This window comes from Tenebrio molitor, chromosome 3 (assembly GCF_963966145.1).
Source record: "Tenebrio molitor chromosome 3, icTenMoli1.1, whole genome shotgun sequence".
In the NCBI taxonomy this organism is placed as follows: Eukaryota; Metazoa; Arthropoda; class Insecta; order Coleoptera; family Tenebrionidae; genus Tenebrio; species Tenebrio molitor.
In genome coordinates, this window is record NC_091048.1 from 2494707 (window position 1) to 2616602 (window position 121896).

General features: G+C 36.1%; 2 protein-coding genes across 8 annotated transcripts; both read right to left on the minus strand.

The window, feature by feature from the left end:
- Positions 1–46428: 46428 nt before the first annotated feature.
- LOC138125666 (uncharacterized) lies at positions 46429–47384 on the minus strand. Its single transcript, XM_069041101.1, has 3 exons — positions 47090–47384; positions 46511–46713; positions 46429–46449 (listed from the first exon to the last, which is right to left on the minus strand). The coding sequence occupies exons 1-3, from the start codon at positions 47382–47384 to the stop codon at positions 46429–46431; spliced, it is 519 nt and encodes a 172-aa protein (XP_068897202.1).
- A 2168-nt stretch (positions 47385–49552) lies between these two features.
- LOC138126091 (uncharacterized) lies at positions 49553–98079 on the minus strand. Of its 7 annotated transcripts, none has more exons than XM_069041766.1 (7): positions 97911–98079; positions 82346–82546; positions 79290–79460; positions 74573–74690; positions 69208–69371; positions 49713–49790; positions 49553–49663 (listed from the first exon to the last, which is right to left on the minus strand). In XM_069041766.1, the coding sequence occupies exons 1-7, from the start codon at positions 98062–98064 to the stop codon at positions 49659–49661; spliced, it is 891 nt and encodes a 296-aa protein (XP_068897867.1). In that variant the 5' UTR covers positions 98065–98079; the 3' UTR covers positions 49553–49658. The 7 variants fall into 7 exon arrangements, with proteins under 7 accessions (XP_068897867.1, XP_068897870.1, XP_068897871.1 ...); XM_069041769.1 differs by adding an exon at positions 97077–97191 and having other exon boundaries at positions 49553–49790; positions 97911–98023; XM_069041770.1 differs by adding an exon at positions 97077–97191 and having other exon boundaries at positions 49553–49790; positions 97945–98007.
- Between the last annotated feature and the right edge of the window lie 23817 nt (positions 98080–121896).

Consider the following 121896-nt stretch of genomic DNA (forward strand, 5'->3'; position numbering starts at 1 on the left):
TCGAGCAGCTTTCACGATTCCGCAGGATCGCCAAAGGCTCGCTTGTAAATGAAACGATGATTTTGGTAGTTTTGCGCCGCTCTGGGGCCCGTATGCGCCTCAACTCGGGTTGTTTAGCGTCGAAAATCGTCGTAACCGGAGCTCTATTAGAGTCCGTTCTGATAATTGGCGCGACTTGTACAAAGGCCGCGTAACTCTTGGAGCAATCGCCAGAGGGCGGAACGGCTGCGAACTTCTCATAGCAGAAGATAAGCGGCTAGAGCTTTTGAAGTCATCTCGTCGGCTGTTCATAATTCATTGTAAAATTGAACGCTTTCAAGTGTAACTTTAAACGAAATAACATTCGGAAAGCTCGCTGTATACCTGCTGCATAATCGCATCAACTTCTGGGATTTACCGACGTTTTTTCGGCGGCTTTGTTTCATGCACAAGTTCGCTGAAAAATGCGCCCGATTAAACCTGCACCGTGAACGCGATGTGTAATAAATTTATCGTTAATCCTGGCCAATATTGTTCGCGAACTAAATACCTAAAAGCAAACTCAAACAAATCCGCGCAGGGAGCAAACACTTTGCTAATTCCATAAATATTAGAACGGGTAGTTCGGAATTCTTGTTGTTGTTGCAACTGATCGATTATCTTTCGGTTTTCGCAGGCTCATCCGTTTCAATAAATATTGTGCGAGCTGACGCGATTATGTAATACAATATTCTTAACTTAATCAGGGATTAATAAATCCCGAGGGAGCGGCGCAGCTCTCAACACATGTCTTCCCGACACGGGTCCTGGGACACGTGTTTCGCAACTTGTAACCCAATCAAGGCCGCAGTCCCCGCAGGAACCAGGATCCGCCACCTTGTAATATTCATTCATTTTTACAACGATTCCAGTTTGGCTCGCCGTAATCGAATAGCTAGACAGCCGGTGACAGTCCTATTATTCACGTGTCATCATTTACATATAGAGTAGGTCCATCAGCTTGTTTTGAGTTTCGCTGAATTTCGACTGGCTGTTGGTGAATGTTAAATAAGATTAATAATTGAAACTAGTCCTTCAATTTTCTGGAGGAATAAATGCTTTGTCGATTTTAATCTAAATCAAAAGTTGGACCGGAGAATGTGTCTCTCAAATGTTGGGATTACTCCAAATTGTGCTCGCTCGACCGATCGACATTCTTTTATACTTTGTAATAATTGATTTAATTATCTTTCGAGGGCTCTTTTAAATTGCGAATGACGGCTGTCGTTAAAATTACTCAACAATGTGGAGAGTGGCGGAATTTTTGTCGTAAACAAGTCGACGATCTTTTTAAATTCTCTCTAAAAATCTAACAAAAACGAAACAGAGTTCCAAACATTGCACACTTATGCAACTACAAATGTAGTACAGCGTAGCGTAGTGTGTTTAGTGCAATTTAAGCCGTTGCGCCACTGTAGCGTAATATCGCGTAGTGTAGTGTAGTGGTGGGCAGTATGTTTGGTACCATTTAAGATCTTGTGCTATTATATAACAATGTGTTAGCTGCACTTGTATTGTATTGTAGTGTAGTGTAGTGAGGTGTACTGTAATAAAAAAAATCTGGTGTCATATTGTATTGCAGAAAGAACGAGTTAGTTGAATTTTTGTTTGTCCTCTTCACAGCGGTAGTAGATAATGCGTGGGGAATATGTGTTGTGCTTTTTACGAGGGCCAGTAAATTTGCTAGTTTTTGCAAATGATGAAGGCGATAAATAACGAATAACGCGAAGCAGCCGTGACAGGTTCATCAAAATCCCTAATATTTTACATGGGGGGTAATCAGATCGGCAGTCAATCGTTGGTAGTGGATAACAGCCACCGACACACATTAATAATTCTGGGGATTTAACAATCGGGTGTTTGCAATCTAGTGCAATAAGGCAATGTAAATATTAACAATTCCATTTCGATATTTAAATAACGCTTCAAAGGAATCTCTCCACGGCAAAATTTTCAATTCAAATAAAGGTTCCTTTAAACAAATACTACGTAACATAATATGAAATTTCCTATTTCCAATTTCAGAACTGAAAACATGGATCGCGAACGTGTGTAGGCAGGAATGAAGAGAAGAGAGGTCTCGCTACGTTTATTTGCTCGTCACGCTTGCACATATCAGCCCATCACGTACTTGATCCCGGCTTCTAATATTGCGTATCACACGCACTAAACCTACTCTATTTTGGGGATGTTAAGGTCTGCACACTTTCGAAGGCGTCTTCGCGACCGAATTAAGCCGCAAAGGCCGGTGCCTCGTCGACTGTTATTGCACATCGAGTGGCCAACCGTCCACGATTTAATAACGGCGATGTTATTTGCTTTTGTTCGACTAACACATCTAGAACGGCGAAATTGCACTAACCAACGTTAATTAATAAAAATACACTCTTTTGCTTTTTACCGCTGACCTGGCAACTACTCTTAACCAACTAAAATTATTACCACAGTCCAGTAAGTAAGTATTTTTTGCCTTATTGTTTACACAAGTCATAACAATTGCCAATAAAAAAATAAGAGGAAAGAATATAGATCATCCATCTTCAATGGTAAAAACCCATTTTACCACTTATTCTAGGTTAATCATTGTTGCTTACAATTACAGGAAACTTCCGTAAACTTTGCCGAAATCTAAAACTTTTTTCACGGTTAACAACAACACCGTTGCTTTAAAATTGACGTTTTTTTGACATTTTTCGCGTTTTGCAATAAAGCTGGTAAATTACCCATTCTTACGAATGTAAAATGTTTATTTTATAAAAATATTTCTACACAGTGTAAATAACATAGTAACTGCTCATTCTTTATTTTATCTTAATTGCATTTAATTAAGTCAAATTAATTTTCTAATTTTGTCACTGATAAATAACTTAGCCTGATGGTAGTATCGCCTGTACAACGTTATATCAGCTAAGAAAATCATTGACATAACTCAAGAACAACAATGGACCCAAGATGGACCCTTGAGGCACACCGTTACAAATATTTGGAGGAAAATTGTAAAGCAAAGTTTTAGAATGCTTTGTTAAGATCCATGAACGAGGCTTCAAAGATTTTTTTTCATAAGACTTCCACAGAATCGATTAGATTAAGTATGTTATTTGCAGTAGACAAGCTCTTTGGAAATCTGTATTGCCAAGAATTTAATAACTTATTGTTTTCTAAATATCGCAATATTTGGTGCATGAGTAACTCTTCAAAATGTAATAAACGTTTCTAAAGATGGTTTCATCGTTGAGCACAACATATTTATTACAATGGCCTATTTCCAAAGCGGATCTATTAATTAAAATCGTTATTAGAAATTTTCACGTCAATCGGTAGGTATGTCGTTGGTTTCATTTTTGATTTTGTATCCAGAAGAAGAAGTGGAATATCGTGTTTTCTCACAGCAATGCAGAAGAGTAATTGAACGCTTTTAAATCCTGCAGTAATAATAAGCAAATCCTTTGGATGCTTCTCCAAAATTAATTTAATTCATTTTAGAACTTTCCTATGAATCGTCAAGAAAAATCCTCATGGAAAATATACATTTACGTTGTGATTTCTTTCCACGAATCCAATATTGCCATTAGTACAACAAATTACATTTTTTACTGATGAGGCGTGGTTTTACCCGTCTTGTTTCGTCAATTATATTTGCTGAAAAATTGTGTATATTTTCTAAGCGTTTTGTGCATAAACATGCGCATGTTTTATTACTCTTCGTACAAATAATTCCGCGTCTGAATCATTACTGTTGAGCAAACTCTTTTTCTTTAATTTGATAATATTCAGCTCTGTGGTTAATTAGAACTATGATCTGATTAAGTCGCCCCAGCAGCGACGTAAAATAACTGCACTTATTTTCTCCCGAAGATTTATAACGGCGAAGGAAATAATAAATAAGGAAAATCAGTACGTATGCGGAGTAGCAATTTTACTCGGAGAGATTTACTGCAGAACGTATTAAGGGTATTAAAATGTAAAAAGTAGAAAACAAAATTGGAAATATAATATCGCTGCCGTAAAAACTGAATGAAAATCAATCTTTATCGCATTATGTGCTCGAACAAAGTCGCTAAACTATGGAATTGATTTCGGAATCGAGTTTTCGGTATCATTCTCGCATAAACGCGTTTAAAAAATTTATTACGGGCAAATTGCTATTTTTATCATATTCATACGAGTTTATTGAAGGTAGCAGTAATATTTTTAGTGGAGTGGTATTTTGCTTATAAAATTTGTGAATCTCCTGATCCTACTCACTTATTTTCTTCACAGTAATGGTCCAGTCACTATATTGAAAAAAACGCTGAAATTATTTTCCAGCTAGGTGAAATTTGTATTATTTAAAACAGAACGCTGAGTCCTGAGTCGGGCACCCATCCAAACACTGATCACACCCGACGTTGCTTAACTTCAGTGATCGAATGTATTATATTATACAAGGTGATTTTGAAAGTTGTGCGGATATTTTAATCACGAGCTACTGACTTCATGTAGAATTCGGAAAAAATATTTAAAAAATTCTATGTCAAAAAATAAAATGACATTTATTTTTTGAGCTACAATTTTTTTAAATTGCTTTTAGTTTTCTACGTTGTCCTACAACTTCGTAGGTAAAATTTCGGCACATTTTAAAAATACACCCTTGTATATCATGTTTTATAAAAAGTACGCCAATGCGAAGTAAGGTTATAGGCATTATGCTTTAAAAGAAGGAAACCGCATTGGTGTACGTTTTATAAAATATGATATACAGGGTGTATTTTAAAAATGTGCCGAAATTTTACCTACGAGGTTGTTTGACAACGTAGCTCAAAAAATAAATGTCATTTTATTTTTTGTCAGAATTTTTTAAGTATTTTTTCCGAGTTCTACATGAAGCCAGTAGTTCGTGAAATATCTGCACAATTTTCAAAATTGCATCTGTGGCGAGTCGATTGTGAACGCACCACTCGTCCGTCTGCAGAGTAAAAACACAAAAACGCAAACAGTGAGGTTAGGTTTAACATCTGATTCGTGGTGCGTTCACAATCGACTCTTCAACGCCAACTTTGAGGACAAATTTAAGTGAACACTTGATATTTTCATTTTCTATATTTTTTGAACGAACCAGTTCAATTTACTGCTGCTAAAATTTTGTTTACGCTCTGAGTACGATGTGAAACGCAAATTTGTAATTTGCCGTGGGCGTTTGGACCACGAAAAAATCCTATGCTTCGAGCCTTGCAAGGATAACTTAAAATGTTTTATCACAGATGTTATTAAAGCGGATATGCGTAGGAGAGAATGCGTGGGTGGACCCCCTTTGTTCCTGGTCCACTAATGCAAGACGCAATTTAGTTTAATTAAATATAAATTGGCCGGACTTTGTATTACACATCTCCCTTTTGTTACTTTTTCAGTAGTAATCTTTTTAATTCCTGGGCAGCTGTAAGCTCTATATTGAAGCTCTCTTGAAGAGCAATATAATATCCCGGGTCTGAAAATATTTTTGTGAAAACGACTCCGAAGTCGGTGTAATAACGCAAAATGCTTCATTATTTCGCGATGGCAAAATACTATAATTTCTAATTTAGCGTAGAATGAAAATGTCAGAAGGGTTTCTTACGACTTGTAATAATACCACCTTATATATATTTTCTTATATCAGTCGGTGTATTCGTTCCGAAATTTGTTACAATTTGTTCATATTTGTGACAAAATATTTTGTTGCTACGTCCCCACCCGATTTATTCATTAATTCCATTTCGGCCAAGTCTGAGAGGATTTAAAACGAACTTAGGATTTCATTAATTTTCCATATTGCGAGGTCGGGACGTCAATAAATGAAGAGAGTTTTATCTGCCATTAATAAGACCCAAAGGATTTGAAGCCAGTGAAATTTAATATTTTCTAGCAACTTCCGGAGGTACGTGCAACCGATAAAATAAAATAATTCTTTTCCACAATTTTATTTGAAAATTGAAGGTTTAAAAAGTTCGTAAATTATCCTGCGATAATATTCATAAGAATGACGGTTGTGACCGAATTTTTTGTCGCTCATTCGTCAGTCTTCAAGGAAGTGAAATAATTTACAATACGTCTCCTCCGAGTTCAGCATTATTAAATCCCTTCTGAATATTCAAAGTCAGAAGCTTTCCAAGATACATCCACTTAGTCAACATCGTCAATATTTTAGTGTGTTGTAATCATTGTTTGTCATTGCGGGAATTAATGCCTTTTCAGCGCAGTAAATAAACCACACTGCTTATTAATAGTTATCAATAAAATTCAAAAAAAATTTCATTACACAAAAAGTAATGGCTGTGAGGTTTTCTGCAATTGATTTGTCACAATTACACCTACAAAATACAGTTTTCAGATTTGTTCTGATTTAAATTTTAAAGAAAATGTTCCTAGATTAGCTGAGAAAGTGTCACGGCGCCTCCACCGTTCTTGCTAGATTTATTAATGTTGTTTTCGCACTTGATATTGATGATAAGATTGATGCACTTTTTTGCATTGAAATTACTACAATTAAATGTATAGAATACATTTTTCAGATTTGATGTAGTACTAAGCATAAGAAAGATATGCCTCCACAATTTGAGCAGTATTAATTAATGTAGGTTTCTTAACTAATGTACGCCGAGCGTCGTGGCCAAGTGCTTAGCGCGCCGCTTTGCAGTGGAACGGTGCCGGGTTCAAATCCCGCCAGGGCGCCTGATCTGATGTGGGTTTTTTTCACATCTTGATATGAGCACAGGTCTCATATTAGAGATAAGGCGAATGCTGGGTCAGTATTTACCCCTCAGTACCTACCACCTTCCTTACGCACCCATCCTCACCGTACCCATCCCGAATCTTCCCGTCACCGTGGCTGAAAAGGGGTTGAAAAGCCTCAGCAGCCCGCTCTCCCTAGGGGGGAATGAAAAATTGCACCTTTTTAAGATTTTGTCTAGTATAAATGGTAAGGGAAATATCACAATTTCTTTTGGGTAAAAATTCTTTCCTGGCTCCTCCACCATTTCTTTTTCCATTCTGTCCTTCTTACTCCAGAATTTCCTCTGTCATATACCTCTGATACTCCCTGTTGTATCTTGATTGTTCTCCCTTCTTTCTTGCTTGTCTGTGTCTTTGTCCCTTTCACTCAGTTCTACATTCATCCATCTTCATTTTGCTCTCAATCTTTCCACTTCTTCATGCCATTGCTCTGGTAGTATTTCTCTCTCTTCTTATTCTCCTTGTTTGTTTCTTTTCTCTCCAGCATTCCGTTAGTATCCTGCACTCTTCCCTTCCCTCCATTTCGTCTTCAAACTTCTCTCTTTCCCGCTTTCACTCTCAGCCTATCCCTCACGTTTTTCTGTCCACTCTTAGCATTCCTCTCAAATATTTTTCTTGCACTTTCTCTACTTCTTCTTGTTCATTCCTTCCATATTATTTTACATTGTTTATCATACGATTCGTCACAACCAAACTTACAAAGAAATGTTGATTTTGATCTTTGAAATTAGAAAGGACACTAAAAGAAAGCGATCTTGTTCTACAAATCTTCTGTATTTGAAATAAAAACTGGAGCATTGTGTTGAATCAATAGGAAAATTAAAAATCAAAATTAATCTATCTATCTCATTGTCCAATATTTTACTAATTCGAAGCTGTAATATTTACTATGGTTTGTATGTGATTTGCATGATGTTAGTTTGGTAAAGTTGGGGGAATTGAAATCAAATAAGACCAAATTGTTGTTACCTGATAAAATATTTACGTATATTAATGTTAATAATTTAATTTTAATTAACTGATTATTAAGCTTTTATCATTTCTAAATCCGAAAGTCCGAATCGATGCTCAGTATAATTATGCTTAATTAAGCTTCTGCTAACTGAAATAAATCTGTGCTAGATATATCATTATTCCATGGATGCATTTTTGAGTCACAGTTTCGCACAATCTATTCTGTTTTATACGAATATTTATCATTATTGTTATAAAAGAAGGCTAACTCTTTTCATGTGCAATTTGTTTGTCAAAAATCCACTTTCCCATTAATGAGTGGCAGGGCTTCATCTTGTGCTTTGAGCTGAACCACAATTACTTGAGCACGTTGGACACTGGCGGTAGCTTCCCCGACCGCGAGGCCCCAAGGAACGAATAATTAATGCAACTATTATTTATTATAGAATTTTCGGCAAATTTCATTCGAGTACTGTATTACTACTTTTAAAGGTTAGTGATACCAAAGATATTGAAAAACATGAAAATCTACAACTAGCAAAATTTTCCACTCCTAATAAATGTTTGTCGAGGACGTTTCGTTGAAATGATCTAAAAATGAATATTCTTAATTTGGAGAAGCTATTCAGACAATTACGATGCTGAACAATATAAAGAGGGACGCGGGAACGTTGGAACGAAGCAAGAATGATTTTATTTTAGTCGGAAAGTGTTAGAATTTTGTCGAACTCCGAGCCAAACATTATCGCATTTTTCGTTTGAATTTGCTTCGAGAAAAGCGTTCGCCCACGTCGATTCCATCGATTACACCGCGCCGGATATTATTGAGGGTTGCATTTCAACCCCTCTCGAGCTTCCTCCGCCAATCGTCACGTCCAATTTCTCTTAATGGTTAACTTGTGAGATGTAACAGGCTTTTAATTAAATGTTTTAGATCCCCGGAGGTGTGCCCTTTGGTCAAGCAATCATGTAGCAAATCCGCATCAATTTGTCTGCAAATCTGTTTAACACACCCTCAATGACGGACTGTTAAGTTCCTAACCGAATTGCGGGCCCACTCGCCCAATTGGTCGTCGATTTTCCACAGCCAAAAATCAATCGTCCATGTGCGGCACGGCCTTAAGGCCGCAATCATTCGATATTTATGGCCATTACTCGCCCAATATACGCGCCAGTAATAAGAGAGGGTAGCGCAATTTGCGGTGTATTAGCATACAGATGAAACGGCCCCGTCGCCTTCCTTCGCCTACCCTGTCGGCGTCCCGACGCCTCCGGCTGGAAGCGTCGTCGGGATCGCACCATCAACACTATTATTAAAGCGGTACCGCGGCACGCAATGCGAACAGATTGCATTGATCGGCACTTTTGATGTCGAACCGACAAATTTTACACGGATCAAAGCTGAAATATGAAAATTCGAATGGTGCCAGACGTGGCTCGAATCGGGAACACGACGGAATAATCCATAAAATAAAACTAACTTTGGACGATTCTCTTCCTCTCACCGGAAATACGCACTAGACAAAACCGAATTGCGCTCGCAGAGGGATCTTACAAAAATATCTTAACAAAATACACAATTTCTCCTGTATGTGACATCTTTTCTTATTAAAATACTATTTTCGCTCGATCTTGTCTCATTTTTTGTGTTATTTTTTCGAGAGGTAGGCAACCAATAAAACGACTGTGGATAGCAAGTATACATATCTGTACGATCCCGCTAAGACACACGTTTCGATAAATCAAAATATGAGACATCACTCTTGATTTGTAGTCTTTGAATCGCAAAGGTTTAACGTTGTCAGGTTTTTATTTTCTGTTTGTGGAAACAAATTAAAAATTAACCACAATTACACCGCCGCTACAGAACTTTTGTCCCAGTTGGTAATTAATGAAATTAGTTGCACCAGAGTTAGCAATGATTGTAGTGCCGCCTGTTTATCAAATTGACTTGCAAAAGCTTCTCTCATTCAAAACAGAAACAAAAATGCAAAAACTAGAATAAAAGCGAGTGATTAATGATGCATAGACTTTTTCCTGTATTATCGCACGTCGCCGTCAGATGCTTGATAGAAATAGATTTAGATAACAAGGAGAGATCTGGCGAGGTATTTTTCAGGAGCATAAACACGAACAAACTTTGCCTATTTATTTTATTCATCTCGGTATGCAGCAACAAAAGTCATAAACTTTCTTTCGGGCTCGGCTTCATGAAGCGTGGCCATTGTTTAACGTGTTTAAATATTTAACAGGTTTTAACGGTCCATTTGATAAAAAATTAAAGCTGCGACGGGGCGCTTTTGCATATTTTTAAATTTGTTAATGGATATATTTCACATGAATTGTGTTGGGATTCTGCAAACACGAAATTAAATAATTCGCTGCATTTATTCTGCAGCTGGAAAAGTGGTTCATATTCTGTGAAGCTCTACCGACGCGAATTTAATGAATGTAGTTTTTGAATGTTAAATGATAAATGAGTAATGTGCAACATTTAGAACGTAACATTGGTTAAATTAACTCAGGAGAGAGTTATAATGAGAGAAGCAGAAATGAATGAGCGGGTGCGTTTGGAAACCCATAGGGCATTTTTCGAGACAAAGTGACTGGGGGAGAGAGATTTTCTTGAAATGAAGGGCAAAGAAGTATACCTTACGTCCTTAACAACCATTTATTGAGAAAACTTTCCTTGACAATTCATTTATTTAAAAAAAAATCTTCTATACAGGGTGTCCCAGAGTTGCGAAAAAGCTCCATAACTTGTTTGTTATTAAAGATATCAACTTTTACTTTTTTCTAGATGATAGTTACGCTTCTACTGCACATATTTAAAAAATCGCAGTAGGCATATGCGATTAAGCACGTTATTGAGTAAACACTTAACAGATGCGGCAAACATTCAGGAATCAAACAGCGTCAATTATTTTAATTTATGTGCAACTATTTGGAAGGTACGAATTTTCGAAAGGACCCCCGCAATGGAATCCAGAAATGAAATCAAACTGGGTAGATTCTATTTAAAAAACATAACTTTAGTGTTTTTATAATATTGGGACACCCTGTATACATACCGCAATATTTTCCGAATATGCAGTAGACGCGTAGCTATCATCTAAAAAAAGAAAAAGTTGATATCTTTAATAACAAACAAGTTATGGAGCTTTTTCGCAACTCTGGGACACCCTGTATAATTATATTTTTTAAATTCATTATCTTGCATTTAAGGATTGGGTAAACGCGTTCTCGCCAAGGCGATATTTTTCAAAACAGATTCTAAAATATTCTTTTCATTCATTATTCGTTCCTTGAGGTCTCATAGTCGGGGAGGCTCCACCAGTGTCCATCGCAGAGCGCAAAATGAAGCCACGCGACCACTCTGAAACTTTTACATTGGTCTAGTGATCAGAATGAGCAATCAAGACTGTTGCCGTGACCCAGATAATCATACCAATGTGCATGTTGTATTCTTTCCCGGCGCCTCTGTCATTTTTTTAAAAGATCGCATTAAAAATCCATGTGCGGCATCGTGGAGCTTTTGTCGTCAGGGAAGTGAAGAGCCGTCGAAAAATGTTAATCAGTTTATTCTGCGGCATGATCGAGCGGCTTCACACTTAAAACGTGGGAGTAGAGAAGGACCCGGTTGAAAAATTAGCAAGTGAATAAATAATGTCCTTGTCGGTAATAAAGTCGGCGTCCAGGCCATGTCCTGTAATATTTTCCGTTGCGGTGGAATTTATTCATGGTTTACAAAGTTCAGGAGCGTAGCACACCTGGACAATTGGCCTGGCAAACAAGTTGTGAATATAAAGACGAGGAAGCATAAATTCGTTAGTCGTCCTGCCGCCGACTGAGGACTTGGCCATGAATAATTCCAAGAGACCGAGTCAGCAGCTGCTGTACCACTAATTCAATTACTGGGCCGGGGCTCAGCCGCAGAGATAAGATTATCCACGGAGTTGACCTGGTTCGTTCATCTGCAAATATGCAGCGCGCCTTTTGCGCCGGATCTGATACACCATAAAAGGCGAATTTAATCTAGTTGCGGCCCTGGACGGGCACAGATGCGCACAACACGGAAATATTAAAAATAATTCCGTCATCCATCACGCGACGACCGAACATCCCTTTTTGTCGTTCAACAGGCCGGAATTTCACAAATCCCCGACGATGACGACTTGAAGAAGGGACGTACTGACCGCAGTCTTGATTAAATATTTATTTTATGGGGTGGAAGGATAACGAAATACCGCCGCTTTAACTGCTGTAAAATATGGGCCGCAAGTGATATGAAATATCTGCGAAATGCGAACGAAACGCCCGGAATTGCCGGAATATTTGGGAAATTTCTCCGTATGGGGAACATTTTAAATCTTTCCTAAATAAGTGCTGGGTCGGACTAAATGTGCGGTGTTGGCAGCGACGACCAAGAATTTTTCGACAGGACAAAAGAAAAACTGACGCGCTCATAAAATGTTTGACGGAAAATAAATTGAAAATTGTTTTAAAGGACTCACACCACGTTACAGCCTGTTTCAGCTAAGCTGAAACAACATCGACTGAATGCCTGCGAAATCGGGCAATTTACCGGAAATAAGTACCGGAAGCTGATCCTTCATTTATCGCGGGAGTACATGCCACAATTTTTTTTACGCTAAACGTTACCAACGGATTTCTAGGTGCGTGTAAAATGTGAAAACGTAGAAATTCGGAAAAAAGAAAACCGGAAGACATGAGGACTCAATTTCGCAATGAAATTATGAAATATTGCGTTTTAGGACATTTTTTTGACATACATAGTTACATTTTTGTCAAAGGTAAAATTAATAGATAACAATTGCTAGAAATGAACGATTGCAAGCGCGTGTGCAAGGAAAGGATACATCTTTCATTCCCCCCGAAGGGGGGCGGGCTGCTGAGACTGTCCAGAGCCTTTTCAACCACACTGACGGGAAGATTCGGGATGGGTACGGTGGTGATGGGTGCGGAAGGTAGGTACTGAGAGGTCGATACTGACCCAGCATTCGCCTTATCTGTGATATGAGACATACCACGATGTGATGGTGTGGGGAAACCTCTGAAAAAAACCCACACCTGGTCAGGCGGCACCGGGGTTAGAACCAGGGACCTCCCGAATGTAAAGTGGCGCGCTAGGCGCTTGGCCACAGTACTCGGTTTACGTATGCGTCGGTTGAAACCGCTTTTATGCAGCGGCGAGTGGCAAAAATGGGAGTCGCGCCGATTGGTCGGTTGACCCTAGGGGCGGTCCTACCGTTAAATAACAAGTTAAAAATTTAAATAAGTCAAAAATAAGATAATAATAATTAGATATTAATATTCAGAAAGTATTGACTTTGCTCACTAGTGAGAAAATATTTTTTCCTCACTAGTGATTCAATTGCCATCTTTGCTCACTATTTTCAGTGAGCAAAGACCACTGAAATTCAATGATCATGGAAAAAAATTGCATAGAAAAATTCACTTTTGGCATTTCATTTCATTTAAAGTTTTTTTAATCATCAATAGCATTCTTCCATTTTGACATTTATGTTTTTAATTTAGTGGCAAACCGTTTATTAGCTAAATTCTTAAGAAATCTTGGAATATTCAAGATTTAATTCTGTTCTTTGTCGCTCGATTATTTAAGAGAGCGCCGGAATGTTCGGTGTTGAACAACGCCAACAACCGGAACGACTCTAGCAACAAAGAATTGCTCCCAAATTGAGTCATTATAGTCAGCGAGCATACGGCAGCGTGTATGTGACCAATATTCCAGGTTTCATTCCGGGAGGATCCGCACGTTTTCAATTTGGGACTCTCGAGGCGCACACGTTTGCCTCCATCCATGTGATTCTGCAGCAGGGAATGCGATTCTGACGGCATGCATGATACTACAGTGGCAGATTTACCTAATGGAAACACGGACAAATATTCCTTTCCTCATATTATTTACATAAAACCTTCTTCGAGTATAAATAAAATTCAGGGAACAGTGAAAGGGAAGTTTTTCTGAAATATAAACTCCACCCTAAACGGTTCGCGTCATAAACCCGAGACGTCGACTCAGATCTGCCAGTTTGTAATATCGTAGCGGCAGCTGAATGCACCCGCTGGAGTAAGCCCCAATATCTGTCAAGGTGCAACGTGATGCAAGGGACTCACCAATACACCATGGTACCGAGCGAACTCTATTACATTCATTTAAGACAAGCGCAGCTAATGTTTTAATTCGGTACACTGTTGCTCTATAATCCATTTTTAAGTGGAATGGTGCATGCTTCGAGTTAATCTCATAAAATAATTAGCGAGCGTGTTTAAAGAATTTTCCTAAATTGCAACCTAGACGCTGGAGTAATGGGGACTGCGGATTAAAGATGCATACTCGAATTTCTCTCGCACAAACACGAAATACAAAGCTTTCAAAGCTGGAACATTAGTAACGTCACACAACTTTATAAAATAAACTTCAGTAGTTTAAACAAGCAACATGTCCGATGGATGTGCAAATGGAAGTAGGTGAGAAGCGAAAACTGCTTTATCACTTTATTAATAGTAGATTATATCATTAAGAGTAGAAGTGGGCAACTGGGCGAAGCTCAAAAAGACTCTGAATGATATACAGGGTGTCTTAAAATTATCGTATTCCGAGTTTGGGGCTTAGTAGGGGACATACTGTTGACCAAGTAAAAAAAATGTTTAAAAAAAAATTGCTGTCACTTTGAATAAAATATCAAAGTTGCCAATATTTGTTCAAAAGTACCTGATTAATATTCTAGCTTTGTTGTACTTCCCTTTTGAACAAAAATTGGAAAAATAAAACTTTTATTTTTTCTAGATACAGCTGTTTTTTCAAGAAATGTCTTTTCATTTATATTTTAATATTTTACATAATCATCCTCACCATATTTCAAAATGAATGTCAACCATTTATATTTTTTATTTGAAGAAAACATGATGAAAAGTTTGAACATTCAGACCCATATATCTTTGTAAATACCCCCTCTATATTTTTTATTTTATTTTTTCGAGATTCCTGAGATTTTTCCCTACAAAACCCCCGACTTGGAATACGTTGATTTTGCGACACCCTGTATACTATTTTCTTTTGCAGCTACTTATTGGAGTGAGATTTTTCATTTAGTTTCGTAAATTCTAGTTAATTTTGAAGCAGAAAAATAATATATCTTGTGTTCAGATGCGGCAGCTTCCAAATTTAAATGGCGAGGTGGCTGTTAAGTGCTCTGCGCCGGGTCTCAAACATAATGTATAATATTTTTAGATGGTTATTGCTTCAGTATACGCATAATTGTTAAATTGCAATTTAAACTTTGTACAGCGACGTGTCTTTGTTCTTTTCGTTGATGTATTTTTACTCTCCTGGATATAATAAAGTCCTTGGGGCAAATAAAATTCTTATTAAACTGAATCTGGTTGGGAAAGAAAAGTGCAACGTAATGTCAAGGGCTCAGAAATACGTATTTTCGGAAATTGCGACCTAGACGTAGGGTAATGAGGACTCAAATTTCTGTGGCACAAGTATGAAATACAAAGCTTTCGAAGCTGTAATATTAGTAAAGTCACACAACTTCATATAATAAGCTTTCGTAGGTTAAGCAACCACATGTTCAATAGATCTATAAATAGAAATAAGTGAGACGCAAAAACAACCTTAAAAGCTGCGTTTCATCATTATATCACCTTAAAAAAATATATTTTTTTTACGTCTACTTATTTGAACGAAATTTTCTCAGTTAGTTTCATGAATTCTGCTTAATTTAGAAGCGAAAATATAATATGTCTCGTCTTCACAGATCACAGAAATCTGATTTAAATGGTGAGGAGGCTGTTACATGCTCTGCCTCAAGGACTCAGATACAACACACACTATCTATTTTTTAGATAGTTATTGTGGTAAATTTTACTTTTCACTTGTACGAATATTTTCGACGATGTCTCAGGAATTTAGAGCACTTAAAATACAAGAACAAGTATTTACATTTCTTTTGTTTACCACACTCATAATTATCAAAATTGCAATTTAAACTTTACAGAGCGACGTCCCTTTGTTCTTTTCGTTCTGATGAAAAGTAGATGGGTTTTTACTCTCCAGCATACAACAAAGAACTTGGAGCAAATAAAATCCGAGTTAAGATCGACAAATTCTTATTAGACTGAATCTGACAGGGTAAGAGAAGTTTAATGTAGAAGTCTGCGACCTGCGTATTGACGAGACGCTCCCTGACAGTTTGCCTCGATAATACTAAATTAGAAGAGATAAATAGTGGCACAGCGACAACATCCACATCTATTCATACAAACAAAACTGGGGTGTCTTTTTGTATTTCAATGATCAAACACATTTTCTAACTTAGTTGAATGATCCAAGTGACATTTAAGTAGTTTTTACAATTTTTGGCTGTATGTCTAGTGCTCTGTTTGAATTCACTTAACTCAAAAACTAATCAATCGATTTTCTTCAAACAAATGGTGTTAAAAAGAGAAAATGTCTGGTTGTGTTCTCCACTTTATTTGATCACGATATGACGTGCGGGCACTGCGCAGTAACGATAAATCTGTGCCGAGTAAATGCGCTGTCGTGAGCTCGCCTCGCTGCTTTCTATCATGTCAGGATGCAGTAGTGCTTTATGTTATTTACTCCTGAACATTAGCGTTACGATTCCTTTTGATTTCTTACTCAATTAATAATAATAAATAACGTTTTAAATTTATTTTATTAGATAAGTTCTTTACATACGTTTATTTTTCTGTCTGGTTTGGTGGTTGATAGGGGATAGCTTGAAGGAGAAAAAATTAAAAAAAAGGATCAGTTCTACATCGACGTTGATTAATACAGGGGAGTAACGTCGCATGGAAAAAGTAGTATTACAATAAAATTAAAATATTGGTTGCGGTTCGTAGATCGCATCGCGCAATAAATTCCAATTTACAGATGGTCCTGCCCTTCCGCCCCATACATTTTGACCGTTTCTTCGACAAGATGGATGGGACGGTTTCGGCTGTTACATTTATAAAAACGTATCGCAAGAAGTGACCGAAGTGCCTTTTAACCGATGACAATGCTCACGAGATGTAGCAACGTTTCGGTGCTCGTTGCTCGACGTTCTGAAAAATTAGCTTATTGTTTGCTTAGCTGAACACCATCTTAGAACATTAATCACGCCGCTTTCACCAAGAAAACCTATTAAAATTTCAACGGTTAATTTTTATTTATCGACCAATCTCGGCGTTATTAAAAAGGCAAGCATTAATCTGTCTAATTTGGGCTTCGGGAAACACGAGTTTAGTCAGGAAGCGTGAGAATAATGGAAATTTGTAGGCTGTGTTTTGCTCAGACTAATTGAATACTCTAAGATATACATGTTGATTTTTTTACTCAATGTTTGGCAAAATCGGGCTTACTTGCAATAAGAATTTAAGAAGAAAAGTATTACCAGACGAGATAATTTAGTTATACAGGGTTATTCACACAAAAATAGAAGTTTTGGATTTTCTCATGGGCTATGAGTCATATCTGCGCAAACGACGAGTCTCGGTCTTAAGTAGGCGCTACAAACCGACCGGAAAACATCGTCATAGATTTTTCACTGGTTTATCGCTCCGCCTTCGCGCAGATATTTCCAAGGTCACAGCCCATGAGAGAATCCAACACCTATACGAGTCTAAGATGCATGCAACCCAAAGTACATTTTACAGGCACTTGAGTACGATGGGCACTGAGGCAGCCTCCCCGACTATGAGAGCCCCAAGGAATGAATAACACAGGCCTGCAAAACAAAACTTTTTAACCGATGTTTTGATTTTGATAACTGATTTTGTATAACATTGGAGCCCTGATTACAAAAATACAATTCATTTTTTTGTACCACGTCAGGTTTTTTCACAATGAACAAAAAAAAAATAAGCAATTTATTTAGGAAATTAAGATGTTTATAATAATTCTTGGTTAATAATCTAACTAAATTTTTTATTCCTTATGAGAATGGCATCTTTAACGCTTTGTGAGGAAACTTCTTTTAATTGATTGCCTGCTGTATATTTTTTTTGGGTACATCGCGCTGTAACGTCCAGCAAAAGTCTACCATCATTGATAGGCTCCATCTTCCTTGATATCACCTCTCCATCTGTATTATATCTTGGTCAAGACGTTCCCCTTGTTCCTCGCTGACAGCATCAAGATTTTTAGGAAAAAGACTTAAGTGCGAAAAGAGGAAATTCACTTTCAAACTCATATTACATCCCAAAATGTGAACATTTTTAAACATGATTCTTACAATATTTTCGTAGTCTTCATCTTTGTGATTTCCAAGCAATTTTTCTACGACGTTCTTAAATGCCGTCCAGGCATTCCTTTCAACAACATTCATAGAATTTTGAAAATCATTACCTTTGTACAAAGATCTTATTTGAGGTCCTAACCTCTTTTAATTTGGCATTGGAGAGATCTGGTAACTTTGTACATTAATACTTGAAACATTGTCCATTTTTATCAAGAGGCTTTACAAATTGCTTCATCAAACAAAGTTTGATATGCATTGGTGGTACCTAATACTACTTTTTTAGGATACAACTAAATTACTTTTTATTATTGCTTCCCGGTACAAGTCTAGTTCTTAAAGGCCACTTCTTTTGAGTCCAATGCTTGTCTCGTGCCCGGCAGTCCCACTCGCAAATAAAACAAGGAAATTTCCAATATCCATATTGTTGTCCGATATTACAATATCGAAATTTTGAAATAATTCATTCATTCTAGGTGAACATTTCAATTTTAAGAAAAAACGATTTGTGAAAAAACTAGACGTGATAGCGCAAAACCAAAATCATTTTCGTAATCAGGGGGTGGTCTGGCGAGAACGAGGTGATGAATTAAACAAATTAAATGAAAGTTTCTTTTTGTAAATAAATCGTCTCTACGAGCCTGGCATGCATGCAACCCAAATTACATTTCACAGGCACCATGGTTTTTGTAAATGTAATTTGGGTTGCATGTTAGGCTCGTTCAGCTTGTACTCTTGTGTGAATAATGCAACTTATTCTGATAATACATTTTTGATGCATCATCATTTCTAACTTCTTTATAAATTCCGTTCATAAATTTCTTATAAAATTTCCCCTAAATTTATTTAAGGGAAATCAAATTTTGTGTGAAAATACACGAATCAGTTTATCGTGTTACGTCCTTTTATGTCCTGAAAAGACAAATTTCAGGAATATATTCATGTGCTCTGCCGTGGGACTTTCCATCTATAAAGTCTCCGTATAAATCACTGACTAAAATATTTGCCACTCCTGACATAATTAATTCAATAAACTTTCACATGCTTTAGTATGTACAGTTTTCTGTAGAGCTTACCATGAATATGCAGCAAGAACCACGAATTACTAATGTGGCTTCATAAATGATGTTCACAACTGGATGTTATTTTTTTTTTTATTATTTATTGACCAGCAAGCATTTCTTGCATCAGCTAGACCTGAATAGTTGTTGACGAGACGTTGTCGAGTGCAACAAAGAGCCATCCTTGGAACTTTTGAACAACCATTGCAAAAACGTCTCTTCCACAAAGCCTGCAGCCTCGTATTATTCCGACACAACTTAAACACGACGATTTCCGCCATGCCCTAATTGCGTTGCAGCAAAATCTCACCGAGCAAATACCCCATTGTTTGTCGCCCCCTCTACAGGTGCAGCTCCGTATTTTTTGATCGAGAGCGCTCGCGCTCCCCAGAGAGACGACTTTAAACACAAAATATTTCCCGATATTTGTCGTTTTATATTTGCCGTTCAATCTTGCCCTCTTCCCAGCAATTTGTGGTGGATTCCCAAAGTGTGGGATCAGGAGTATGTTATTGCCTTCGAGATAGAGTAGGCCATGGCGAGCCACAGCCGCCTCTGTTTGAATTGGTTCGGCTTTGGGAATACGTGAGTTCGCAACTCTCTCATGTGCACAACATATTATACAGAGGTTGACTTTAATCTTCTGCTCCTTGACTTTATAGAAATATGATTTGGGTTGCGGGGGCGTGTTCGACGCACTCCTAATAGATTTATTCGAGGCTGGCCGACCTTTTATCGCACCACTAAACAGCCCTTTCGCCCAAATAGAAAAAAAAAACAATCGACGCTTGTTCCATAAATGGCGCGACGCCGTTTTTCAAAAAAAGGACGAATGGAACTGCGCCAGTTGTTGAGGAAAGTTCGATGATCAATCAGCGTGATGGAAAAATCAATCAGCGAAAAACCGACGCGTTTGGATTGAAGATTGACTCTTAATTTAATCCAGGAAGACGTATTGATTTTTCTAGACAATAACTGTCAGATTGAAGAAGAGTTTGCCTCGTTATGTTACTCGATAATCATCTAACAAAATGCACCAATAACAAAGAACTAAAACAACGTAGTCAACGGAGATTAATTCAAATAAAATTTTACTTCATATTTGACCTAGAAAATGTATTAATTGTAATTAATTAATTAACCAATACAATAAGAAACAATTTTTTTACTGTTAATGAAGCCCCCACAACTGATGAAATATTTATTCATGAAGTCGCTTTATGGATTAATTCACATAGATCAAAAATTGGATTAAAAGTAATTAATTTCCTTTGACGCTCTATTTATAACAAACATTTTCATTAGAAAATCTTTCATTTAATTTCTTTTAAATTCATCACCTCGTTCTGGTCCACCACCTTTTCCCAAAACATAAGAAAATATGTTTCGTTCCTTGGGGTCTCATAGTCGGGGACGCTCCGCCAGTGTCCATCGTACTCAAGTGCTTGTGGTTCGACGCAGAGCACAAAATGAAGCCATGTTACCCGTGAAAGAGTTTCTCAGAAGTCTGATCACTCATTTTTACTCTTTCCGGTGTTATTTTAGAGAGGTTCCATGAGGATTCGTGAAGGGAAACAATTCAAATCTTAACAGGATCACATGTTTCTCAGCTCAAATTCAATTCACCTTGTTTCAGTACTTTATAAAGTTATTCATGTAGGTTACTCACTTAGCCGTTAGTTAAATTTCAATTTAGGAGCCGCGAGGCAAATTTCATTGAGTCAGAACTTAAATCAAACATCCACCAAGACCAAAGAGTATTTTATTAATTCAATTTATTAAATTTATTGAAGTGTGTTTAAACCTCCAAAACAATACCACAGCAACCTTGTTCTTTGGATTGCATGATAACTAAGTTCACTTAGGTGACACTCTCTTTCAGAAAGGTCCCCACCAATTGATTAGTAAACTTTTCAGGCCGTAATTGCTACGTAGCCCCCAGGTTCTATTATTATTCCATTACCATGTGCACTTTATGCGCCTACCCTTACTCACATACGTCTCATTACCACGTCGATGACACTCAACTTTATTATTCCTTTCTAGATGCAAATAGAGTAAACTCACTAAAACACATTTAGCTCTAGAACGCATATTTACTAATTGATAGAAAGATTACTGAATGAATAACAAATTTGGAAGATGTTAATACAAAAGCTTGAACGCTCCGCTGGTTGAAAAAAATATTTACAGCTTCTGATTGAAGATTATCGGCTCCCCGAGCTTACTTGAATGAGCCTTTCACCTCGGAGCGTGTGGCGTGACGCATGACGGTGAAACTAATTCACTGCAAAAACAACGCAATCTCTTTTGATTTGTGTAGAATAATGTGTTCAACATCTCTTCAAGAAGTTCTTTTTTGATTGATCGAATTTTTTGAATGTAACTGTGGATTTAGCTAATATCTTGTTAAGACAAAGGTATGTAGTAAGCCGGTGGCGGCAGTTGGAACAAACCGCTTCTGGTGGATTTAATTTAAAATGAAATTTATTAATGGATCGTAGACAAAGGACCCTCGCCTGACCCGTGTTAGTCCTTTGAGTTGGTCGAGCGTTGTGTATTTTTGATTGTAACGATGGTTGAAACTTTGAGAAATTTTCTATGATGTAGGTATAAAGTAGTCGCATAAAGAACAAAAGCGCGGATCCATTCATCTCGCCTAAAATTCTCGAAATGGTAAAGCCGACGGTGAACTACGCCGGTACAGAACAATGCAGGTCTCCACGAAATAAAACACCTAGACGGAAATTGTCGTCAAAGGAAAATCTCATCCGGAGTTTTCAAAAGAAGGATTAGTAATTAGTAATTAGTGCGTGCTCTGCACTTGCAACTTCAAAGCCGCGCCGCCTGACACAAGGGCCGGAGTTCAAGTGCGCTTACCGGGAGCCCTTTAATTAGAGCTTCGAGCTTTTTTACCAACACGTAAAGAGATGGCGTTACTAAATTTGCTTACTAGCAAAAATTCACGTTCGTTATTAGTTTCCTTTGTACGTTTCAGGCGCTCCTTCTTCGATAAAGATTGACATTCTTTGCGCCATTGCTTGGCAGTCGAAGGCTTGAACTACTAAGTTTTCACTAAATTAAATTTCTTAATTAAAAGTACAGTCTGGGCTGGTTCACGTTCAAGCAATTTCTTATATTTAGATTTCACATCTGCTGTTTTTATGATTCTGAAGCCTTTTTTTCGTTTTGGATGCAATATATCGTTGTTATTAGTTAACGCCACGCCACACGGGCACCGTGATGATCGCCAATTTTTTTGTAGTTATTTTTCTATACTCCAGATTATAAAGATGCAGCATTAGTCACAGCTTTAAATGGTGCAATTAATTCCAATTAATTCATTAGACTGGAAAGAGAATTAATTGAAAACGAGAAAACAGGTTATTTTTATTAGAATACCATTTCTGATTCGAAGAAAAAGCTTTTTCAGTTAATTCTGGTAATAAATGAAGAGTTCGAGTAAAGTGTTTAAATAAATTAACAGTAAATGCTCCACATATTTGCTTTTACTAAGAGATAATCTGCAAATTGCGTCTGATAGGGTGACTGGCTTTAATAAGAGAGAAAGTGGGAGATTTAACATCAAGGTAATGTTGCGAATAATTTGTTTTTAGATCTATTAGATACGCTGAAAGTGATAAAATCGACGACAAAGCGTAGAAAGATCTGCAGAATATTTTTACTTTTGGTGAAATCCCTTTACGTAGCTGATTTTTTAATATTTTTTTCTGTGGCTGGTTGTAATTAGCAAATACTTGTTTCGGATGTGACCAATTAAATAGACAAGGACGCTCCCGGAAGAAAATAATTGACAGCCGCCCCCGCCCGGACGAAACAATCGAACCGGGGGTGGTCTCAGAGTGGAAACCTCGGTCAGCGCGAAGCAATAACCACGAAATAAAGTCCGGGGGCATTAAGCCGTTTCCAAAAGCCACACTTATGAAGACTCTGACAAATATTATTGCTGTGTTCAGATATGAAAGTGATATTTTCAGAGAAAAGATTTTTTTCAAAAGACCACAGCTCAAGTAAATAAGTTCTTTGAGAGAAAGTTTTTTATTGCTTCGGTGACAGAAACCGAGGAGACAACTTGTATTCATTGACTGGAGCACACCCTTATTTTTTTCAATTCACACCTCGTCTAGGTGTCGTGATCTGGAGGTGTCATTACAATTGTTAACAGGAGAAACCGGCGATTTTTTAATACAAAAATATGGGTATTTCTGTAAAGTTGTCAAATCTGGTTGCAACATGAAAATACAGAAAGTATTGCTAGGAAATGCCCCAGATGTAGATGTAGATACTTCTACTTTTCATTTTTGTCCACTTTTTTATTATAAAAGAACATAATTAAATAAATTTTTTAGGCACCCTTAATGAAAACGGTAATTTTACGTACTCACAAGCGGACGAAAAGTAAATTTTTTCGGGCGCACTTTTTCGGACGCTGACCGTGGTGCCATCTGTTGGTCTCTTTAGTAAATTATCAACGAAACCCACAAAGCCGATAATTGTCATGTCTCCATAAATTATGTAAATAAGTAATTTGAAAAAGGTATATACAAAATAAATTTGTAATTTTTCCAATGATGTCTTTTGTTTTGTAATTCGTGCGGTCTCCTAAAAAATGTAATGTGCACCTCTACCAAAAGGTGCCTTTTGTCCTCGCCTGTTGGGCCTCGGCTGCGCCTCGGCCAGAAAACCCATACTCGGCCGAAAAAGAAGCATTTTTGGGCTTTGATACACAAATATGTATTTTCAAATCTTCACAAAAAATGGAATACGTTGACCAGAATAATACAAATGCATCCTACATTATTAATTGAACTAAATTGCTGTTGTTTACGTTGACAAACAGATATAAACATTTTGCCTCTTTGCAAATGATTTGTGACAAGACATTCGAGACATTTACATGAAACTCGTCGCAAGAATAATAAATTTTAATGTTGAAGGCTTTATGTACGTCTTTTTTCTGGTGTAATTTATAAGTTCAGTTGAAATTTATTTGCATTTTAAAAGGACTACAGGTGATGGTGGTGCACCTTTGAAATGTGCGGGGAAGAAATGATGAAGTCGACAACCACACTATGAGTAGAGATCAAAGAAAATAAATAATGCAAACATAGAAATGAATATTTGTTTGTGTGAAATATATTTTTTTAAAAGCTTTTAGCTTTTTACATTGCAATAAAATAGTAATTGACATTTTAAATATTTAAAAAATAAATGTTTGTATAAAGTATTTTGTACGTCAAGGCCTTGACAGGAATTGCTGCGAGAGAGTTTGTGTGATAGTAATAGTGTTACCAATTATGTAGGATGACATATAAGTGACATGTTATCCTGCAAACATGTGGCATACATACGTGACAAGCATAATAACACTAAAGTGCAGAATTGTGTTGATCTGTCAGTAATTACAAATGGGTTATTGCTATTTAAACGGCAAGAGAACGAATTTTGACTCTGACAAATAAAATGATTGTTTAATGTTTTTGATTTTTTTTTTACTTTTAAAAGTATGTAGTTTTTATAGCTCTGGCATAATATATTGATTTTCGTTGAAATTGAATCTGTGAATTGAGTTTATTAATTTTTTTTCAAAATGTGTAGTGAAAGAAACAAATATTTAAAGTAAGAAAACAATTCACAAATTTTTGGGGTTATTTAACATATTCTGCACGTGCGATGAGGGAGGAGGTACTTTTAATTTTGAACAGTCGTTGACCTTGCAGTACGTAAACACCGTTCACGTTGTTTTGGCATAATGCGAGGCCATGATTTATTTTTTTTAACGTTGGACACACTGTTTGATTTCCGTCACTAAAATGCGGACCTATCAAAATGGACATAACACGTTGCTGAATTTCCCGCGACGTCTGAGTATTCTTCTATTGCAAACTAGTAAAACTGACAACAATGTACTAGACATTGACGCTGTTTGTAACCTCAAACTTAGAATCTAATTCAACAGACAGCATTATGCCAAAACAACGTCAATGCATTTTATGTGTAAACGGTTTTACGATGTTGGTCTAGCTAGACTCTGGATGGTCTCAAAAAAGGCAGTGTATAAAAAGGCAAAAACAGTAAAGAATTGAATCATCTGGATAATTAAATATTTTTTTTCTTCAAACGTCAATAAAATATGACATACTGCTGGATTGATAATGCTAAAGTGTCACTTCATTGTCATGGAATCTGACGAGCTGACGAGCGGCAGATACAGTTATTATCTCCACTGACGAGCGGCAGATAAAGTAAATTAGCTAAATCGTCTGAAATTCCGAACACAAATTTTAACAAATTCGTTTCTGAATCTGACATATTGAAAGCTGAAGTGAATATATAAGATTTTTTCAAGAAACTTGTACATAATTGCAAAACATACTTACAAAATCTACTCAAATTAAAACTGGTTGACAGACGAATAATTATTTAAAAAAAAATCGTATTTTGTTTATATCGTTGTTTATACTAGTCATAGTCATAGTAACGTTTTCCAAAACGAGCTGCATTAATTAATTAACAGTCTACCCAATCTTGTACTTTAAAATAATTCCTGGTTTCTTAACATTTTAAAAATAATTTGTTATAAACGTTTGAGGAAAAAATAGTAGGCAGCCAAACTACCAGCCTCAGCAGATAAAACTTCATTTTTGCTCCTAATAACATAAAATACTATTTTTTAAGATTTCTTGTTAATTTCAAACAATCAGGAGACATGGTAAAGAAATAACTAATAACTGTGAAATGTGTTTCTTTGCAACATCTCTATTTTCCAGTCTTTGTCAATAGTTATTTATATATTTGCGCCTTAACTTTTTGCTTTATTTAATCAACAACGCAACAAACAGATCTGAACAAAGCTTTGATCGATACGACGTTTCTCTAACTTGAACAGTTTTATCTCGAATTAAAAAGTTTTTTAACGCTTTTCACAAGCATCCTGCCTTTTTTCAATGAACTTCAACAAACTTTAGTTCCTACTTTTCATTATTGGGTCATTCTTTTTTTAAACGCAGTACTTAAATACAAACAATCGATACAAATTAATATTCATTTCATAAGTATTTTCCATTTACATTTTACAATACTTAAAAATAAATTTAAGTAGCTAAAAAATCAAAATACAGTGAGCGGCAAAAGTATGGAATAAATTCCTTAAAAATCAAACAACATTTTTTTCAAAAAAAATCTTTCGACAGGTCAATTTTAGTTTATAAAAATACATATTTTAATACAAAATAAAATTCCAAGCAGTCATTTGTTTTCGAGTTATGATGTCATCGATAGTTTTTTTAAGTAGAAACCCCCGATTTTTTTTCTTGATTCTGATAGCCCTTTTAATTGTCTAAATGCCAGTATAACAATTTTGTTACCTTACATTAGGAAATTTTTGAGAAAAAAAATAAAGTGTATTTTCCAGCGCGACAACTAATTTCAGGCACGAGGCCAAGCCGAGTGTTTTACACATCAATTCCTCTATTGTTCTTTGGTTCTGCTTTCTCGCCTTTTTTGTGCATCAGTATCATTATTCGTTTTCACTATTCGTCTGGTATCTTATTTTCTTTAATGATTTTCTAAATATATGTACGAGTATACAGGGTGTTTGAAAATTGCTAGTACAAAAAAAAACTGTGGCATCTGGAAGCCCTAAGAAATCCAAGAAACTAATTTTTAATTTTTTAAAACAAAAGGGATAAAGTAACCCTATTCCTGCATATTCTACGCCTCAGGCGGGGCAATATTTTTTAAACCTTGGTAACCAAGCGTGATGATCGTAGTGATAATGAAGGACTATACAACAATATGAAAAATTTATATTTTTTTGCAAGATCTTGGCAACCACAGATTGACAGTTTAAGAACATCAAATTTTTTATTTCGTTATTGCTTAACAACGTGAAGTGTCTTTTTAAAATACCTTAACTCAGTGGTGCACTAACAATTTTAACCCAATTTTTAGTAATTTTTATCTCGAAAACTAGAGGATTTTTATTAGAATTTTCTTTTGCCGATGACTTCAACTCACCATCACCAATTACCAGGTTTTTTTTGTACTAGCAATTTTCAAACAGCCTGTATATGAAAATTCTTAATATAGGGAACCTGTTGTGACTTTTCCAGTATGCGGGGTTAATAATTTGCGCGACAAACCTGTTGTGTTGCACTTGATGATGCGGTAAAGTGCTAAAAATTAACAATTCGTGTAACATCCTGTAGATTGAACGTGGCAGGCATTGTCATTTTGAATGCGATTCGTTGTAGCGTCCGTCCGCAAACCGCTCCCAAATTGTACATTTCACCGGTAACGATGACAGGTCAGCGATTAATCAATCAATTACTTTTATCCGGCGGGCGAAAGCAGATCGTTAATTTGATTTTGTAGCCGGATGCAGGAGAAGCAGAAAGCTCGAAACGGGCGATATCGGAAAAATGTGCACTCCGGTGACGGACGTCCCTTCCGAATATTTCATGTTATTTTGGCTTTTGCGAAAATCATCCGCAGAACTTTCCCAATTTAGTAATTCCATTACCATAACATTCCGTCCCGTAATATAACTTTCTTCATCTCATGTCCGCTTTTAATGTAGTCCAAAATGATCATCCGGGAAAATAGAATGTTCAAGGGAAAATATCGGAAGCCGGTGTTAAATTCGGATGAATGAATTGTAGGCCGTGCGTAACTTTCAGCTGTCGACGTTCAGCCCCACTTTGTCTCTGACACAATGACCCACTCCTGCCACCGATCAATCGATAGCCGCCCCCAGAGCCCTCCGATAAAAACATAAGCAGGACGCCATGAATGAAAAATAACGTCGGTATCGGGGATATCACTTATATAAATGGAAAAGAAACATTTTTTACGGCCGGGATTCCGCCGCCGAAATATGAATGGGGGCGGCGGCCGGCCCGACTTTAAAATCGAACCCATATTATGTGACACGGGACCTGTTTGTTCACCCCACAATAACAGACACAACTGGACGAAAATTTTTATCAAGTAGATTTCTGTTCCACTCTACTGATGTTTATTATTTCTTTTGATGTATGGTCCCCTAACAAACGCTTCGCACGTAGCCGCCTTTCTTCTTATTTATCCGCTTTATTAAGGCTACCGATGTTTTGCGAAAACTTCAAAATGCTGCGAAAAATTAAACTCGATTTGATCGAACAATCAAACAAAGGAGAGAAAAACTCGTTGGATGTAATACAATAAAACAAACTCCTGACACATTTACGTGGGCCTGCCGCACCCTCGACTTGAATTTTGATACATTCGGGGAAAGCTTTCAATTTATTGGCTCTCGCAAACTCCGCCAGATTATTTCACTTCCATACAAATAGCTCCGAGTACTACGGAAGTATTTAACTGTTTAATTCTCGTATTCACAGTGAGATTTACTTCCCATGTAACTAGTGACAATTTCATTTCCGACGAATTTGGTTTTAACATATCCCCGCAAAAAGAAATAATTTGGCATTAAATCTGGTGATCTAGCTGGTCACGGATGGTTTCCCGTCGGACTGTGGTGATATACCTAATTTTTTTCTTATTAAAATGAAAGAATATCCACTGTAGTCTAATTAATCGAAGGATCAAACCTTCACAGAAAGAAATTATCAAACATGTCTGTATCTGTCATAAAGCTGGCATAAAATTAAGTAGATTCTCGAAAGGAAAACATTGAAACGGTTCAAATAATTGCAGAACAGGAAAAACATTACCGAGCACTGTGGCTCAGCGCGTAGAGCGTTCACTTTGCATTGTGGAGGTCCCGGGTTCGAATCCCGGGAGCGCCTGACGACGTGTGGGGTTTTTTTCTAACACCACACATCTTGATGCAGGTAAATAGGTGCATATTATAGAGAAGGAGAGTGCGGGGTGAGTATCCTTCAGTACTTTTCACAGTTCTTTCCAAATGTGAGGGGTTCCTGTGGAAAAGGCTACAGCGGTCCGCCCACCTCGAAGCGAATGGAAAATTTGTCCTTCATCCTTTTTTTATAAGCGACCAACCAGTTCTGAAGAAGTTAGCATGGATGACGAAACGTCGGCACCTACACATCTGTCTAGTTTGAAATACCAACTCTACCACAAACATATGTAGGTCTAAAAATTACATTCTTTATATTTATGACCAGATTTAAATTTCTTTTTGGTGTTATTGCACGTCAGAAACATGCAGCTCGATGAAATTTCGTCCCGCCTGGCATACATTTCGTCCAATACTTCCTTTCTATCAGGTATACAATTGATTTTACGTAAGTGTCAATAAAGCTGCTACATACAATTTTATCGAAGATGTAAACTTGAAATGCCAATCTTAGTAGCTTTCAATATATCCATCAAATGACGTTAAGATTTTTATTCCTATTTGTCAATGATATGGGCCGAGCGCCTCGTATAAAATATTCCAGCAATAAAGACTTTATTACGTTATATTTTATCCGGCAATCATGGCGACATTTACGTTTATCAATTATGTTTACCCACCAGATTCTCTAATTAAGAAAACACACGTGGCGTAATTCTAAGCATCTAATTTGATAAAAAACAAACACCACAATTATTTACGTCTTGTGTTTGCTTCAAGGGGTTAATGTTAGCTCGCGGTGTGTTATCGCACAAAAGCTGAAATTACGTGGAGGAAGCGGTAAAGAAAATAGATGTGCCGAAAGTAGGATGTTTTTCTCGGCGTTGTGTAATACCTGGAATTTCTGTTGATTATGCAACAAGAAATGAAACGTTCAAATGCACACGCTACATAACAAACTGCGTTCAAGCTGTCAGAAATAAAAATGAGCTTTGACTGTGCAATCTTGCAGTTTAGATGATTTCGCAGCGAGGAAGGAATTTGTGGCGGTCTACAGAAAACTGCAAATTACCACATTTATTTTCACCGTCTTGAAGGAACCAAATCAGAAGGGCTGATAAATACGGTGCGCAGCACGTAACACATTTTCTTATTAATGAAAACTCTTCCTTTGATTGTCTGTTGATAGAATGGGAAATGTTGAAACATTTTGAAGTGAAAACTTCTTTACACGCGTCACGCGTCACGTCACACGCTCCGAGGTGAAAGCTTCGAGTTTAGCCGAGCGAGCGAGATCCAGTAGCGTATTTTACGAGTGGTAATGAGCCCGACGGAATTGAAAATGCAACCCACAATACATTTGCAAAGTTAACGTGGATATGTGTTTTCTGGATAAAGAAAAGAATCTGTGCGGTGTAGATGTTCGGAGGGTGGTGCTGTATATTTAGGTTCGCAACAAAGTTCAAATCAAAATCAATAAGTTCTTGGGGTACAGATTTAACAGATTTCTCAGTTTATGTCTTCGCACTAGTTAGAAAGTCGTAAGCCGGCGCGTTATCCTGGTTCACCCCCGTTTATCTGAAAAAGACAAAGCCCCTTCTTTGTATAATAAGGGTCGACAAAGCCCTCACCTCTTGTATCAGCAGCCCACACCACGCAACCCTTGACTTTTCCATCAAAAAGAATCGCACATCAAATCTGCCGCAATGAAGAACCTCCACTGTATCATTTACAGTTCTTCCGCCCTTTTCCCTCGTTCGTGCATTTGTGTAATTTTTCGCTTTAGCGTTCGGTCGCGCCGCCCAACCCACGACCCTCCTCCTAAAGAAAATTTGCCACCGCCGCCGCCGCCGCCATCCGCTCTCATATCCATACATTAAGCCCATGCATACGTAATTAGGGTGCGTTTGATGTGACAAGTGTGTCTTTGGGTGGCACGTCGATGCGTGTTATGCCCTCCAGGCCATCCGCACAGAATCAACATCGGCCGAATATGCGATTAAGTATAGTCAGACTTTGAGGGAGCCTAATGAGTTGGGGGCGGAATAAAGTCGACGCAAAAACGGGGACGTATTAGTTGTGTCAACGGCACGCCACCGCTCACCCCTTCACAGGTACGGCGGCGGCAAGCGCCACCCCGTCCCTCGGGGTGTACTTATAAAAAACCGTGACATATCGGACCCCCCGGGGACGGCTCATAACGCACATCCGCGAGTTTGAAGTGTCACAACCCTATTGATTTCCGCCAAGATTTATTGCCGCCGCTTGTAGATGCGCCATGGTAATGCTCCACTGATTGATGACCTGCATCGCAAACCATAAACAAATTATAATTAATTTCTTTTCGATTCGTGACCGGCAATTGATGACCTGAGATTTATGTGACTGATGAGCCCAGGCACCTAAAATCTTCTCCAGCGCACACATTTTTTCCACATAATTATTTTGCACAATATTGTAAAAGAGAAGTTCCTGATGGATGTGACAAAATTACAAATTTAGATCTCACGGCGAGTTTTCAAATATCATTGGCGCCACTGCGCTGGCGCCAGTGTAGTTACATGTGCTTACTTTAAAATTGAAGTGTTCATAACTTTATAAACGTGTTTCTTTAATTTTTATTGACTAATACATAATCATAATCATAATAGCGAAAATACAGATATCGGATTGGCAGCTCTGTATGTTACAAAGTTTGACATTTGTTGTTTCATGAAAATCTGCAAAAGTATTTGGTCAGCCGAAAAGTTTGATACAAATGTCGTCCGGTAGGTATTTTACAGCGCTTAAACTAATCAGGTACTCGGCTTCGCCTCGAGCCTGAAACCTAGTTTTTATTTTGCACAATATTGTAAAAGAGAAGTTCCTGATGGGTGTGTACAAAATTTCAAATTTAGATCTCAAGACGAGTCTTCAAATATTATTGGCGCCACTGCGCTGGCGCCAGTGTAGTTACATGTACTTACTTTAAAATTAAAGTGTTCATAACTTCATAAACGTGTTTCTTTAATTTTTATCGACTAAAAAATAATCATAATCGTAATAGCGAAAATACAGATATCGGATTGGCAGCTGTGTATGTTAAAAAGTTTGACATTTGTTGTTTCATGAAAATCTGCAAAAGTATTTGGTCAGCCGAAAAGTCTAATGCAAATGTCGTACGATAGGTATTTTACAGCGCTTAAAATAATCAGGCACTCGGCTTCGCCTCGAGCCTGAAACCTAGTTTTCGCGCTGTAAAATACCCCTACCGTACTCTAGTGCAAATAACTATTACAATTAATTTATTTTGCAGCCAAACTGGACTATGTTAATTCATTTAAAAAATTTCTCTTTGGGATAACTAGCTGTCACTATGTTATTCCTCTCATTGGTAAAATCCAGTTGAACTAGCCTTCGCCGAAATCTGTTGTTGACCTGTTCGTTTGATGTACCGGGAAAGCTTCCCCCAACAAATTTTATTTGCGGGTCCTTTATTTCCCCGGATTAATTCGCACGATGCCGCGGTTATGCGAAAGAGCACCGAATGTTGTAAACTCGGTGTTAAAGTACAAAGGAGTGGAAAGATGTTTTTTTAGTCGATAAACACGCCGGAGGAAGGCAACAAAATAACCGCATCAACAAAGAATTGTATGAAAGATAAATGGAATTATCCACACTTTCGTGATGCTCCACCGCTCCAAACCATAACACCCCCACAATTTCGTGTAATTCAACTTTGAACAGTTTTTATGTGGATTCCGTGACACTTTGATCTCGAGGTTTGAAATTTGAAACGTTACGCTTAATTGTAAGATGTTTTTTACGCCCCGCGACCGCAAAACATTATCTAGTTGAGGGGTTGGTCGGAATCAGCCGCCCGGAAATTTTATTTATGTTTCACATTTTTGCATCTGCAGCATCAGCGGCTTCCTATTAATTATGAAATGGTATTTGTGGCTGCCACTGTCAGTTTGCTTAAATTTTAAGCGGTCACTCGTGTATTTCCCCCATTATTAACATTTCGCTTTATCTCTATTTAATAAATTCAGAACTCGACAACGAAACGATCAGATAACGCTCTGCCACCAAATCATATTTGACAATGATATATTTTTAATATTTATACATTTCATTTTCATTCTTTTAACTACCCTTGTTGCCATTTTTGAAATTGAACTAAAATCTCCATTTTTGGTGTGAAAAAGAGGTGTCGGATTCTCTCATGGGCTGTGACCTTGAAAATATCTGCGCGAAGGCGGAGCGCTAAATCACAGAAAAATCTATAAATGAAAACTGAAAACGAAAAAGACGAGAGAGAGAGAGGGAGGGAGAGAGAGAGACGAAACAAACGTAACGAATGATGCTTTCCGGTCGCTTTGTAGCGCTTATTTGAGACCAATATTCCTCGTTTGCGCAGATATGACTCACAGTCCATGAGAAAATCCAACACCTCTACAACTTTCCATTCAAACGAAAAGTACAATTTATTTCACTGCACCTTTGTAATTCCCCTAAATCACTACAAAAATTCATCCCCAAAGTTCCAAATAAAATATTGATCGCGTGGTCAACTTTTGTCTTTATGTTCCGGCCTCAGCATAACCGGAAACTTCCGGGTCACTCTAAAAAGTTAAATTAAAAATAAAACAGCGGTTAAAGTGGCGCTCCTGTCGCAATAGAAGTTGATGTCATCGGTTAAAAGTCCAACTTTCCAGAAAAAGTTTGGTGAAAAACACGTTTCAGCGAAATTATTAACAAGTTGTGTTTACCGATCGGTGCGCACTATCTGGAAGTGTTTCTTGAAATAGAATCAAACCGCCAGAGGACGACATGCTGGCAATTTCATTTGTGGAAATGATGTCGAAACGCTGTTCCTCTTTAGTTTAAGTGTAAATTTGTTTATATTTGTTCTGGAGTGAGTTCCAAATGGATCGTATCGAGTTTTAGATTGGACCATATTACTCCATCGTGTTGTTTGTTATGGCCGGCTCTAAATTAATGAAACGTTAGATTCTGATGTTTGTGATCGAAGTTGGAGTTTTTAGCTTGGGGGACGGCGCTTTATAATCATCGACTCCGGTGGGGCAAAATTGCCAACGTATAATTAGCTTAACTTTCTGTTGTAATCGACGGCATAGGGGTAACTTTGAATTTTTATGGGTCGGTTTAATGTAATTGCGCAATTTATGCAGCGATTACATTCATACTTTTAATTTTAAAATATTAACGCACTTAATAACGAGGTTTTTGCGTGCTATTACGGCCACTTTCAGCTAAGTGCTGGTGGATAAATACTTTTTCACGGATACCGGCCGAGCTAACTCATTTCATAAAATATACTTATAGAATACAAGTTCATTTATTAGTTTGCAAATTAATTAACAAAATGTGAAAGGTCGAGTTGGGCGAGGGAGACTGAAAATATTTAATTTGCGACGTAATTAAAACAAATAAAGGGTTTTCTTTTATTTTGCAATCATAAATTGTAAAATGACAAAATTTTTGCAAGATTGTGTTTTTGCCTTATCCACTCAATATTTGACAATTAATAGATCCGACTCGTGCAGTTTGGGATGCACAGCCCGCCAATCACAGCCAATGAAAGCGTGAGAGCGCGATAGCTCCCGCCCATACGTTACTAAAATGTTCCCTCAATACCTGGAAGCCACCGAGTACTGTGGCCAAGCGCCTAGCGCGACACTTTACATTCGGGAGGTCCCGGGTTCTAACCTCGGTGCCGCCTGACCAGGTGTGGGTTTTTTTCAGAGGTTTCCCCACACCATCACATCGTGGCATGTCTCATATCACAGATAAGGCGAATGCTGGGTCAGTATCAACCTCTCAGTACCCAGCACCTTCCTTCCGCACCCATCCTCACCGTACCCATCCCGAATCTTCCCGACAGTGTGGTTGAAAAGGCTCTGGAAAGCCTCAGCAGCCCGCCCCCCTTCGAGGGGGAATGAAAAATGTATCCTTTCCTTTCCTGGGAGCCGGGATTACCCCATAACCGTTTGCAACTTATACTCGGTGCAGTTTTTGAAATTTAGGAGATATGAAAAAATTGTTGAATTCCAAAAGTATAGATCTAAGGAGCTCGATTAATCTGATACATTTTGAATTGCATTTTGCGGCCACCACCCCTTCACTTAAATTCCATGAATTTGCTTATTGTGATTATTATCAGAATTAATTAAACTGCGTTCCTTGCACACCACTTTAGCCGGCGATTTTCCGGAACCCCATCAAAAATTGTCCACCCCTTGCGCAAGCATTTAGAGGACATTGTTTCGTCGGCGTCGGCGTTCGCCTCTGTTCGCTTCTTATCAGCTCCTCTCTAATCAACATCATTTAATACGGTGAATACATGGGGAAACAGATAAGGTGCTATTTAATTAAGCGGCATAACCGACGATAAAGCCGAAACGGCGCAATTAATGTACATCTAACGTGAGAAATTCTGGCAGGGTCCCGGTTTCGATCGAGCGAAAAATTCTCGACGTCTTATCCCGATTAAATAATGATTGTGGCCTGTTAACTATAAAATAACTCAAGATGGTGTCGGCGGAGGGACCGTTCTGCTCCTCCTAAGTGCCACTGCAAGGTTATGATACAGAACTGGAGCAGCTAATGAAGCCCTCTCCTAATTGCAAAGCTACCATCATCAGCTCTGAAATGGTGATAAGTGCTTAATTAGCTCCCTTTACAAATTTAATCTGTTATACTCGCTTTATATTTGAACACGCGCAACTTGTTAAGTGCGAAGTTGCTAAAACCATTCTTAAAGAGAAAGAGGGGGTAGTGATGAAGAGATCTGCCACGGTTCGCGCCATTTTTACTCCTTTTTCTTAAAATAAAAAGATTTTTTTCATTGCTAATTCGACCCATTCAAATACAATAAGAGGGAGATGACGCAAAAATTAGACAATACAGGCTTAAATAAAACAGACTTAAATTCCGTTACAATTTTGTTGCAAGTGCAAAGCTTTGTTTGACAGTTAAGGATGAGTTAACGTAGATGATTCTTTGAATAAGAAGTGAAGGTTTTTTTTTCGTTCATCGTTTTTCGCTCACTGTCTTTCACTCACTGGTTTTTATCTCTCGTAAATTTTTCCAATTCTTTCTGATAACGTAATCAAGAACATATACTTAACTCTTTATCATCCATTTCCATAATTTCCACAACCACTTTATTGACGTTATAGCAACAGATCTGTCCAAAAATGTGATTTATTTTTATTTGAAATTTTGAATACAAAGTTATAGACTCACTTTCTACAGAGGTTTCAAACAAAACCGAATACAACACTCGAGAGTAAGGCCGTTTTCGTTCACTTGAATGACACGCAATTCGCGTGAACGAAAGCTTTGTCTTCCTCACTTGTATTGTAAATTACCATTTTTGTGCACTATGATATTCTACATCGGTTGACTTATAAAAGAAATAAAAATTATATCTCTCATTTGAAAAGTGCACACTTTATGAAATTAGGAATGTTTGAAAGATTTTAGAGCACATAAATAGAAGGTAATAAAATATTTGGTATTAAATGGTACCCATATTGCTGATAAACGAAAGAAAAGTTTATATCGATTGGAATGGTGAGAAATCCCCAAGGGCACACTAAAAGGTCAGATAAATCTTTTTGATCCTTTCTTGTCCTTGTCCGTTCGGCAAATAATCCTGTGAGCGTAAGGAAGAAGTCATGCATCTCCTAGTTTAGCAAATTTTTATTGATTGCATTTTGATGTAATGGTTTAGATTTGTAGGGTATTTCTTGGGGCGCTGTTAAGCTCGGCGACTGTTTAAACTTGTCACATAATTGGGAGCACAGAAAATCCAAATATCTGAGAAGAAATTACATGTATCAATTCATAAATGAAGGAAATAAAAGGATTAAGAGACAGTTGGAATGTTGAAACATTAAACAAAGGACAAAATGTTATTATCCAAATTGGACAGCAAAACCTCTGAAGCAAAATATTAAAAATGAATCTCAAAGACGCTTAATAAAATTTGTGCAGAGTGATACGAGTATGCTACCAAATTCATACTAAAAGAAGAATCTAATTATTTATTTATAGAGTAAGAGAAAACAGGTTATCGTCCATTTTAATTTGTGGTCGTTTCACTAAGTGACAAATTTAAAAGATTGTAAGGCAAACTGGGGAAAATATTTTGTTTAAGTAATTTTTTAAAAGAAAATACTTAAATGTACTGTCAACAAATTTCACTCCACTATTTTTATTCCTCAAAATCACGTAAAGTGTAATATTTTTTTCTACCGGCAAAAAACTGTTACATATCGTTAAATTTAGGTCCATTACAAGAGACAGTAAAATAGCACTCCCTTGGAAGTAAAAGCACAGCCGACTAAGTGTGTCCTGTTTACTTGCGTCTTTTTGCGCAAAATCCTTTTACGATTAAATGGTTAAGTGCATTAGGTCGTGCAAAAAATAGCATGAATACCAGTAAAGTGTTTTTTCATCCTTCGTACAATTATTTCCCTCGCTGCGCTTGTGCAAATGATCTTATTAGGCTTGAGATGAAAAGATGCACTTTGATCCCTAGGCATATAAAATTCTAGTTTATTAATTACTTCAATAATAGTAGATTACATTCTTAAGAGTAGAAGTGAGTCTTTTTGTGCTAAGCCCAGAGTTGGGAGACCGAGACGAAGTTGAGGTCGCAACTGGGCGAAGCACAAAAAGACCTTCTACGCGAAGGCGACAACTTTTAAATTCAAATACATCCGATAGACGAGAGACAGACGAAACTAACGTAACGAATGACGATGTTTTCCGGTCGATTTGTAGCTCCTACTTGAGACCGATATTCGTCGTTTGCGCAGATATGACTCATAGCCCATGAGAAAATCCAACACCTCTACACTGATGACGTTGCCAGGACATCAAAGAGTCAAAACCTTCACCTGTTTATTTCGCAATAAATAGGAACTGTACATTTTAGTACTCCGCAAACGGAACTGTTGATTATCAATTTACAAATTAAATTTTTTGAATATGTAATTGTTGATAATGTTATAAAACAGGACTTGGAGACTAACTTATCTCCTCGAAAGCAGCCAAATATTGACGATTATTTTCGTCCGATCGCACTTACAATAATTGCATCCCTCAACGCTCGCCAATCAAAAAACAAGATTGAGCCTCGTCCCGCCGGACCGCCCTAAAAGATTCCTTTCCGAGCCCCGGGGGGCGAAACTTAACTCTACAACAACTGTATCAGAGAATTCCGTCGCATCGCCTTGGGTCACGCACTTTTAGCTTTCGTCCACGCGGGACCAAGATTTACTGGTACAGTTAAGACGTGTTGTATTAGAGCCGGCGGCCCTCCCTTCCGGATTTGGCGAAAGGGCCCCCAAATAAAAATTAAGCGTCGATCGACGTTTGATTTATTTAAAGAGGTCCCGCGACGTCAGGTGGGACACAAACGAGCCGTCTGTGAAACAGAAACAGATGTGCGAGCCACGAATAGGAATGAGCCAATTCGAATAATGGAGCCCGGCGGTGTCCATAAGTTGAATACGAAAGGGATTTATACGGACACGCGAATGGAAACTCTGCCACATCAAACCACTTGCGGCCGTAATGGTTTATGGCCTTTTATACGCATCTGGGATGCAGGTGGAGCTAAACTTTCCTCTTACGCTCGAACAATATCTACAACACACGAAAAGTATCGCACGATGTGCGAGGACGATTTAAGAAATGGACGATTCACAATCTCTTAAACTTACAACCTTCGATTTCCTTCCCAAAACCAGATATAAGCAAATTATTTAGAAGAAAAAACTTTTACTTAGCAAAATGGGCCGCACAATATGTAAGTCACGCGAAACTGGAGTATTTCGCGGAGCGCTTTTGAACGTCTTTCACATTTAAATTATAATAGGCACAATACGACAGCTCATGACAGTTTGTATTAATAATAATAATTGTAATCTTAGTTCTGTCTGCCGTTGTTTTCGATATGGGTCCAAAAACGTGGTTTCCAAAATTGTAACAATTTTTTTTTTAATTTGTATTAAGTCGACTGTAGACCAAAGTTAGTACAAGCAAAAATGAGGTTAAGTTGACTTTGTGTTGACAGCTTGTGAATATTTGACAGTTTGCGATTAGTATTTCATGAATTTAAACGCGGTGGCAAATTCAAATTCCAGAGCCAGCTGCGATCCTACATTCTTTTATAGACAGTCTGTATAAGTGTTGCAAGCTTCAGATCAAAAGACAACAATTATTTTATAATGCTTTATAACTTCAGAAGAGTTAAAAATGTAAAAAAATCACTTAAATAACTATTATGGAATGACAATAACTATATAATTTGACAGATCAGACCATCCTGAATTCTGAATTTAATTTTTGTATCGAATTAATTTAAAATACGTAAATTAGTCTGCACCAATTTCACAATTTACAAATGATTTTTTGATGAGTTGGCAATTGAATCATTTTCTCACTAGTGAGCAAAGTAAATGTTTTGAGAGTTTGTGGATAGAGAACGCCAAATACTGAAAGTTTTTTAAATCTGTTTTTAAGATACTTTCTGAATATAAGTAACTAAAGCTTGTCTTATTTTTGACTTATTTAAATTTGAAACCTGTTATTTAGAATTCAATTGACGAAAAAACGTAAAATTGCTTGGGGTAAACTGCTGGGAAAATTCATGCTAAATGTATTGTGTGTTAGTATCACTGATTAAAGTAAAATCAGTAAACCAATCACAAAGACGCAACGCCTAACAACATAACCTCTTTTGTTTCGAATTTTGTTGATCCACGTTTTGTCGTGAAAAACTGTTTTCGTGAGTTGGGCTAATTTTGTGGAAGTTATCGTTTCAGTGATTTTAACAGTTATGAAAAATATTGATGCAGCTAGATAATGATAGGTATGTACAGTTTACGTTAATATAACCTCATTTTTTACTCTTGTCATGTTTTTGTCATTTTGTACGGTTGGGGTCCTCGCCTTCGGCTCAGACGCCCAACTTCCGTACTCGTGACGAAATGCACTTTGCTCACTTGTATTGAAAATAGCTATTATTGACGCTGATTAAAGAGCTAAAGTTTAATATTTTGTCTATCTGCATTTGATTCGTCTCTCTTCAATTTCCCATTTCTCTTGATCCCAAAAAGCCACACAGTAGCTAGTACACTTCTTTATTTGATTCCAGGTGTTTGTTTCCTTTTAATCTCATTTGCTTTAACTAATTAAAGTACAGAGATTCACCTCCAATGGCTGTTTATCCATCGTAATCTCTTTGTGTTCAATATTATGCAAGGATTACTTCTTTGATGTCTGCAAAATGTGATGGAGGGCTAAAATCAAAATTACCCTCATTCATTTCAACAAAATGGAAGTATTCACACCTGTAATATCCGTGATTTATCTGTTTAACAATTTCATAGGAACGGAAAAGGGTCAGAAAATTTAATCCAAACATATTTTGATTTTTAAAAGGTACCACAAGCTCCTACAGGAACATCAGTCAAGGAAGATTTGTTGTTCAGCATCTAATTAAATCACTACAAATTCTATTGTTTTCGCATGTGCTCATTTTTTTAATTTGGAAAATTCTTGAGATATACAGGGTGATTTTGAAATAAGTTTGGAAATTTTTTTGGAGTATCCTTGATACAAAATAATTCTGCGTGAATGATTTTTGAGAGTGAAAAAATGTTCTAACGTCAGTGACACCTTTCTAAAAATACTTGCATCACCTAAAATTCCAAAATAAATTTTTTATTCATTTTTGCACTGTTTTTAACCTATTAGAAAATAGCTTGACACATATTTTGTTACATTTTTGTAGATCTACAGAAACAAATGTTTCGATAATTTTTTAAATTTCGTTTTAAGACTGCTCCCGAAGGACTTGAACGGTTCAGATGCGAGCGTCGGTGTCGTAAATAATATTTTTCCGTTTAAAAGCTTTCGGAGGTGGACCATAAATACAAGGACAACCCCTAGATCCTGGATCGTCTGTAGGCAAAGTACGGTTCCAGTTGCTCTGATCCCAGCTTACTCGCTTTCAAGCAGACTGATTTGCAGGGTGCACATTATGTTCAAGAGGTTTGACCGCCTTAATGATCATCTGGAAGTGGTAGATTGGGAAAAGTCCCTTTTAGAATTTTTCAACCTCTGATTTATCAAAAAAACGTTATCCTTGCAACATTTTGCCACAATTTCCGTCACCCTCGAGTTAGCTACTTGCAGTGCCATCGCCGCCTCCCTCTGATTTAAATTACTTATTCAAACTAGTTAAATGACAATCGATTGCGACCTCTAATTCGATGAGAAGTTCATGAGATGGTGATGTTCAGAAGTGCATCGATAATGCAATACGCGCGCGAGTACGAAGTTGTGTCTCCGACAATTTGCATATCCGGTTATGACGAATTTTGCAACTTTATTATTTACAGATTTCGTAATTCATCTGATGAAAATGGCGCTATTTATCACGATGCCGGCTGAGATATATTGTCGGCAATATTTTTGCCGGGGATAAGAGAGAACTATTGGCGTATATTAAACTGCCTAAATTTTTCTTGCAATCTGTAACTATATCGGTTGTATCACGCACTTCCTAAGTAACGACGAAGAAATAGGGAGGGATAGCCATTTTGCTAATGCTCTCTGTCCATAAATCAGTTAAAATTGTGTCGGGGCCACCGTTAAAATTGTAAAGTGCAATAAATTTGTTGCAAGTTTTTCGAACATGTTAGTTTTTTATCTGTCACTTCCGGATTATGTCGTTCCGGTCGATAGGGTCTTCCTCGGAGGAGTTTCCGGCCAAAAATGTGTTTTTTGGACGTTGCGTATTGAGTGTGGCCGGATCAAATCGATTTATAGTCGTAAAAACTTGGAAATATAAATTTCAAATAACAATAAATTGTGACGATTACAAGTGTTTGCTCACAAAAAAATACAAACAATAATCAATTTGAATCTGATCTTGTAAATCTAGAAACATTTTAAAAAGGAAAGATTTAGATATTTGACTTTGATGTTTAAAAAAATTAAATGTTTATCGATTAAAAAGATTAAGTTGGCATGACTAGAGCAATGAAAACAAATGAACAAGGTACTCAAAGCGTAAATAAAGCTGTTTGTCAATTATTTATTTCCCCAAATGCGTAGGTAGCTTTTTGAGAACGACGGACTCTGGGGGAGCTTCCCCGACCGCGAGAGCCCAAGGAATTTCCGTTTTCGCACACCCCACTTTCTCACCTCCTGCTTAACTAAAATGGCCAATCAGCTCTGTCAGATTCTAAATTTATTAGTTTAACCAATCACGATAGCTTGTACGTTATTTCTGGAATTTTTATCTAATCGTTTTTTTTTTCACCATGATTTTGATATTCAAAATTTGGTTAACAACTAATGAAAGATGTAAAGTGACAAGTGTGAACTATTAAATGACAAATTTATAAATACAGAAGCCATCTACGATGTAAAAAAAATGTATACAACAAAACCATGGAATATTTAACAGCTGAAAGTGTTGATTATGTAATATTAATTTGTGGAGTAAATAACCTAACTGTAAATGTTCCGTTTCAGTTAGTCGATTCATTAAACCTTCAGCGACGATCCTGTTAATAATCATCAAAGGGTAAAACGGCAAATTTGCTTTTCTCAGTTTGGAATTTATTCGACGTTGGCATTGTTGTAATTCGGCAATATATCGTCCGGTTGAATCAAGCCAACATCAATTTAGCAATAATTACTTATTGTTGTTAGCCCGAAGCAATTGCGTACATAGTTACCAGCTGCAACTGTAAATTGTAATGTTTTAGTGAATAGCCGCCATTGTTTGCAACTTGTCACAAAACGTAGGTAACACGTCTACAAATTCGTAATAAACGGGGGCATCACAGACAAAGCGAACATTTGAACTGTTATTACCAAAACGAAAAGTGCACTAGACGTTTCAATAGAGTTTTATGAAACTGCCGCATACGAAACTATTCGTCTGTTTATTCGATAACAAACAGCGAAGACTGGGATTTGATTCGAATGTAAAAAATCCCGTGAAGAATTAATTAAGCGGCGGATGAAAAATACTGCGGGATTCGAAAATGTGAATCCGCAATTTCGATGTTAAGGGTTGCGGCTGGCAAGGCGATCCAGTCCGTCCAAATACATCACTATTTATTACCGGGATATTTTTCCTGCGAGAACACGGAGTTTCCGGTTCAACCGTGCCATATTTCACATTTTACGAGAAAACAATACTGCCTGTTCGGGATCAAGGAGCGGCGATCCTTTACATATGATGCCGGTCTCGTGTAAGTGGAGAATTATTCAGATTAAGGGCGGCGGGATGGTTCGACCCTCCGCGCGCTTTATTATTTATTTAATTCCACTGAATCGGAAGTGGGGTTTTTATTTCCGCTCGGAATTAACGACGATGCGGTCGAAGGAATTATGGATAATTTTGCTGAAAAGCGGCTGCCGCCTGCTAAAAAATTGATCACTTTAATTATGTCACTGTCATTGTATCGAGCGTTCAAAAAATTTCTCCTTTGACAGTTCCTTAAGAAACATAACCTCACTGTTGATCGGGCGCAGCTTGGCGGTCTCCTCCGTGGTGCGTTCGCAATCGACTCTGCAACGTCTACTTTAAAGAGAAATTTAAATGAGCACCTGGTTCTCATTAATAGAGTGTTTCTAATCCATCAAGAACTATTGCCTCATCACGATCCTGTAACAACCGCCTCGCCTTAATTTTTGCGGTGATTTTATTAAGTCGGTATTTGTCTTGTCAGTTGAAAAATCGCCTGAAATTTCCACATTCCGCTCTTAATCTCGTGCGTTTAGGCACGACGCAGTTCAAAGTGCAAATTAAGGAGGATTGTTGGTGTCAGGTAACGGAGGTGTCGGGAATTCAATTTCAGTAAGACGCGAGTTATCTAGAAAGTGCGTTTGTGAGAAATGGCATCACTACACTTGACGTTATTTACTGACAGTGGACAAATAGTTGTGCTTTAGAAGGAACTTGCTAGATATGTGAATGCATCAATCAGCCGAGCTGGAATGTTGGGGTTATAAATTTAATTCTGTGCTACATTTATAGACACACAGTATTAGCCCGGCCTTCGTCTTATTCGCGTCCATTCGTTCCAACAATGAAATATTTTTGTCTGGGGCTCTGTTCCAGACAAAAAATTCAATGAACCGGAGACGTCGCTCAAATTAACAAACTCATATTTACTCCGTCCCAGAATGACGCAAACAAAAGGGATATTGTGATTTTGTTGATTAGGTTTTCAACAAGATTTTGTAAATTAGATTTCAGATAAATCATCGAAACTGTAGACACTTTATTGCATCCACTGTGAATTAAAAAATGAGAACAAATAGGTCAGTCACTATGGTTGTTTACAAGTAAGTTAGGTTAGGTTGCACTCCACTCTCTACAGCGGTGGCGCCACTGAACTTGACAGATGTGACCTACTTGCTTGACAGTTGAAGCCGTACGAGTTAATCTACGACTCGCTTCTTTTCAAGGGATGGGTCGCAAGTTCCCTTGATCGTCGAGTAATCTCCAAGTAAGTTAGGTTAGGTTGCACTCCACTCTCTACAGCGGTGGCGCCACTGGACTTGACAGATGTGACCTACTTGCTTGACAGTTGAAGCCGTACGAGTTAATCTACGACTCGCTTCTTTTCAAGGGATGGGTCGCAAGTTCCCTTCTTGATCGTCGAGTAATCTCAGACATTGAAGGAGCTACAATTAGGAAATATGGCCGGGCGACATAAGTAGTTGCGAAACTTGAATGCGTGCCCATCAGATAGTTTACTTAGTTAACACAGAACAAGGAGGAGAGCTCTTAAATTGAAAACTTGGTAAGTGTCATATTAGGTCCGTAAACACACTGGAATGTCGGAATCTCTCGAGTCAAGCCTTTCGTACACTTGAAACAGCGAATGCAAGACTTGTATCGGTTAGCTAAATATTATTTGTGGGTTGCATAAATAAATGGGATTATTTAAGATTGAATGATTTTCAGGTGAGCTTGAGGGAGGGAAACGAGGGACATGTATAAGAGATCAAAGTGAATTTTATGGTTTCGCAAGACGACTTTAACGAGCAAAATAAAAATGGATACAAAAGAGATGAAATATGTCGAATTTAAATCGAATATTGTCGTTTTAAGCATGTTCGAGGCGGAATTTCAAAGTTTATCTGGAAGTTTTAAACTCAGATGGATGATAAGAGTTTCACATGTCAATTTAAACAATATATTTTTGAAAAGTATAACATATTTATCTTGCTAAGAATTAATAATTAAAATGTAGATATTTTAGACCGTGAAGGTTCAACTAGTAATAATAAAATTACCTCAAGTTAAAAAATGTAATTTTAACACATGTTTCCTTTATCGAAAATTATGCGCGATTATTATTAGATTGTTAAACATTAAAAAATAGGGTCTACACAAACAATTAAGTAAATCACTTGTCTGATTCAACGAAAAGATTAGATTTTGTCGTTAAAAATTTAATGTGAAATTTGAAGGTATTTGAGCAGTTACATTTTGAAACAATTGATGATTAATTGCCAAGCAACATTTTGTACACTCTTTAAAGCCTGTCAAAATTGGGCGCGCTTTATTAGAAACGTCAAATTGTGAAAATTTATTGAAAATACTCTAAAAATAGACTACAGCGGCAGAAATTTCAATATTGTTGAAAAAGGAAAAAAATTTTGCCTATGGAGAGTGTCGTAAGAACTACAATGACAAAGTTCGTTTTCTCGTGGAACACTATCCAAATGCAGGCTTTACAAAGTGTAAGGTTAAGAGAGTCGTCAATTTATTTGAAGACACAGGAAGTGTACGTGAACCAAATTACCTTGCTAAAATATCCCGATCGTGTTTTAGTCCTTTATGGAAGAATTAAAGCATCCAGTATAATAAATTACGTCCAAATGTTGTCTTTAACTTTGTAAGTGTTTGTAAGGTTAGCAAGATAAACGTCACATATGTCACCTGCGCTTCTGCGAAAGGGGATGACCAAAATTCTGCAAAATTGCGCGTTTGTTTCATACGCGTCTACGTTTTTGCATTTGCAGCCACGTTTGACACAGTTTTTTGCTTTTTTCTTGCAAACCAGGCGTCTTTCAAGGACGAGTTTTTCCCTACAGCATCTTTTATTGACGGTCAATTTTTTATGTAAATCTTAATTGCTTCAACATTTTAAAAAGGCGTTTTTAAGACTTGGGTGATTGCATTAATGGGATTTTATTCTTCACCGTCTAAAATATCTGCATTTTAAATTTCACAAAAATCCGCTGGAAAATAACTGAGTTATTAGGCTCGAAAGTCTTAGCTGAGTCACCCTGTATTTTTCTACTCCCATGTTTAAAATCCCATTTATCGCATATGTTTCCATGACGCTATAGTTATTAAGGTGTCAAGGGTGTTATAAGGGCGTATCATAATAAGACCCGTGGTGCCTTTAACGTTTAACGTCCGACTAATTTCGTGTTTTTGGATTGACAATAATTTGATTGTATATGAGCCTTATTTTTTGATTTCTGATTCCTGTTTACAATTTCATACAAACATAAAATATATCCATTCCAAAAAACAATATTTTTATTACTCTCCCCCACTCCTCTCGTTCTCTATTCTTTCTCTCCTCTTCCATTTCTCTTTCATCCATCTCTCTGCCGTCTTCGCTCCATATTTCTCCCCGTTCCCTTCTCTCCCTCTCTCTCATTTCGCCGCATGTCCTCGCGTCACCTCCTGCACCTTCTCTCTTCTCCTTCCGTCCCATTCCTGTTCTCTCTCTCCTCGTTCTTACCTCTGAATCTCGCGTGTCTTTGTCCCTCTACCTTTTTATTCACCTTCTCCTTGTACATTTTCTCACCGGGTCGTCTTCTTCTTCTCTCCTTTTTCTAGAAATTTTTCTTCAGTTTCTCCTCTTTCTCATCCCATATAAACCACTCCCCGTTTATCTGTATTTTCCTGTATCCTATTTTTACCCTTTTCCCTCTATCTCTCACTTCTTTTGTGTTTCTCTTTCTTCTTTTGTCAAATCGTCATCTATATACATCCTCTCATATTTTTTTTCCGTCAACTTACCCTTATTTAGCATAATGTTCTTCTTCTGCTCCCAGCTTTCTATTTTTGGCAGCATCATCTTATCTTTATTTATTTTAAATGCTTCCTTTACACTCACTTTCACCCCTTTCTAACCATTCTTCCACCCCCTTCTCTATATTTCCACTTATTGCCCCTATTCCAGTTATTATAACATTATTCTTCTTCTCCTTCTTTTCTCTTTGTTCCATTTTTTCCTCTATCATTTCCATCCTTTTCATCCAACCTGCCTTCTCCGCCTGCCCTTTTTCTTCTCTTCCTTTCATCTCCTCTCTTACTGTCGCTAATTCTCTCTTTAGCTCCCCCTTCTCCTCTTTCACTGCCGCTAATTCCTTTCTTAGTGCTTTGGTCTCCTCTCTTATCTCTATAATCATGGTTATTTTCATTTTCTTAAGTATTTCCTTGCTTTGATTTTCTTCTTCGCTTCTATTAGGTGATCTTCTCGTTCTGGAACTATTTCTGTTCTTCTGTTTCTCTCTTGCTGCTTTTTTTCCTTACTTCTGACGATTTCGGCATGTCCTCTCTTTCTTGCTCTCCCTTCTTCTTTCTCACTGCCTCTAATTCCTTTCTTCGTACTTTGCTCTCCTCTACTATTCCCACCATATCCTCTCTTATCTCTCTAAGAACGGTTTCTATTTTTTTTTCTCTATTTCTTTGTTTTGATTTCCTTCTTCGCTTCTACTTGGGGATCTTTCGGTTCTGGAACTCTTTCTGAATGGGTTCAGGCCTTCTTCCGACATCCTACCCTCTTCTCTTTCTCTCTTGCTGCTTTTTTTTTCCTTGCTTTTGGCGATTTCGGCATGCTCTCTCTTTCTTGCCCGCTGCCTTCTGCTTATCACCTCTCACTCTCTCATCGTTGTTTACGTTTGTTATCGCTGAACTTTTTCCACGTCTGTTCGCTATCAACAAAGGACTTATAACGCCCTAGAGCGTGGTATTTAGAAATAACGCCCTAGGGGATTGGAACTTTGACCTCTTTTTCAATAATTTTAATAACTTTTTAGGACTAATTTCTATGATTTTAATTAGGTTTTTTAAAGTCCCCAAATGCCCTCCCCCAGAAATAAAAATCCATTTAGGGATGTCAAAAACCGAGAGATTTGAATAAGATTTTTTGCTCTTGTTCGGTCGTTTTTCAGTGATTTTTGCATGCGCCAATTGGCTTGGTCCAGAAATAAAAAGATGGTGTCCAAAAACATGGGATTTTGTAAAGTTTTTGGTTGCGTTTAAGGTAACTTTACTTGATTTTGGGTGATTTTCAACCATTTTTTCGTGTACTTACCTAATTTTTGGTCGTCTATAGATATTTGTCCACTTTTGGGGTGTATAAAAATTAAGGATTTTTGAAGGATGTTGCGCTCTTTCTGGTTGTTTCATATCCTTTTTTTTGTCGTTTTCCAAAGATTTTTGCATGTGCCAATTGAAGTGATCCAGAAATAAAAATCCATTTTGGGGTGCATAAAAACAAGCGAATTTGTAAGGTTTTTGGCTATTTATTCAGAGGGAAATTAATGTTTAAAAACGTAATCTCAAAATTTTTTTTAATTATTATAAATTATTTAAACAAAATCTTAAATATCTCACCCGATTTGTTTCAATCAGATATTTTTTGCTCTCAGAATTGATGCAAGTGGACTAAAAATGTGAAAATGATGTATCAATAGGACATAAGCAGATCACGACGTCCCACATGAAGCTATATTAGGTCCCTTTTTGTTTTCTTGGTATATCGATTTTAGATGCAAGTTTTGATTCTTATTAAAATGAAGGATATTTGTGGAAGATTACGTGACATATTCGTACTTACGTGTAAAGTAGAAGACTTGAGGGTTAACTAAAATTTCACTTAGGTATTTTTTAGGTGGCTCCGCCTCTACTCAGGTAATTACTTCTCAACTTTTAATACCTTCCGGAAAGAAATCGGCGTCTTCGGTAACCCTTTTAGTTAGGGTTCTGAAATCGATCCGAAGCCTTGTGGCACCTGTTCGCTTCAGAGCTTTCATCTCGTCGGCGAGTAATTAAACGTCCAGTTTCAATTGTATCTTGTGCACAATAAGAAGCAGCAAAGTCGATTTGCGAATCGAATGAAAATGTAACGTTAAAGCGACCGTGGGATTCGGCTCCTTTTCGCCGTTTAAATAAGAAACTTCATAAACAAAAGATAAAAGCCGGCCGAAGAACAAAGACTTTCATTAATCTGTATTAGTTCCACTTGATGCTTTTCAAATTCTCGAATGTAGTCGAAAGAAAACGTCGGAAAATCCCACGTCTTTGTTCCTGTGCGAGACACACATTCGCAACTTTGAATTTTCACCGCATACGAGCCGGATCCGCAATAAAAATAATGGTCCATTCCGGAATAGTCCCATGTGATATAGCCATATTGGAAACAATATAGTGCCGCTGCAGAAGTTTTCGCATATGTGTTGCAGTCCCGCATCCATTTTGCGTTTAATGCCTTTCCGATTCAAGCCGGATTCAGAAGGAGTACCGAGACGTCCATCAAATCCCACATCGTTTGCGCGAAAGGAAAACGGCGACGTAAAAAATGTACACAATTTATTCAAGGAATATAACATTCTTTTAATTTACACATTTATAGAAAATATTTTACATAACACACTTTGGCCATTCGACAAGAAGTTCAATTAACCTGGAAAGTGGGGTTGTTAACTTCGGAAACGGGGGCGCTCAGCACTTACGTAGTACGAAGAGTACATGGAAAATGAGTAGAACGGACTCTAAGACTGTTGATGATGATTGGAATGCGCTTCCACTTGCTGCAAAAAATTAAATCATTAGTGCATGCCAACAGGAAAAAAGAAAAACGAAATAAAATAAAAATGGCTTTTAGAAAATATTATAACCAAAAAAAAACACAGGACTCTGTTATGACTTGAGGGTTTTTCAGACTAAAACCTGTTATTGTCGCCCCTATAACCCCGGTCCGACCCCCCTCCCGCATGTGGGATACTGTCAAGGTCGAGTGCTTTTATAGGATGTGGTCACTGTGCAGCATTTACTTTCCTTGAGCACGAGACTAGAGAGGAAATCTTCTGAAAAAAACCAAAGTCCGGCCAGGGATTTGAACCCCGGACCTCACGAATTTAAACCGGGCGCGCATCTCACGCGGCCACGCTACTCGATAGTAAGTGTTATATTATATTAATACATATTTTAGCAAAAACGCATCCATAACTTTCAAAGTTTTTTACTTAACATTTAAGAGTTGTTAGCGCATCTGAAGACCTATTTGAGTCGTTTCAGACAAATATTTTAGCGCGCGAAATGAATTACCACCGTAATATAAGTTAACAACTTTTTCGGCCACCTCGTAAATATCAATTTTGAAATAATAAGGATGTATTATCTCCTTATTACTCCGAAAGCTAGAAATAAAATGGTAAAGCAAATAAGAACAGATAAAAATCAATCTTCGGGTTTATTACGTCATCGTTCACAGGTAAATTCGTCCTGGCACGTTTTGTGATCCTGGAAGACCGCAGTCTCTGTGAAACAATATAATTTTAAAGCTTTTTGAATAGTATTAAGACGTAATAACTATTAAAAGTTCACCGAGCTTTAAGCTCAGTTCGTGCTTTAACTCATTTGAAATTGTTCGTTCCGTCGTAACAATTAACCGCGGTTGTAATTTTTTAATCGTGAAATTAATGAAAACTCGTGCCTAGAAATTGATACACCCTTAATGCCGCACCTCCAGTTCTTACTATTCATTAAACCAGAAAGCACGATAGTACAATGTCCCTCTTAATTATTCCAAACCCAATTAATCATTTATTATTTAATCAAGCACCCATTATCTCAAATTTACCGTCATTATGTTCGGTGCACTCTACCTTTAATTCCGCCTATAATTTATGCATTATATCGAGCACATCGTTGTTTGCATCTGGGTTACTCGGCTTTTATTAACAGGAACTTACACGATTTCCATAATTCATCTGTTAATGCATTGCATTAGCGGTGCTTTTGTCAAGCAAAACGGCTTTTTTCAAAGTCGAATCGATCGTGTTTAAACAAACGCGCGTGCGACGAAACAAAAGGCGCCAGGAAATTGTAATTTATTGCAAAAGGCAACAAACCTCAATCTTGCTTGCTCACATCAGACCAATATTGGATCAAGTGAAATATTGCAGCGGTTGGGCGGACCTCAGAAATACACAAAATCTGCATCTTCCACTTGTTTCGAACGTCTTAAAGAAGCAATCTGTCAATCTGTCTCTGACGCTCCTTAATTACAATTACTTCAAAGTGAAGCTAAAACTTTCAATTCGTTCAGTCAAGACAAAAGAAAACCACCACGAAACATTACCAGATTTTCAAATTTTCAAACAAATCTGCGATTACGCGTTCAAAAAATTGAAAAATATTTTGAAGTGTTCTGAACGTTGCGTTGATGTTCATGTGAACTACAGGGTGTCTCAAAATTCGCCAATTCCGAATTCAGAGAGTGGTAGGGAAAGACCCAGTGGAGCTCGAAAAATACTTAGAAAAAAAAAATTCGCTCTTCCTGAAGAAGATATCGGATCTTCAAATAAATATATATTTAGAGTAGGCTTAGGCGACATTCTAATTCTGTTAACAGTGTAAAGTGATTTTTGTAGGTAACCAATTATTCTCCAGAGTTATACAGGTTACATAGTAAGCTTTTTCCCAATTTTATATTCATATATATTTTATATTTCATATTCCGTGGAGGGGAGAATGGGGAGAATGCACTACAAAAATTAAAAATATTTTCTAACCTAATTTTATTTCGTTAAAATGTCAGACGTTTCTTGTGTCATTTTCTACCCTGGAAAAATGTTGCAAACAATTGAATTTCCATAGGTTGCTCTAAATATAAATTTATTTGAAGGCCCCTTATAAGCACTTTAATTTTGTTCAATACTAGCAGCCTTCATATTCACATTGACAAAATACTATTCTAGCTACGTTGCCGTTCCATTTTTAAGAATTTTTTTTTTTTACTCCAAAGCAAAGCTGGTCTTCAAAAAATTGTTTTACGTTATTATTTTCCACAATCATCTACACCATAAATAACAATAAACACTGAACTTTTCAGCCTGTATTTGAAAAAAACGCACTTCAAAGAGTGCACCTTCATACCAATGTATCTTTGTGGGGGGAGTCCCGATTTTTTTAATTTCCATATTTCGACTACTGAACTGATCCCCTACAACGCTCTGAATTTGGAATTCGCGAATTTTGAGACACCCTGTATATTGGAAAACAAAACATACCAAAAAAATCAGTTAATGTCTTAGACTTACTCTACGTTGCACATTTTTTCTTTAAAAACAATACATTTTTTGGTATGTTCTTGGTTTTAAAATTTTTCATAAAATTTGTTATCAATTGATCATGAAATTTGTTGTGGAGTGATTTGATTTAATTATTTGTTACAGTTTCTTTAGTTTAAATTACAACACATTAAATCCCCTCATTTTTAGGCAACCTTTAGTAAAGTACAGTTACGCTATGTATTGTGGGCGACAAATTTCACAGCCAACTATGAGGTGCTAAACATTTTGATAATCCCGTTTTTAATTCTTGTTTTGTTGTTTACGTAGGACAAGAACGCATTTTTTAAGTTGTCTCTTTTATAAAGAACTTTTCAAGAATAAAAAGTTTTCGGTGCTGGCTTAGTTAAGTTTCTTGAAAAAGAATCTGTTTTGTTAATCGGTCTAAGAAGACAATGTGTTATAAAACTTTAGTATCCAATGTCAACATCGAGATTTTTCAACCCAAAAGTGTTTACAATAGATGTGTCTCTTCTGATAAAATTACAAAGCAAAGATTACAAAATTATGAAGGCTATTATTTGTAAAATAATTTATTATCCAGAAAGCAACAAAGGTATTTTTATCAAGTTTAAAACAACAATTAAGACAAATCTTGGTCTAGGTATTCATGAATGTGTCACTATGATTTTAATAACAAGGATAAAATTCATTTTTTTTTTAATATTACGTTATAATAATATTTTAATTTGAATTCAGGAAATGAACCAGTCAAGAGTAAACATTTAACTAAGAGTCTTAAACTAAGCTGCCGGGCCGGATGTGAATACATTGCACAACAATGAGCTTAAGAACTGTATCGATTTAATGTCGAGCTTTAGAGAAAGTCCTGCAAAAACTTCAAGTTTCGACCACTTTTATAAAGCACAGGACAACAGGATAACGATTGTTCTGCTTGTACGAGAAACGATTGTTCGACTACTTTCTCGATTGCCACAATAAAAAAGTTAAATTGTCTGTTCTGTTTTCATTAATCCTGACGTTAATATTTTACCTTTTACGAAAATATATTATTCAATTTTAATTTATCGGGTGCTCATTTAAATTTCCCGTCGTTGTGAACGCACCACTCTGCTTAGCTCTTCACATCTCACCTCACATGTTGATCACTTATTGTAAATTGTTTGTTGCAATTAATAAAAGTTCATTTAATGAAAATGTATTGTTTATCACAAACCCAAAAAGTGAGGTTAAGTTGATCATTGATTGCCGACTGGTTCATTCACAATCGACTCTTCAACGCCAACTGTGACGGGAAATTTTAATGAACACCCGATATAATTATTAACAATTAACCACTATAGTAAAGGTTGGAATCATTTCTGAGAAGTTAAAATCGTTGCTCTTGTTAATACAAATTTTTAACAATGATTTGATTAAAAAAAATACTGAAAATTATCGTAAAAATTTTGACACATTGATTTTTAAAACTCTGCAAGTAACAGACGAAAATTATAAATTAGAGTTGGCTGTGACCAAAAATTTCGGTTGGCAATTCGTTAAGATTTCAATTATCAGATGTCAGTCTTAAAAGTTAGGTTAATGATTTTGAGAACGTTGAAATCTTGATTTTCATAAAGGAGTAAATTATGTGTGACCTGTCGGTTGTAAAAGAATTTCTTCAGTTAGTGCAATGAAACAATGAGGTTTAAAACTTCCGCGTCTTTATTCAACGGTGAGCCCCACAATGTTACTCTTGGCTTCACGTTTTCAAATGACCTTTGCAAAGTCAGGACATCAATTAAATTGCAGTTATCAGTAATTACTTGCATTAATTCGAAAATTGTGCCAGGCCTGTTTTTGAACACGTATGGAAAAACAAAATAATCAAGGCAAGTTGTTGGTAGGTGCCTTGAAAGTCCGGAAACTTTTGTTGAAATTCCTCAAAAACTCGAGGTGTTGAATAGGACCATTCGCCCTTCTCAAGTCTTTCTCCACTTCTGAAGTAACACTGCACAGTGAACATTTTTTGCTCTAAAGTGAACATATTGTAATAGCAAATTTTAATAGTCAATACAGTTACTATTGTAATATTATCATCTGATGACATTTGAATTAAATTTTTGCGTGTTGCCAACTAAAGCGTATTAATCATGGCCTTCTCGATTTTTTAAATTTTCGATCGCACGGTACTTTACATTAATATGCTGACCCGGCGCATCCACCAATTTAATAACTTCAGCAAAGAAACTTCATACATTTTTAACTTTTCCAACTTACTTTTTCATAGCAATAAATTATATTTTGTACTTAGTATAGTTCAGTGGTCTATTTTGATTGAGTCATTTATCTTATTACAAGAAATGCACCGCAATGCAACAACTCCAGCCAATAAAACTATAAACTTAATAAAAGGACTTTTCCCTGAGTCTCTCTAGGATTTGTCCCGACCTTTTATTTCCAACACACACGTTCGTCTGGTCAAACAACTCCAATAAATCCGTCACACAATGTTCAATGGCATAATTTTGTATTTTTAGGTCTGCTGGAGACGTTGGAGACAAATATTTATATATCGCTCTGCATTCGAATTACGTTTGTTACTAGTTGTTCAAATGAGGTCCTTTTGTATAATATACGAGTACCTCGGGTATTATTGTGCTTGCAAGAATTTTTATTTGCGTGGAAATACGCTGATTCAGAGATTCAAAAATTGTTGCTTCCAAATTAAGATGTCTCCATTAGTAATGCCTATAGACTTGTGAGAATTAGATAAAGCTCAGGACGAAAAGCTGAAAACACGCCGAGCTTTAATTAGCCCTCTTTGTTTATGACTACGTTATTTCCCCCTGTGTATATAATTATTTGATTGTTGCTTGAAGATCAAAGATTTTCAACAAATTATTTTTATTCAAGTATAGAAACGTAATTTTCCTAAACTGACCGACCAGACAATGTAAAAACAACAATCAAGTGGAGGGCCTGATCGATTTTACGTCACGCTGTAATGAAGCTCTTGGGAGAAACTGGTAAGCGTTTTTGATGCAAGGAGTGTTTGCGCTGTGTGGATTGTTCAAAAATGATTATTTAAATTTTGGAGAAAACATTTAAATATAAATAGTATACAATCGTAAATGTTTATATCTGTTACGATGTCCAGAATATAACGGTGTTTGGCATGGCATTTCGTGTCTATTTATTTTGACATCAAAGAAATCTGAGAGTGTCATATATTGAATTCACTAGAAAATCGAAAATTCTTGCTTTGATTTCGACGATTCCTCAACTTATTGCGTTCCTTTGAGTAATAAGTATTAATTTTTGAATGTGTTAACGCTTTCAGGTGGAGTAGACAGCTTCCGTGTTAATTTGCTTCTTTTTTAAAATTTTTTTTAGCCGGCCACCCTCTCTTCTCCTTTCTCCTTTCTGGACGACACAACACGAATACAACACAACATCTATGGGTGGCCCATCCGGCCAGGATTTGAACCCTGCCGACCTCACGATGGTGTCGGAAGAGTGTCGCTCTTCCTTCCACCACCCTACCGTCAGCCCCTGAAAGACATACACACACATCCATGGCCCGGCGGAGGTTCCTTCCTTGGAAAAAATCCTCCCCCTTTCGGTGAGATTCGAACCCACTAGCGCTGGGACCGCGACCTCGGAGCACTGTCTCCGACAGCCACGCGGCCACCGAGCTACCTCGCTTCTAAATAGCAAGAAAGCTTCATTCTTGTAATACGAGCCCCAAACCCTTTCCTTCTCTATCATTTCCCTCCCTTTTCTATTTCCCTTCCGTTTTCATTCTTTAGTTCTTTCCACTCCTTTCCCATCCTCTCTGTTTAATTCGCATCCATTCCACATGTGCTTGATTGTATTTCTCTCCTCATAGTTCATTCTGCACCTTCTTTCCTCTTCTTCCATCTTGTTTTCTCTCTCCTCGTTCCCACATCTGAATCTCGCAATCATTTTTCTCTCTCTTACAGTCTCTCTCCCCTGCTACTCCGGAATTTCCTCTCTCATACACCTCTCATACTCTCTGTTGAATCTTGATTCTTTGATTATCTCCCTTCTTTCTTGCTTGTCTTTGTCTTTGTCCCTTTCACTCAGCGCTACATTCATCCCTCTTCCTTTTGGTCTCAATCTTTTCACTTCTTCACTGGCATACCCTTTCTTCTGGTAGTACTTCTCTCTCTCCTTCTTCTCCTTGTTATTTTTCTTTTCTCCCCAGCATTTCGTCAGTATCCTGCACTCTTCCTTCCATCCATTTTGTCCTCAAACTTCTCTCTTTCTCGCTTTCACTCTCAGCCTATTCCTCTTGCATCTTTCCATCACGTTTCTCTGTCCACGCTTATCACCCTTCTCAAATATTTTTCTTGCACTCTCTCTACCTCCTTTTGTTCTTTCCATCCCCTCTACCATGCTTCCAAACATTCTCCTCCCGAAATCACCTCCCCAATTTTTCTCTTCTATTCCCCACACACATCCCACTACTTTGTCCTTGGCCCTTTGGTTGAAGGTGTAGCCCAAATACTTGCCCCCTCTCTCTAGTTCTATTTTACTTCTTTCCCATTTCCTCTCATTCTCCTCACTCTTCCTCTTTCTCTTGTTGAACAGCATCATTTTCGTCTTCTCAACATTTACTTCCAGCTTATTCTTCCTCACATACTTTCCAAGGAGGCTCCCCATCATTTGTTTCATTCCTCTCTCACTCTTTGCCACTATTACCAAGTCTACTTTAACACCATTCGACGTCTCTTTTAAAAATGCTACTTTGGAGATATAAAAATGATATCTTATACTTCGTTTCTGAGTTTGATGCCGGTAAGTCGTAAATAACAATCACCGCTTAACACACGCACATTCAAATTTCTTTTGTCGGGAAGATACTTGCGCTCGGTTCTCATTAACAAATTGGTCATTCTTGTAAGAGTGGGAAAACATGATGTTTGGAAGATGCCAGGTAAGGTATAGTACTTTAGAGCAGGAAATCCAAAAAATTGAATTGTAACATGTTACTAGTAGAGTGGCTTTAGGCTGCTTATAATTATTGATTATTCATGAAATGTTTTGGACGCACTGGAATCTGTCAGCGCTTCGGTCGTTTTATGGCTTAGCGGCATCGGACTCAGAAACAGGCTATAGCTCTTTTAGTTTTCAAGAAAATCGTGTAAAAAATATTGGATTTCTCTTATAGAGGCGCTTCCTGTGAGCTTTAAAAGCATACCTTAATCTCTCAGTTTTAAACGAAAATCGTAAAAACTTGGAAAATCAGGCCATTCAAAATCAAAGAAATTCCTTTTCAAGAGGATTTTCCTTCCCATTCAACGTAGAAACGCTGCAAGCATTCGGGGCACTTTTCCAGATTCCACAATATTATCGGAAATTTTTGTATTATAAAACAAAAATGTTTATGTAATTATGTTATTAATATAAGCTCTTGGAAAATTCATTTACTTTATGTTTTGCACTATTAAAAATCGAAAATAATTGTAAATAGTATAGTATCTAGACACTATGTAAATGTTTTCAAAATTTCTAATCAACGTTCAGATTTCTTTCAACAAATAAAAATGTTTATTAATTATTTGTTCTGTTGTCCCAGGATAATAGGATCTAGAATAAATATTATACAAGAATAAAAACTGATAAAGATCCTTCAAAACTGTGATTTCAACTAGAAATTCTCTTATTTCATATCTTCGGATCATCAAAAAAAATATTTAAGACTGTAAAATGTACGAGTTTTATTTTAAAACAAATCTATTTATTTTTACAGAGAGAGTTACTTAAAAGGAAAAACGTTACCCAGTTACTTTAATATGCAAAGGTCAAAGCCTTCAGAAACGACAACATAATTGTATTGACCCGGCGCATCCACCAATTTGTTACATTAACCGGAAGGTCTTCAAACCCTACCAGATCTCGTACATTTGTAACTCTTTGGACAATTTTTCCTCCCAGCCCAACAAACAATTTAATTTTGCTGCCCACCACAACACTGCCCTGTAAATCTGCAAGAAGCAGCCAATCGCTGCGTTGAGGTGTCATCGTCAAATATTTATATCTTTCTCAGTTGAGGAACGGCCCCTTTCCCGTATAAATTTCTAAATGTTTGCTGTAACTTTCAACTGGGCAAATCCCTCTGCAGAAAATTAAATACGTAACAGAGTCTCAGCTCTCAAGACAGTCATCTCGAAGAGAGTGTAAAACACTGTCTGCGAAAACAACGTCAGAGCGGAAATCTTCTCGGGGTCCCTGGGCGATCGTAACCTCCACAGACTTAGAAAATCTCGATAGAGGGCCCGAAGAATTCGCAAACAATTGTTTTCCGGTGTATCCGTCCGAGTTGGTTGTCTAATTCCGGAGTGAGCTCGTCAGAATCAAGGGCTTACGTCGGTTTTAATTAAAAAGTATTCAAACACTCCGGATGGTGTAAAGTTTCCGTGCTTCTGGAGGGAGAATATGTCGGCGGTCTAAGAACAATAATGTCGCTTAGCTTATTAGTTAGCTAAGCTGGAATGAGTTTAAAGTTTTAGTACCAGTTTTAGCACATCCGGCAAATAGTTATCACAGAACTATGTTCATTATAGAGGTGGTATTATTCCCTTATCTCCTAAATAATACAGAATTATACCCTCGAATGTACTACAAGGATACATGAACGCGAATTTTCCATATTGTTGTTCCGCTTATCGCCTCCGAGTTAATTAAATCGTACCTGGTCCGGCCCTGGCGTTTTGACGGTTGCCCTTAATTAGTCCCGCCCTGCAATTATTATATCTTTCGGCGATCTTTATAGCCTTCAAGTTTGATTTTAAGGGGCGGAATTCATCGGGATTTCGGCACAATCAAATTCACGCCATCCCGACCCGCTCAGTTTATTTAGCTAATGGTTCATTCATATACTCTTCTCCTTCGGGGAGTTTAATTTAATGAAAATGTACTGCTCTATATTCGTTTTATTTCCATATTCTGCCAACTCGTGTAGTCGTTGAGGTCGTAAAACGCTCAGCAGGTAGCCACTTGGGTTAATCTTGAATCGGCACGGAAAAATTTAATCGATGGGGAAATAAAGAGGGTGCTTTCAAAACATAATCAAGGGTGGTCAATTACGCCGATATCAAATTTCTGCAAAAACAACCTCGCCGAAAGAATTTCATTAAGTTGCCGAAAAGAGTGTAAAAGAGTTGAGTTGAATTATTCTCGGAATTTTATACGGACGGCAACTGTTTATTGGGTGATAAAATGAAACTTAGTTAAATGTCATTTCTGAGGTGAATATGTTTTTGTTAACTTTATTATGTCTGGTGACAGAAAAAAAATTAGTTATTCAAATTTAAAACTAAAATAAAAAGCATGGCTTGAAAAACATTGAATCTAGTGGTTTTGAAAATGTTTGTATAGATTTATATAGATTAAATCAGATTAATTTGTGTTGTGTTATGTGATATGTGTTGTGACAAATAATTATGCGATGAAAAAACTGAGAACTGTGTATATTTGAAATTAGTTATTTGATGTGGATTAGAAAAATTCATTTCGTGGAAAAGTTTTCCAATTGAAATAATTTCTAAGAGATTCTTCAATTATTTAGAATCTTAAATAAACCAATTTGTAACGCTTTTTCGTAAAAAAAATAAATAGAAAAAACGTTGCTTTTAACAAGCTCTGATACGTGTTAAAATTAACATACGCAGTTTAGATACACCCTGTATATCATTCAGAGAAGGTCTTTTTGTGCTTCGCCCAGCTGCCGCCCTCAACTTCGTCTCGGTGTTCAATCTCTGAGCTTACCACAAAAAGCTCACCTCTACTCTTAATGATAACATGTATTCAATTGAAAAGTTCATCGAATTGGTTTTGATCTTTATTGTCGCTATCTTCGTCTAACCAACTTAATTCACGATGTTGTTGTCTCTTCAAAAGTAACGTCAAAACTAATTCGACGAACTTTTCAATTGAACACCTGTTATAATTAAGTACTATTACTTCACATTTTCATTTCGCACTGCATTTTCTAATCAGGTCATTAAAAAGCTGCACACAAGGGTTCCCAAAGAAAAATACAATTTGTGTAATTAACGTTGTATTTTAAAATTAAAAATAAATTCAAGATAAAATATGTGGTTCTAATTTCTCGCTGTTGCATTTCGTAAACTCGGACAGAATCAGAAAATAAATGAATGTTTCTTATTTTTCAACCACGAACATATTCTCTGCACCAAATAACTTGTAACACTTCCCCACACTGACGATGTATTATTACGAACAAAACGCTGTCACTGTGACCTCTTACAACAGCTAAAAAGAGCGAGAAAGCAACTGTAGAGTTTTCTACAGATAATATTTTTTATTAAAAGATCCGTCTTGTGTACGAGACAAGGTGACGTCTAGTTCATAAAATATTTCCAGTAAAAACCCACAGATTTTACCTCGGTTTATTATTTTTAATTTTTAAAATATTATACAGGCTTGTGATAAAGTAACGCACAAAATTCATAACGCACAGTATTAATTTTTGAAAAAAATACAAAAACACGTCAGTTTTTTTTAAATTCTGCGTCTTTTAAAAAAATTGGGTCAAATCTGTCAAAGTTATGACGTCATTAATCTTTTTTCCAAATGGGAAGCTACGATTTCGATTAGGTTATTTGGTAGAGCTAATTTTTCTGGATTATCAAAATCTAGTTTAAGTAAAATTAAAAAAAAAGCAAATTGATAAAAAACTTAATAAACTTGATTTTAATAATAACTAATAAATAAATTAAACAATACTTTAACGCAAGAATTTACTCTAAAAACTGTTTTTGCATTTTTTTCAACAATTAATACTGTACGTTTTCTGAATTTTGTGCGTTACTTTATCATAACCCTGTATACAGGCTGTTTGATAAAAAACGCCTCAACTCATAACTTTTTTATTTATTACCCAATTTCAATGAACAAAAAAAACAAAGATATGGTTTTTCATGCGCTACAAAATAGTCATAAAATATATTTTTTGCGTCATCTTCAATAGCTAACGATAGTCAATTTTTTTTAATGGATACATGTAGTTTTTTAGGCTTAGTCTGGTAGGGTTTTTTTTTCTGAATCTAATGAGTAATGATGTATTAAAAGTTATCATTTGATTGATAGCTAACTGAAAAAAAAAAAATTTTAAATGTGGTTCAGCTTATTATGAAAGTTTCAAGTGTGCCGTGAAAAACAATCGGAATACAAAGTGCGGTAAATGTCATCCAAACGTTAGAAATTTTCATCTACTCTTTTAAACTGTTTTATTTTTAAAATAACAACATTGCCAGTCATGCAGGATAGCAGTCATTTGACTATTATTTTATGTTCGATGTAATAAAAATCGTAATTAGTCAAAAACAAAAATTTAACAGAAAAAATAACTATTATTATTATTCATGTTTTCCAAGAAAATAATAATAAAGCACTTCACAATTGCACGTGAAAATTTTCAAACTGACTTGACTTTTGTTCCTAATTGTATTCCGATTGTTTTTCACGGCACGCTTGAAAATTTCATAACAAGCTGAAGCACAATTAAAAAGTGTTTTTTTTTCAGTTATCGATCAAATGATAACTTTTAATACATCATTAGATTCGAAAAAAACCCTACCAGACTAAGCCTAAAAAACTACATATGTCCATTTAAAAAAAAAGTTGACTATCGTTAGCTATTGAAGATAACGCCAAAGAAAAATTATGGCTGTTTTGTGGCGCATGAAAAACCATATCTTTGTTTTTTTTTGTTCATTGAAATCGGATAATAAAAAATAAAAAATTTATGGGTTGAGGCGTTTTTTATCAAACAGTCTGTATGCAGTAATAGATTGATAAATTTACTAAAATGAATAAAACACAGAATCAGCGTATTTCACGAGTGATAATGAACCCGAGAGAATTAAAAATGCAACCCACAATACATTTGGAAGGTAAAGACGGATTTGGACGCGGCAAATATCCAGCTTTACCTTCCAAATGTATTGTGGGTTGCATTTTCAATTCCGTCGGGCTCATTATCACTCGTGAAATACCCCGTATGGATGATAAACACTGTTTCTTCACCCCTTCGGAAAGAAGTTAAAAAAACATTTTAATTTTTAATATCTCAAAACTCATAGAGGGTGATTCAAAACGAACGCACCAACTACTAGCAGTTGTACAGAATACAGTGAGAACACAAAAAAATTGAAAAAATGTTTTTCCCAGCTTCAATTAAAAGTTACAGCATGTTAAAGTTAGAAAATGTTAACCAAAAATGTTTTGAAAAAAAAATTTTTTTGTTCCAATTAAGTACATACATAGACAGAATATTCATTCAATTGCAATAACATTCACTAATTAAATTATTTTTCTTTTAGTCCATTTGCTTTTTAAAAACCGAAATTTAAAATTTTTGTTACACAATTTTTGAATAAATCATGTGCTTGTATATGTCAACAAAAAAAATAAAATACTTGGAAAAATAAGGAAAAACAAAAAATCATCAGTAGAACATTTGTATTATTTTTTTCATGTTCCTCTCACTGTACTTTATACAATTACAAGTAATTGGTGCTGTCATTTTGATACACCCTGTATTTTAGAATGAAAATTCTGTAATTTTTTTTTATAACGCAATGTAACAAACATAAAACACCTTTAACAGCATTTGTGGTGTAAATTGTTTATTTACATAAAGGTAAACAAAGTTAATAAAGGTTTGTAGTGGGACTCTTGAGGGAGTTTGGATGATCATATGAATAATGATTGATTTGTCCATGCGTGCATCCCTTTTATAGCCTGGCTGGGGATGGTGCGGCGCGCTCCGACGGCGCGCAGCTGATGATGATGGTAGGGGCCCAGCGATTAGATTCTCGCTGACGACGGTAGCGCTTCGAAAGGGTTAGTACGGGGCGCTTTGGTACTACATCCGTGATTTATGCTGCACACCTTTTTATTTTTTTAATTTTGTTTGACTTTTTGATTTTTTTCTTGTTTCTTTTTTTACTTTTTTCCTTTGATGAAATAATAATTATCCAATGTTTTCTAATAATTCTTAAGGTAACTTGGTTTATTTACCATACTTTTAAATATTTTTAAAATTTTTATTCAAACACAAGTATGATTTCTTTCTTTCCTGTTTTTTGTTAATATTTCGATTTCAATGTCTTCCCTTGATTCTTATTTTTTCTAAATTCAGTTTTCACAATTTACCAGCTTCTCCTGATTTTTGTTGTTTTCCTATTTACTATTTATTTTTAAATTCTGTTCTAGATAAAAATTGTCCTTTGCGTTTAAATTATTTAATAGGTAGGTTTCATGAAGTGAAATTTTTATAATAATTAATTAAATTAATTGTTTCTTTTAATTAAAAAAATTGATCATGATCAATCATAGAATAGTAATTGTAGATTGTGCCTACCGAGTTTCAGAATTTTTGGACAATTATTAACTGTGTAATCCCAAAAACGGTAAGTGTCGCAGCACATAATTCTTCGGATTTGCAACGAGATGGAAGCACATTTTTTGTTTTCGTTCCATAAACAAGCTCGTCAAGTGATAAAACAAGATTCTATGTAAGTTTATGAATTTAATGCAGCCTCGTGTAAATTGGGCGAATCCGAACAATGAGCACTCCCTCCACTACCCCCGAGTAGGTTTATTATTTCGCTTACGAACACGAATTTATTTAAAACAAACTAATTAAACGATTCAAAGCATCTGCTTGTGAATACCGAGCATGATCTTCCAACACTTTAAAATTTAATTAGGAATTTCGTTGAGAACGGCTTGAGGTTTTGTTTATTGTTTGTTGGGGTGTTTGCAGGAAGCGCTCCTGCATTGTGCTTCGCCAGTCCACTAAATCGGCCGTCAAATTTATGACCGCAGAAATCGCAACTGGAACTCCTGGAATGATTCCTCGCCGCAATAAATTTTGACATTGTGCCATTGTTCACACGAACAAGTTCATGGGAAACTGGCGGTTTTATTTTTCGAGCACAAAGAAACAACACTATTTCGACGGGGGAGTGTGCTGCGAAATTAGAAGGATGTTCCGCTTTTACAGGTGGTTTAATTATAGAAATGCTCCAAGATATGAGTTGAAACGGCGAAAACTTTCAGGACATGGTGAAATGTGCTCGTTATTTCCGAGAGGAGAACAAATATAATTAAGTGATGTCGCTGCTATTATTGGCGTTTTGTATTTCAAGTAATACGTTTCTGTTGCAGGGAGACGGCTAATGGCGGATCGAATTTGCAATTAGTCTGAAATAACAAGGTGAAGGTTGTAAGAACGTTATTCACATTGTAATTCTATACAGCGACGCCTAATTGGATAAACAAATAACAAAACTATTTTTATAACGGAAATTAATGCATCACTTTTTTCAAAACTATTTCTCAGATAACGAGAGCTGTGTTGCTTCAGGAAAAAATACAGTGAGAATTCACAAAAAAAAATTACAAAAGATTGGAACAATTTTTTAATTGAGAAATAATCTGCTTGTTTCTGCTCCAGATCTTGCAGTCTAAACTATTCGACCTATAAATGTTAGTTCTGTTCATAATAATCAATATATTTAAATAAGATTGGACCGAGTGCAGAGCCTTGCGGAACACCGGTTAAGAGATATACATTTTTTAATTCTGTCCACTGTACAGCAGGAGCTGTTTGTGCTTTCTTTTAAGTGAAATATTTCCAGTGTATTAAATATACCACACAGATTATTTTTGGGCAAAAATTTATTTTCATTTTAACTTAAATTTGCACATTTAGATCAATTATGACCAGGTTCCGTCATGTTTTAAAAAAATAATATTTCCGTAGTAATAATTATTATTGGGTGGTCACAAGATTACCAATATTTTAAATAAGAGTGGCCTGAGTGCAGAGCCCTGGGGACCGCCAGCTAAGAGATATTTTTTTTTAATAGTGCACACTGTTCTTCTTTCTTTCAAGTGAAACATATTCCAGTGTATTAAATATTCCACCCTAATTAATTTTGTATATATTTTTTTTCTTTTCAAGCTTAAATGACTCACTTGGTTCAACTACAACAAATCTCCCTTTTATTAAAAAATAGTATCCCCATCGTAATTATTATTCGAGTAGTCTACACTCTTTGAGAAATAGATTTTTTTTAAATGTCGTTTTAATTCATGCAGTAAACCGTATCAGTTTTAATGAGTACTCGCTCTCGAAAGAAAATCCCCAATTTATTATGAAACAGCAAATACTACAAGAAATTTTACATACTGGGAACACAGATGAACAATAAAATACATAAAGTCGTATTGTCATTTTTCAATAAGTGATTTAGCTTCAAGATGATGATTTTTAAAGCTTGCTTAATTGGGATTTAATTTTTTTATTTGTTTGTTGTTCTACATAACAATTCTATGGTATTGAATAAATCAACGTTTTAATCTGGTCCTTTTTAACCATGGCCTCCTAGATCGAAAGAGACAAAGTCGCCGCATTGGCTAGTTTCAGTGTTTTGAAGAGGGCAGCACATTGAGGGGCTTGGAGGGTTGTCTATCCTCAGTAACATTACCTTAAAAAAATGGACAGTGTAAGGTTAGAATAATAAAAATATTAAATTTTGAGATTTCACTTTGCGAATGACAAACTTCTGTTCATTTTTTTATACATAAGTTGTGCCACACCTTGTATATTGATGATAAAAAAACCTGGACTAGGTCGACAATTAAATAATAGTATATTATATTATAAGTGATAGAAATGCATCATTATACAAGAGTGAGAATTTTGACCGTCGAGTGCGCTTGCGCACGAGTGGGACACTTCTCACGAGTTTAATAATGGCATTTCGATCACGTGTGATATACGACGTTTTATCTTACAGGTGCAACTATTGCAAAAATCCAAGAAATGCAGTTTCATTCAAGTAAAATGACAGCTGTCAAATTTAGTCACTTGTGAGTGATTTATGTCAAGTTAAATGGCAACTGTCAAATTAACTCACTAGTGAGTACTTTATCTCACTTGTGATTAAAATTTGACTTCTGTCACCGAAAACAATGGTCTAAGGTAGCTCAAAAACTCCACCTGTAAGATAAAAAATATTTATTTACAGTAAGAGTGAGGAAGGCAAAGCTTTCGTTCACATGAATTGCGCTTCGTGGACAATGCAATTCAAGTGAACGAAAGTGGCCTTACTGTATTTGGTTTTGTTCTATACTTCCTTAGAAATTGAGTCTGTAACTTTTTATACAAAATTTTAAATAAAAATAAACCACATTTTTGGACGGTCTGTTGCTATGGAAAAAAATTAAATACAAAACAAACAAAGTCTTGTAATATCAATAAAGTGGTTGTTTGTACGTTGTGGAAATTGTGCGAATGGATTATGAAGAGGCAAGTGCCGCGCGGTATCAAATGTTGTCTAAAAAATTTAATTTACAGTAAGAATTGGAAAAATTTACGAGTGAATGAAAGACAGTGAGTGAAAAACGATGAGCGAAAGTGAAGTGAACGAAAAAGAAACTTTTACCCACTGGTAACTATGCATGCAAACTCACTTTCTTTGGAGGTATCGGACAAATACTTCTTCTTGTTTAAATATTTTTTTCTACAACAATATTTGTTGTCGAGAATTTTCTTGGCAAAATCGTTTCAAAACGATCATATCAAAATCTTAAATTTACTAAGTTACATTAAAAAAAATCTTAAAGTAATTTTTTGCATCATGATTATGATATAAATTTGACACTAAAACTATTAATTATTATTTGATAAACTCTTGATCATTTTTAGGAACACAAACAAAAATATTCAGAAAACAATTCTGTTTTTCAATTATTTTTTATAACTTATCAAAGCTTGTCGTTCCTCCCCGTTTTTTTAAACATCTTATCTAACTTACCTACAACAAAAATATAAGTTTACGAAAAGTTGTATCTACATGATTGCTGTGGGCACCTTAATTAACTTCTTGTTCAAACTTTCGAAATTTACGCTTGAATTATTATGTATGATATTGCTGAACAGTACTAGAGAAGTGAACCTAACAAGATGAAAATAGAAATAACACTTTCCTATGTACCGCAACTAACAGCTACATTTACTAAATCCTCTCTAATTAAATCCTTAACTTAACCTGTTTAATTAATTGACGAAATAATAGAGCGTGATCACTAAAAAAAAAACAAATCAAGAGTGCTACATCATCTTTTGTTTTATCAAAGCGTCTCTCTTAGCTTAATCGTACACATATGTATACTTGCTATACACAGTCGTTTTATTGGTTGCCTACCTTTCAAAAAATCTATTATTAATTAATTAATTAATTATTAACAATTAATGCTTTATATTCAATGGTAAACTCATTTTACGTCATATTCTGGGATAATTGTTGCTTGCAATTACAGGAAACGTCCGGAAATATTGCCAAAATCGAAAACTATTTTCAAGGTTAACATCAATACCGTTGCTTTAAAACTGACGTTTGTTTGACATTTCACCGAAAAATCTGCTTACCAGTGACGTCGCGTTTGGCAATAAACCTGGTAAATCACCCATTCTTACGAATATAAAATGTTGCTCTTGTTTATTTTATGAATTTAATAATAAAATGCACAATAATACATGTATTATTATTTGTTTATTTCTACGCCCAAGCATTGAACGCTTATTTGCACACGATTCCGCTACGACATGACCGATAATTTGCAACGCCTGCTCTGATTTGTTTTCTTTTTGATCACTGTGTACATCTACAAATTAAATTGTTTGTCTGTTATTTCGATAACAAAAGTTGTTAGATTTCTTGTCCGTCTGCTTATTTGTTTGACTCCAATTAACTCAGAAATTGATACATCGATTTTCCTCAAACAAACTTTACTAGAAAGGGAAGATTTCTGATTGTGTTCTGCACTCTGCTTTATCAAGATATAATGTTAGGGAGCTGCACACTGATAAATCTATGTCGCGTATGTTGCAGTTCAGTATTGTTTCCTGTTTTTTACGTCTTATTTGTAGGTGGATTCTTTTTAACTTACTTTTCGTTGTTAATAATCACATTGATTCTAATTTCTTAATTTGTTTTAATCGAACAGACTAAAATTGTTTAAATTACACTTCGGTAAAAAAAACAATAACGAGGAATATATTTCGCTTTTCTTAATCTTTCAATAATCATGCATTACCTCTAAATACGTCTATTGTCATTAGATTTGGCACTCCACTAAAATAATTTCTGTTTCTCGCAGTTGTTTTGCAAATATAAATTCTGTTTCTATTTCTTAATTCATAACTATATTTTCAAGTTCAATTTTTTGAACAATTTTTTTGACTGTCTAATTTTAGATTATTTTCATATAATAAATATTTTCATCTCTTACTTAGAAGTAGAAGCTCTTTTTGTGCTTCGCCCAGTTGTCGACCTCAACTGCATTTCGGTCTTCAATCTCTGGGCTTAGCACAAAAAGAGACATTTCTACTACTAATGATATAATATACTATTTTAAACCTTACTACCACATCACATATTGCTTCTTTTTGTCATTTCATAAAAATTACTCTGTACTGATTATGCCTGGTTCACTTCCTAGTTTTACTCATGATTAGGATATTTAATATGCACAAATTGATATCTTAAGATACGCCCATTATACTCTTTCTAGTAACTATTTTTTTTTTGTGTTATTATTTTTTCATTGCAGTTATTACTTAATTTTATAGATCAGAATATTCGAAAACTTTCCCCATCACTTTCCCCCATCCCTTGTAAAATCACGTTCCCAGCACATAGCATTACCGTTGACAATGCGCCAGTGCATTAAAACTTTTCTTCAGTCCGTTGTTGTGTTAGAATTTACGATGTTTCAAGTGCGCTGCGAATGGCGCTCATGCGATGTTCTAGTTCTAAAGGTAGCATTTAGTTTATAAAATATAGAAATTAGGCTCACCCACCGGGATAATAGATAGCTTCCTTTCTGACGGTGTAATTGGCTTGGGGGATGCGAAGCTCACACGAGAATTCCTCAGGGCCGTTTAAAGACGGTACCTCCGCCGTAGCTCTAATGTCGAACAGTCCGGCCCTCTCCTGCACCGCCACTTTGGAGCTGTTCACTTCGCTGAAACGGGCAGAAAATCGTGATTTTTTTTCGCTAAAAATTAAGCATCGTTTTTAATTTCCGGTCGGCGGCCGTAAATAACGCGCTTATAAATGACCCCGTCATTTTCAAGACAAATTTTTTATGTTCGTGCGGACGGTTTGAGGTGGTAGATAGAGATGGGTGCCTGTTTATTGATGCATTATGGATAAATGTTTACATCAGTCAAGATTACAAACGAGCGATGCTTTTACCAGATTAAAGCAAAATCAATAGACACGGTGTTGTATTTTTGTCGGTCGCACTTTATCAACGCTACTGGTTTAAAAGATTACAGTTTTTAATTACGTCGTGTTGAGCTGGACCCTGAAAAACCGAAATGTTCAAATAAATAAATTATATTTTCCTGGGGCACGGCATCCAGGACGTCTCGAATTATTATTATGAATTTTTCTATTAATAATTCCTTTCACAAAACAAATTATATTATTATTTAATTTTCTAGTAATCTACAGGTGTTTTTGAAAGTTGTGCAGAAATTTTAACCACAAGCTACTGACTTCATGTAGAACTCGGAAAAAATCTATGTCAAAAAATAAAATGACATTTCTACGTTGTTCCACAACCTCGTAGGTAAAATTTCGGCACATTTTAAAAATACACCCTTGTATATCATGTTTTATAAAATGTACGCCAATGCGAAGGAAACCACATTGGTGTACGTTTTTTAAAACATGATATACAAGCAATTAAAAAAAAATGTAAGTACCTCAAAAAATAAATGTCACTTTATTTTTTGACATAAAATTTTTTAAATATTTTTTCCGAGTTCTACATGAAGCCAGTAGCTCGTGGTTAAAATTTCTGCACAACTTTCAAAAACACCCTGTATTTTTACACCAACAAAGTGACAACGCAACTCATTTCCCGGGCGGCCATCCATCAAAATAATAACTACATCCAGCTTCTCTGGCCGATGATAATTAGAGCTTTCAAATGGTAGTTCCGCCATAAAAGTTATTATAATAATTATTATATTGTTGATAATAATTATTTTTATTAGCCAGAATTATTGTTGCAGCACGACCTCTCCATAGAATTGTCCATAATCTAGATTGTAAAACAAATATCTTTTCCGTTTCGTTGAAAACAGATTTCTCAATCTTCATGTTCCTCAAGAATTTCTAGATGTAGAGATCATCTTCCCTTGAAGGGAGAAGCTACGAGAATAAAGAGTTAAAGAACTCGAAAAAGAAGAAGAAGAGCAACTAAGAAAATTATGATATCTTAAGGTATGGCACTGCTTTGATGAAGATTATAAATCACCAGGAAAAATAGAAGAACAGATTTATAAGGCTCAGAATATTTGGAATAAAAAAGGATGAATAACTGAAAACATAGATACCCTTTCCCTTAAGCCATTCCAGGACTTCGCTGAGAAAACGAAGAATTTGGTCAAGAACTTCTGTTTTCTGGAACACATTGGAAGAAAGGAACATGTTATAGCTTCTGTCTACAGGATCACGTTAAAGCTTTTGTTTTCGAAAAAGTCAAAGTCTAGTTGATAAAGGACTTTCTCTTTGCAGGAGACACTGTACAAAAGAACTATGTTGTGGCTTCAATCAGATCAACTTATTCAATTCTAAAATCAAGAGATCAGTTTCCTTTACAATTCCTTGACACGCAGGCTCTCAGTTCCCTCGTTCGATTGTTTTCTTGTTGCTTCCAGGACTTCTACCGTCAAGATAAGATAACATCAAGACAGATCATGAATCTATGAAAAGAAGTATTTCTTTTCGGAAAATTTTAACTTTTGTGAAAAACTCTCAGTAGAATGTTTACACAGAAGGAAAATGTCTTAATCTTATTTCAGATTGCAGTACATATTTTTTACCTCATTAAAATAAAAACATAGGTCTTTTGGCTCTTGACTATATTATTTACATATTCATATTCTATATTTTTCGATATTTACTTTTTACCACGGATTTTTCACTGTGGTGTATTTTTTTACCTCGTTTATGCTCAAATAAAATCAACAGGCCCACAGCGAGCTCTTGTTTTATCCCAATATTTTTTATGTTTGCAAAACAACATTACTAAAGACTGTTAAATATTCAACAGCATGAGAATTTGGCAAGGATTTGCATATTTGGTTACAATTTGGACCACAAAGCACAAAACGGTAATAATTGCTGTGGATATTATGATAAATCTTTCAGATATGTAGATTAGAAAATAATGCTATGTTAATTAATTAACCACAAATAATTCCATTCCAGATTTTATACCAAACAAAGGTAGATTCAAAAACAAAAGCCGTGTTATAAATGTGCTTGCATTTCAATCATTTAAACTCAAATTATATTTAAAAAAAATTACAAATCATTTTATTACTATTTTAAATTAAAATAGACCAAGAAGAAAATTTTGTGCTTAACAAATAATATCAAATGTGTTACCTACAGCAAATGTAGTGGTTGAGAGCACCGTTTGTTAAAGTCTTCGACAGGAGTGATATTCGAGTGGTTTTCGGAGCTCCGTCAGGTCTTCCAAAAGAGAAACTTCAACAATCTCTTCCAAGACAGTTATGTCCCTTTCTTCCTATTCCTTGCCCGAAGCTGTAAAACTTTCTTGCTAAAAGGACTCTACCTCATCCTCCTAATATTCCCAAAGAAACATAATCCTTTAATATCACGAAAGAAATTCCTCTACAAGAATTCTCATCCAGGTCTTAATAAATACTATTCACAAAGCACGAAGAATCTTTACTCCAAAACAGTTCTTCTGTAAGGCCATCGCTGGTATGGATCAAAATCTCAACGTAAATATAATTTTTGGATCATCAAAGAAAATTTTACAACTCTTCTAAGAAACACAAACTTTACCTCTTAGCTGCTCATTAGAAAATAGATCGTTGAATTAAGACATGCCAACAAATTGAACTGTGTTCGAAGAGAACTCTCCACCTAGCTTCTTGTACGAAAGAAAGTTAAGGGACGCAACCGAAAGACAGGAATAGTCAGAAGAACATAAACTGCGCCAATGACTTTCAAGATTCTACCATTAAGAATTATTTTCTTCCATCATTGAAACAAAGGAACCTAGGAAAACGGAATCTTACGTCAGAAGACTTTTGCCTCTGGTATAATGTTAGATGCTGCGCTTTGTTGTTCCACAAGACAAGTGAAATTCTTCGTCCATCGTCAAGCATCATTCCCTCTGTAAAATGGAGCACTAGTATATTTTAAAATCAAGTGTAATGTTTTGAGCTTCCTTAAGATTTCAACCGAAGAAAATCTACATTCAAAGAATATTTGAACATTTGATGGTTTCACCCCAAAAGAACTTGAAGATGATTTCAAAACTTGTTCCATTTGAGCTGGAATCTCTCTGAAGAGCAATTCAATTAATTCACAGATTATTTCCTTCTTCAAGAGGGTTCCCTCCAACAGTGTAAAGTACTCCTAAGATTTCTTGAAGTACAATTTTCAATTCAAGAAAGACGAAAATGTCCAAAAGAGCCATATGGAGGAATCGTATGGAAGTCGGTAAAGTTTCTTGATGAGATAGTGACACAAAATCTCCGTTTCATCCATTTCTTGATATTCTTTGTGCGAATTTCTTTGCCAAGCTGAACCAAAAAAATTTCCATAATACTCTTCAGTGACGATTTATTCTCCTAGATCCCAAAATCACAGCCCTTTTGCAGTTTCCTTGTTTTAAAGCATATTTCCTATAGGTTACATTGGCGTACATTTTATAAAACATGATATACAGGGTGTAGTTTTAAAATGTGCCGAAATTTTACCTACGAGGTTGTAGGACAACGTAGAAGACTAAAAGCAATTAAAAAAAAATGTAGCTCAAAAAATAAATGTCATTTTATTTTTTGACATAGAATTTTTTAGATATTTTTTCCGAGTTCTACATGAAGCCAGTAGCTCGTGGTTAAAATATCTGTACAACTCTCAATAACACCCTGTATATTTCTTTGTGAATGCTTAAATACCTAATAGATTTTGATGAAACTTTGACTAATAGATAACTCATTGGTCCAGGGGCGACATAAGGTATACAGGATGTGCTCGAAATGCTTGTAAAAAAAAATCGGTAGTTGGTAACGATGAATAGAAGTTAAATACAATTTTTTTTTTGTAATAAAAGTCTTGGTTTTTGAGAAATTTCCAGTATCTTTTTTTCTCAATTATTTCAATGCTTTATATCTCAAAAACAGACTTTTACTAAAAAAAATGTTTTGTACAGTGCGCCCAGAAATGTGGTAGCAACTTTTACACAAAGTGTCACAAGATGGCACTTTCGAAAAGCCAAATTTGTTCAATCTTGCAACATTCAATTTTGGAATTTTTTCAAAAGAATATGTTAAGGAGGTTTTCCGAACAATTTTTACCCCCGATTTGTGCACTAAAATTTGTCGAGATGTTGCTCGAAGGGTTCAGTTATACATTGAGCATAATGGTGGTCAATTAGAACATTTTCAATAAAATTTAAATTTGAATGTTTTACGTTTGACAATTCTTGACATTTATTTATCTCAATTTAGATAGCGGCGTTGCCATGCATAAAAAAGATCTCTGTAAAAAAGTGTCATCTTGCGGGACCAATCGAAAAACTTGCTACCACATTTCTGGCCGCTCTGTATTTAACTTCTAGTCATCGTCACCAACTACCGATTTTTTTTTTGACATGCTATTCGAGAACACCCTGTATACATTATTTAAAAATGATTCACGTACATCCGCCGATTTAATAATAATACTTCTAAGCACAACTGAGAATAAATGAAGTGGTTAAGAAGTAAAATAATAAATTCTTCATTATTTGTGACTACTCAAACCGCTAACCCCAAACTTTAAGACCCGGAGTCTGATATTTTTGAAACAAAGTGACCTCCATTTTTCTCCATCTTCCACGAAATGGCGTTGTCAACCGCAGCTCCGCTTCCATCAGCCTCCGACACAAATGAGCCACAGTAAAATTCGACATTGTTCGAAAAGTGGAGCAAGTCGAAAGCGCTTAATGAGCCAGGTTACGACTCTATTTATCCCGATATGAGCTCTTTTATCGTAGCGTAAAATCTCCCGTTCAGTATGTAGCAATTATCGGAGCGGCCTTATTAAAACCGGCTTCATCTCGACGACGGTTAATTCTAATTAATTTGCTCGATTTAATTGAGTCGTAAAGTGTGCATAAGTTATTACCTGTTGCCCACGTGGAGGCTCATGTTGGGCTTGGGGAACACGCCCTCCGCCGAACACACTACTTGCAGCGTTCCGTCGCCGACGTGTTCTTGTCGCAGCTCCAGACGCTTCTCCGGCACTGAAATTAATAAAACATGTCAGGGGTTGCAACGTTCGAACAGAAATCGGACGGATTTTTTATCAATTATGCGGCGGGCCCAATCTGGCCTGCCCCAGAAGGTGGCGGCCACACCGAAAATGTTTCTCCCTTGCGCAAAACCGCACCCAACAAATCAAATTCACAAACTGATGATTTAAACAAACTCATTTAAGGAATCATAAACAATTTTTGACTGTTTGAACAAATCAAAATAAAATCTAGATTTTATTGTAGAAGGTGATCAAAAAGAAATCAAATCAAGAGTACATTTTCTTTGTTTTATCCGAACGTTTGTCTTGGTTTGAATCCTACGCAAAGGAAAGGAAGGATACATTTTTCATTCCCCCCCGACGGAGGGCTTTTCAGAGCCTTTTCAGCCACACTGACAGGAAGATTCGGGATGGGTACGGTGAGGAGGGTGCCGAAGGAATGTGGTAGGTACTGAGGGGTTAATACTGACCCAGCATTAGCCTTATCTATGATATGAGACCTGTGCTCATACCATACGATGTGATGGTGTGGAAAAAACCTGAAAAAAACCACACCATCCCAGGCGGGATTAGAACCCGGCACCTTCCGAGTGCAAAGCTGCGCGCTAGGCGCGTGGCCACAATGCTCGGTGAATGACGCTTATATGCACAGTCGTTTTATGGTTAACTACCTCTCGAAATAAATAATTAATTAATTATTAGTGATTAAAGTTTTGTCTTCAATGGTAAAACACTTATTCTGGGATAATTGTTGCTTACAATTGCAGTAAACATCTGTAAACTTTGCCGAAATCGAAAAATTGTTTTCCTGGTTAGCAACAGCGCATCGTTGACGTTTCTTTGACATTTACAAAAAATCTGCTTAACATATTTTAATGTGAAAAAATAGAAAAAACATATTTCCATATTTTTGTACTTTCCACGGTCATGAAATTTATTCCTAGTTGATTGGTGCCATGTCTAAATGTGTTTTCGAGTTTTTTGCATTAATTAGTCTCAAAAACAAGCAAAAATGAATTCGTAAATCGGGAATAATAACTGAAAAGTTTAAGAAGCCCCGATAATGAAAGTGCTAATTTGCCTTTTACAAAACTCGCCATCTTGATGAGCTTTGGCTTGTGCGTTGATAACGCCTCGAATCAACTTCATCAAGTTAATTCGAGTGCTCACAATTCACCGACTTCTCTGTATTTAAAAGATTATTTTGTAATATTCCGAACTGGTAAGTAAACAAGAACGAATTAATGAACGTTATTTGAGCGGCTTAAATATAAATTTTCAAAATTGGCTGCCGCATAATTTAATAACTTTCATCATTGAAGCGCTACACCTTTGTTTATTGCATAACGTACAAAAGGAGAGCCAGGAGCTTCTTTCCTTTCAGGATTTTTTTACATTTTACCCAAAGGGTGTTTATTCAATTCCGTGCAGCTCAAACTTGTATTTATTTGATGATTTAATGTTGCTTTCTTAAGGGCTTTCATCAAGAATGTTATGTTCATCGAGCTCCAAGAAAAACAAGCTCATTATTTTATTGTAAAAATTCACAAACCTCCTAATAAAACCCAAATGTAACTCTGACGAATTTGCTTCATGAAAATGTTTAATCAAACTGATTTCATGCAACTGCATTTTATAATTAGTTTTATGTTGTATGATTTATTTAAACACGATTCGAGCTTCCTGTCAACATGTCACGTGATCGGTAATGCGTTTCAACTAAAAACCTAATGGAAACAGAGTTGTCTACTAAATTTAAATCATATATTCAATTCATTATAATTTAAGTTGACAGCGTTGTCACATTTCATTAAATAGAAAATGGCCTCTATACGCAATTCCAAACAAAGAGATTTTTTATTCTTTTTCTAAAGCGTTATTTTCTCCCTCGTGTAATTGTGGCCAATTGTCACCAAGATAACAAGAGTAATTTAAGACATATTATCATTAATTTTTGTTGTACATAACGTAACTTTAAACCGTTACGTATACGACGAAGACGAACGGTACCGCTGGCGGGAGCACTCCGGCCGCGGCGGCAGTGCCAATTCTCGTAGAATCGCAGGAAAATAACCGTTTTAAAGCTGAAATTGTAGTTCGTTCAAAACAATTATAGTGATAATCACATTAACGCCTGAATTATTCAAGTAAAGCCATACGTTTTTAATGCTTTGTTTTTCATAGCCTACTTGACCAGCATTTTTTTGAAACGTACGGTATAATTAACTCACACTCGGGATGAAATTAACAATTAACTATTTATGAAGATGCAACACTAATTTTCTTTTATAAATCTATCAAATTTGTTTCCTGAAAGGAAAGTGTCAGTTCAGATTAAATAACTCATGGATCCGGCAAAGCGTGTTAGCGAAGCATTAAGTCGTTTTAAGAAAATGACCGCAACTTTTATTGTCACAATATGCTCTCAACTAAACTTTGCATTGTCATAAATCCGCGGTTTATGCAGCTGTAAATTTTACGATTAATTTCATTCGCAGTTTTTACGATTGTTATGTCGTAAAACTATAATTCAGACACTGCTATCAATTTTTTTTTATCAACTCGGATTGAAAATGTGCGCCGTTCATTAAAAAGTTTAGCTTAATTATGTTAGTTTTGGTTTGTTTGAGGAATAACCTGTTTTGCTTCAACAAAAATAATTTAAGTAAATGAAACACACGAAATAGTTTCAGTAAAGAACAAAACAATTATTCAGACAAGTTTATCAAGTCATTCTTACTCACTTAAAGTTTTGTTAGTTGCCAAAGCGAATATGTTAAAGGTCATTATGGAAGCCCATTTTATCATTTACTCCATTTATTTCTTTATTTCCATTATACTTTTATTAACTTTTTATACCCAATGTTTCGTCCAAAATGACTGCTTGGTGATATAGTTAATGGAAAATTGTTTTCATTTTTTTTTTGTTCTCAAATAACAAAACAAATAATATTTTTACATTCATACTGACGTATTTTAATCATTTTCGTGAAAGGATAAAAATTAAGACGAACCAACACATTTTCCAATACTTGGAATCATCGCACAGCACAGGTGAAGAGTTGAGGTGAAGCGATTTACACCGCCAGAATGTCAGTAAATATTTAGCTTGGCTCGGTGGTTACTTTAAGGAAATGAAATAACAGTTCAACAGATGGTTTGCTTTGTGCAAAATAAATCAACCAAATTAAATCAAACAAAATTTACATTTAACACACGTTTAAACGTTAAAGAAAAATTTGTAGTAGGTCCACTTGTGACAATTACAATTTTGTTTGTAATCCCTCGGAGATCCTCATGGAACCCCTCGGTCAAGTCTGGAATAATATCGGGAAGAATAAAAGGGAACGGTGTCAGAAACTGTCTTGATCGTTTTCCCTGGGTGGCGCGGCAGCATTTCGTGCTCTGCGCCGAACCACAGCCCCAATTTACTTTGAAGTGACAGTTGAGGGTAAAACACAAAACAATGAACATACCACGCAACTTGAGTTGTCTTTTTTGCTCCAAAGGAAAAATAATTTTGTATTTGGTCTTTGACAGGTGTGTTTTAATTGGAAAATTAATTAAATAATATCCAAGCCGTGGGGCACTCGCCACCACACATTTAAGACAACAAAGCAAAAAGTAATCGCTGATTTTAGCAGCACTGCCGAACACGACAATTCCATTACAGTTCACCTGTCACGTCTGCACCACTGCCGAATTTATATTTTGGAAACCGCTGACAATACCGCGTCCACCGTTTCTACCACTAGCGAAATTGGCGTAATTAAGCGAACGCCACTGTTCAGTGTGTCGCAATTCCCGCATGAATATGTAAATGTGAATTATTCAAACCGTGGTTAATTTGTTATTAAAACCAACTCGTGCAAAGTCGCTCTCGCTGCAGCGACATGTAAAAATCGCGGCTGAAGTTTTCATCTCGCCTCCCGAGGGAGCACCCTCATGAATTTTTTTTTATTAAAATTATAACGAGCCGTTCACGAGCGCTCCGCACCGTAACGATGTGACAACAGTGCACGGTTCCGGATTAATCATTTCAGGGTGATTTCTTTAATGAGATTCGTTTGGCAATTTCGATCGACACCTAAAAGTCCCGAGAGGGTAGTTTTGGGCGTGGGGTGCAACAATAGTTATTTACAGCAAGAGTGAGGAAGGTGGAGCTTTCGTTCACGCGAATCGCGTTGCAATCAAGAATGAAAAGCAGTGAGTGAAAGAGAGTGAGCGAAAGTGAAGTGAGCAAAAGTGAAACCATCACCCACTGGTAACTGTGGATACAGACACGGTTTCTAGGGAGGTATCGAACAAAAAATATTTTGATAAATATTAAATCAATATTAAATCATTATTAACCAATGAAATTTGATTTTTTTAGCAATTAAAAAAAGTTGTTAAAAGCAGAGTTCTCGAACGCGATTTACATCAACTTTGAAGAAATATAGCTTGACGTTCTAATTTCCATGATTTTTTTTTCCAAGATGGCTGCTCTGTCATTCCGGGGTCCCACCCAGCATCCCTTAACGTCCTTGTCCGGTCGGGACAAAGATCATAACGCCATCCCGCCAATTAGCAAACAATCCCGACTCACCGAAAACGAGCATCCTCTTCGTCTTCCTGTCCTCGCTGCTGAAAGTGGAGACGAAGCAAGTGTAATCTCCGGAAAGATCCGGGCCCGGTTGGATGATATGCAAGGCGCGGTGCACGCTGTTCGTATCGGTGCTCGCCGAGTACTCCAGATCTAGACGTCCCTTAAGTATACCTGAAAACACCATCAGCTACACTTATCTCAAAACAAACTTTAGCGTCGTTCTGACTTTCAAATCCGTTAAGGGAAAACTTTAGCCAAATTTGAAGAACCTCACGCCCGGACCGAGGGACGAGGACGCACCGTTTCGTGACTATTCACCAAGAAAATTTATTTAAATTACTCGGCACAAGAAACTAGTACGGCTTTGGCGAGGATCGGGTCGACGGCTGATGATTTATGGACTATTTCTGATTTTAAACTTATATTGGAATTAAATTCGTTCCACAACTTTTACTGAGAGTTTCTCCTAGTTTTTATTATTTTTTAGGGAAAATGCGAATTTTACTCGAAACACCGGCGCTACATCAAACCACTGGAGCGAGGGAAATTATTTCAAAAGAAAGTTTCTCTAACTGGAAAATTGCCTCTACTGTTTTCATTTTTAAGCTGAAATTGTAGACAATATAGACGAAACAATCCAATACAAATTATGCAAAACTACAATTTCCTACATAATTACTTAACTACACATGATTTACATTTAATTTACAATAACTTTCACTCTTCTTCTAGAGGTATTGGATTCTCTCATGGGCTGTGACCTTGGAAATATCAGGGCGAAGGCGAAGCGATAAACCACTGACGATGTTTTCCGGTTGGTTTGTAGCAGATATGACTCATAGCCCATGAGAAAATCCAACACCTATACCTGATCCCTCTTGTGAGCTGGCATCACCTCCGTTCACGGCACAGGTGCTTCTCAACTATTTCAAGTCTCATAATTTATTATTGTCCTCGTAAATATCTTCAGAAGGAATTTTAACAAACTAACTAAAATTTGTTAAAATCTGTTTCAGATTGAAAAAGAAAAAACAGATTTCCAATTTGGAAACTACTTCTGAAATTTCACTTTGCAAAATAATGCAACTACCTGAACAGATTAAAATATCAACGAATATTGTTTCCATTTTAAGTCGTCAGTTCTGAACGAGTTGGAATATTTTCTGCAGCTTTAAGCGCTCGGACTGTACTGAAAGCTCTGGTAGTTAAAACACTAACAAACTTTGGCAATTAGCGGCATTTTCCTTAAAGACGCTTTAATTATTGACGAGAATAATTGACTTTACGAATCCGAATCCCATTTATCTTTCCAACAAACTAAAATATTTACAAACCGAACCGGATCTTTCCTTTTTTCCTCGTTCCGAGTTTCCTTTTTTTATTTGTCTTAGAAAAAGTCTCCCTAACAAATAAATTGACGAAATTAATATAATTAAGTGTTTTACAGTCTTTTGTATGGCTGGGCGTTCGTGGGACCACAAACTTCAATTTAGGTCAATTACGGGACCACAATTCCCTCACTGACTTATAAAACAAATAATTGCTAAGAAGAAAGTTTCAATAATGCAACGTTACAGACACATCCTACATATTTTACGAGAGGCCAAATGCTGGACGACAAACGAGTTCGACAACTAACTCATGACAGTTTTTAACAAACTTTCCAACTATTGATAAGCTGTCAAGGTAAACGATGCGGCGACACCGAACGCAAAATTTATATTCGATAAAACGGTGATGCGGCATTCAGGCATCATCAATTAAAAAAGTTGAGTATAACTAATTATTGTTGTCTAATACAAATTAAATTATTTTGCTTATTGAATTAGTATTTTCATAAATATTTGTTATTAGTATTATTATACAGGGTGTTATTGAAAGTTAACCACGAGCTACTGGCTTCATGTAGAACTCGAAAAAAATATCTAAAAATTTTTATGTCAAAACATAAAATCACATTTATTTTTTGAGCTACAATTTTTTTAAATTGCTTTTAGTTTTCTACGTTGTCCTACAGCCTCGTAGGTAAAATTTCGGCACATTTTAAAATACACCCTGTATATCATGTTTTATAAAATGTACGCCAATGCGAAGTAACCTATAGGAAATATGCTTTAAAACAAGGAAACCGCATTGGTGTACGTTTTATAAAATATGATATACAGGGTGTATTTTCAAAATGTGCCGAAATTTTACCTAAGAGGTTGTTTGACAACGTAGAACACTAAAAGCGATAAAAAAAATTGTAGGTCAAAAAATAAATGTCATTTTATTTTTTCACATAGAATTTTTTAGATTGTTTTTCCGAGTTCTACATGAAGCCAGTAGTTCGTGGTTAAAATATCTGTACAACTTTCAATAACACCCTGTACTGCAACATCCAGAAATAGCATATTTTGATGAAACTTTGTACAATAATTGGGTCATAACTAAGATAAAATGGTGAAAGTTTCATTAACATTGGTCTTTAAACAAGACACGACAACACCGTAACACAGTGGCCACACTTCGTCCCACACGATGACCGATTGCCCTATAGGAAAGACCTACTGTATAGTCCAGTCGAATAAATACGTTATTAATGTAGAAATAAATAAAAAGCTGCATATGAAGCTAATTAAAAACTGTTTCCAATTAAATGCCTGCGGGGATTCCCGCGACAATGCGTTTGATCTGGACACAATAATTTTCGCATCTGTCGCTAAATTAATTAACGGCTACTAAACATTTTAAACAGAATCGAACCGATGTACAGCTTTAATAATAGTCATCCTAAAATCGATATTCAACTAATTTGGGCTTCCAACTATTAATTCAATTCACCATTTTCTGACAAAATTATTCGCCAATTTGTATCGGTCCGTGTTCGGTACGATTCCTGCGGAATCTATTCCAACCGTCGAAATAAATTATTTATGAACACCACTCCGATTCAAATCAGAATAATTGCACGTTATAAAGATTCTTGCATTGGGAGCGTTCGCTCGAGTCGACGTTCCAATCGGAAGCGGCATTTTTTTTCGAGCGGAATCAAGGAAAAGGACGAGAAATCTCACCTAATTCCTGCGGTTTTTTGTTGGGGATCCACTGATAAATCGGGGTGGGCGTCTCGTTAAAAAACCACTTAACGACCAGTCCTTCGTCCAAGGACTCCTCCAACGTGTAATCGCAGTCCAGGACCACAGGATCGCCCAGTTGCGTCACTTCCGGGACTTGAAGTCTGTTGATTCTCACCCCGACGGTGCACCCCGACAGTCCTGCAAATTACCCTGATAATCACTCGAAAACAACACGACGGGGTGCAAACCCGCACAAATAATTTTAAATAAATATATTTCACAGCAACGCAAATGATAATCATAATAACGATAATCATTACGAACAGAGATATACTGTGAACGTTAAAAAATGTAGCGCAAAATAGTATATGAGTCACCGAGCGACGCAAATGATAATCATGATAACGATAATTATTTCGGACATCTGTATATCTATACTGTGAACGTTAAAAAATGTGGCGCAAAATAGTATATGAGTCACCGAGCGTGTAATGGTGACTATTACTCACGAGTCCAAGTGACCGATGGTCATTACACGCGAGTACGCGATGTATACTTTTACTGGCACTTATTTGCTGAATCGTTTTCAGTTTTGTGATGTAATATTGGTTGCAGAAAGTAACAATAGATATAGCTGTCTCTCAATATCAGAAAAATAATTGTTTGCACATATTTTCAGCGCCAAGAATGCAAACATTGCGCAGCGTGAACAAGTTTGTTTGGATCTGACAAACAGTGACGTGCAAGGAGAAAATCCTGGAGTGCGTAAAAAATATACAAATCCATAATTGGCACAAGTCGGCGCACATAAAATATTAATCCTGCTGGAAAGTAAATTTTCGAGTCGCGACCTTTGAAAAATGCGTGGCAGGATAAGATCAGGATGACGCAGTTTGCTGAACGGTATTGTTGACAATGACATTTAAAACTCGATAAAATAAATTTGAACAGAAGAATCCAAGAAGTCTGATGTACTGAATTGTAATAATTGTATTGTTGGGTGAATTATCGTATCAGATGATCGGAAGTGGGTGTCTATCGTTATTATCCTTCGAAACGTAAGAGATAAAATTAGAATATTTTGTAGCATGAAGTGTAAATATCAATTTACGCGCTTTGTTGAGATAAACGCCCCCGCTTTTGGTTCCCTCGGAAACTCCAACATTCTCTCCATCATTTTTCCTCTTCCGACTGTTGTTGTTAATCGTTTGGAATGCAAAAACTAAATTTATTTCGTTACCAAACATTGTCACAGTTTGCGAATTTGTCCTAGAGAATTAAATACTCCATTACTTCACTGCCTATTTATTATTAAAAACAAATTTAAAAAATGTATTGCCTTGGGGAGTATCAGCATTGATAAGTGCAGCGCTTACGTATTTAACAATTTAAGAAACAACCTCCATATTCTGATATTTTCAACACTCACAGTCGTGATATCAGACATGTTTTGTGAAAGCCGTTTGAGTGTAGTTGACCTTTATGCAAGTTAGACAGTTTGACATAATGTCGATCGAGGTCTTGAGTCTACTGTTATGCAGTATGTTGTGCGCTCCCTAGTAAATTATTTTAGTGAGAAACATTGTAAATAGAGTTGAGGAGCAAATTTTTATGACATAGGTCTGTCTAGAGAGTATTAAAAAATGTTTCAAAACAGTTTCATGACAATCTTGCAGCTTCTGAACAAAATTCTTCTAGACAAATGTCTCTACAATCGATAGTTTCTTAGATAAGGATTACGAAGCCCAGCAAGGCTCATTAAACTCGCTCCACTACTGCAAATCTTAATCAATTTTCAAGGATCTGAATATTTCCGCATCTAGATCGAATATTCTTTATGACACTACTTTTGAAATTTTATAAGTTCCAACGGTTCTAATTTTAGCTATAAGCAATTTTAAGAACCTGCTAAGTCAGATAAAAAAAAAATCGTCAAAGATTCCATTATTATCTCAAATTATTTCCGAGCTATAAAGAACCAAGTGTGAGTCTGTCAGGACAAATAAAACATGTTATATTTGGATCCTTCTAAATCGACAATAATAATTGTACTAAAAAATTTTCCGAAAATAGATATTGTAGCACAATTAACTTTCTACAAAATAATATATTCCCAGATCAATACTCGTTTAAGAACAAGAATGAAAAATTTGTTCACAGCATCAGAGGACCTTTTGTTACAAAAAATATACAGGGTGTATCCGAATTCGACCGATAAACTTTCAGGGCAGATTCTATGACCAAAAATAAGCATAAAACTCTTAATACATATGGGGTCAAAAATGCTTAGTTTGCGAGATAATCGACTAAAAAGTTCACCAGCAACAAAAGAAATCGGGCGAAATTTTTTGATGAAACGTACAAAAATAAAAAGGAGCTGTGTACAATTTCAAAAAAATTGTCAAAATTTCGCCCCCTTGTTCAATGGACAGATAACTCCATAAAATACAAGGAATTCAGATCGTAATTGTTTTTACGCTTTTGTTGATTACCCCGCAAACTAAGCGTTTTTGACCCCATATGTATTAAGAGTTTTATGCTTATTTTTGATCGTAGAATCTGTCCTGAAAGTTTGTCGGGCGAATTCGGATACACCCTGTATATTTGTTTATAGAAATGTTAGTGATAAAGTATTCATTGCGCTTAAAAAAATAGGGTAGCCACTGCAACCATTCAAAGCTCTGAAGTGTTTACCCCAGACGGCAATTACCCGTTAGTTAATAAATAAATATGCAAACCTGCAGGAAATTTCAAGAGCTTTCAAATCGTGACCAAACCAAAATAAAAATTCAAATAAAAATATGAAAAATCAATCTTTGGAAATATGATTTATTTCTAATCTACCCAATCAAAAACTTGAACCTAAATATAGATTTCCTGATTTTTACCTAAAAACAGCTCCTACCTATTATGAAATGCGAGTACTTTCTATAACAAGAGAAATTTGAATTTTGAAGATAAAATTACAAATAAACCAGCAAATTCTGTTCCAGAACACTCTACTTGAAGCCATTTGCTGCACTTAATCCATTCTTTGGCTCTCATATCATAATAAACACACTGTGCATCAGCGTCAAGACCATAACACAGTTATAGGTTATAACACAAATGGGAGATTTCGATGAGAATGTGATTCATGTGTCACATGATACCTTCTGAAAAACTTTAATTGGCTGGAATAGAGTAGTAAGGGGATATCGCACTGAGAATATAAAACAAAAGATTCTATCATCTTATTTTAAGCTAAGAAAGATATGCCGATCGTTGAAGAGACGTCGCTGCCATTAGTAAGTCGGTTCCAATAAAACATCTATGGATTTCAGGGTATTCTCTCATCAAAGATAAACTCGTGAATTATTAGTAATAGATAATACGACTCGTGAAACCAGAGCAGCACATTCAATTTGCGTTCAATCTGCAGCTCGTACATATCATCGACGATAATCATATCACGTTTATTACTATAGCTGACAATGAAATATTATCAATGTTTGGTTTGTTTTGGAACACAACAATGGGTATTATATTACTATTAGGAACTATCAAATAAAATTAAAGTGCATATTCTAAATAGATACATTTTGGACAATCCGCTATAACAATTAAATGTTTTTAAAATAATAGTATTTAACTATAAAACAAACTAATCTCTGCCAACGTTACACAAGCAAAGCGTCAAAACATTTCTTCTCTCTTCTCGACGTTCATACACACAAGGGCAGACTGGCTGAAAGGAGACAGAAACAACCCTTGCCTATTATTCTCTTAGATTTGCCGTTATTTCATATTAGAAGCGTATTCCATAATCGGGTTATTTCCTTTACTCTTTTATTCTATTTCTCTCAAGTTTCAAACAGCTCATGTATCGATTTTAAGAATAAAATTGAATGTTTTAAGGGGTGCAAATCAGACAGGCCGAGAAAATTTGATTTTGTGAATGGGCTTTTAAATAATTTCTGTTGGAATGTTTTATAGCTGGCTGCAGAAAGTCTAGGTGCCTTTTTTTTTTACCACTCAAGGATCGGAAAGACCTAGATGAAAAGTGACAACACTTCAATAACTACAATGTTTCAATTAACAGTGATACAATTATTTATTCTAGCAGAAAAATCCTCCTTCACAATTACGAACGAATATTGTGTAAACATTTAGTAATGTCTTTTTGATGCACGTGTATGTTTAGTGCTACCTCATCTTTGGTTTTATCGAAACGTCTGTCTTAGTTTAATTGTACACATATGTGTACTTGCTATACACGTCGTTTTATTGGTTGCCTACCGCTCAAAAAATCGATTATTAATTAATTAATTATTATTAATGTCAATTAAAATGAACAATTTTTTTCCATGATCATTGGATGCTAGTGGTTTTTTCACTGAAAATAGCAAAGATGGCAATTGAATCACTAGTGAAGAAATAATATTTTCTCACTAGTGAGCAAAGTGAATGTTTTGAGAGTTTGTGGATAAAAGGCGCCAAATATGTTGTACTGAAGGTTTTTTAAATCTGTTTTTAAAATACTTTCTGAATATTAGTAACTAAAGCTTGCATTATTTTTGACTTATTTAAATTTGTAACCTGTTATTTAGATTTCAATTGACGAAAAAACGTGAAATTGCTAGGGGTAGATTTCTGGGAAAATTCATGCTACATGCATTGTGTGTTGGTGTCACTGATTAAACTAAAATCAGTAGGCCAATCACAAACACGCAACGCCTGACAACTCGTGATTAAATGCACTACTTTGCTCACTTGTATTGAAAATACCTATTTCCAAATTAAAGGAATCATATTTTTTGATACACAAATAAATCAGTTTTTTTTTCCAATGTAAACCACATATTCTGACATCCTAACTGTTATTAACTGTTGCCTTTAGTAACTGTAGAGTTTATTATTTGTTTTATAAAAATAAACACATTTTTAGTTTTGTTTTTGTTTAATTTCTAACACATTTATTAGCAATTAGTTTTTGCCTGCGACTTTGCTCGCGCATGTTATGGAATATGACAACGTCAATATCAAATTGAATTTTTAATTAAAATGTCTCCAAAGTTTTGTCTAACTTTCCGCTACTGAAGCCATATAAGAAAAAAAATAGTTGCTAGAGAAATAACAGAAATAAGCTAGGAGAGTCAAGTGCCTTAAAGAGTTCGGTACATTTATTATTCTTTCCTTAAAACTTATTTCAATACAAACAGCGAAGTAATTATGTCAATTTACTCCCCTTTTTTGTTATTCCCGATGGACGGGTTCATTATCATCTTAAACGTTAGTATCATTTTCGTTATCCCATTTCCCGCGAATCTGATTCATCAATTTTCTCCAAGGTGACAATCCAATTTTCTTCCATAGTTGCCGTGTTATCTTCTTAGTCATTTTCATCGAATGTTTTTGATGTGTTATCATATCACATGATTGTCCGTCGAAAAAATAATCATTTGCAGATGATTCCCCTGCATGATTTTTGTCAAAACAATTATTTATTACTACTTCACAGTCACAGGAAATTTTACTATAGTTGGCGCGGCGAACCAGTGGAGTAGTCATGAGATGTTTACGTGATAATTAATTCGTAGAGACGTCAAGAAAAGCCTTATATTTCCACTGCCTCGCCAAATTTTAGCTCTTTTTGCGGGAAATTTAAATCTGAAAGTAAAAAAAGAAAGGATACATCTTTCATTGCCGCCGAGGGAGGGGGGCTGCTGAAGCTTTTTAGTCACAATGACGATGACGGGAAGATTCGTGATTGGTTATGGTGAGGATGGGTGCAGAAGGAAGGTGGTAGGGTACTGACCCAGCATTCATACCACGATGTGATGTTGTGAACCATGAAAAAAACCCACACCTGGTCAGGCGGCCCCGGGATTAGAACCGGGGACCTCCAGAACGTTAAGTGGCGCGCTAGACGCTTGGCCACGATCCTCGGTTCCTGCATTGAGCGCACGAATCTTCTTAACGCGCGTCCTTTAACCAATAGGAAACATCCCCCGAAAATCACGTGAAGATCATCCCAGTTTATTACTCCACTGAGTCGCCGCGCCGAGTATAGAAAAGTAGCCAGCCAAACATACGGGTAGAGACATGACCTTGAATCTTATCTTGAACCTCCATAAAGAAAAGCGTAGCTTTTTGGAATAGAACCTGCATAATGTAAAATCACAATTTCAAGAAGTCTTGGTTCGTTTACAAAAAATATTCTTTAGTTTTTTAGTGACTGCTCGAAAGCGCGTTCCGCTATGCGAGTTCTGCATTTTGCAATTTCGCAATATATGCAAGAGTCAGCAGAGTTTTTCGTTCCTCGATTTACTTCCGCGTTCAGTATTTAAGTCCGAGTTGATCAAAAAAAAGTATCTGTCCGGGAAGCGAGCCGAAAGCAATAAAAATGATAAAGTAATCAGGGTTGCAATGAAAACTTTATATCCAGTCGGAGGGTTAATATCGCTAAATTAAAACTTCCTTAATGGTTTGTAACTCTATATGGAGTCAAACTTTAGATTAACTGCTGTTTTCAGGGCTGAACATCGTCTCCGCCGCTCTAAATTTTTTCCGGCTCGCAATTTAAATTTCGTGCCGTTGTTTCGCACTCGTCCGAGCTTTGCTTCCGATGAATAAGCAATTTCGGCTCTATTATGGAAGCGTCAATGGGTGTATTGAAGTAATAAAGTCGGAAATTGTCAATTAGAGACCGCTAATGCGTTTAAATTATTAGCCCTTTTAGTCGGTCCAACTGTTGCACCATTCGCACAAACCAATAATTTACAAGTTTTAACGGCTGACAATGAATAAATAAGTGCTCGAGAACTTCTTGATTTACTGCTAAATGCTCTTTCCAAAAAGCGACTCTCCCAAAATCGATACTGCTGACTGAAGGAATTCGCAAGTTTGCCGCGCTCGCCGAACCCGGAAAAAATTTTAATTGCCGTTTCTTAACATAAATTGGAGCTTTCGCAAAAATGTCGAAAAGTGCAAGCTGTTCCCCCGGGATTATTTTCCAAACTATTCTGCTCCTCTTTCACTGTTGCATCGATGCTAAAACATCTAATGAACGTTGAGCTTTGTGGACTTTTCGACAAAGCGGAATGGTGAAATTATTTTTTTACCTATGACCTCTGAACCGGATACATTTTTTGTGGGTACCGGCATTAATCGAGTACGCCTCCATTGAAAGCATTTTCAGCAAACCGTTGCGGATTTAATGAATTTATTTAAAAATCAGACAAAAAATATTCATTTCCGCTTCTTTTTAATAACCAACTTGGTTTACATCTGAAATTTACTAATTACAAAAAATATCAAAACAGTTTAATTGCTTTGAATCCAAACGTGTTGTTGCTTTGTAAAACAGGAGAACGATCAATAATCAGGCAAATATATCGTGAAAGAAATTTGCTTGTAACGTTTTTATTGCGAATTTGCAGCGAATTAGCTTCACGGCGTCACATCGTCACACCGTCACGTCTCACGCTCCAAGGTGAAAGGCTCATTCGAGTGAGTTCGCGCGCTTAACCGACCTGGCGAGAAACAATCAGATTTTGAGTGGAGATTTTAATATCGCTTTTTCGACAGAAAAATCAAAGCCCTTAATTGATTTTTTTAAAAACAGCATTCGATTTTTTCAAATATGCTAAATGACCCAAAAAAGAGTACATAGAAGTTTTTACTTCTGTCGTGCGGTTTTAAGCACACACTTTCTTTTTATTTTATTGTCACACATATTATATTATTTAGTTTGTGATAAGCAAGGTTGTTTTGACTTGTATAGAACTTTCTAACTATCGAGCGGTCCTCAACGTAACTCTCAAGTTAAACAGTTAATTATCCAACTGTCTGTTCGATAACTCTGATCCCTTCACACAAGTTTTGTGTGTTCAGATGATGCTTAATATGCATGTATGCAAAACAGATTGATGTACTAACATACGTGTACACACGATAATGTAGTGCACGTTTGCTGACTGCATATTTATTTTCTGCAAAAAGAACTGAAAATGCTCCAAACGCACTACTTTCAGATTTAATTCTGCTAAAACAACAACGTGATGAAAGCTAATTTCGACAGTTTTTCCCAGTGATGCGTCAGTTTGGAATAAAGTACATAAATATTATTCAAAAATGAGGTTCTGATTCTGAATGCGTTGTTTTCAAATACAAAGACAATTTCTGTTACAATTGTGAATAATCTGTTTCGTAGAATGTTGCGCTTTACAGAGAAAATCTGAGATCAAAATAACATACAGGGTGTCGCAAAATTAACGTATTCCAAGTCGAGGGTCTTGTAGGAAAAAATCTCAGGAATCTCGAAAAAATAAAATAAAAAAGTATAGGGGGATCTTTACAAAGATATATGGAAGGTTCAAACTTTTCATCATGTTTTCTTCAAATAAAAAATATAAATGGTTGACATTCATTTTGAAATAAGGTGAGGATGACTATGTAAAATATTAAAATATAAATGAAGAGACATTTCTTGAAAAAACAGCTTTATCTCGAAAAAATAAAAGTTTTATTTTTCCAATTTTTGTTCAAAAGGGAACTACAACATAGCTAGAATATTAATCAGGTACTTTTGAACAAATAATGGCAACTTTGATATTTTTTTCAATGTGACAGCAATTTTTTTTAAACATTTTTACTTGGTCAACTCGGAATACGATAATTTGAAGACACCCTGTATTATCATCTAATAATTCAACAAATATTGTAAAAACGCTTTAGATGTGGATTGTCAAAGTCAAGGTCGCTTCAAACTTATGGTTGAACTGTACGTTAGTGGGAAATCTGTCATGAATTCCATATAAGCGCGCCTAGTTACTTTTCCTGGTAGTGCCAACTTAACGACAAGTCCCCAATCCACATCTATAACGTTGAGACTATAGTTAAAGTTAATCACTCTTGGTGGCGCAAGAAGCTACTAAATAATAATTTGTGTTATGAATAATATGTTTCTTACGACAGAAGTCTTAAGGCGGAGTTATTCACGATTTTACGTTGAAGTCCTTTGAGAAATAATTTAAAAAATTGTTTTCTTTGAAATGTCAATCATTTGTTTCTTTTACTGAAATATATGTTTTGGAAAAATTTTAATAAAAACTGCTCGGAGCTTGAAGGTATTACGATTTTAATGAAAGACAGATTTCATCGATATAAACATTTTTCGTTGTAAAATTATTGTGTGTAACACATTCAATAAAGTAAAGCAAATAATTTGTAAAATTCTAATATTTCTGTTCATTTATTATTTACATTACAATACAAACAAGAGAATTCGTTTGGGGTAGATTTAAAAAGAATAAAATGTTTATGCTTTATAAAAACAACAAGGGGAGGAAGGCTACACCTACAAGAGCGTGATTTCAGGAGGAGAATGATGAAGTTTGAGAGCATGATAGAGAGTATACTGATGTACGGGGCAGAGAACAGAGGACGGAAGGAACGAGAAGAGGTAAAGATGCAATAAAAATATTTGAGAGAGGTGCTAGGAGTGGCCAGAGAAACGCCAGGTTACATAGTGAGGGAAGAGTGCAAGGCGAATAGGTTGAGAGTGAAAATGGGAAAGAGAGCAGGAAAGTTTGAGGACAAAATGTATGGAAGGGAAGAGTGCAGGATACTAACGGAATGCTTGACAGAAAAAAAAAGAACACGGAGAAGAAGGAAAGAGAGAAGTATTACCAGAGGAACAGATATGCCAGTGAAGAAGTGGAAAGATTAAGAGCAAAAGGATGATGGATGAATGCAGAGCTGAGTGAAAGGGAGAAAGACACGGACAAGCAAGAATGAAGGAAGGAATCAAAGAATCAAGATACAACAGGAAGTATGAAAGGTGTATGACAGAGCAAATTCCAGAGTACCTGGGGAAAGAGACTGCAAGAGAGAGAAAAATGATGGCGAGATTCAGATGTGGTTGAATGAGGAGAAAGAAAGCAGGTATTGGAAGGAAGGAGAGGAAAGAAAATAGAGAATGTGCAATGAGGAGAGAGTGACAATCGAGCACATGTAGAATGGATGTAATGAAATGAGAGAGGGAGGAAGGGAAAGGAGCGGAAGGAAAACAGAATGAAGACGGAAGGGAGATGAAAGGATAGGAGAGGAGGGAAGGATAGAGAGAGAGAGAGGAAGAGGGAAAGGAGCGGAGGGAAAAGGAGATGAAAGGATAGAAGAGGGGGGAAAGGATAGAAAAGGAGAGAAGAGTGGGGGGATAGGAATTAATTATTTTTTTTGAATTTCTTGGATTGTTATTTTACTTTTGTTAGATGTTTATGCTTTATGAAAACAATAAATTTAGAAACAATATCTTTAGTTATAAATAACGTACTATTGGGAGCACGGAATTTCGGGCAGACTTGAAATTTGACTGATATAAAATGTGAAATAGGCTTTAGGTGCTAGACGTATTAATAACCTCATTTTAATATCTACTATTGCCTCATATCATTTTGCAAATTGCATTCGTCAATTCTGAAAAGCTACAAGTGCTTAGATGTGATTTTCTGAAAACTTAACCGTCTTTTTTATTAAACTTTGGAAATCAATAACTAAAATATAAAATAATTGTGCATAATTGTGACAGTTTATTTTGAAGTTCCTTCAAAATTAATTACAGGGTCTCTATAAATGATTGTCGGGTCCAGCCAGCCATGGAAAGTTGTCAAATTTTGAATGTGCCGCTTTGTTCGGCAATTAATGAATGTCACATTTTCAGGTTAGGTTGTTGACTTTTAACCAGAGACAAGTTTCAACTGTGCTTTACTCTTGCTAACATTAATGTATTTATTATTTAATATCAACACCCAGAGGGGAACAATTATTGCCCCCATCGTACCGCCACACACTGTACAGGAATTGGTATGAGAACAAATCCAAACAGATAAATATTGAGAACACCTTGTCCCCGTATACCACAATACAATACTTGATACTGCCTTTTTGTCTGCTTTAGTGCTTTCACATTTCTTGTTTTATGCTAGTGGTAAATACGACCTAGACTGAATTGTCGAATATGGTGTTGACTCCCATTTTTTCTTCCAATATAAATAACAGTGTTTTTCATAACAAATAAGTCTTACTGGTTTTTCAATAAAATCAAATGTATTCAACAACATAATTTACAACACTAAATAACGATAACAAATGGGTATTTTTTTATAAAATAGATTGAGAATGTCCCCCATTAACTTCTAAACACTTGACAATTCTTCATTTATTTTCAAAAATATTTTGCAGCATTTCTTAGTTAAGGGTATAGCAACACTGCTATCCACAGTTCCACACACCAATTTTCAAAACATGTAAAGGAGTCTACAAATTGGTGTGGATTCTCAGCACTCCAAATTATGAAATTGAGGTGATTTTCAAACTGAACACAACTTTGATAATCTGCAGGTTGGAGTTCTTGTACAACACTAATTTTATAAAGATGCAGTTGTAGCCTATTTTTAATGATTTTGTGACAAGTGCATCGTGGTACACCAGATTGTTGAGATAAACAGGCTATGGATATCTGTAGTCTTTTCCACCATTTCTTTCAAATCCTTGAGTATTTCATCAGATACTGGTGCTCGTCCTAATGATTTACCCCTGCTAATTGTTCTGATTGTTAAAAATCTGTTCACAATGTTGTTCAGATATTTTGATGGAATTCATTTTTACAAACAGATAATTCCCCATTATTAAACCTTCCATTTCGAAAGTAAAAAACAACAATGAACGTGTTCTGTTCAACAGAATAAACCATTGTAAAGAAAATAAAGCTAAAATAAAACATAAAACATTAAAGCATAACCTCACAAATTTTGCCAGTGTATTTACCTCTAAAAGCGGACGTACTTGCAATTTTTATTGAAAAATACAGATTTTTGGTGTATATTAACTGTGATTAACTGCGATAAAACGAATATAAGGAACCAAAACTCGACTGACAAGCGCAAACGAAACGTCCGTCACTAATGTCAGAAGTGACCGTGAAAACGAACTAGAATTTGGCATCGGTTTCAAAAAAGCGGAACAGTAAAATTTTTTTCCAAGGCTGGCTTGACCAGACAATCATTTATAGAGACCCTGTATTATGACATTTATGACAATAAAGCTTAGACTACATTGGGTTTTTTAAATGACATGTAAATTGCTGCCCGAAATTCCATGCTCACAATAGTACATCACAATTTTTTAAAATTAAATCGCATTATTACATACACCCAGCATTTTTTTTTTGCCTTTAGATTGCGTTGAAAAGGTGGGTGGTACGGCATTGAGGCCGGATCATTTTGGATATTTCTGTGAAACATTGGCAACAAACCGGCAAAGGAAGGAGTTTGACTCGCGACCACCCATCCAAATATCGACCGCCACTGGACTTGCTTAAGCGCTCCGTACGAATGGCAATTGGTGGTGGTGCTTAGCAATATACTGACACGACTACTTGAATGAGAAGTTTAATCAATAAATTTCCTATGTTGTCAAAAATTGATTAATTTGAATTTTTCAATCATCATGATCTTGGAAGCGCAGCCAATGGGCCAAGAACCTAAATAAGAAAAGTATTATATCATTAAGAGTAGAAGTGAGTCTTTATGGGCTAAGCCCAAAGATTGAAGACCGAGACGAAGTCGAGCAGAAAAAGTCTCACTTCTACTCTTAATGATATAATCTGCTATTTTTGTGTAACGACACATGTATTGTTCATTTACACTTGAAGTGCAACAAATGGCAAAATTAGAAGAATTATAGAAAAGCCCTAGATTTGTCATGATGGATGGAGTAGCTGCTTCTTTAATTTTGTACTTTGTAAATTAAGACTAAAAATCACACTACTTCAAGTCTCACTTGAACATTTTTTTCTTTTATTTTTATAACTCGATTGTGCAAAATCTGGTGCATTTGAGGTCCGGACAGCCTATTTAATGTCTAATTCGTTGATTTTTTCACCACAATCAAAACTTGCAAAGAGTTGGTTCGTTCAGGAAGAGCAAACTTCTGCAAAATGTAGAGTCATACTTTTTTTACTCGTTTGTCACAAAAAATAAACTTCCAAAGGCAAAACGTCGTTAGAGTGTTTTTTTTTAGTTTGAATATTCTTCAGTTTTTTTACCGTAAAGATAAATCTACCTTTGATCCACAGCTACACCATCCAAAAAGTTGAAAAAATCTTTGTCTCTCTCGGTAATTTTTATTCCGTGATCCACTTAGCAGAAAATTTTTTCATCCCAAATCATGTGGCACGATGTGAAAATCACGTTAATAAAAAATGTTCAAAGCCACATGCTTTAGCCCAATTCGTCGAGCCCCCAAAATCATATCATGCAAAGCATCGATTTTTCTCAGGTGGGCACAGAAATGGTAATTCCGACGCGGTGTTCATCTCTGACCTCTATTTTTCCCTTTTTAAACTTCTCCGACCCAATTTTTTCAGCGCGGAGCAAGGACATTGATCCTTCAATGTTTTCAGCACGATTGCATAAATTTGCTTGCAGGACAATCCTTTCAGAGTACTTTACTACCGACCGACGAAATAAAATGTTTGTTACAATTTCTTGAAAAATTCACAAACTTAGCACAACTATCGGGCCTTCAAATAAATATATATTTACAGTAGGCGTAGGCGACATTCGAATTCTGTTAACAGTGTAAAATAATTTTTGTAGGTAACCAATTATTCTCCGGAGTTACACAGGTTACATAGTAAGCTTTTTCCCAATTTCATATTGTCATATTCCGTGGAGGGGGAATAGGGAGAAAGCACTACAAAAATTAAAAATATTTTCTAACCTAATTTTATTTCGTTAAAATGTCAGACGTTTCTTGTGTCATTTTCTACGCTGGAAAAATGTTGCAAACAATTGAATTTCCATAAGTTGATTTATTTGAAGGCCCGTTACTTGCCAAGTTTTTTTAGTGCAAAATATAAATTCCATTGCTTTTTTCAACAGGTTTGTAAAGATCTACTAAAAATTTTCTTAAGAATTCCAACATTAAAGTAAACAAAATTAAAAAAAAAAACAAATTATTACAATTCTAGCTGAAGGAATTTTCAGTTAGTATCTTGTTCTGTCTTCTACCAGAAACTGATAAGATAACATTTGAACCATCAGCAAAGCAACAGACATTTATTGTTCTATGACTCATTTTAGAGATAAAAATTACCATATAAAAAAACATAAGAAAATGTATTTCAATTTTTTACTTATAATTCAAAACATTTTACAAATATGGCGGTTAAATAATCGAGTAGAAAAAAATTAAAAAACCAAATTAATCCCTCCAAGATTTTTGAATTTTTTCTTGGCAATAATTTTATGTACAGATTGCTGCGCTCGTGTATATAAACTTGCCACTTGTAAAAAAGAATACGATTTTATTTGCTCGATAAAATTATGGGTTAGTCGAGAGTGGAAGCGGATTTTTGTGATTTTTGTGTCGTTTAGCAAAGGACTTAGAATCCAACATGTGGCTTAGAGCAAAAAGCTAATTAAAACGTACGAAAGCTCCTTTTGACTCTCTCATTTATCTGCTGATGCGGAACGTATCATGGCTCGACAGTGCTAATTATGTCCACAAGGGCTCGCCCTGATCCCTAATAATAGGTTTGTTTATAACAAGCCTGGGGCGAATTTAACGCGTCGAGCTTCCGCGTTTCGGTAAATAAAGGCAAAAGCGCGTGAAATCAAAGCTTGCAAAGCTCCGCACCAGCAGCTTCGCACGCACCGATAGATATAAAAAATCGCCAACTTACCGATCATCACCAACAGTCCGCAAAGAACCGTCACGTTGTCACAAAGTCCGCGCACCAACCTCATCTTGTACATCTTAACTGAGTTCTTCGACGCACATCTCGTTCAGATTTGACCCTTTCAGATAAGCGATTAGTCGGACATGTCGGCCGAGAGATTGATAGGAAGAGGCGCGTCGGAGCCGCCGCCGCCGATCACCGCCGCGACGCTACTGCTTCCGCGAAGAGTTTGAATGGAACGGTGGCGGCGGCGGCGGCGGCGCATGCGACTCTCCCAATCGGAATTAGGAAGAAATTGAGACTTGATGGATTGAACATTGCGTTTACAGCGGGACGTAAGCCACTTGACTCTTCGGCATTATGTTTTTATCCGGGGTAAATAGCGAAATTCGGGAGCGGGGCATAAAAGGCGGCGGCATTACGGAGAAATTGAAGTGGATACCTCGAGAGTTATATTTGTCCGCAAGAGCGGACGCAATTTTACGCGTTGCATTGTCTGCGGATGACCCGCTCGTAAAAACGGGATGCCGCAGGATAACGAATTAATTTTCTGTAAAGATCGGTTATCGTAAAAAAACACAACCAGGTTTACGCTAATACGATCGGCCAGAACGGCCGACCCGCTTTGGCCGTTGGCTTTTTATTAGCTTAATCCGGAATTATTTTATATAGAGAGAACCGCACGGCCGTTTCTTCCGATGCATATAAAAAGGTGACGTTTATATAAGGGATGCCGCCCCAATAACGTTTCAATTCTCTCTAGTGCTGTTTACATTTTTTCTTCGTGCAAAACAACTGTTTTACGGGGTACGCTCGGGTAAACACTGACTTACGCACCACTTTTTCTTCTATTCCGAAATGAACTACCCACCAAATTCTGAATAGAATTAGAACGTGACAGTATTGCTGCGTTGTCGTGACGAGTGATGAAACGCGACTGTTTCGCTTCAAATAAAATTTTATGCGCTGTTTGTTTTGATGGGAAATTCATTTTTATTAAAAATTTCATCAGGAAAATGAGATTTTTCGCATCGAACAAAAAACATCCCCTTCATTTAACTCAACTCTTCAAAGTATCTCCAAAAAAACGTATATCAAGAGTCCTGTGGAATCGTGCGGCTCTATAATTTTATTGCGTCGAACTAACTCTAACCTTGAACCCGTCAAATCAGGTGTTAACAGTCAAATGTCAAATTATTAAATCTTAGCGTCAGTTGTGAGTTGCGTGTCTTAGTTGTTTTGTTTTTGAGATTCTTCAGTTGCTCTATAAAACTATCACCTTCCAAGAACAATTCTAGACGCTCTAGTAATCAGTGGTTCGCTCCCTCATTTGGACGAATCAGAGATTCTCGTAGCGTTTATTGGAACATCACAATCAAAAAACTGAACACACAACAATAACTTCTTTTCTAAAGTAGCAGCAATTGTAGATTATATCATTAAGAGTAGAAGTGAGTCTTTTTGTGCTGAGCCCAGAGATTGAAGACCGAGACGAAGTCGAGGTCGCAACTGGGCAACACAATAAAAACATGAATGTGTCATTGAAATGTGCAAAATATAATATTTAAATTTCAACCAAGTGTTTCAACGTTAAAAATATAACAGTGATATGTTTTAGCTTAATCAGAAGCAATAATTTAATTTATTAAAAAATGTAAATCTCTGGCAATACATGACAACTGTCTCAATTATTTAGCTCCAAATCACTGTTTTATCAAGCTGGTAATAAAAAGCAACTGATAATTGCCACCCGACTCGTTATCAAAATTTTCAGGGTCATTACAATTAACGGATGACATCATTTTATGTATGTAAAAAATCGTATTTTATTTATTATCATAAATGATTCATAAATGATCTTGTCTGCTCTTAATTCCCTCTATTTTTTATTTTTAGTAAGAGTGAAAAATCGTGTCTTTGAATGAAAGGTAAATTTTACAATCTCGATTGGTAATTCTGGAAAAATAACATTCATAATTGTTTTAATTCAGAAAGTAGAACTGCGTGGGCAGCAACATGCTGAACCTGTATTCGAGAGGGAAATGTTTCGTTCATTTCATAACAAGAAATGTGAACTGATCGTTTAATTATTTTCAAGCTCAAAATAGAATTGAAATTAAAAACAAATATTTGATTATTTCTGGGACATATCTACGAATTTAATAATGCACAATCTTGCCTATAAATAATGTTGCTGTATGTTTTAAAATTCGCTAATGCCATGTTATCACAATTTAGCAAAACACAATGTACGTGAACTATTTTCAAAATGTAAAATAAAATCCACATTGGCTTGGATAAAATGCAAAAAGCTTCACAATACGTATTAACAAGAGAGTTGTTTGAAACTAGTTGAATGGAGTTTATAGCAACTCGTACATGGAAAATGCCTGAAAATAGTTATAGATTATTACAAAAAACATTTAAAAAAATCTCCATTTTTAAGTAAATTTCAACCAAAAAGTCAAATTCTGATTTTTATACTGACCTACCTATATTCATTTCCTATAATTATTTTCGAAATCAGAGGAAAAAACACCAATTAGATTTTGAATTAAACGCAATTTTACATTTTCACTTTGAAAATAATTTTTATTTATGACCTACTACTTGTGCAGTCGTAAATTTAGGTGACAATGGGAATTTTATGGCAAAGCTGTAAATAAGAGGCTAGCGAATGATCCTTTTGTTGGCAAATTATACCATTTTGCCATAAATCACGCGTCTGGTTTGCGTTGAAATAAAAAAGAGAATTATCTAGACAACCAAGTCAAAATTTGTAATTGTGACACCAGGGTTTGATGCGCTACCAGGTACAGATTCATTTAGTGTAAAAAATTTATAGGTAAATTAATACTTAATATCAGAAAATTAACAAAACTGTTACGACCTTATTTATTAACAAAAAAAAAAATTCTCAAATATACCTTATCAATAATTAGTTGGGTATACAGGGTGTCTCACAGAGTATGGTATATATTCAAACCCTGCATTATACAAAAAAATGTAAGACTAGGTAAGCAACAAGACCGGAAAGCTTCTGCAGAGCAGTCGGCGCGTTGAGGGTTGCCGATGGTGATTGCTCAAAAACACATTATTAATGCGTAAGTAGAAGTGTTGGATTCTCTCATGGGCTGTGACCTTGGAAATATCTGCGCGAAGGCGGAGCGACAAACCCGTGAAAAATTTGTAAATGGAAACTGAAAACGTCGGCTACTATAGGTGCAAATAGACGAGAGAGAGGTAACGAATGACGATGTTTTCCGATCGGTTTGTAGCGCCTACTTGAGACCGATTTCGACTCACAACCCATGAGAAAATCCAACACCTCTACCTGTCAAGAAAACTCCTGCACCTTTAGTTTTGGTACATCGAAGAATAAGCTAGCATCGAGTAACACACGGCATGTGTGAATCTTATCTTGTTCAGTACGGTTAGCCGAACCTCTGACCGCAGCAAGTATTGGATCTTGATAATGATTTCCTCTAAACTAAAATAAATAAATGTGGACGGTCGACGCGGGTCGTTGTTTCCTCCCGAAAAGACAACAATCGCCTTTCAGTTCGGAACAAAATGAGCTAATTGGGCAAATTCATTCATTTGAATCCAGCCGGTTGAAAGGGCGTCGGTTGTCATCTAGCGACGGCACCGTCTAAGGAAGCAATCATGAATTTATTTGTACCAGCAAGTGTTACACAAGTTGCGAATGGGTTAACGTTGCGGAGTAGTAGTTCGAGTTTTCGATTAATCGCAGAAGCGATTGCTGTAACCCAGTAATCAGATTAGTGCTAACTTTAGCCGTAATACCGACCGTTTCTGTTCTCTCTGCTCGATCCGATTCCGATGGAAAACGCACACCAATTACCCACCCACTTACTAAACTGATGGAAATTCAAAGTGTACTGCTTTAGGAACAACAACGCCGCGAAAAAAGACAAACCCGGGACACAATCTCGGATTGTAAATAAAATGGAAGCGGGGACGGCTCTTTGAAAAATAAGTACCGTCAAACCGGAATGTAAAGCGATGTATATCAAGTAGTCTATAAATATTTAACTTTGGAAACTACAGTGCCATTCGTGCAGGGAAATGAAACTAAATGCATGAAATTGTTTTTAAATAGAATTTTACATTTAAAAGGTTGTACGTGTTGCGCACTGCAGATTTACAAGATTTTTTTTCTCATACGGAAGTAGACATTTCCTCTTGCTTTAAATGTTTTAATCGCCACAATTGTTCTTAAGATACAACGATTTTCTCAGATCTATATCTGAATCATTTGTCTTCGAAATGAAATAAGTACAATCAGCGAGAATGAAACATTTTTTTTTATAAAACGCAATTTTGGTAACGACAAGTGTGCTTACTCTGACGCTGTAACCTTGAGAAAGTGAAAAATTGTACGTACAGTTAGAACGGCAAACTACGAGGTTTTATTTCGACTACAAGTTTTCTACAATTGTGCCAATTTTTTTTTAAATTTATTACATTATTATAATTAATCAGCTTAAGTACATAACATTTTTGTTTTATAATACAAAAATTTCCGATAATAATGCGGAATCTGGAAAAGTGCCCCGAATGCTTGCAGCGTTTCCACGTCGAATGGCAAGGGAAATCCTCTCAAGAAGGAATTTCTTTGATTTTAAATCGCCTGATTCCGCAATAAGTCGGTTTCCGATGGCATTAATGAAATCGTTGGTTTCTTTGCACCAAGGGCCTAAGGTTTCAAAGGCTAAACCTTTAAATACGTAAACCGACGAGTCGGATATATTAATTGTCAAATATAAGAGTGGACAAGGCCCTTGGGCTAAAAACAAGTCTTACACTAGCAATCGTCAAGTTTATCGATTCGGAATAAACCGCGAGCAGCACCCCACACTCGATTAAAATTTAGAGTGTGGCGTTTCGGCCTCGTTACCGCCCTAGACCGTAAACAGGTGCCTATCTTGACACTTTTCTCCACACAAAGACTTCCGAGCCATTATACTCGGTTTGTTAGTCGAATGCGAATCGCAGATTCACATTGCGCACCGGAAGTGGCCATATCACACTTTTTCCTTGATTTATTTGCTCGTCACGCACCGTTTTCGGCTCCGTGCCTGATCCACGCTGACACTTATCTAATATACCATATCATATATAAAGTCGAAAATCGCACAGGATCCCGCCATACACACACCAGGTCATCCACTTGCACATAAATAAACGCCTCTCGCCTCGACGACGACGACAAACTAACCGATGACGTCAACCGATCTACGAAATTTATTTTAAAAATCACCGAGAGAGATACATTTTGTAATTTCGATGCGGGTTCCTGCCAAGGGTTTTCGCGGCTCTCGCCTCTTCCTTTTGAAGTGAGGGCCGGAGGGTCGGGAGGGTGGAGAAATTTATTTTATTTGTTTGAAACACATCCCAAGGTCTATATATTATATCGATTTTATCTAACACCTCGATAAAGAAGGATTTCTCGTGTGCGGGTTTCGGGTCGACAAAATTACACAAACTGCCAGAGAGAGACTGTTATTATTATTACTGCTACTATTATTATTAGACAAAGTAAGATACCAGAAGAATGCCGAATAGGAATAATGATGCTGATGCACAAAATAGCGAGAAAGTGGAATCTAACAACTATAGAGGAATTATTTATCATGACAAACACTAAACACTAAAACAACAACAAGAATTATAACACAAAAATTTACGGAAAGAACAACAAGAACAAAGATTTAGAATTTCAAATAAATAACTAACAGAGTAGCAGGATGCTTAAATGATACTATATCGAAGAACAAGCACTTATCAGAAGATACCAAGAGCGGATGCACTACGCTATAACTTGAAAACAAATGAAAATCGGATAAAAACATATGAGTTTTTTAGCATTATTTTCACCTGTCAATACAATCATAGAGTTTCGGCCGTTCCTCCCGACTCACCCTGTATACAGGGTGTTTAAAAAATGCCGCACTAAAATTATTGTACGGTGTTCAGAAGCCTTTGGTAGGTGAGGGAAAAATATTTTAAAAATTCTTAGTCTTCATTTCTCTGCACAATGGAAGTTTTGGATCTTTAAACGTTGTTAGTTGTAATTATTATTACTAAATGACACCCAAAATGTAACTAAAATATGCAGAATAGAAGGTTGATTAATAATTTTTAACGCAATCTCTGTGGTCTTTAATATTGAATGCGGTTCACCTCTTTTAATTATCGAAAATGATGCCATAAAAGAAACCTTCATCCACGTGCAAATTTAACACCAAGAATTTTTTAAATATTTTCCTTCACTTACCAAATGCTCCTGAACACTGTACTATAGTTTTAGTGGTGCATTTTGTAAACTCCCTGTATACGTCCTAAACTAGTAACTTTTCGACAGACAAAAGTATACACTGTTACGTTCTAACACATTTTATTCAACTGGTTTAAAAATATTAATTTTCACAAACTATGTGGTTTCTTCTGATCTGAAACCCGAGGCAAAGTGTTCAAGAGCCGCATCTCAAATAATGAGATGGCAAACGAGATTTGTGCAATTCAAATCGAAAGGTTGCTGTCTAAATGTTCAAGTTTTCATTGAAACTGATGTTTTAAGGTTTAAGAAATTGTACCAACGCGTGGTACTTCAATGTGGCATACCTAGTAACAGTGACAGAGTGGAATACGATAATCGAAAAAACTAAAAATCAAAAATCAAGGACATTCATTCATTACTGTGAAATTTCGTACAGTGGTCGTAGTGTTGCAACTAATTGTTCCAATGCCATAAATTCTCACCGAGACAGGCTCCGTACAATTTTCCAATAGAATAAGTAGAGTTCTTCGATTTTTTGAATTCCAAAGATACCAAGGACATTCGGAAGCAACGGTAAAAATTTCACTGGTCTAAAAAATCCAAGTTAAATTTGAATCCAGTCAGAAACTGGATAAATTTACCATGTCTATGATTTTTTGACAATCTCTTATAATAGTAAATGTTACGTAAATATTTGCTGCTGCTGGAACTAAAAGTTGAAAGTTTCCTTCTCCATCAGGGGCCATCTACAAAAAATGACTTATTAGTGAACATTTCAAAGGTTTCGTCAATTTTTTTACGTTCAAAATAGTAAACAAAATACCAATATTGGACGAAAGGTATATCAAACTACCTAACTGAGTCCAAATGTTGTTTCTTCTAAGAAAGTTGTTTACATAACTAGGTATAAATAACACTCATAGAAAAAGAATATATTGTATCTGGATTAACTAGATTTTACCCTAACAGGCGAATATGTTGATTAATACAAAATCGTAATTTTTCTTGTACTTCTTGCTGGTAAGATGCTGATGTGTGGTCAGAATTGTCAGTCTCAGCGCCACCTAGTACGTCTTTCGAAAAGTGTTTGCCCAAAACATAAAACTGTATCTTCATACTCGTCGTAAAAAGGGATATTAATATGATGCAGAGGAACATGAAAAGAATAGTAATCAGTACAATTTTCAAAGTAACAAAACTTAATACGCTGCTTAATTCACTTGACAAATAATCATCAAATACGATGAAAATTAAAAAATATTTTCTCAACAGATCTGTGAAATTTATCGCAGAAATGGTCAAAATTGTTAGGATTACCATAACACAAATGTGTATTATATCTGGAAGAAATTTTTGCAGCAAATCAGAGTCGACAGTGTCCACTTTTAAAGAGATTTCTTTCAAATCTTCAATACACTTCGAGAAAAATTTTCTACCCTTTAAAGCGATAATCATGACAACGAAAGCCTAAAAACATAGTCATGGCATAGCAAATTATAAATTGCATACTTACAGTAGTGTCACAAAATAACGAACTTAGGAAAGTAAGCACCACTTGGTCGTTAGTGAAAATGTACCATACTAACAGAATCAGTGTAAATAAGTAGTAGATAAATAAAGTTTTAATAAAAATAATTAAGACTTTCGCAAATAATTCGTTGGCTATTATATTTCGCATTACAAAAAAGGGATCTTGGAAAAACTTGTTTTGATATTTTTTCAGCAAAAATTTGTAGTTTGGAATTGTCGCCATCGTCTCGGTCAAGATAACTGACCAAACTGAAGTTAAAGCTCAGTTATTGATTAAAACATCTCTTAATAAGGCTGTTTAAGTATTTATGGTAAATACCTCGAATACGAATGTAAATTGTTTTATTTTCAGAAAATTCTCGAACTGATCGATTTGATTTTTCTTTCTTTTCTTTTCAAAACATCTTCATTCGACGATTGTTTCTTGTTCTGAAAGCTTTATTAAATATTAATATTGTCATTAGTTTCATTAAGAGTAAAACATTTTCGAAAATTTCTCTTAGAAAAATTTTAGAAAGCATTGTATACAGTTTTATTGTGGTCAGATATTAGCACAATACAACAATGTAACAACCAACCTTAGGTGCTTTATCGATTATTAATTTGCTGTACCAGTTTTAATCTATAAATATCTTCATTAACATATACAGTCATTTATTCCTCATTAGATGTAATAAATTCTAATATTCTAATTCTAATATTGACAATCTATAAATACCAAAGTACAAAATGGGTTGCAAAATAAATTACTATATTTGTCAAGACCTATTTTAATATTTTTTAAAGAACCCATTATTTTTATTTTTAGTAGGTACTGTATCATACGCAGCACTACTATTTGCTTTGAAGGTGACCAGACGTACAGCTGAATGACCTTGAACGGCAATAGGAACCTCCACAAGAAAATGCATCCATGAGTATTCAAAATATTCATTTAAAAAATTGTTAAGCTTAAAAAATATTATAAGATATGTACAGGGTGTTATTGAAAGTTATACAGATATTTTAACCACAAGCTACTGGCTTCACGTAGAACTTGTAAAAAATATCTAAAAAATTATGTCAAAAAATAAAATGACCTTTATTTTTTGAGCTACATTTTTTTTTAAATTGCTTTTAGTTTTCTACGTTGTCCTACAACCTCGTAGGTAAAATTTCGGCACATTTTAAAAATACACCCTGTATATCATGTTTTATAAAAGGTACGCCAATGCGAAGTAACCTATGCGAAGGAAACCGCATTGGTGTACGTTTTATAAAAATATGATATACAGGGTGTATTTTTAAAATGTGCCGAAATTTCACCTACGAGGTTGTTTGACAACGTAGACGACTAAAAACAATTAAAAAAAATTGTAGCTCAAAAAATAAATGTCATTTTATTTCTTGACATAGAATTTTTTTGATATTTTTTCCGAGTTCTACATGAAGCCAGTAGCTCGTGGTTAAAATATCTGTACAACTTTCAATAACACCCTGTATTTATCATATCGGACACTCGTTTACTGCAAAATTTCAAAATCATCTCTTTCCATAGAACGTTGAATTATAACAAATTAATTGGAAACTGTTGCTGTTTGTGTGGCTTTGCTATGGAAACCATATCGATAAAAAAAACTTTTGTCAAATTAATCAGGACTGATTGGCAGCGAGCACTAATGCCACAAATGCACTAAGTTGTTGAAATCGGTCCTGCATCCTCGTCATTTTCATAATGTCGATATTCGCTTTGAATTCCCCCGGGATGATGAATCGCACTCATAACCGAACGGAAATTTAATCTGGAGAAATGGCCCGATTTCGATCCAGCTGGAAAAGAAAGGCCACATCTCGCTCCAGCCTTGAGCAATTAGGCCGATAATTCAAGAACAAGTCCAAGTAATCTAATGGGCACTTGGGGTGGTTTCCACGATGCGCTACGTGCGTTGGAGAACAGTTCCGTTTCCGTTCCGGGGAGGTTCTGCCGCAACCGCGACACGCCGCCACAATTGCTAACTTTACCGGTCTTACCTGTCAGCGCTCCACCCCCTAAAATATTGCTCTAACTTCACCACTTTAAACCCGCCGCAAGCCGTAATCACATCAAACTGAATTCAACTAAATGTATTCTTCCGGCCGGGAAAACAGAAACCACCCGAATGTCCTACAAACTATCTTAGGGGGGAATCTTCGAAACAATTATGCGGAGAGGGTGTCTAAATGAAACGTGTTGGAAAGATGCGGCTTTGCGGGTAAATAAGTGGCAAGTATTTTTAATTAAAATTTTAATTCCTCCCTCCTCCCGTTTTACACTAAATGCTTTTTAAAACTTGTTACTCTTCTCCCGTCCAATAAACTTCCCCTTCATTTTTTCTCATCACTTACTTTCTCATAGCTCGCTGATTTTTCATGCAAACAATTATTATTAGATATTTTATAAATAATACGGGAATAAAAGAGGCCCGATATCAGACGCTTGTGGGACACCCGAGAAAGTAATAAATAGTGCAACAGTAAATCTATCCTTTTAAAAACATTCTGCTACGTGATCCTGAAGGATTAAAACCTGCGTACATTTTTTTTTTGTGTTAGATTTGGTGTGAGGACAGAGCTTCAGATGCTAAGTTTTTAAGCGAGACTGTAACAGTCTCCCCCGCAGCGGATTTCAAAGTTTAGAGCAAATTTCGCAAGTCGATTCCCCTCTTTTGTGAAAATGTCTTTAATGTTCATGTGTCAAGCTGCTAAATTAGTGTCTTGCGGATGTATCAAGTTGGTTAGACTGTTGCGTGCTGCTCCAGTAAATTTCATCAGGAATGTGGCGGCGCTGCGCTCTACGTGAGATTGCTTTCGAATTCCTCATACAGCTGTTGGGATTTCAGTTTAGAGGAATATTACGTCGATGCGAGGCATCCCCGTCTCTCGACTATACCTGCCGCCTCCAGATCATCCCCTATTAAGTGAGGCAACAATTAAATCGGAAAGGACAACTCCGGAATCAAGACTGAATCACGTTCGCGGAGTTTTTTGTAAAGCATCTGTCTACGTAATTCACGTGACAACCCATTCCACTCGTTTCCTTGAATTGTCTGAATATCAAGACGGCACCGAGAGAAAAATGTTCTCTATTGGATGCTCCTTGTGAAGATTCTTACTCTTCAAGCTTGGCCATGAAAGAACAAAAAAAAAGTGTGTGCTCAAAACCGCACGACACAAGTGGTTTTGATCGAGAAATCGATATTAAAATCTCCACTCAAAATCTGACTGTTTCTCGCTCCGCGCTCGCTCGTCTTAACTCACTCGAGTCAGCCTTGCACCTCGAAGCGTGTGACATGACGCGTGACGGTGAAACTGATGCACAATGTTATAAACACTAACGCCAATGAGGGCAGAGACAATTAAAATGAATACTGTGCCGGCGAAATTTCATTCGTGCTGGTGAAACTGGAGAAAATTAGTGTTATCAATAATGCAAGAAGAAGCGTGACGTAAAGTGCACGTTGCAAATTGCATTGCCATGTGTAATAAAATATCCATGGCGTTTCTTGGGATATTATAAATTAAATAGGTCTGCACGACCAGGGTCGTTATTTCGGACGAACTGTTCTCACGGGATGATAATAAAAAAATTCTACAAATTTGATGTAATAAAAATATAGCAGAAATGAAGTTTATTTCAGGACGATTTAAAAAATCTGCGGCATATAGTATTTGTAAAAGAATGTAATAACGTAATAACCTGAGAGATTTTTTCGGTTTTATTATACGGATACCTAACCGGGCGAAATTCCTCGTGACCAAGTGCGCAGTTTGTTCAAGAAAATTTCACTCGGATGGGAAATTAATGGAGTTATGCAGGGATATCTGGAAAACTAGGAAACGGAGGTTTTAAAGGATCATCCTTTGCGGTCTCGTATTGACAGCAACAACCATTGGAAAACAAGACAGGTGCAAGCTCGGTTTAAGCATGAATATTTTAAGGGAAAATATGCAGGACAGGTTTTCTTTCGAACATATACACATTAGCACTGTGGAATATACGAGGGGTACATCATGTAAAATATTAACAAAGTTTTGCATCAGAGTCGTGCATCTGCAGATATTGTTCTTGCTTCTGTGGCAACAGTGCACCTTGCGAATATAAATGAAGGGAAATTTTTGCTAAAAGTGTACACATACTCGTACATGGAACCGGCAACGATCTAGTTTTCAGCTCTTTGATGAATTATTTACGTCAATAGAGAGTGCATCACCGCACGTTAGACTAATTATTTTAAAACAACTTTTATTCATGACTTATGAATAAATCAAGTGTTGTAAAAATTGTTGCATTGGGAATCTACTATATATTCTACAAAGCGATCAAAAAGAAAACAAATCGGAGCGGGCGTTGCAAATTATAGATCATGTCGTAGCGGAAGTCTACGCAAATAAGCGTTCAATGCATGGGCGTAGACAATTTGTTGTTAGAATTATAATTGTATTTTATTACTATTATCTGATAATGGACAAAATGTATAAAATAAATAGAGCAATATTTTACATTCGTAAGAATGGGTAATTTACCAGCTTTATTGCCAAACGCGACGCCACTGGTAAGCATAGATTTTTCGCTGAAATGTCAAAAAACGTCAATTTTAAAGCAACGGTGTTGTCGCTAGCCTTGAAAAAAGTTTTCGATTTCGGCAAAGTTTATGGACGTTTCTTGTAATTGTAATTTTCCTTAGACCAAAATTATTTTAGCTCTCCTTTCATTTGTGTTATTTTCTTATTCACACAGTTTCGAACATCAAACTCGTGGCCTCGTGACCACGAAACGTAACAACGCTGAAATAGCCTTCGTGCTGCGAACGATTTTCGCGTGTCGTGCCGCGAACGGTTTTAGCGTGTCGCATGAAACTAATTCACCGCCCGAGAATAGTTTTCACTTGAAAAATTAATTCTCTTCGAATTTCATTCCAGTAGCATCGATTAAGCAACAGTCCTCCTTAAAGCGTCTTCATGGTAATTTTGATTGTCTCATACCCCATCGCTCAATTTTTGGTTATTATTTATTTATTCATTGTCTCCGAACGGAGCCCTTCTCCACTCACTTTAATTTAAAACCTCCTAAACCTCTCCAGCCGCGCCGTCCCTGCAACATAATGTCTAGGGGTGTTACAACGTTTGACAGACATGTTCTAGATTACAGATTATTTGACAGTAAACGAGCCATAAAATACGGAAACAACCCTCGTTCGACGTTTATTCCGGAAAATAAAATAAAACCTCCTTGAGTGCATCTGCAATTTATACGTCCAAATGCAACGACTAATGACGAAAGCATGATCACGTGCGTTACAAACACTTCAAATAAACGAGTTGCACTTGATGAGCAAAAAATGACAACGAAAGCTTAAAACAGACTGAACGAAGAATGTCGGATTGCATTATTCGGTTTTATTCGTTTTTTAGTGGAGATTCTCGGTGGCGATTTTGTTTCGGGTGGTATTTCTTGCGCAATAAAATTTTAATGTCGCCGTGAAATTTTGTTATTAACTCGTTCTGCCCTCCCAGATTTATAAATCAGTTCGAATTTGCATGCCCCGCTCGCATGTTGAAATAGAAATGTTGTTTTTGGCGATAAGGTAAACAGAACATCTTCATAATCACACGATTTTTTCAATTATGCGTCAGTCGAGCGTTAATGAAAATAATTGCGTTAAACCAAACGGCAGATTATTTTAAATTCAAATTCGTCCTGCATGTCATATTGAGCTTTGCAAACTATGTTGTTCGTTTCAGCAGAAGTGAAATTCGCTTTTTGCTGTTTGTTTCCATTAATTTATTTGTAAATCCTACGCTATGAATAATTGGAATGCATCAAATAAAGATTTTCCACAAAAATTAACAACCAATTTTCATAATTCAACATGGCTGGTCTGCATTATCGCATAATTAGCAAATTTTATCAGTTGGGTCAGTCAATATTATGTCAAGCGGTGCAGTTGTGACAAATTTATCATATTGTTCCGGTATTTGTTTTTGCACAAATGCTGCAATATTTTTAAATTAATTATTTCTCTTTTTATTAACACAAATTAATTACTGTAATAATTATGGTTTCGGTACTAAACTCTAATATCCTGAACTAAACATTGAATAAGAATCAGGAAAACATTTTATATTAGTATTAATTAAGTTCTATCTAGAGATTAATTCATTTTAATTCAAATATATTAAATATATCGGGTGTTCATTTAAGTTTCGGTTTGGGTTGAAGTCGATTGTGAACGCACCACTCGTTAGTGTTTAGAGTAAAAACACAAACAACGCAAAAAGTGAGGTTTGATTTAGACAGCTGATCCATGGTGCGTTCACAACCGACTCTTCAACGCCTACTTTGAGGTGAAATTTAAATGAACATCCGATACAACGCACCCATAAGGGTTTATAATTCAAATTACCATAAAAAAATGTAATTTTGTCACATTTGACCAACAAAACGCAGTGAGTACGTATTTTACAACAAACAAAGTTTGAAGGCATACCACAAGGGTCAGTTTTGGTCCTTTGCTATTTGATCTATACCAACTTAAGTGAGTTATCGAAAAACGGAAATAATTTAAATTTAATGGATAAGCACAGATATAGCATTGGAGGTAATTTTTAAATAATTGATGGAAAACAAAGAATTTCAAATTCAACAGTTTGTCTGAAGAGATTCACTTTTTAAATATTCATCATGTAAAAATTAAATCACCTACCTAGAGTAAAGATGAATTGCTTTTCCATTAGTTAGCAGAAGTGAACTAGACACTTTGTTGGTAATTTCTAGCAGGATATTAAAACTTAATATTAGTTGGTAAACCGGTAAGTTTTGTAAAGTTGTGGAGAGTGAGGCCTCGTATTGGGACGAGAAGATTTTCGCAAAGAAACGAAAAGAAAAAATGTGAGAAATTGATTTATTCACCACAGATTCTCCGAGAGAGTTAAAATAGTAGACGAGTTTGAATCAAACGAAAGAATAAACAAACAAACAAAAATCTGGTGGATTTAAATTAAACTTTCGTGTAAAACAAATCACTAAATACATAAAGTGTGTAATAGTGATGTATTTCGTCGTTCGTTTTAAATTTTCTATATGACAGTTTCCCTCAAAAATTCTCTATGGTCTAGATCTGTGAATACAGCGAGATCCCAAAAACTGTCTCTCTTGTTAACTGCCTAGGTTTGTAGGGTCCAGTTCGTACTTTAAACACACGCTCAGCTAAAATAGATGGATTTTTTTATTCATGACAGTACGTTTCGCCTCTAAAATTAAATTAAAAAAGTTGATAACGGTAATTTATGCAAAATGTGATAATTCGATAAAGTATTACATAATACAGAATATTGTTGTAGTGATAATGAGCCCGGCGCAATTGAAAATGCAACCCACAATACACTTCCAAAGTTAACGCATGAGTTAACGTGACTATAGTCTGTCTCAATTCTAAATTTCCACCAACACTGCATTCTACGTTGAAAATACAACCGGCAACACTGTTTGGTGAAAAATGCGTCAGATTCTATTTGTTAGGTTATCTGTCAATTTCCGCTTTTAGTACTCAAAATTTTAGAATAAAAGAAAAGAACGAAAACCTTTTTTAAAATACAGCGAGTAGGTAGAAAATCAAATTCTAAAAACAAAATAAACTTATGAACCAATTTTAAAATTTTTGAATCATGTTTATGAAACAATTATATTGCCAACTTTGGTTATAAGAATCTCCAATTTAGAAATATTTTTATTTTGCCTTGCATAATTCAACAAGTGGTGGAAATTTACAATTGAGACAAACTACTTTAAATATCGTATTGTTTTAAAAATGAAATTATTAATCCACGATGGCTTTGCTTCCAATAATTTTAATTGTCGCAACTGACATTTACGAAAAAGTTAAAATAGGACGATTAAAATGTATTCGAACGATGAGAAAACCGACATGATTCTGATTTAAGGCGAATGTAATGCAAATGGTTCTGCTGTTGGGCGTTTATGCAATAATAAACATTTTCCCAAAAACTCTTCGTTTTCTCACAATTTCATTTAACCAAGCGAATGACGTTTATGTCAAAATTTACGAAACTGGACAGCTAACTATGTTTTATGTTTTTTAAATTAAAAACAAATATCCACGTTAACTTTGGTAATGTATTGTGGGTTGCATTGTCAATTCCGTCGTGTATATCGAGTATTCAATTGAAAAGTTCATCGAGTAGCCTTTGATTTTTTTGCGAAATGTGTATAAAGCATTACACTTTTTTTACAATTGGTAGCGCAGCCAGTGTTGTACTCGTAATTTCACAATACTTCATATTCACGCTCTTTGGTAGCAAAATCTTTTTCCGATCGCGTAAATATGCAACTGATGCAACACTGGCAGATGACAGCTGCCACTCAATCTGCATGAACTCTCGATGTATTCGATCGATTTTTATCTTGTAACGGGTGCTAAAAAGTAATTGAAAATATTTCAAATCGCACTAGGCTACTGTCACAATTTAAAGTCAAAGATTTTAATTCATCGAATTAGTCGTTTAATAATATCTACGCCATATTTGTGCTCAGTTGTTGATCAAGATTAATATAAAAATGGATAACGTATTAGACTCAAGGACTCATGTCCGAACACGCTTTCAATCAGAAAAAGTACCAACTTCTACAATTTATAATATTGTCAATGGTTTCGATAATGTCTGATCTGCAGACGAAAAGCCAATAGACCATCCATTCTTATCTATCGAGAACAGAATATTTTGATTAAGAAGGCCGATGAGTTTTGGGTGCCCAATAGCAACAGGAGGAGTGGGGAAGTCACTTGTTCGAGCATCGTAGCAATGGTAGAGGCGTTGGATTCTCTCATGGGCTGTGGCCTTGTCTTATCTCTGTTCTACATTTTGAATTTCATTCCCTCCTGCGCATCCTATCGGGCATCCAAGATTTGACGGGTAGTAAGCGCACTTTGAGATATTACGAAAGAAAGTTTATAAATATAGTACAAAACAACTCCATGCAATACCAAAAAATGCGGCAAATTCGGAAGAAAATTCTTTTTGGAAAAAAGTCCATCATGATGGATGACGAAAAGTATTTCACTATTACAAATGACACCATGGGAGGAAATGAAGGATACTACAGCAGCGACAAAGACAATGTCCCGAACAATGTATGCCTAAACAGAAATTCGCAAAAAAATCTAATTTGGGAAATTGTTTCTAAAATGGGTTGTCAAGCTCGGTGAACAGGTGTTCCCAAGGACCATCTCTTAATGCAAATACTTACCAAAAAGAATGCCTTCCTGTTGTAGAAAATTTCAGAAGAAATATTCGTTGTGATGATCATTATTTAGTTTAGCCCTATTTTGCTTCTTCCTATTATGCCCAAAAAATTTAGAATAATTATAGTAGAGTAAGAATGAATGCTTTATTTTGCTCTGTGGGCTTTCCGATTCCTGTTTACATTTTAAACATAAAACAACAATTCCAAAAAAATTAAAAAAGAAACAGTTTTATTCCTATCTCCCACCCCTTTCCTTCTCTGTTCTTTCCCTCCCCTTCGCTTCCTCAAAGCTATTTCGAGATAGTCCGATTCTACTCTTTCTCCTATTCTGAATTCTTCTACTCTTTCCAATGCTTCTTCGTTCACTATTTCGTAATCTATCACCGTTTCCCCTCTGCTACCTTTATGTATACATAGGTCCATTCCCCTTCTTCGTCCCCTTGTTTTTTCCCGTTCAATACCTCCCATTCGTTTTCTTCGATCCATTCCATCAGTCTCTTCCCCTCTGCACTTTCCGCCTTGTCTTTGGATTTTCTTTTCTCATCCTTCCTCTCCTCTTCTCTATTTTTTGCTCCTCTTTCTCTTATTCTCCTGTTGAAGTCCCCTCCCAAGAGTATACAATCTTACCTGTTTTCTTTCATTACGTCTTCGACACGTCTTCTTCTTGTCTTCATCTCTTTACTGTACAGGGTGATTCAAGTTTTACCGCCCGCACGATTAACCTTATTAAAAAATTAGTAAAAATTACGAAACGTTAGGGTTACATTCCCTTCATATAAGGCTTCAAACGTGTGCAATCAATTTTCCCGTATCACTTCATTCATTTAAAAAATTTAAAAATTGATTTTTACTAAAGAAATTTTTTTCCGTGCACGCTCATAATTCACAATTAATTCAAAGAACACATTTATGAAATTCGTATCAAAAGAAAATGATTAGTTTTTGAATTATTCCAATTTTAATATTAACACCGAAAAATGATCAAGATTCACAACTGCAGTGTCCTAAATAAATACCTCATTATTGGGAAACATCTGTTGAGAACTTTTCCAGTAATTCTTTAATCCCTTTAAAATAAATAAAAATTATGTAAATTAATCTAGCGGTTATTGAATTAAATGGAAATTTACTCGTTTCATTAAAAAATTTGAAATTTTTACAGAATGTTCTACAGCGTTACACAATCATTCCTGAATTTTTTGAGAATTTTAAATCAATTAGAAGTGTGTTTTCGCTCGGGCGGTAAAATTTGAATCACCCTGTATATTGCCATCATTTTCATTGCGTATATTAACTTTTCTTTCCATGCATGTTCCTTCTTCTCCCTTTTCTTGTCGCTTTTCTTTAATCCCCAATTTCACCCCTGTTATTATTCCCCCGGTAGCTCTTCCCTTTTTCTTTTCTCTTTTTGCCCCTTGACTTTCCCATTTGTACTCTTTCGGTAGCGACTTTCCCCTTGGTGCTTCTTTTCTGGTTTCCGTTTCCTTTGTCCATCTACCTTTTTATTCACCTTCTCTTTATTCCTTTTCTCGCCGGTTCATCTTCTTTTTTTTCCTCTCCTTCTTCTAAAAATTTTTCTTCAATTTCTCTGCTCTCTCATCCCATATAAACCATTCCCCATTTATCGGTATCTTCCTGTATCCAATGTTCACCCTTTTTCCTCTATATCTCTTTTCTCTAATCACCTCTCTTAACTTCTTTTGTGTTTTCCTTTCTTCGTTTGTCAAATCGTCATCTATAATGATACATCCTCTCACCTTTTCTTTCCTTCAACTTATTCTTATTTAGAATAGACTAAAAACATCCATTTCACGCCAAAAGAGTGTAATCCGTCAATGTAGGTACCTAATGGGGTGCAAAATTCGACAAAGAATTACGAATTCGCATTAAGAAAGAAATCTAAAAAATCTACATAACCATTGATCAAAATATGATGCATATTGTTAAAAGTAAATTAAGAAATCTATTTCAACTTTATCAATTTCGAAAAATTTTCCAATTACTTTAAGCCACCTGTTATTACAGCATTTTTTCCACGTTGCTACTATTGTTATTTATAAATTTTTAATATTTATTTTAGCAGTAATAAAAGCATATTTGTAAATGAAATGCAAGTTGGAAAACCTAAAGGCCTAGAGTCTTAATTTTTGCGGAGCGCAGATAATTCTGGTGAAAAATTTAATATAGACTAGCAGTCAATAATAGGGAGCCGTTTAATCCAATCATCCGGCTGCTCGTCCACCCTTGATGAGATCTTTAATTAAAAAAACCATTAAAGAAATATTTGTCCGAATTGATCGAAGGGGATAAAGCGGAAAGGTGATTGATTGATCAAGAGCATCCTCTCATATCCGACCAATTGAATCTAATCTCTTCTCAAAGGGTTTCGGCACATCCAACCCAACGCAAATCCCTCATTTCCATTCCATTCTATTATTTAGCGTATAGTTTGTGTTTTTTCGTGTAAAAACTGAACCGGCCGCCGCCCCCCGAAATTCACCAGCGGCGGCTTAAAGATGTAATCTCAATTACAAGCCACACATCCTGGTCCGGACTAAGACTCGCATGCATTATGAAGGGTAATCCGGTGACCGGAGGTAGCTCGCCTGGAATGGAAGTAGAGCAGGAAGATCGTTTGTTTGGGAGGATTAAGGTCGGATATGCAGACTGGACACAATATTCATAAACGAGCCCAACTCGGGGGTCATCATCCTGATATCGTCCTGGTTTATTAGTGCGATTAGCCCATCTGTATTCATGCCTTCTTCTGATCCACCGTTTCGCTTATTGCCGAGGACAATGGCGGCGCTTTGAGATTTTCGCGTGTTTGACCACACCGGCACAAAAGAGCGTAAATAGGTGGACGAGGCGCTGCCTCAAACGTGGAGAATAATTGGACGGAGTTGGACGTTTTGCTTCGGTACAAAGTAAATGAGCGAAATCTCGAATTTCTACCTGAACGTGAACCGACCCACGAGGATTTTATTTCGTGTAACGGAAAGCAGTTAAAAAGGGATTTTAAGTTTGCTTTGTGCCGAGCTTGGGCTCGATATCAAAGTTTGTCATAATTTACAACGGGTCGCCCTCCCGAAGAGATTTTCTACTGCTCCGGAAATAATCACTGCCACCAATTATTTTAGGTGACATCGTAACGCCCAACAAATTCCATCAAAAACATTTACCTAACAATTTTCTAAATTAATACTTTCATCGATTCATTTCGTAACAATCTACAGTAGCTTCATCCTCTTAAAAATCTTGTCGCAATTAGAAAGACGTACTCACTTGCATTCACTTTAATAATTCCAAAAAAATATAATACATATATTAGTTATTTGCAGTAAGAGTGAAGAAGGCAAAGCTTTCGTTCACGCGAATTGCGTGTTCGACCACAAAGCGGAGCAATTCAAGTGAACGAAAGCGGCCTTACTCTCGAGTGCTGTATTTAGTTTTGTTCGATACCTCAATAGAAAGTGAATCTGTAACTTTGTATTCAAAATTTTAAATAAAAGTAAATCACATTTTTGGACGGATCTGTTGCTATGGAAAAAAACAAAATAAACAAAGTTCTGTGACGTCAATAATGTGGTTATATGTTCCTGATGATGTCCTGGAAGAGGCAAGTGCCGCGAGGTACCAAATGTTGCCTAAAAAGTCAAAATTACTTTATAAGAAAATAATTGGAAAAATTATGCGTGAATGAAAACCAGTGAGTGAAAGACAGTGAGCGAAAGACGATGAGCGAAAGTGAAGTAAACGAAAGAGAAACCTTCACCGATTGGTAGCGATGGATACAGACACACTTTCTAGAGAGGTATCAAACACAATGTTTTGATTCAATATTTTTATGATAAACAATTTGGTCTGTTTTGTAAAAAGTCAAGCATGTATGGTCAAAATGATGATCAAAGTGGGGTTATGCATTCGAAAGAAATGCCGAAACAAACTAATTAATACAACGGCGCTGTTGAAATTTTTTGAACGCTCGATGAGTTAATAAGTGATAAATCCTCCATAATCTGCAAAATTAATAATTCTCGTTTGAAAACTGAGAAACTTGTAGCAAATGATTAAATTCCATAATGCATCAGATACAAATTTGTTTCCGATAGTGTAATGTATCTGCATTCAGCGACTGATTAAATAATTTACATAATGAATATTGTTGATTGCAATTGCTAATTACTTTGCTAAAGTTATTACCCCCTAAACCAAACTAGCTTATAAGCGTTTCATGCAGTGGAGGTTTATTGATGCTAGTTGTTTGAGAACATTCTTGTTGTAATATTTGCATATGGAAGAGAAAAAACGGTGTACCCGACGGTTACAAAAGTTCTCACTGTGTTTTGGAAAATCATGTGATTTCCACGTGCTTGCTCACAAAACTCGAGATGCAACGATAAAAATCACAAAGAGGATACAAATAAAGTTGCCGCGCGTTTATTTCAGCGGAAGGTTCGCTACGTTGGTAACGGCAAGTGTGCTTACTTTGGTAACCTAATAGTTATTTACCTAACGTATGCGGGAAGAGAAATTTTGTTTAGTGCGAATGCGGTAAATTTCTTCCTGCAAAGGTACAATATTTTTTGTACTCATTGCCTCAAAATCAGTATTTCCCGGTTATCCTCGGAGCGCGGGAAATCCGATTTGCCGCACGCGGTGTTTTTTACCTTGCAGCAGAAACTAGGGGACATTGCATTGTACTTGTCATGTTAACAGTTTTTTGGAGGTCTCTGAAAGCTGAAAATTTTCGTGTTAGTTTACACACTCCGTGCGGTAAAGTGACAAGTGTGTAAAAATGTGTAAACATGTCAATTAAAGTTGAGGTGGTCAAAAAAAAAAATCATATGTGTGAATCATTGATTAATGAGCAGTTAAAAATTGAATCCTTTTCTAAGAGAAGTGAGAGAACTGTCTCAATTTCTAGTTCTTCTTATACTACTTTATTTTGTCCTTGAAAAGTGTATTTCATTGTCGGGATTGAAAGGTGAAAATCAAGGGGTACGAATGAAGCTCGAACATGCGTGGAAAAAGTTTTTGTCCTTGTACAATATGTCGATACTCCCTCCAATAAAAGTAAAATACATTTCGAGAAATTGAACTGTTGACTCTCGAGTCAAATCAATTCTTTTTTCCCGGTTTCAATAGAGCAGATATTTTTTACCGTGCGACACAATTTAGCGTTGTATCGCAAAAACGCAGATGAAAAGGTCCAAAGCAAGCACTTCTGTCCATCGAGCAGACAATTTCGCTGTGCTGATTGAAATAAGTAATTTGACTGTTCGGTGGGATCGATCGGTTCCGTTTCCGTCCAATCAGCGGCAAGAATCTCGTGTAATTTTTTCCGTTGCGCCAAACTTAATCACCGTTTGTTATTTTCTAATTTCGAATTAACACCCTCGCCACTTCTCAATTTCCCTTATCTTAAAAACGGCGATCGTGCCAACGCCTTTTCCAATCATCGTCCTATTTCCAGTGTTAAGTCCTTGGCGGCCGTGTCTGCTGCACGTATCCGTAATCTTCGTTATTCTCCCTTAACTAAAGGAGTAGTCTGGTGTTGTTTACGTGTTTCATTACCGAGGGTCGATATCTGCAAAGCCAGGCCGGTATTAGCATTCAGGCCGTGATATTAACCCGCCGCCACCGTTGACGCGAGCTACCGCCGCCAATGTACTGAACCGGTGCCGGCGGAATTCTCCTCCTAACAACTATTATCAGAACACGGCCTCTAATTATTTAAATTAATTTATAGGCCTGAACAATGCACGCCAAATGCCGGCAGACCTTGTACCGCAACTAATTAAAACCGCATGTATTAGCTATCGCTGTTAGTTAAAGGTGGGTGGACGATGAATGATTCAGTTAAAAATTTAACTCGATTTACCCGACAGATTCACCCAAAGAGAACCCAACGCAATTAGATGGTCTCAACAAAGACCTCCAACCAAATCAACTTACTTTATTTCATTTATGGTTCTGCCCAACCAAACTCCAAATTAAAATATTTTCAATCTACGCAATTCAATTTTTATTCATTCTTATAAAATTATTTATCAAATCGTGGAATCGTAAAATCCACGAATTTGAAGTAACCGAGGCGAGCTCCCTACACCACGACGCACTCGGCGCAAATTTATCGCGCAGCGCCCTGACGTGATGCAACAAAGTGTAGAACACAATCGAGAATTTTTCCTTTTTGATAATTGCATAATTGGTTGCTTTGTCAACTAGTTTGTTTTCGGTTATTATGTTATTAAACCATTACAGCACAGTTAGGAAAACTTGTGTTTAAGATTAATTCAGTTCTTCTGAAACAACGAAACCATTCCTTATTGTACACATCAAGAATTAATTTAACTGTCTTGTCCCAACTGTGGCCAGAAACTTCTGAATTGCAAAATTAATATACCCGCTTGACGACTTAATAAGAGGAAAACAATTCATAGAAAATAGAAGCAAAATCTTCCTTAATTGCAATTTTGCAATGTCACAACCTTAAGCTAACCTGCAGAGCGGAACTCTCTTCGAAATTAATTTTCTGGAGACATTATTCAGTTATGATGAAAATCTTTCAAGCACATGACTGTAAAAAGGCAACAAAGAAACTTGCATAAAGGACGATAAAATTGCAAGAAGGTGGAAAAAAAGTGTGTGCTTAGGACCATACGACAAAAGTGGAAACTTCTATGACGTAATTGATTTTAAGTAATATACAGGGTGTGTCAGAATTCCACCGCCAAACTTTCAGGGCTGATTCTACGATCAAAATTAAGCATAAAACTCTTAATACATTTGGGGTCAAAAACCATTAGTATGCGAGATAATTGATTAAAAAGTTTTACCAGCAACAAAAACAATCGGGTGGAATTTATTGATAAAACGTACAAACATAAAAATGAGCTATGTACAATCTACAAAAATTGTCAAAATTTCGCCCCCCTGTTCAATGCAAAGAGAACCCGATAAAATCCAAGGGATTCAGGTCGTATTGTTTTTTCGTTTTCTGTTGATTATCTCGCAAACTAAGCGTTTTTGACCCCATGTATATTAAGAGTTTTGTGCTTATTTTTGATCATAGAATTAGCCCTGAAAGTTTGGCGGTGGAATTCTGACACACCCTGTATATTATAAGTTGCGAAAAAACCCTGTATGTTATTACTAAATACTCATCCATCTGTGAATTTACAATATTTGTCGTATCTTTATCGTTTTTATATACAGGGTGTAATGTCAAAAAATAAAATAAAAATGTGAAGTAACCTATAGGAAATATGCTTTAAAACAAGGAAACCGCATTGGTGTACGTTTTATAAAATATGATATACAGGGTGTATTTTTAAAATGTGCCGAAATTTTACCTACGAGGTTGTTTGACAACGTAGAAGTCTAAAAGCAATTAAAAAAATTGTTGCTCAAAAAATATGACATTTTATTTTTTGACAGAATTTTTTAGATATTTTTTCAGAGTTCTACATGAAGCCAGTAGCTCGTGGTTAAAATATTTGTAGAACTTTCAATAACACTCTGTATAGTTACTCCTGCAGCTCTGCACTGACGTCCCTTAGACATAGCAACACAATGAAAATGCTATAAAAATTTGAAAGTGATTGTTTCTCGCTCACTCGGCTAAACTCGTCTCCACCGAACTTACTCGAATGAGCCTTTCACCTCGGAGCGTGTGACCTGGCGCGTGACGCGTGACGGTGAAA

Excerpts from the sequence above, each read along its gene's own strand:
- LOC138125666 (XM_069041101.1), bottom strand. The coding sequence starts at position 47,384 with ATGATTATAGAGATAAGAGAGGAGACCAAAGCACTAAGAAAGGAATTA. Across the intron at positions 46,714-47,089 it reads ATGGTTAGAAAGGGGTGAAA|AGGTAAGAACGAGGAGAGAG; the intron begins GTGAGTGTAAAG and ends CGCGAGATTCAG. Across the intron at positions 46,450-46,510 it reads AACGAGAGGAGTGGGGGAGA|GAATCAGAAATCAAAAAATA; the intron begins GTAATAAAAATA and ends AATTGTAAACAG.
- LOC138126091 (XM_069041765.1), bottom strand. The coding sequence starts at position 98,064 with ATGAATTTCCCATCAAAACAAACAGCGCATAAAATTTTATTTGAAGCG. Across the intron at positions 82,547-97,910 it reads TCGGAATAGAAGAAAAAGTG|GACTGTCGGGGTGCACCGTC; the intron begins GTGCGTAAGTCA and ends GGTAATTTGCAG. Across the intron at positions 79,461-82,345 it reads CAAAAAACCGCAGGAATTAG|GTATACTTAAGGGACGTCTA; the intron begins GTGAGATTTCTC and ends TGGTGTTTTCAG.